The sequence below is a fragment of the Oncorhynchus mykiss genome, chromosome 3, assembly GCF_057628025.1.
Source record: "Oncorhynchus mykiss isolate SJ-2025 chromosome 3, ASM5762802v1, whole genome shotgun sequence".
NCBI classification, from domain to species: domain Eukaryota; kingdom Metazoa; phylum Chordata; class Actinopteri; order Salmoniformes; family Salmonidae; genus Oncorhynchus; species Oncorhynchus mykiss.
Window position 1 is genome coordinate 86,440,168 of NC_143024.1, and position 144,179 is coordinate 86,584,346.

Here is a 144,179-nt window from a genome sequence, read left to right on the forward strand (position 1 = left end):
CCACAGACCAGCATGTCAGGAGCCACACATACGCACACACACACACACACACACACTCACACTCACTCACTCACACTCACTCATGCATTTCATACCTGAATGTTTTCTTAGGGAATCAGTCCAGCATTTCCTACCTGAATTTCAGCAGGCCCTGGCAGGAGCACAGAGAGTCCTACTCAGAGACAAAACCATTGTAGGAAGGTACAGGCTACAGGGCTCAGGTACAGGGCTCAGGGGCAGGGGAGCCTTGTACTTTACTTGACTGAAGTCCTCTGAGAGAGGGGCAGAGAGAGAGATATAACAGAAAGAAATAGAGAGAGATCGATAGGTAGAATGATAGGGAGAGAGAGAGACAAAACATTTGAAGGAAGAGAGAGGAGAAAGTAGTAGAGATGGAGAGAGAAGGCAACAGTGGGTTAGGTGATCCATCCCTAACAGACCTGAGCCTCAGACAATAACCTACACAACATTTGACCCCCTGATGTCCCCATCAGGCCTCTCCATCATTGGGGGGGGGCCCCTGGGATAGTCTGTGACTAATAAAGGGACCCCCCCCCCCCCCCCCCCCATAGTCAGTTTAACCTTGCCAAGACACCTAGGAGGGGAAGCAGAATGGGGTGGAGTGACCAACACACACCCACAGACAAGAGTTAGATTACTGCAGACTGGTCAAACCCAACCTCTCCTAAACCCTCCCGTCTACAGAAATGTGAGCCCCATTTGGATGGTGCAATACGGCGGACATGTTACCGGAAAAAACAAGCGCATGAATCATGATGATAGCGGATTACTTTCAAAGCTTCTCGATCACAGTGGCGAATCATCAGGTGGAGGTGGGGTATCTACTGTCAGTCAGGGACAGGAGACTGACAGGCCTGGAGCTGCTGCTTTGGTGTTGGAAAATGTTGTAAATGACATCTGGAATTCCACAGCCTCCAGGACTCCAACTACGGGTAAGACTATGTTCACACAGTGGGCTTGAACTGCTGATATCACCATGAGAGTCAAAGCTTTGTTTACTATGATGTCAGTGCTGGAAACGCTGCACTATCACCCAAGGTTCCAGGCCTGGTTACTGTAACGCTAATCTATCACCCAAGGTTCCAGGCCTGGTTACTGTAACGCTAATCTATCACCCAAGGTTCCAGGCCTGGTTACTGTAAACGCTGCTGTATCACCCAAGGTTCCAGGCCTGGTTACTGTAAACGTCACTCTATCACCCAAGGTTCCAGGCCTGGTTACTGTAAACGCCGCTCTATCACCCAAGGTTCCAGACCTGGTTACTGTAAATGCTGCTCTATCACCCAAGGATCCAGGCCTGGTTACTGTAAACACCGCTCTATCACCCAAGGTTCCAGACCTGGTTACTGTAAACTCCGCTCTATCACCCAAGGTTCCAGGCCTGGTTACTGTAAACTCCGCTCTATCACCCAAGGTTCCAGGCCTGGTTACTGTAAACGCTGCTCTATCACCCAAGGTTCCAGGCCTGGTTACTGTAAACGTCACTCTATCACCCAAGGTTCCAGGCCTGGTTACTGTAAACATCGCTCTATCACCCAAGGTTCCAGACCTGGTTACTGTAACGCTAATCTATCACCCAAGGTTCCTGGCCTTATTACTGCAAACGCCGCTCTATCACCCAAGGTTCCAGACCTGGTTACTGTAAACACCGCTCTATCACCCAAGGTTCCAGGCCTGGTTACTGTAAACACCGCTCTATCACCCAAGGTTCCAGACCTGGTTACTGTAAACTCCGCTCTATCACCCAAGGTTCCAGGCCTGGTTACTGTAAACGCTGCTCTATCACCCAAGGTTCCAGGCCTGGTTACTGTAAACGTCACTCTATCACCCAAGGTTCCAGGCCTGGTTACTGTAAACGTTGCTCTATCACCCAAGGTTCCAGACCTGGTTACTGTAAACGCTGCTCTATCACCCAAGGTTCCAGGCTTGGTTACTGTAAAACATTTTGTGACATATGGTGTTGTTATATACAGTATATAAACACATTTTGATTTATTGACAGTGATTATTCTAAGAGTTGCATGGTTTTGATGCAATGGAGAGATTTCCATAAAAAATTATTATCACATTGATGGTAAAAATTATTATAATTATGTTATTCTAATCTCCAGCCGGTCCCAAATCGAACCTTCACTAAATATGAATGACAAAATCTAAATTCAGATGTGGAGAGCATCTTGGGGTCAATCTAAGATTATGGAAATACTTGACATTGAAAACAACAAACATGGGTGCACTTGAGTTTGCCAGAGCCATGCAGTGAAGTTTTTATTATACTTATGCTGACATCAAGTGGTGATACACCAGAACTGCAGACGATGGGCTGAGGTATGGGATAAAACAGATTAACAAAGTTGGCGTGTGTGTGTGTGTGTGTATTATGTGTGTGTGTGTGTGTGTGTATTGTGTGACTCGCCAACGCCGTATTTGGAGCAGTAGAATGCTTTGCTGAAGTTGTCACAGTCACAGATGACCACCCTGCACCCCCAAACATTGACCACACCTCCCAGTGTCCCCCTTCTTATAGAACTTCTCATGGACCTCACCCATCTGACAGAGGAGAGGAGAGGAGAGGAGAGGAGAGGAGAGAAAGCTAGCGAGAGAGCAGCGAGGGGGAGCTAGAGAAAGAGAGAGAGAAAGTGAAAGAGATACAGAGAGACAGAGGAATACAACAGTAAAATATGATGGATCAAACTGACCCTGTACACTCTAAAGAACAGTGTGTTTCTACAACCCTCCCTTACAGGTCACCAAATTATAGGCTTCTTTTCTATTTCACATTCAAAATGTTACTGTGTAAAATCTCCCTAGCAACACCTAACTTTGAGGGGGTCCAGGATGTAGCACCCTGCCTGGCCCATAGGACCAAACATGTTGAGCACCCTTCGGTCTGTGATCTCTCCGGGCTGACGCTTGGGAATGGGAGCATGCTGCAGGAGAGAACAGAGAAGAAAACCCACAGATGGAGAAGAGTCAGAATTAAAAACACACACACACACACATATACACACACACACACGTGCCAAGCTAAAAACCCCACACACAAACCACACCAGCTCCACACCACAAGTGGCTGGTTCTTGCCCCCTAGTCCTTGGGAATGGAAGCAACATAACAGGGAGAAAGAAGACAAACAAACCAAATCATTATAATTTGTCTTGAGGGACAGGCTTACTTTTCTATCTGGGGAAAATCCTTTTGTGCCACTGGCTAGGAGGTTCAGATGCAACCTTTCAGGATGACATTTAGAGAGAGGCAACCGAAACAAACAGCATGACAATCTCTGGAGAAAAAAATAAGGAAAACAACCAGCAGTGGCCATTTTGTATGTTGAGTTAGTGTCTGAACAGTGACAGCTAAATGTTGTTGTTTTTTTACCTTTATTTAACTAGGCAAGTCAGTTAATAACAAATTCTTATTGACAATGACAGCCTAGGAACAGTGAGTTAATTGCCAGGGGTAGAAAGACAGATTTTTACCTTGTCAGTTCAGGGAATTGATCTTGCAACCTTTCAGGTACTAATCCAACACTCTAAACACTAGGCTACCTGCCACCCCCATTACTGCACACCTGTCAGGTTGGATGAGAGCTATGTGAGGGAAGGGAGGGCGGTAAGGAGAGATTGAGGGAGGGAGAGAGAAAGAGAGAGAGAGTGATAGAGAGAGAGAGACCTGTCAGAGTGGATGAGAGACCGGTCAGGGAAGGAGTGAGGGAGAAGACATCCAAGCAAAGAGAAAGAGGCACTTTTCACTTTTACACTTCTGTCATGATATGACGAAATCAAATGAAAATGTTGTGCATTCTACCAGGAAATGGCTTGCTCTTACTCTTTTTTTACATGTGTATTGTATGATTTCACTAAGTGGATTCACTGGAGCATTGCCTATATTCACTGGAGATTAACAACGGGAGGAAAGCAGAGGAACTCATGGACCTGTTGGCACACCAATCCCCTTGCGAGAATGCAGATACAATCATTCAGATGTATTCCCATTGGTTCACTGCATATTGTAGCCTGTATTTAAACCCTTGCAGGAGCAGCATGGAGGCAAAATGTCTCAGGGCGCCGATGAGGAAGGATCACAAATGAACAGGAGAAACTGGAAAGGGGGTGGAGCTCTGGCGGCATCATTGATGGTAAACACGGACTGGGGAGTCCACAGTTTAAAAAAAAAAATTCCACTGGACAGGAATCACATTATTTTAAAGAACGGATTTTGGTTTTTAAGGAATAGACTGTGGTTTATTCTAAATATATACTCAAAGACAATTGTGTGGCATTGTGCTGCTCAACATTTCTTTGTTCCTCAGGTCTAACCCAGAGGAGGTGGAGAGGACAGAGCAGAAGGAAAACCATGATCGGACTTCCCCACCCCTTATACTGGACAAAGATCTTTTCTATTTTAGTGGAACGAAATTCCACTTTAGCCCTTTAGTAGGTGGCTTACATTTTTACCTATTTATTTGTGTGTAAAATAAATGTCCATACTTTTTGCTGAAATCACGCCTCCTTGTGTTTTATGATTAGTGTGGTTCCCAACTGCTCACGACAACCTTATACGTTTAAGAGTCCTGGTCTCCAAACCTCCATCGGGTGGTGTAGTGGCAGGATTGTGACTACTGTATTTGGAACCCAGGACCGTAACAATTAGTGAAATTGCAGAAGAAGCCCCATGGGTGTAAGGTACGGCTGCACCATTTTTATTGGAGCACCATGGGTGCCAAAATTCCAAGGCTCAGATGTGCGCTATGAAGACTGGAAAGATCAGATTCAAGCTATGTTGCGCGCAAATGTGGTCGGAAGCTCAGCAATGTGGTTTCATCATGAGTGCATTGGAAGGAGAGGCCCGTAGAGAAATCTTAATTCTTGAAGAGGACGAACGAGCTACCCCTAAACTAATTTTCCAATATTTAATATATCTACTGGTGCTTTACGTGCTCTGTTTTTTGATTGGAGAGAGAAGCCTGAGGAGTCTGCATGTTCATATGCCCTGCACCTACGTGAGCTGGCGCAGTGCTTTCAAAACTGAGACCCACAGGACCACTGCCAAGCAGACAGACACACATGACCAGTACATCCTCGGGCCTGCGAGAAAGGTCAGAAACTATGACCCCGACCATAACTTCCATCAGCTGCGCCAGGAGGCCCTGTGCCTTGAGGAAGATGGGCGTGGCCAATATGAAGATGAACCAACCTGCGCAGTGGTTTGGGATCTTCCAAATAACCCAAACATTATTCTTGGAAAGAAGAGCTAAAAAGAGAACCGCTGGCTGAGATGAAAGAGAAAATGGCAGAGCTCCGCTGAACCATCTGGGAAAAGCTTTGAGGAACCAGGGTGAGGTATGAGGACAATTCTTTGTAAACGGACACTGGGTCCCAAGTTACCCTTATGACAGAGGCTTGTTTTAACCAACTTATTCCAGAACAGGATGTTGGCTCCATGGAGGACCTTGGATGGCTGACACTGACTGCAGCAAATGGGTTACAAATCCCTCACGTTGGCTATGTACTAGCAGATGTAAAGGTGGGAGAGCTTGTGTTGAAGTACAAAGGGATTGTGATTTCAAGGAGTGAACTCAATAACCCTGACTCCCAACCCAATATAGGCAGTAACATCATGACGGGATACATCTCTCTCTGATTCACAGATTAAATATGAGTTCTTTCCAACACTTTTTAAAAAAATGTTACCTTTATTTACCTTGGCAAGTCAGTTAAGAACAAATTCTTATTTTCAATGACAGCCTAGGAATAGTGGGTTAACTGCCTGTTCAGGGGCAGAACGACAGATTTGTACCTTGTCAGCTCGGGGGTTTGAACTTGCAACTTTCCGGTTAGTAGTCTAACCACTAGGCTAGCCTACCATCCCACATCTGCTGACCCCTCAGCCACGGATCCAGGCCTCCACAACACCCACATAAAAGGTGTGGGTACCAGGCAAGGTGAAAAATCTAAACTCCTTTCCAGTCATATTGCCATGCTACCACAATAGATGGCCATACCTCCCACCATGTACCAAGAGGTTGATAGTCTCTTAGGGACCGTGCAGAAAACAGGACTAGTAAGGGAAGCACAAGCCCCAGGGACGCACCAACTGTCTTAGTCAGAAAGAAGAACGGAGACGGAGAACTTTGAATTTGTGTTGATTATCAGAAAATGAAAAATGTCAACTCATAAAAGATGCCCATCCGTTGCCCAGAATTGAGGAAGCACCGAACACACTCACAAAAGCCAGTTACTAATCCACCCTAGATTTGGCCAGGCGGAAGTGACAGACCAATACCGTGACAAAATGTCTTCATGAACCCCGCTTGGCCTTTAGGAGTTTGAACGCATGCCCTTTGGGTCGTGCAATGCCCCCGCAATCTTCCAAAGACTAATGCAAAGCTGTTTGGGTAACTCCGTAGCAGAGTCCCCTTTGGTCTACCATGACAGCTTCATTGTGTATTTAGCAGACTTTGAAACACTTGACCTGGATATAGTGTTTGAAAGGCTGAAGAAATTTTGCTTGAAACTGCACCCTGACAAATGCACTTTGTTTCACAAACAGGTCAAGATCCTGGGATACATTTTCAGTGGAGATTGGGTTGCCCCCGATCCAGAGAAGATTGCCACCGTCCAGAGCTGGCTGGGCCGTCTCTCAGACAGTAAAACAAGTGCAGTCTTTCCTCGGATTTGCTGGTTATTACAGTAGGCCCATACCTGGAATTCTGAATCTACCACCTGGATGGCATTGTCCTCCAGATAGAAACAGATCTTACACTCAGTCGGTAGAGCATGAGACTCTTAATCTCAGGGTCGTGGGTTCGCGCCCAATGCTCATTTTTTTTTTTGGGGGGGGGGGGGGGGGCGGCAGGTAACCTAGTGCTTAGAGCGTTGGGCCAGTAAGTGACAGACCAATCCCGAGCTGACAAAGTAAAAATATGTCTTTCTGCCCCATGAACAAGGCAGTTAACCCACTGTTCCCCTGAACAAGGCAGTTAACCCACTGTTCCCCTGAACAAGGCAGTTAACCCACTGTTCCCCGGTAGGCCGTCATTGTAAATAATAATTTGTTCTTAACTGACTTGCCTTGTTAAATAGGTTAAGTAAAACATTTTTTTTTACAATTACGTGATACTTCTCTCGCTTCTGAGGCACAGCCTCCCAAAATAATGTGTCGAAGCTCAGCACCTGAGGGGGAGAGATGGTGAAAATATAGCAGTCTGTCTGTAGTCATCCTTCTTGACAACAATTAACCACAATGTGTATGCACTTTCCAAGATTCTTTGGAAAGCCCATAACAGACCTGTCAAAAGCCACCCATGACAGAGTGTCACTGCCCTCTCCTTTGGGGAAGACAAGAGTAGTTTGGTTGTGCCTTCTGGCCCAGCAGCAACTCCCCTTCAATGCCTGGCTTCCCTGAACCCACCATCATAGGGACCCCCCTTGGAACAGTCAAAATACTAGGACTTGTGGAATTTGTCTTTCCCCAACTGTAGGATAAGGAAGTCACAAATGAGTCAAGAAAAGACAACAGAGCCAATTGCAGGGGAATATTATGGTTTGTGGTAAGAGGATAAAGTCAGACAAGCAGGAATTCATAACATGCAAATTGCTGCCCTAATTTCCTCGCAGCAAACAGGAATGCACTATATAAGGCAAAGCACTTGCACAATCTACGGACGCAGCTAGTTAGCGTGAGCTGTTTTTTTCAGTTCGCTTCAATTCGCCAAGCATAGAGTATATATATGGTCATTCAATAAACAAAATAAAGTAAAATATATCCACTAGAAAACCTTACGTTTTTGATAAGAGAATTGCCAGGCAGCGCAATAGAGGCAGTATTTGGAATAGAAATGTACTTTATACTTCGTCCACCTCGTGAGAACGTCTTCCCTTCTTCACCAGTTTTAGGTTGCCATGGAGCGTGCCGGTTATCGTCCGTTGCCCGGCAACGGTGCAGCGACAGAGTCTAGGGTTTCAGTTAGATTTTTTTGCAACATTCTTCTCTGAAAATGGTAACACCGCACAGGCACATTTTTGCAATATTGCAACAACATTTGGAAATAATATACAATTTCAATGACATAGTAACGATGACTTGAAAGATACATGCTTGCTCATTCGAGTAATTTAAGTCAAATTGGAGGGCAGGAAATGATCTGCGCCCTAAACTCAAAGTACTGAAGGAAGTTTAGTTTATTGGGATCCTTATTAGCTATTGCACTCTTCCTGTAGTCCACATAAAACATTAAAATACATGACAAAGTACAGAACAGTAATAGACAAGAACAATAAGATTTAAAATTAAATACATTACACTAAATAAAAAATAAGTTATATATAGGAGACACCAAGAGACAACAAAAATAGAATTTACACACTATACATACATATTCATATTATTATATACAGTACAGGTAAATGAGATCTTTAGAAATAGTAGAGGCACTGTGATACAATGTTTTTTTTAGCTGTTTTTTAAAGCTAAACTTGACACAGACATAGGCCTATTCTTTCATTTGAAATAAAGAAAGCCATGATTGTTGGTTGCATTTGGTCTTTTATATTAAGAATATATACACAAACTACAACAGCATTGTAATTCAATAACAAAGGTAAATTGCTTTCCTGTGAAGGAGAAAACACAAAAGAGGCTAAATTACCTCCAAGCAAATATTGCACCGCTCGTAAAGGCAAAAGAAAGATAGTCATGGTAATCCTAAATCAATAAATATAAAATGATTGAAGTATTAACTCATTTGAATGAATGAAAAGGGCATATATTGTGCAAACATGGTGCACTGCATGACTTGGGTATACTTGCGGAGTAGGACTATATTGACCAGAAAACACTCGAAAGAACTAGACCCAAATGTAATCAATAAGTTCCCGCATTGCAGCCCAATTAGGTACACTGTACATATACTGTACACATGCATGAAGTTCTGCTGAAGACCACACAGTCGATCTGAATAAATACAGCATCAATCGCAGTGTTTTGCATCTTCCTATTCTTTTTTTTTTTTTACATATGTACATACGTCCATCTCCAGCAGCAGCTCAAAGCCATTGGAAGTGAGTATGTTTCTATCGTTCATATGATGAATATATGAATCAGAGTGAGCCAGGAACACTGGATCCCATTTACAGGGTCGCAACACCTGTGTGCTCTTATCGCATTTTAATTAATAACTGTTTTGTAGACCAGCGTTTCCCACAGGACCCACTGGCTTTTGGGTTGTACCCAATTGCCTTGAGTTGGGGGCTAAAGCCTAGCTAGAAACACGGTTTTGTTTATATGGTGGAGCAGCAGGATTTCTTGATTCCAGTTTCTATCAGGTGGTGCTAAAACCATGCAATTACATGGTAGATAGACAGGTAGGTATTGTGAAACAGCATAGTAAGTACACATTACAGAGTATTTACAACTACATTACCGTTTTTGCGGGTTGTGTAATTGGCTCAATTTGATATATTGTGCTGTGCATCTGTTCTTGTTGTTCCCGCCACGTTTTTAAAAGGGCATTTCACTTCACAGCCAGACCTCTCAAGTGATTCTTATATAAAACTGCAGGCCCCTGTTGTGTTCTTAGGATGCCAGCCCAAGCAAGAAGCCTCCAAAGAATCCACTGGTGACGATAATGTTTGTCTTCACAAACTCTGTGGACTGGGAGGGATTGAGATAAATAACAGTATTAAAATGTAAGAAAAGTGCAATATCCTTTTAAGACAAATAACAAATCTGAATGCATATGGATAATTGATCCCTTGACTTAGCAGCCTAGTCTGTACAAGTAGGCAGCATTTGTATTATGTCAGTATGAATGTAGTTCAATTCACACTGCTTTTGTCATGCACAAATCAAATCAAATCAAATGCTATTGGTCACATGTGCCGAATACAACAGGTGTAGGGCTACCTGGTCGATAAAAGAGTTGAGCTCTGGTACAGCCCTGTCAGCATTCTTCTTCAGGTGCCTCTTGGCTTTGTTGACATCCTTCTCCACTCTCTTCCAGTCCACCTGCACATAGCCACTGTGGTTGGCTATCTGGAGAATAGAATAGACATTTTTTATTTTAGGGACTATTAAAAAAACTAAGCAAAAATGCTATGTAAAATAAGTATAGCTAAAGAGCAAGCTTCTCTTCGCAGTGGGTGACCAGCATGTGAAATAACTAATTTAGACTTTTATACTGTACATTAAAAACTTGTGTTGAGTTCCCACCTGTAACAACAGGAATCCTCCACCCACAGCGGTGGCTGCGATCTTCCCCACCTTCTGGAAAAGATATCCCGCACACCTGGCAGCGAGAGACAATGCAAAACTCAAATTAAACCCTATCCTGCATGTAGTACACTAAACAGGGCAATAGACTCCTCTACAGAGGAAGCCTGTATTTTGATCATACCATGCATTAAAGTACAGTAGCATTGAGCACCATGAGAGAGACACATCAAATGATAAAGAACAGTCCTGAGGATGCTCCGTTGTATAATCAACATAGGCTACCTTGGCCTGCAGAACTTACCAGCCACTCACACCACCCAGTGCTATTTGTGTGGCTACCGAATACTTCTCAGCCATAGGACCCGAATTGTTCCCACCAAATAGGCAGCCCCACCATTGTTGACGCCTAGCATATTGTGTCAGGTCGACCACCTCATATGTGTCCTCATTCTCTGGGTCTTGGGGCGGGAGACACAAAGTAGAGCACTTTATGTACAAGAGGCGAACAATTGGCAGTTTCACAAGTATTAATATCCCCGTCAGACGTGTTGGATGATTGTGCCATATTCCATTGGCAACAGTACAAATGAAGTAACGTCAAACCATGTTGGAAGGAGAGGATTATGAGTCTAATTTCTTACAGGCACATCTTGGCATAATAATCCATTCGCGTATGTGGGGAAATAGCAGTCTAAAACGTCAAATTGCATGGTGTTATAACGTGGTAACAATGTTGCAACTGTAGCCATTCCTATTTATCTTGATATAATCTATGACGTTGATACATTGAAACATACCGAGTGAGTGCGATCAGAGACCGAAAGAGTAGACCTAATCGTTTTTTTAGCGAGTAGGTTGCCACATATTTGACATATATGGATATGATTTAATGCTCTATAGCGTACATCTAAGATGGAAATATGGTACCAAATATGGAAACATAAAGGTCGTTTTTGGTTTGAGAGCGACACTTACCCTCCTCACGATCCGCCATTTTGGAGTGTCTTGATTTGAATGTTGTTGACAAATGCTGTCACAGGCGTGATGGGATACATGGTTTGCATAGTTTGTCAGACAGTCAAACAGAATTTCATGCATTTAAAAAAAAATATCACTCGAATTATTTATCTTATTAGAATGTCTCAATACAGTTTATAATTTAATGCAGCTTTCATAAATGTAGGTTGCCTCACAAATAAACAAAACTGACTAAATGTTTTACCCCCCCCAAAAAATGTATAGCTTGCAAAATATATAACTGTACACAGTAAATGTAACAGCACAGAATAGGCTACTTCAGTCTGTTATTTTGGAGCAGGATTATAGCTATAAGAGAGTCGAGTCTGTAGCCTTTGCAATAAATGACTGATTCATGTTTTTTGTGTATTTCATATTAACATTCATCAGAGTGATTTATGGATAATATACCCTGTGGTACTAGTGTATGGTATGTGATATGACAACTGTACAGTATGACAAGTGACCTGGTATTCTGGGGGATGTTTTAGGATTACACATAACCTAACTCAATGTCTCCAATATCTAAGCGCTCTTGAGCTTTATGTAACTAAGCCTATTCTATGACTTCATGGTCGGTTATTATTTCCTTTATATTGAAAAGACACAATCTGGAGTCTGTGTTTCATCTCTATGGCAGCCCACCCATTTCATGGACAGATTTTATTAGATAAACTCCAGGTGCAAAAGTTATGTGTTTCTACATGATGTAGAATGTTATGTGTTTCTACAATGATGTTCTGTTGAATCTTGGGTAAAATAATTAGCAGATTTGGTGGGCCTATGCATATTGGGCTTGCTGCCTATGTGTTTGATAACCATTATGCTTCATTGATTTAATTGAAACCAGGAGATTAATTTGATCCCTTTCTTTTCCCCTCAAACTACACTGCTTCCTGTTACAAGACGGCGACAGGTGGCCATCTATCTCTGTCACCATGACAGTGATGGCAGATTTACAGCCCAGCCTATATTTTGGCCGGGTGGGGGGGCATTCCAATCGAACTGGAAAGCGACCTCTGCTCTGAGTTATCAAGTCTGATGGACGAAGCCACACCGTCTGCAGGAGACGACAACAACAACAGCCAGCAGGATCAAGACTCCCCATATACTTCATCCAATATCCAAATCTTCACCTTGTGTCATTATGAGTTGAACATTGGTAACAACCCCAACTCCCCAAAGCCTGTTGTGTTGTGATGGACATGTTTAGTCAGCTCCAATATGAGTACTCCAGCATCAGACCATTTAGAGAAGCTTCAAGTTTCACTGTTACGTGCACAAGTACAGTGAAATGCCTTTCTGGCAAGATCTAGTTTGGCATATGTCTGAAGATACAGCATCTTGTCTACAATGTCATTGGCATCTTGCAAAAATAAACACATTTGTCTATGCTAACACTAGTAACACTTAGCACTTATATACAGTACAAGTCAAACGTTTTGACTCACCTACTCATTCAAGGGTTTTTCTTTATTTGTATTATTTTCTATATTATAGAATAATAGTGAAGACATCAAACTATGAAATAATACATATGGAATCATGTAGCAACCAAAAAAGTGTTAAACAAATCAAAATATATTTTAGATTCTTCAAAGTAGCCACCCTTTGCCTTGATGACAGCTTTGCAAACTCTTGGCATTCTCTGAAGTATTACAAACTATAATTTTGTAAATCACACACTACATTGTTATAGCAAACAGTGATAAAAAAGCAATCACATCAGATAAAATAGTAATAGCAACACTGCAGCATTCATGTATAATCCTTGGCAACCAACTGACCTGTACCCCCTCCCATCCGTGCTCTCCAGAATCCTTGGGACGTCCATACCCCCATGTAGTTTAGGTTTCAAATGGTCAAGGTAAGGGTTAACATTAGGGTTAGGTAACTATACTTTCCTAGTTAAAAAAAAATAAAAAATAAGGGTTATGTTAAAAGTTTATAGTAAAGGTTAGGATTAGGGTTTAGTGTATGGACGCCCCAAGGATCCCAAATTATCACTAACCATACTGGCAACCCTTGAAAAGGACAGTGACCTTAACCAATAAGATACCTCAAAGTAGACCGAGAAAAACGTAATTGCTTATCACAATACAACATGGGAAACCAATCGAAAGAAGCTGTGGAACTGCGTAAAGTTGAGGGATTGTTATTCGTGTGTGTGAGGAACGACACCCAAGAAAAATGAAGTCACATGATTACACACAGATAACATTCGTTGGTCACAGTGAGGAGAGGGCGTTCCTACTGTGGCGGCGTGCATTCGCCTATGTGACACAATTACAACAACTTTGAGCTGATGTGGGGGGAAGTTTACTATATTACCAAATAACGCCCTATCGTAAAAACCGGCATCAACTCTACTCCTTGCATTATTTGGCAAATACATACATGTAGTATTTTGAGTACAATCATGCGATAAGGCTGTTTTTGGACGGGTCTTGTTTTCCTTCAGGATTTGGCAATCATTCGGCTGAGCTAGCAACGTTTTCAGTCCTCCATACGGTGGTGTACTTTCGTTCTTATTATATTTTGGTGGAGTTTTGTCGCCCGCTCCCCTGTTCCTTTTCTATGAAATCGTGCGGAGTGTCGCTCGACGCGGCTGCTGCTCGAAGTCTCGGCGCTGCTGGTGATGAGGAAAAGAAAATGGCGGCGGGAAAAGCGAATGAAATCGAATTGGACTTTCTGAAGCTAACAGCGCAGGAGAGAGACCGCTTGGTCGAAATGAACAGGTTAGCGAATGAGCAATGCATTTGCTTTATTTGTCTACCTTTTTGTGTATTGAGTTTTCGTACATTAAATTATTTTAAAACGACCTATATGCCCCAAGTAATACGGAACCGCCTGTGTTGTCCTCTGCTTGCAGTTCACTATTTGGATTTCAGAGGCTTCATGAAGATGGCGCCAGAACGAAGGCCTTGCTGTTAAAGGTATGTCACAGATAGGACCAGAGTCGCCCCTCCGCTGTCACTCCTGATTCGTGCATATCTAGAATAAGTGTCAGGGACCTGCTGGACGTTTAACCACAAACCCCTTCCATTAGCTAGAAGCCAGGCGCACAAGTGGGTGGATATTACGTTAATGAATTCCCTTTCCAGTCAGTGTGAATTATAGTTGTATCTTGACAAAATGTGGAAAAGTGACACCGGCAGCATTTTAATTTAACTAATGTTACAGGACATTTGAGAAATGCATTGGGTGCGTAACCTGATTATGGCGTCCACCCACGGTGCTCATAATGACACAAGTCACATTTCGATGATCGTAATTAATTTTAACAGAACATGCAACTGTAGGATGCAACTGCGTGCGTTCATTACCAAATTTCCGATGCGCTGTTAGAGTAACTGACACATTTACTTCTCCTCAGCCAACAAGACCAGTAATGCACAGCAAAATCACTAGCCTATGTCAATCTACTATCCCCGTAAGTAGACAAGTTTACACTCTATTGGTCAGTTTTTCGTTATGTGCGAGAAAGAAATATGCTATTCCAAACCGACTCAGGGACAGTTGTGGGAAGATGGATCCTAAATTCATATGACCAGTAAGCCTAGGCTACATCTGGCAAAAATGTGACAGCAATGATGCTGATGCAACAGAACAGAACGTTTAGCTTAAAATGTTGATAAAACTATTATTTCATCTCATTTTAAGCGCAGCAATGTGTACAAGTCAGTAGGCTACATACTAATGTTCGTTCCTTAAAGTGGAACTGACAGCGTTTGAACTACTTTGCAGATATGAAACAGACAATCATATCAGTCAAAAATATACATTTCCCAGTTTATGCTACAAAACCAACTTTCTAAGAGGTTTTAATAATAGGTTCTGTTTTCCTCAACATTCCATGACATACACTAAGGTATTGTTGGCAAAATAGATGGATGTATTTCAATGTTTGATTAATATAATTCACCTATACATTTAATTCACCAACACTCTATCACTCCAGTGTTTAATTGCTAAATTGTAATTACTTCGCCACCATGGCGTATTTATTGCCTTACCTCCCTAATCTTACCTCATTTGCACACTCTGTATGTAGATTTTTTCTATTGTGTTATTGACTGTACGTTTGTTTATTCCATGTGTAACTGTGTTGTTGTTTGTGTCGCACTGCTTTGCTTTATCTTGGCCAGGTCGCAGTGGTAAATGAGAACTTGTTCTCAACTAGCCTACCTGGTTAAATAAAGGTGAATTAAAAAAATTAAATAACATTTCTTGGTGGTCCAAAATATTGCTATCAGGTTGTAAATCACAGATGGCCTGATACATTGTTTGCTCCCTCCATTGGGATGCACTGTTTGAGTTTTAATAATGGCTCAATAATAAAAAATAAAAAAGGAATAATGTACAGTGGGGCAAAAAAGTATTTAGTCAGCCACCAACTGTGCAAGTTCTCCCACTTAAAAAGATGAGGCCTGTAATTTTAATCATAGGTACTCTTCAACTATGACAGACAAAATGAGAAAAAAAAATCCAGAAAATCACATTGTAGGATTTTTTATTAATTTATTTGCAAATTATGGTGGAAAATAAGTATTTGGTCACCTACAAACGAGCAAGATTTCGGGCTCTCACAGACCTGTAACTTCTTTAAGATGCTCCTCTGTCCTCCACTCGTTACCTGTATTAACGGCACCTGTTTGAACTTGTTATCAGTATAAAAGACACCTGTCCACAACCTCAAACAGTCACACTCCAAACTCCACTATGGCCAAGACCAAAGAGCTGTCAAATAATGACCATCATTATGTTTGGAGGAAAAAGGGGGAGGCATGCAAGCTGAAGAACACCATCCCAACCGTGAAGCACGGGGGTTGCAGCATCAATTTGTAGGGGTGCTTTTCTGCAGGAGGGACTGGTGCACTTCACAAAATAGATGGCATCAAGAGGGAGGACAATTATATGGATATATTGAAGCAACATCTCAAGACCTCAGTCAGTATATACTGTTCTCTATACCATCTACTGCATCTTGCCATCTTGATGTAATGTATCACTAGCCACTTTAACAATGCCGCTTTATGTGTTTTCATACCCTACATTACTCATCTCATATGTATATACTGTACTCTATATACCATCTACTGCATCTTGCCTATGCCGTTCAGCCATTGCTCATATATTTGTATGTACATATTCGTATTCATTCCTTTACACTTGTGTGTGTATAAGGTAGTTGTTGTGAAATTGTTAGGTTATATTACTTGTTCGATATTACCGCATGGTCGAAACTAGAAGCACAAGCATTTCGCTACACTTGCATTAACACCTGCTAACCATGTGTATGTGACAAACACATTTGATTTGATTTAGGAAGTTAAGGCTTGGTTGCAAATCGGTCTTCCAAATGGACAATGACCCCAAGCATACTTCCAAAGTTGTGGCAAAATGGCTTAAGGACAACAAAGTCAAGGTATTGGAGTGACCATCACAAAGTCCTGACCTCAATCCCATAGAAAATTTGTAGGCAGAACTGAAAAGCGTGTGCGAGCAAGGAGGCCTACAAACCTGATTCGGTTACACCAGCTCTGTCAGGAGGAATGGGCCAAAATTCACCCAACTTATTGTGGGAAGCTTGTGGAAGGTTACCCAAAACGTTTGACCCAAGTTAAACAATTTTAAGGCAATGCTACCAAATACTAATTGAGTTTATGTAAACTTCTGACCCACTAGGAATGTGATAAAAGAAATAAAAGCTGAAATAAATCATTCTCTCTACTTATATTCTGAAATGTCACATTCTTAAAATATTGCCAAGAAACTGAAGATCTCGTACAACGCTGTGTACTACTCCCTTCACAGAACAGCGCAAACTATCTCTAACCAGAATAGAAATTGGAGTGGGATGTCCTGGAGCACAACTGAGCTTGAGGACATGTACATTAGTGTCTAGTTTGAGAAACAGATGTCTCACAAGTCCTCAACTGGCAGCTTCATTAAATAGTAGCAAAACACCAGCCTCAACGTCAACAGTGAAGAGGTGACTCCGCGATGCTGGCCTTCTAGGCAGAGTTCCTCTGTCCCGTGTCTGTGTTCTTTTGTCCCTCTTAATCTTTTATTTTTATTGACTGGTCTGAGAGATGGCTTTTTCTCTGCAACTCTGCCTAGAAGGCAGGCATCCTGGAGTCACCTCTTCACGGTTGACATTGAGACTGTGTTTTTGCGGGCAAGAATCAGAATGTCCACAAATGGGCTTAACTACAGACAGAACTACTTCTCCGCTCAGTGGCCTTCTATTGTGCCTCCCCCCCACTTTAGTGGCCTTCTATTGTGCCCCCCCCCCCATTTTAGTGGCCTTCTATTGCGCCTCCCCATTTTAGTGGCCTTTAAGAAGCTTTTTGTGCATATGAAACATTTCTGGGATCTTTTATTTCAGCCCATGAGACATGGGACCAACACTTTACATGTTATGTTTATATTTTTGTTACCTGAGTTTGTGCCTGTGAGATTGAGTCCGACTAGTGGAAGCGTCGTCTTCTCTTCCCTTGCAGTTGAAACTCAAACAGAAAATCTACGGAAGTTGTGATCAAAACATTGTAAATAGCCAAGAAACACAAGGACAAAGTTTCACTTCAGTAGACTTTCGTTTCAAGTCAATTAGACTAACTTTTATGCCTGTTCACAGGGCTTATATAAAGGAATCTTTCACTCAGCTCTTTACGTGTGCACAGATCCCCAGGCAGTTGCAGCGCCAGGGGGAATAGGCTATATAGGATTCGTAGTTTGACTTTCATTTACCAGCTATAAAATTAAACGGCTACTGCAGCATTTATTTGACTATAAATGTGATCATACTTGACTTTGTTTTTTATTCAAGAAATGATCCCACTGTGGAGCCCTGAACACCCTCCAACGTGGCTGGTGAATAGATATCTTACCATGCCAATGCCAAAACCAACCCGCATGCTGTTAATTTTATACCCTGCCAATGCACATCGACTACTGGTTCCCAAGTTATCTCACACTGTATTTTATGCGTTTTTATTATTACTGTACGTGTTTCACTGTTCTATTAAATAAATGTTTTTTTATATCATTTTCTCTTTTCTTTCTCTCTGCATTGTTGGGAAGGGCCTGTGAGTAAGCGTTTCGCTGTTAGTCCACACCTGTTTTATGAAGTATGTAAAATTGGTTTTGATATACCTTTGCCTGAAAGTATATATATATATATATATATATATATATATATATATATATATATATATATATATATATATATATATATATATATATATATATATATATATATATATATAATTTTTATTTTTTTGTATTTTTTTTACCCTGCAATAGAATTGAATCATGTCGAGGAAATTTGAAAATTTCTGTGGGACCGTACTTCATGCCGTCCTATTGTTTCCAAATCCCTGTTCTTCATTAGGCTGGCTTCTCATGCTATGGAGCCTAGGTGCAGTGCCTGATTGGACAGCTGGCTCTCTTCATCTGGCAACTTGGGACAGAGCACTGTACCCAGGGGTAGTTGGGAAATATAGCCCACATAGGGTGGTCAAATAGTGCTCTGGAGTGGTGTGTTATTTGGGGGGGGTGACCTGCAATGGCATGTTATTTGGGGGGGGAAGGGGTGACTACAATGGTATGTTGTTTGGGGGGAGGGGTGACCTGGAATGGTGTGTTATTTGGGGGCGTGACCTGAAATGGTTTGGGGGGGAAGGGGTGACCTGGTGTGGTGTTTGGATGGGGAATGGGGTGACTGGAATGGCGTGGTGTTTGGGGGGTGACATTTGTCTGGTTCATATCAGCCACTGTCTGCTCCAGTCAGGTCTTGAGTGATCCTGTAGCACAGTGTCTGGGATGTCTGTCTGGCTGGCTAGATCTGAATGGATGAGACAGGGCTGTGGTGTGACGATTGAGACTACGCTGTCTGTGTGTCTCTGTCTCCCCTCAGGACTGCACTGACCTCTCTCCTCTCTTTCTCCTTTATTTTTCTCACTCACTCACTCTGTCTGACACCTTTGGTTGCCGGACTGACTCTGAGATCCCCCTCCTAGTCAATACAGCTCTAAAGTGTCACCTGCTCTACATTGTGCGTCAAATGAGGAACACATGACTACCGCTTCACCCTGGTTCCTGGTATGCCATTGCTCCTGCACTGTAATAACATTCCTAACAAATGCAAATGTCGTTTTGATATCAAGTTGGCGGATTTGAAATGGCTCGACCGAACTGCTCCCTTTTCTCTCTCTGAGTGGCTAGGCTATATGCCGGCCACTGGTCCTAGTGATATACAGCTGGGGTGCACATACTTTTTATTCAGCCAGCCAGACTCTCCATCCTCCAGCTCACTGCCTGTTTCTAGGTGCTGCTCTCTCATTTGGCCCTCAGCCAAATGAGCCCACTGAAAGGTGGGAGGGGACACCTGTGTGTCTGGGGCGACCTGCCAGAAACCTGTATCTATTTTTATGAGAGGTACAGCAATTATGGTTCAGTGATGATCAAGTTATTTTAGGGACTTGTAGTTGCTGTTTTGTAACACGTTAGATGGCTGTTATTGTTTTCATATGTTGCTCATCAGGATTTTTTGCTATTAGACAGACCGTAACCAACGTGTTTAGTGTTTAGGAAACTTAGGCATATAAGCTCAAACTGATTTAGTGTGGACTTCTAAAAGTTGGGGCATTCTTTAGGCCACCATTTTTAATACAGGGTGTTGAAATGATTTCCCCCTCCCCCTCCCCTCCCTCTTCCCTCCTCCCTCTCCCCATAGGCTGTAAGCTGCTATGACTCTGCCATCCTGAAGTCAGAAGGGAAAGTAGAGCCAGAGATGTTCTGCCAGCTGGGCCACTTCAATCTTCTCCTGGAGGACTATCCAAAAGGTGATCAAACGTACACACACACACACACAGTCTACACCAGATCACATCCTTAATTTAGTAATAACAATGCTTTTGAAATTGTATGTTTGGCAGAATGTAGGATTTCGGTGTTGGAATTTGTCCTTTAAAAGTAGCAGCAGCTGCCAGACAGACTACACGCCCTCCCTCTTATTCTTCCCAAACCCTGTAAAAGGTGTCTGGAAATGACAAATAATAGTAGGCAGTTGTGTTGGTGTGTGGCATGCTCTGCTGTCCCACACAGAGTCCTTCACTTCTCTGCCGTTATGTAATTCCACTGCCATGTCTCTGGGCTTTATATGACTACAAGTCTGGGGCAGTTTCTTGAGGAAATGTAGGTCGTGTGCGTTTTCATGCTTGAGTGTTTTAAGTTTGAAGAGCTGTTTATTGTTAAGCTTTGGGTTTTATTTGGCCTGTATTGCTGATGAGGTAGTGGCACCACAAGATTGTGTGTTGAGTGGATGAAGATGATGTAATGTTGGCTAATTGTTACAGTATTGTTTTGATCTGTTCACTAACTGGTCTCTCCTCTCAGCATTATCTGCATATCAGAGGTACTACAGTTTACAGTCGGACTACTGGAAGGTGAGTGGCTACTTTGTATCCAAGTAGATCTAGCTGTAGACTGCTACTTTCTGAAACACCATGTATCCAAGTAGATATATCTGTAGACTGCTACTTTCTGAAACACCATGTACCCAAGTATATCTAGCTGTAGACTGCTACTTTCTGAAACACCATGTATCCAAGTATATCTAGCTGTAGACTGCTACTTTCTGAAACACCATGTATCCAAGTAGGTCTAAATGTTGACTGCTACTTTCTGAAACACCATGTATCCAAGTAGGTCTAAATGTTGACTGCTACTTTCTGAAACACCATGTATCCAAGTAGGTCTAAATGTTGACTGCTACTTTCTGAAACACCATGTATCCAAGTAGGTCTAAATGTTGACTGCTGACCCCTTGTTTTCTTGGCATTCAACTGCATACCTTGACGATGACAGTCTGTTCATAAAGGAATGGTGTTAGACTAGGTGTAACAGTATAATTTTAAACCGTCCCCTCGCCCATACCCGGGCGCGAACTAGGGACCTTCTGCACACATCAACAGTCACCCTCGAAGCATCGTTACCCATCGCGCCACAAAAGCCGCGGCCCTTGCAGAGCAAGGGGAACTACTACTTCAAGGTCTCAGAGCAAGTGACGTCACTGATTGAAACGCTATTTAGCGCCCACGCTAACTAAGCTAGCCGTTTCACATCTGTTACATAGGGAAGCTGTTCTCCAGTGTCTAGGTCATATTCAGTTGAGCGTTTGACCCGGCCAGGCCAGCCACCAGCTCTTATGTTGCGGTGTGTCCTCTCCCTGCCCAGTGTGGGTGGATAAGGGAGGATGGATGTTAGTTCCAGTCTGCCGTGGTGCCCATTGGCGTGTGAGTGGAGATGAGGTGTTTGGGACGTGACCGTGTTTGGGACGTGACCGTGATGGGGACAGACAGCGTTGTGTTTCTGACCCTGTTCACCTGGTTCTGGGACTGTGACTGGGCCTGCCTGGGAGACAGGGCTATGGCTTTAGACTGGAGTAAGGAAAGGCTACCTGGGACTGGGCAGAGGGCTGAAGCTGGGGTGTAGGGTTGGAGCTTGATCGAGGCTTTCTGGACTGAGCATCAGGTTGGGCTTTGGACTAGGGGCTGGGTGTAGGGTTGGAGCTTGATCGAGGCTTTCTGGACTGAGCATCAGGTTGGGTGTAGGGTTGGAGCTTGATCGAGGCTTTCTGGACTGAGCATCAGGTTGGGTGTAGGGTTGGAGCTTGATCGAGGCTTTCTGGACTGAGCATCAGGTTGGGTGTAGGGTTGGAGCTTGATCGAGGCTTTCTGGATTGAGCATCAGGTTGGGCTTTGGACTAGGGACTAGGGGCTGGGTGTAGGGTTGGAGCTTGAGTCTCACGACTGTTGGCTAGGAGCCAGGTCTCGGGTAGAGGACTTGACTGAGCTATGCTGAGACTGGGAGGAGCAGGGAGGTAGGCTATACTCCCTGAGTCTGTGGAAGAAATGGTCAAAACATTGACTGAACTTGACTGAGTCGGTCTGTCTCATGGGAGGTGAATGTGAAGGGTAGGCTGCCAGGCTGTCAGAAACATTCTTACTCAGACTCTCGCATCCTCTCTCACTTTCTCAACTCTCACATCGTCTTACTCTGGGGACCGATGCATATCGATTAATTATTACTGGTGTTGCATGGTATACTGAAACTTCTGTACTTTTTCCGATATTAGAACCTGAAAAACGGTTTGATACTAAAATGTTTGTTGCTTTCGGTACTTCTGTCAAATGTGTCTCACGTCGTCTACTGATTTGAGAGAGGATCAAGTCTGTCAGTGCATTCGATGTCCCCTTATCGTCTGCTCCACTTACTCATTGCTAGTTCTAGCAGCTAGAGTCTGTCTGTTCTGAGGAACCACGGCACTCACTGGGAGTCTGGGCTGCATCAGTTATGCTGCACACAAGTTCAACTCTAATAATGCATGTAGAAAATGTTGAAAATATTTAATTACTGTTCGCAAAACAATGTCCATTATATAACTTTATTCATTCACTTCATCTCCCCCGCCTCACCTCTTTCCCAGTCAAGATCATCTTAGTTTGAGCCTCACTGTCTGTCTGTCTGAGATGTCATGGGTCTTAAAGAGACAGTGCAGACTTTTATAAAATAACAGATTGCTTCTTCTATGCAGATGTTGTTGATCAATAAAATAAGTCCCAAATGGAAAGGAAACACTTTTTCAAATTGACTGTGTGATTTATATAATTGATTCATTAATGCATACATTCAAATCTAAAAAGTCAAATGTAATGATATTGACCTCGTGTGGAAACCCTCAGGTATGCTGTCTGTCTGATCCTCTCTCCTCCTAACTCCTCAGCCATGCTGTCTGTCTGATCCTCTCTCCTCCTAACTCCTCAGCCATGCTGTCTGTCTGATCCTCTCTCCTCCTAACTCCTCAGCCATGCTGTCTGTCTGATCCTCTCTCCTCCTAACTCCTCAGCCATGCTGTCTGTCTGATCCTCTCTCCTCCTAACTCCTCAGCCATACTGTCTGTCTGATCCTCTCTCCTCCTAACTCCTCAGCCATGCTGTCTGTCTGATCCTCTCCTCTCTCCTAAACTCCTCAGCCATACTGTCTGTCTGATCCTCTCTCCTCCTAACTCCTCAGCCATACTGTCTGTCTGATCCTCTCTCCTAACTCCTCAGTCATGCTGTCTGTCTGATCTTCTCTGTTTGTCTGATCCTCCTAACTCCTCAGCCATACTGTCTGTCTGATCCTCTCCTCTCTCCTAACTCCTCAGCCATGCTGTCTGTCTGATCCTCTCCTCTCTCCTAACTCCTCAGCCATACTGTCTGTCTGATCCTCTCTCCTCCTAACTCCTCAGCCATGCTGTCTGTCTGATCCTCTCCTCCTAACTCCTCAGCCATGCTGTCTGTCTGATCCTCTCTCCTCCTAACTCCTCAGCCATGCTGTCTGTCTGTTCCTCTCTGTCTGTCGGATCCTCTCTCCTTCTAACTCCTCAGCCATGCTGTTGGTCTGATCTGCTCTCTTGTTTTCTGGTTGATTGGTATGTCTGTATGAGTAGGAGGTTCTGTGCTTAGAGGCTTTCGGTTGTGACTGATACCGGTACTACAGTGTCATGTGAAACTATGGCACAATGGTAACCTCAAAGGTGAATTACTGAGACACAATGGTAACCTCTGAAAGGTGAATTACTGGGACACAATGGTAACCTCTGAATTTAGGCCTCTACTCTGCCATTGACCTTATGGGCATAGAATGCACTTTAATCCTGAGAGGGATGAGGACTAGGCCAACTGAACACTTTCCATTTAGATGAGTCAGTCAGGACTGTATGTTAGTGATATCAATCCCTCCAGGATTGCGTTATCATTTTTTGTGGGAAAAATCAACAATTCCCTTCATATTAGGCTATGCGAGGGCCTGCAAACTTGACTAGTCACGGCACTATTTCCTCATAAAACAGTAAAATCATAATTTTTATTGCAATGCAGAAAATGTCAATTTGCACTGCAAAATTAAGTGTCCCCTTCTCTGCAAAAATCACAACAAAATCCCAGCTAAATCCTATAGGGACTGTGAAGTGTCCTTTATTTTTTTGTTGAAACTTGACTGAGCAATCAGTGTTGTTCAGACAGTATCTTTAAAAAAAAAAAAAAAAAAAAAAAAAAAAAATTCCATTTCATTTTTTTACCAATGCCGTTTGAGAAATAGACTAAATGTTCCTGCCACTAATGGTTTTTTCTCCCTCTCCCAAGAATGCAGGCTTTTTATATGGCCTTGGTTTGGTCTACTTCCATTACAACACATTTCACTGGTAAGTACGCATCCACACTATTTTCCTTTGGACTGTAGTGTGTTTTTATTAGCTTGGCCTCGTGGATCTGTGTAGTGATACACAGGCTATATAGTACATTACATTTGTGTAGCCATTGTATGTTCCTTACTGTGTGTATGTTTTCATTGAACCCTGGTGGGATTGACTGTTGAACAGTCAATTATGCTTCTTTCATTCTATAAACTCATAGTTTAAAGTCCAATAACATTTTATTGGTCACATACACATGGTTAGCAGATGTTTAGCAAAATGCTTGTGCTTCTAGTTCTGACAGTGCAGTAATATCTAACAAGTAATATAACAATTCCCCAACAACTACCTAATACACACAAATCTAAATGGGTGAATGAGAATATGTACATGTAAGTATATGGATGAGCAATGGCTGAGCCGCATAGACAAGGTGCAGTAGATGGTATAAAATACAGTATATAGATGTGATATGAGTAATGTAAACATTATTACAGTGGTATTATTTAAATTGGCATTGTTTAAAGTGACTAGTGATCCATTTATTAAGTGTCCAGTGATTGGGTCTCAAAGTAGGCAACAGCCTCTCTGTGTTGGTGATGGCTGTTTAGCAGTCTGATGGCCTTAGCCTGTTTTTCATTCTCTCTGTAAATTCTGTTTATCAGTGCTGCCATTCCTTTGTACGACACTTGTTTTTCTAAGAATGTTGCTATTTACTGCCTCTGTCAATTGTAGGTCAGACATAGCCCAGAATACTACTTAGAGTAGATATAGAAGATTTGATATGCAGCGAGACTAGAGCCTGTTTGAGAGGGGGGGGGGGGGGGGGGGGATGAGGAAGTTAGGTAGCTGACAGTTCAGGGAAAGGAAATCCTTTTACGTTCATACACTCAAGAGCTTAAGTTACAATCATGAAAAGGTTAAAGCGTGGGGAGAGGGTGTAGTGTGAAATGGGGGTGCGACCAGTCTCAACGTCAACAGTGAAGAGGCGATTCCGGGATGCAGGCCTTCTAGGCAGAGTTCCTCTGTCTAGTGTCTTATTTTGGCCATCTTAATATTTTCTTTTTATTGGCCAGTCTGAGATATAGCTTTTCTTTGCAACTCTGCCTAAGAGGCCAGCATCCTGGAGTCGCCTCTTCACTGTTGACGTCGAGACTGGTGTTTTACGGGTACTATTTAATAAAGCCACCAGTTGAAGACTTGTGAGGCATCTGTTTCTCAAACTAGACACTCTAATGTACTTGTCCTCTTGCTCAGTTGTACACCGGGGCCTCTTCTCTTTCTATTCTGGTTAGAGCCAGTTTGTGCTATTGTGAAGTTAGTAGTACACAGCATTGTACAAGAGCTTCAGTTTCTTGGCAATTTCTCACATGAAATAGTCTTCATCTCCCAGAACAAGAATAGACTGACAGGTTTCAGAAGAAACTAGCTTTTCTTTCATGAACAAGGCTATTTCTAAGTGACCACAAACTTTTGAACAGTAGTGTATATAAGACTCATGAGAAGTGGGAGAAGAATAGAATATGACGTTCATCTAAACTGGGAGGGGGAAATTATTGTCTAAACACCCAGCAATGATGGTGAATATGCACAGTGCTCACTCACCGGGAATATGGTCGATGCTTTCCACTGGTGCCAATAAGATGGGCTATAGGCCTACTGTTGTTCGATCAATTAAGTTGATGTGTTTTTTTAAAATTGTGTTCTCTTTACAGCAAGAGCCATTTGCTTTCCAAACGTATGTTTTTTCACGATTACATTTTTTAAATATTGCAATATGCCTGGCTGGGCCTCTACTTTTCGCTGACAGTTGCAACTCAACAATCGTCTATTTGGTATAACTCACGCACGTTGCCCAAATTACATGCGCTGCCTGCCTTCCAACTGTAGGCAATGCGGTTTAAAACAAGCTAATGATCCTCTGTGTTCAAATCATGCTTTAGTAGTCTATGTTGAATGATTGTATTTATGTATAGACAGAAGTAGGCTATATAATTACTTGGGGAAAGCTTCCCCTAACTTTATGGACGCGGCGCCTATGATCCTATGTCAAGCTACTATTCCCCCATAGTAGAAAAGTTGACCTATTCAATTGGTCAACTTGTCGAGAAAGAAATAACCCAAACAGACTCTAAGACAGTTGTGGGACGATAGATCCCAAATTCATACAACCAGTAGGTCTAGACTACATTAAAAAAAAAAATACTTAAAAAGCAATGAATCTGATCAGAACATTTAGCTTAAAATGTTGATAAACTATCATTTATTAAAATGATTAGCGCACAAGGAAGTAGGCTACGCTCAAGTGTGCATTTGGCTACTGGACAATGAAAGCAAGTTGAAAACCAATAGAAACTGGCTACTGGACAATGAAAGCAAGTTGAAAACCAATAGAAACTGGCTACTGGACAATGAAAGCTAGTTGAAAACCAATAGAAATAGCCTACTGGTTTCAAAGGCTTTTGGAAGTCTTTATAAAACTATTGCCTCCCACGGATATGGTCGCGTTTTGCCTAGGCTACTTTGAAACGAGGTTAAACATGCCTCATATGTAGTGAATCGTTCAAGTAAAAAAATGAAGTAGCTATATGTTTTAAAAATGCCTGCAGCCTCCAGCTCGTTGTCTAAGCATTTGAATGGTGAATGAGAAGCACACTTTGTAATCATGGCCCCCAAAAACTTTTTTTAACACACGATTGCATCTAGAAATGTTGTGCTATGATTGGGCTTATAAAAGTGTTGTCTGATGGGCTTTTGCCTTCTGTCTGTCTGTATGCTGTGTGCATGTGATACATAACGAAGATGCATAATGAATACACACCAATTTGGTTCCTTTAAATTATGCAAATTAACTCGTAGACAGATTTACATCAACTGCTATTTCCATCGATGAATAGGCTAAAAAGCATTATTTTGCAATGGGATGTTATTTTTCTCCTGGGCAATTTTATTTGTCTGCTCACACTTTGCTTCTGCAGTGTGGTGCTCTGTGTGTGGAATCCAGTGTCCAGTCTTCGTTATCTGTCTCAGCCAGGTAACCAGTTACCAGACCCTGCTGTGTTGTTAACAGTACTGTGTCTCGCTCTCTTCACATGCTTACCTCACTGTTTTCTACCCCTTTCCAAGCCTGTAAAGTGTATGGGACGAGCGACTACCACAGATGCCACTATAACCGAAATAAGCCTAACTAAATCACAAAATAAAAAATACCCCGGAAGCTTTTTACCAAAATACTCTCCCTCCCCATATACCTATTATAGGGAATATATTACTATACTTTAGAGTTGAAGTTGGGATCTTGTTGAGTAAGTACTTTGCTGTGTAGTGGTGTTAGGCATCTGTGGCATTGCCTGATATTTATTGACTACTGTAGGTGCCCTTTCTCCCTGTCTAGGTCAGTGCAGCCCTCCTCCTCAGAGGCCCAGGCAGGACAGAGAAGGTAGGCCCGCTATGTTGGTTTCCATTTGGAGAAATTCTGCTAGAATGTGTCTTTGACGCAACTTGATGCCATCTTGAATCTACATGTTGTCTAGGTAGTCATTATGCATCTACATTTGAGTAATTCCATAGAGAATAATGCAGCTAGGAAGGTCATATTGCCCTGACTAGGAGCCGTCTTGAATCTACATGCTGTAAAGCCAAGTCGGACCATCACGGTAGAGAACTCCAGTGTCGCCCTCCCAGAGTGCAAAGAAACTTGCCGTGTCCCTGGAGAAACACCCTGTCGTTCTCTGCAAACATCGAAGCAGTGACCTGCTCCTGCAGTTTTATGCTCTACAACATCCGTAGAGTAAGACCCTACCTCACACAGGAAGTAGCACAGGTCCTAATCCAGTCTGGACTACTGCAACTCACTGTTGGCTGGGCCATCAAACCCATGCAAGTTCGCCTGGTCTTTAACCTTCCTAAGTTCTCTGTCACCCTGCTCCTCCGTACACTCTGGTGTACACTCTGGTTCTAGAGAGCTACAGGGCTGGACTAGTAGAGCAGTAGTCTGGATCTAGAGAGCTACAGGGCTGGACTAGTAGAGCAGCAGTCTGGTCCTAGAGAGCTACAGGGCTGGACTAGTAGAGCAGTAGTCTGGTTCTAGAGAGCTACAGGGCTGGACTAGTAGAGCAGTAGTCTGGTTCTAGAGAGCTACAGGGCTGGACTAGTAGAGCAGTAGTCTGGATCTAGAGAGCTACAGGGCTGGACTAGTAGAGCAGCAGTCTGGTCCTAGAGAGCTACAGGGCTGGACTAGTAGAGCAGTAGTCTGGTTCTAGAGAGCTACAGGGCTGGACTAGTAGAGCAGTAGTCTGGTCCTAGAGAGCTACAGGGCTAGACTAGTAGAGTGGTGGGACATATTCCCTACATTAGATAATACAACAGGATTTTGTCAGTAATAGCATAATTCTAGTATTATTGGGGTTCAGTCAGAGAACACTTTGCATTGTTTAATGTTCTCCCTCTGTCTCTACCAGTCTGTCTGGCCTGGGGACTGTTTAATGTTATGCCTCTGTCTCTACCAGTCTGTCTGGCCTGGGGACTGTTTAATGTTATGCCTCTGTCTCTACCAGTCTGTCTGGCCTGGGGACTGTTTAATGTTCTCCCTCTGTCTACCAGTCTGTCTGGCCTGGGGACTGTTTAATATTATGCCTCCTGTCTCTACCAGTCTGTCTGGCCTGGGGACTGTTTAATGTTATGCCCCTGTCTCTACCAGTCTGTCTGGCCTGGGGACTGCTTAATGTTCTCCCTCTATCTCTACCAGTCTGTCTGGCCTGGGGACTGTTTAATGTTATGCCTCTGTCTCTACCAGTCTGTCTGGCCTGGGGACTGTTTAATGTTATGCCTCTGTCTCTACCAGTCTGTCTGGCCTGGGGACTGTTTAATGTTCTCCCTCTGTCTCTACCAGTCTGTCTGGCCTGGGGACTGTTTAATGTTATGCCTCCTGTCTCTACCAGTCTGTCTGGCCTGGGGACTGTTTAATGTTATGCCCCTGTCTCTATCAGTCTGTCTGGCCTGGGGACTGTTTAATGTTATGCCTCCTGTCTCTACCAGTCTGTCTGGCCTGGGGACTGTTTAATGTTATGCCCCTGTCTCTATCAGTCTGTCTGGCCTGGGGACTGTTTAATGTTATGCCTCCTGTCTCTACCAGTCTGTCTGGCCTGGGGACTGTTTAATGTTATGCCTCTGTCTCTACCAGTCTGTCTGGCCTGGGGACTGTTTAATGTTATGCCCCTGTCTCTATCAGTCTGTCTGGCCTGGGGACTGTTTAATGTTATGCCTCCTGTCTCTACCAGTCTGTCTGGCCTGGGGACTGTTTAATGTTATGCCTCCTGTCTCTACCAGTCTGTCTGGCCTGGGGACTGTTTAATGTTATGCCCCTGTCTCTATCAGTCTGTCTGGCCTGGGGACTGTTTAATGTTATGCCTCCTGTCTCTACCAGTCTGTCTGGCCTGGGGACTGTTTAATGTTATGCCTCCTGTCTCTATCAGTCTGTCTGGCCTGGGGACTGTTTAATGTTATGCCCCTGTCTCTACCAGTCTGTCTGGCCTGGGGACTGTTTAATGTTATGCCTCTGTCTCTACCAGTCTGTCTGGCCTGGGGACTGTTTAATGTTATGCCTCTGTCTCTACCAGTCTGGTTTTCTGTTAGCTTGTCTGCTGTGCACTCATTTTCACTGCCAATCTGTTCCAGCCTAGAGAAGCTAATGTGCCTACCACTCTGGAAGGAAGGAAGGAATGAATAAGAGAGAGGGATGGAGGGATGAAGGATTGGAACAGGGAAAGGAGGGGGAGGGGGAGTGAGGCCAATGGGTTCAGAATGCTTATCCTGTGAGTTTGTGTGTAGTGAGATCAGTGTTTCTACTGTCGTCTCTCGTGCTGTGGCCCTGACATGCGATAGCCTTTGTTTTCACAACTGCACTGTGAGTGGATTTGTTTTGTTTGTGTAGGTTCCTGTAATTGTTTGTGTATGTGTTGAATATGGGTGTTTGTATATCAGAGGGGTGAAGCAGTAGAGTGGGTCAGGTTTATTTTGCAGCCTATATAGTTTGTTTATGTGGTTTACATCAGTGTTGTTATGGATGGGGGTTATGTTGCCAAGGTAACAGCTCTGCTTGCTCTCTTGCTTCTGTTCATTCTCTCTCATTCTCTGTGGCTCAATCCAGAGATGCTCTAGCAAGGCAAAGAGCTGCAGGACTCTTCTACGCCTCTGAATGTAAAATACAAATGTATTGTACAATAGTAGGAGCATGTCAAGGTTTTTGTTCCTCGATTTTTATCCCAGAAAAAAAGCAGCCTCATTTAACATATCGTTATTTCTACACATTTTTGCTTTTGTGAATTCGTTTTTTTTTTGTGTGTGTGTGTGTTTGTTCCATCCTATGTTTAATGCTCTCGTCCTGTTTCTCTCTGTATGCAGGGCGATAAAAGCATTTCAGGATGGGCTCTATATTGACCCCAGTTTCTCCCGAGCCACAGAGATCCACATGAGACTGGGCCTCATGTTTAAAGGCAACACCAATTACGAGTCCAGTCTGAAGGTATGTACTATTAAAGGGCTGATCCCAGTTAGTCGACTGCATTTGATTTTTAGTCTCTATCACTTCCCCATTACATGTAACCAGTAGTACGTTTACCGTAATTCCTATCATTTCTAATCTACGTTTGTTTAGATTATGGTAATTTATGTTAATGCATTCAATTTATTATTATTTTAATTATTCCAGTCTTACCGTTCACATTGTTGGAGTGGACACAGTGTTTTCAGAGTGCACAACCCATGCTACGCTTGCAAGAAACACGTTTTTGTTTATTTTCATTCCATTTACAAGTTTTGTCAATTCAATTTAGTCACTATGTTTAGTTTGGAGCGATTCTGTCAATGTTGAGTAAGGACGCGTACCTGATTATGCATAGAAGTATATAGGCTACCTGGGCTGCGAGCAAATGTATATGGGGATGTGATGGTGTTTCTGATTTGCTTCACCTACCACCACTAATGACCTGTGGAGCTTCTCAGAGTAATGTTTTCTTCACCTCAAACATCAAGCAAACAAAGTCTGTTTTTACATCCATTGAGAATGAAAACCAATTCCTCAATGTATTTGAAAAGTCTTTCCAGCGCTCTCCTTTTCAAAAACCTCTCAGCGTGAAAGAGAAAAATGTCATGTTCTGATCCAGTGGAAACATCATAGAACAGGCCTACCTGATTACTTCTTATCAGTGCTTGACTTGGACTGAAATAGGTTCCGGTAGTGATGCACCGATATGACATTTTTAGCCGATACCGATATCTGATATTTTCCTTGCCAACAAAAAGATACCGATAACTTATATTTAAAATTTTAGCTGCCTTTGAAGCATTCTAGTACAGTTAAATAGTTAACACACACACATGGACACAGCGGTCTAAGGCACTGCATCTCAGTGCTAGAGGCGTCACTACAGTCCCTGGTTTGAATCCAGGCTTTATCACATCCGGCTGTGATTGGGAGTCCCATAGGGTGCCGCACAATTGGCCCACCATCGTCCGGGTTTGGCTGGGGTAGGTTGTCATTGTAAACAAGAATTTATTCTTAATTGTCTTGCCTAGTTAAATAAAGGTTACACACACACACTGACCAAAAAGTTATTTTGTTGCCATTTACGTATGTCCCCATTACCAGTAATACATCATCAAAACCTATTTCTTTCACTTTACTTCCTGTGCTGTTTTGTTGTTCATTTGTTCAGTTGTTTCATTCTCAACCAGGATTTCTATGGGAACGCTGTTTGGGTCTTTGCGTGTCAAAAAATATACATGTTAAATAACACTATTTGACGTGTCAGATAAGCTTGTTGACCAATCAGGACCTGAATATGGCTGCACGTCACATAACAATTTAACGCATTCATACATTTCTTACGTAGTTATTACACATTGATTACACTATCACTCGTATTTCACGTCACAATGATTCATTGATACATATGCCTTGATGATGGTAAAGTTGTCTCGCGCACGTACAGTGCTGGTCATAAAAAAAAGAAGCTAGCTCATTGACGCAAACAATGTTCTTCCCCAGAAACAGCAAAACGGCAATCTAGGTGTCATCATCTAAAAAAAAAACGAATTTAGAAGACAGTTCTTATTTGATTAATGGTGGTTGGACCCATCTATGTGAAGCTAGACACAATACGGATTAGTCACAATAGTGGAGTTTGCAGTTAGCCATCAAAATAAAAGTATGACATAATTCTATCTTTTGTATTAATTTGTATCACTGTCTATGTCATACTTTTATTTTGAAGGCAAACCACAAATTCCTCTATTGTGCCTAATCCTTATTGTGAGCAAATCAAGTGCACTATAAATCTACCGCTGGCATAAAAGAAAGCCACAGCAAAGTTGATCACTTTCAACACTTAATATTTTTTTTTACAAGACATGAAATGTTCTTCCTATTTCCACTCAGTGCTACATCACTCACTGCAGCAGTAATGAATGATCGGAGAAGTGTATCATTAGGCATGTGTTATTATTATTATTGGCTTGGGTCTTTTTTTTTAGAATATCAACAATATCGCGAATGTCAACATATCTAGATCTCTGCCTCTCTCTTGAGTCATTTTGTCTTATTTCATCAAACCGTAAGCTTAAAGAATCAGACCAGCTTAATGCATATCGTTGATTCTATTAAAAACACATAGGGTGTGTCTATATATGTAAAAATACACTTTTAAAAATGTAAACCAATCGATTGGTTGAAAGAACAGACAACTTTTGGTCGACCAAGATTTTCTTTAGTCAGGGACAGCCTGCTGCTGTATAAGCCTAGGTATGTATCAGTGCTCTCCTTTATGACAGTCAATGTCTCCTATTTCACAGAACGATCTTCCCTACAGGAGTATGTGTAGAAAAGAATAGCCTGTTTGGTGGGTGTGTAGGCCTGTCTGGTGCCATTGACACTATAAGCTAGGGTGGATCTCTGTGTCTTTTCTCCTCTGTGACAGTGATACGTCTGAATGTATACTTTGTTCTGCTTTGTTTTGTCCAGACCAGACACACGCACCTGAGGGCTTCTGAACCAGACAGGGTTAGAGCTGCCATGCATTGGATAGGGCTAGGGGTTGAATGGTGCTATTATTACCAGCAGAGCTCAGAGAGGAGGAGCATGTAGTAGACTGTATGAGTCTAACATGGAATATGGAACGGTGGGTTTTCATGGAATGTGGAACAATGGGTTTACATGGAATGTGGGACGGTGGGTTTACATGGAATGTGGGACGGTGGGTTTACATGGAATGTGGGATGGTGGGTTTACATGGAGTGTGGAACAATGGGTTTACATGGAATGTGGAACAATGGGTTTACATGGAGTGTGGAACAATGGGTTTACATGGAATGTGGAACAATGGGTTTACATGGAGTGTGGAACAATGGGTTTACATGGAATGTGGAACAATGGGTTTACATGGAATGTGGAACAATGGGTTTACATGGAATGTGGAACAATGGGTTTACATGGAATGTGGAACAATGGGTTTACATGGAGTGTGGGACGGTGGGTTTACATGGAATGTGGAACAATGGGTTTACATGGAATGTGGAACAATGGGTTTACATGGAATGTGGAACGGTGGGTTTACATGGAGTGTGGGACGGTGGGTTTACATGGAATGTGGAACAATGGGTTTACATGGAATGTGGAACAATGGGTTTACATGGAATGTGGAACAATGGGTTTACATGGAATGTGGAACAATGGGTTTACATGGAACGTGGAACAATGGGTTTACATGGAATGTGGAACAATGGGTTTACATGGAATGTGGAACAATGGGTTTACATGGAATGTGGAACAATGGGTTTACATGGAGTGTGGAACAATGGGTTTACATGGAATGTGGAACAATGGGTTTACATGGAATGTGGAACAATGGGTTTACATGGAATGTGGAACAATGGGTTTACATGGAATGTGGAACAATGGGTTTACATGGAGTGTGGGACGGTGGGTTTACATGGAATGTGGAACAATGGGTTTACATGGAATGTGGAACAATGGGTTTACATGGAATGTGGAACGGTGGGTTTACATGGAGTGTGGGACGGTGGGTTTACATGGAATGTGGAACAATGGGTTTACATGGAATGTGGAACAATGGGTTTACATGGAATGTGGAACAATGGGTTTACATGGAATGTGGAACAATGGGTTTACATGGAATGTGGAACAATGGGTTTACATGGAATGTGGAACAATGGGTTTACATGGAATGTGGAACAATGGGTTTACATGGAATGTGGAACAATGGGTTTACATGGAATGTGGAACGGTGGGTTTACATGGAGTGTGGGACGGTGGGTTTACATGGAATGTGGAACGGTGGGTTTACGTGGAATGTGGAACGGTGGGTTTACATGGGACGGTGAGTTTACATGGAATGTGGAACGGTGGGTTTACATGGAATGTGGAACGGTGGGTTTACGTGGAGTGTGGAACGGTGGGTTTACATGGAGTGTGGGACAGTGGGTTTACATGGAATGTGCAGCGGTGGGTTTACATGGAATGTGGAACGGTGGGTTTACGTGGAACGGTGGGTTTACATGGAATGGGGGACGGTGGGTTTACATGGAATGTGGAACGGTGGGTTTACGTGGGACGGTTGGTTTACATGGAATGTGGGACGGTGGGTTTACATGGAATTTGGGACGGGGGGTTTACAAGGAATTTGGGACGGTGGGTTTACATGGAATGTGGAACGGTGGGTTTACATGGAATGTGGAACGGTGGGTTTACGTGGGACGGTGGGTTTACATGGAATGTGGGACGGTGGGTTTACATGGAATGTGGAACGGTGGGTTTACATGGAATGTGGAACGGTGGGTTTACATGGAATGTGGGACGGTGGGTTTACGTGGGACGGTTGGTATTACATGGAGTGTGGGACGGTGGGTTTACATGGAGTGTGGGACGGTGGGTTTACATGGAATGTGGGACGGTGGTTTTACATGGGACGGTGGGTGTACATGGAGTGTGGAACGGGGGGTTTTGCATGCTATGTGGAACTAAGTATAAACTCTGACAGTCTATTAGCTAGAAAGGTATCATGGCGGTGGAGAGAACATCTTGCTGTTGTAAAGCACATTTTCTGCAATTCTATAAATGTTCCCATTGAGCTAAGAGAAAATGAGGCGTTTTTAAGCACATTTTTGGAAATTCTACCCATTTTGGCATGGAGACAAGGGACCATTTTGCAGTTAAAGCTAATTTCCCCCAATTCAATGCATTTTGCCATGGCTAATGTTGTTCCTCTTCCTCTGAACTAAATCAATGTGCATGTTCCCTGAATGTTCTATTCTCCCTGACTGTCCAGATTGTATTTGATTGTTAGTTCTCAGAGATGGTATTATAAAAATATATATATGTAGTTCAGTGTACTTTTTATCTGGTTTTGGTTGTTTAAGTTGACAAACTGTTTGTACATTCTGAAAATTACCAGTAAGTCGGCCCACCTAAGAATTATCTATACAGAAAAAACCCTGTAATTAACTCCATATTAAAGGGATAGTTTGAGATTTTGTCAATGAATCCCTTTATCTGCTTCCCCAGAGTTGGATGAACAGGAATAGCTAGCATGATAACTTTCTTCATTCTGGACGCAGAGACATATAAGTGGTATCCACGATGGTATTCTGTTGCAGCTAGCGGTATTTATAAAATAATGTTTTTTACATGGACAAATCCCTACAAATATTTTTTCAATAGTGGACACAGTTTGAAAACCCCATGCGCTAGGCTACTTACCATGTAACTATGGATTTGCATGCTATATGGAACTATGAATTTGCATGCAGTATATTGGATTAGGGGAATAGTCCTCAGGGATCTGTCCAATAGAGGTAGACCGATTTTATGATTTTTCAGCGCCGATAACGATTATTGGAGGACCAAAAAAGCCGATACCGATTAATAGGATGATTTTTTTAAATGTTTTATTTATTTGTAATAATGACAATTACAACAATACTGAATGAACACTTATTTTAACTTAATATAATACATCAATAAAATCAATTTAGCCTCAAATAAACAATTAAACATGTTCAATTTGATTTAAACAATGCAAAAACAAAGTGTTAGAGAAGAAAGTGAAAGCGCAATATGTAAGAAAGCTGACGTTTCAGTTCCTTGTTCAGAATATGAGAACATATGAAAGCTGGTGGTTCCTTTTAACATGAGTCTTCAATATTCCCAGGCAAGAAGTTTTAGGTTGTAGTTATTATAGGAATTATAGGACTATTTCCCTCTATACCATTTGTATTTCATTAACCTTTGACTATTGGATGTTCTTATAGGCACTTTAGTATTACCAGTGTAACAGTATAGCATCCGTCCCTCTCCTCGCTCCTCCCTGGGCTCGAACCAGCAACACAACGGCAACAGCCACCATCGAAGCAGCGTTACCCATGCAGAGCAAGGGGAACAACTACTAGAAGGCTCAGAGCGAGTGTCGTTTGAAACGCTATTAGCACGCGCTAACTAGCTAGCCATTTCACTTCGGTTACACCAGCCTCATCTAGGGAGTTGATAGGCTTGAAGTCATAAACAGCGCAATGCTTGACGCACAATGAAGAGCTGCTGGCAAAACGCACGAAAGTGCTGTTCGAATGAATGTTTACACGCCTGCTTCTGCCTACCACCGCTCAGTCAGATACTTAGATACTTCTATGCTCAGTCTGATTATATGCAACGCAGGACACGCTAGATAATATCTAGTAATATCATCAACCATGTGTAGTTAACTAGTGATTATGATTGATTGATTGTTTTTATAAGATAAGTTTGATGTTAGCTAGCAACTTACCTTGGCTTACTGCATTCGCGTAACAGGCAGTCTCTTTGTGGAGGGCACAAGGACTAGTTAACTGTAAGGTTGCAAGATTATATCCCCCGAGCTGACAAGGTGAAAATCTGTCATTCTGCCCCTGAACGAGGCAGTTAACCCACCGTTCCTAGACCGTCATTGAAAATAACAATGTGTTCTTAACTGACTTGCCTAGTTGATTAAATAAAGGTGTCATTTTTTTAAACTTGAAATCGGCCTTAATTAATCGGCCATTCCGATTAATCGGTCGACCTCGACTGTCCAAATAAGGCTGCTTCAGCTACCACTCTCCCTCTCAGCATGTTGTATTCCATCACTCTAGGCCTAGACAGTGACCTAATCTAAATTACTGGCTGTGTTAGCTGTGGATGGATACACATGTTGTTATGGAGACTCTGGGTTTTCTCAGGACTGGGGAGATGGCCAGCGAGGGACATCCTACCCTGGGAGAGGAGAGGAACAGGCCAGTTGTCTGTCTCTGGTTCTGCACTGGCTTCCCGTTGATTGGCTGCTGATGGCCTATCAGCTCTGTGGAACACTTGTGTGTGTTTGTGCAGCACTGGATTCATGAGGCTACCGTGTGTGTGTGCAAACAGTATTATTGAGCTGCTACACACATGCTGCACGTCCTCTCTCTTCCTCAGTCACACACACACTGGCCCAGTTATCTACACAGAGAGAGCAGGAGGAGGTGTGAGCATATAGAAAATAGTAGGAGGGGAGGAGAGATGGAGAGGGTACGAGCAGACAATGGAAGGGAGGCTGAGTGGTGAGAGGGTACGAGCAGACAATGGAAGGGAGGCTGAGTGGTGAGAGGGTACGAGCAGACAATGGAAGGGAGGCTGAGTGGTGAGAGGGTACGAGCAGACAATGGAAGGGAGGCTGAGTGGTGAGAGGGTAAAGGAGGGGAGAGGGTAAAGGAGGGGTGGTGCATACGGCCTAGTGGAAGTGGTTTCCCTCCCTCCTGAAAGAGGGAGGGGGGAGAGGCAAGTTGGCTGGATAGAGAAAAGGCATAGAGACGGTTTGTATTTTCATGTAAATGAAATCAATGAGCCAACCTATGGAAATATCCAGTCATTTAGCATAAATGGATGTGCTTTTGACACCACATGCTACTGTATCTACAACAAACACACCCACTCAGTCACTCTCTCAGCAGGTGCTAATGTAGGCAGTGAGGGAGACCGAAGGAGAGGGTTAGGGATCACTAGAGGAATTGATTAGTACATATTAGTCAGCTGATGAGGATCCATCTTCCTGGGGAGTGAGGGAAAGGGAGATCCTCTACTGCAGCCATCTGCTGAATAGTAATCAGTGACACCGAGAGGGGGAGATCCTCTACTGCAGCAGTCTGGAGAGCTGTAGAGAGGGAGGGAGAGAAGGGGAAAGGAAGTGCTGTAGAGGGAGAGAAGGGGCAAGGATGAGCTCTAGTGAGCTGTAGAGGGAGAGAAGGGGCAAGGAGGAGCTGTAGAAGGAGAGAAGGGGCAAGGAGGAGCTGTAGAGAGCTGCTGGAAGATATTATGATGTTTCAGGGAGGTCCTGCATCGTACAGAAGGTTTGGCATGCATGGTAAGAGTATTGTTTGTGTTTTGGTCTAGTGATACATTTTCCATGTTGAGTGTGTGTGACTTTGAAGATGTGTTTGTTTGTTCCAGGTATATCTCCTCAGTGTGTGTGAGATTAGCTGAACTGTGACTTACACTCTGCCAGCTCTGACTGAGGTGTGGGGGAAGGAGGTTGGCTGAGGGAGCCTGATTTTTATCTGCCTAACATTGACAAGTGACTCTGTGTGAGACACCGTTAAGTATGTTTATTTTAGACAGGTGCCTCTGTTGTTATTTTTGATGAGGTGTTATGCCTTATCTCTTTGATTTGGGTGACAGTCCTTTGTTTCCAGTGTTGCATTACCAGTACAGTGTGTGCATATGTTACAGTATGTATTTTATTATAAACTGGGTGGTTTGAGCCCTGAATGCTGATTGGCTGACAGCCATGGTATATCAGACTGTATACCACGGGTATGACAAACATGCATTTTTACTGCTCTAATTATGTTGGTAGCCAGTTTATAACAGCAATAAGGCACCTCGGGAGTTTGTGTCGCGCCTAACAGCCCTTAGCCGTGATATATTGGCCATATACCACACCCCCTCGTGCCTTACTGCTTAATTATACAATGTTCTGTTGGTGTGTCACAGGCTGGTGATGGCAATAAGATGTTGTCTAAGACAGAGTAATAAGGCGTGCTGCAGAACCTGTGATATGTTTTTTTTTTCTTCTTGGAGCTTAAGCATTATTGTCATGGTGTATTTGTGTAGGGGTCAGAGTATCTGAGCTGAGCGGTCGGAAATCAAACTCCAAGCTCATGGAGTGGTGCTTGCGCACAACCTTTCCAACCGCTCTGCTAAAAACCGCTCCTCCGAAGGGGGAAAAAAAAAACTGACGCTCCGAATTTGCTCCATTCATTAAAATCACTCATTTCAAATAGAGACTACCCTCTCAGCGCTCGGAGAGCAGGCCAGCAGTAGAGACTACCCTCTCAGCGCTCGGAGAGCCACTGGGGATGCTAAACAACCTTCGGGCCACTCTTACCAAGCTGGGCAGGGATGTGTTTTCTTATTATTTTTCTCTCTTGGTAGACCTAAGGGTTATTTTACCTAATGTCCTTATCAAAACAGAAAATCTCCTTGAAAGAGATAATATGCCAGGCATATTTGGCTGAAATCAATGGTGGCCTATTGTATAGATAATAGAACAAATGAACAAAACTTTTAGGAGATCTGATTTTTAGTTCAGAAATTCTTTGCTACAATGACACACTAGCTACCCACCTGGTTACTTTATGATATAGCATGTGCACGTACTAAGTACACCATCATGCTTTTGGGATACTTGTCTTTTCAGATTTCACAATGATTATTTAGTTGTGGACACTACATTTCCTCCTCATCTTTGACTACTAACGCATGCTGGGCCATGCATGCCCTGAGCTCGTGAAGTGAAAGTTACTGGAGCGTAATTGGACCGGGCAAGAAGGCCAACACTCCAGCCTTTGGGGAAATTGGCGCCACGCTCCAGTCAAAATTGGGCACGCTCCATTGCTCGCTCCACTCCAGCTTCGCTCTGCTAGTAATACTCTGATAGGGGTGTAGCATGTGCAGGCTTTCGCTCCAGCCCAACACTAACACTTGGTGCCTAAATGTAGGTTGTGGTATCAGGTGTGGTATAGCTCGGCTGGAACAAAAGCTTGTAGCTCTCCAGGATTACTGGGTCATGACCAGAACATGACACTGAAACCAGTAGAGGCCTGAACTACATGTTGAGACTGGGGCCTGTCGCCTACCTCGGGTACACTCACTTCACGAGCTCAGGGCATACCCAGCCCAGCATGCATTTGTGGTCTACTTGTGTTCCGCTAAAGATTAGGAGGACCAAGAGCAAGAGAGGGAGTGTGGTGATGTAGTGTCCACAATTAAAGAATCATTGTGAAATCTGAAAAGACAAGTATCCCAAAAGCATGATGGTGTACTTAGTACGTGCACATGCTATAACATAAAGTAACGAGGTGGGTAGCTATCGAAGTGTGTCATTGTAGCAAAACCAAAAAATCAGATCTCTTAAAAGTTTCATTCATTTTCGTTATATTATCTATACAATAGGCCGCCATTGATTTTGGCCCAATAGGCCTGGCAAGTTACCTCTGAAGAAGCTTTCTGTTTTGATAGGGTTATTTTACCTATAATACTTAATGCCTACCTACAGGGAAAAAAAAACAACTATACATCCCTGCCCAGCCTGGAAAGAGTGGCCAGAATGGTGTTTAGCATTCCCAGTGGCTCTGCAAGCTCTGATATTCTCCCCTGTTGGTCTGTCGCATGAGCCTGAAGCCTCAGACTCTGGCCACACGTTTTTTTTTTTAAATTATTCAAAGGCACTGTAGATGGAGCCTAATAAGGCATTATTAATTTCATTCTAAGTCACAGTTTAGACTCTAATGATTTAATACAACAAAATGTTGAAATAGTGTAGCCTTGAGAATGTTGATCTTCCCATCTGGAAGGTTCTCCCATCTCCACAGAGCAACTCTGGAGGTCTGTCAGTGACCATCTTGGTCACCTCCCTGACCAAGGCCCTTCTCCCGTGATTGCTCAGTTTGGCCGGGCGACCAGCTCAAGGAAGAGTCTTGGTGGTTCAAAACTTCTTCCATTTAAGAATGATGGAGGCCACTGTGTTCTTGGGGACCTTCCTTCAATGCTGTCTGTTTCTCGACACAATCCTGTCTCTGAGCTCCATAGACAATTCCTTCGACCACATGGCTTGGTTTTTGCTCTGACATGCACTGTCAGCTGTGGGAACTTATATAGACAGGTGTGCCTTTCCAAATCATGTCCAATCAATTGCATATACCACAGGTGGACTCCAATCAAGTTGTAGGAACATCTCTCGAATGATCAATGGAAACAGGATGCACCTGAGCTCAAGTTCGAGTCTCATTGCAAAGGGTCTGAATACTTATGTAAATACGCTATTTGTTTCTGATTTTAAATACATTTACAAAAGTCTAAACCCTGTTTTTGCTTTGTCACGATGGTGTATTGTGTGTAAATTAATGAGGAAAACAGTTAATTTAATACATTTTAGAACAAGGCTGGAACTTAACAAAAGGGGGGAAAAAGTCAAGTGGTCTGAATACTTTCGAATACGTTCTATGTAGGGCAGACAATTGACTCATATTCCACATCAATCTGACCATGCAATATTGGGTTACATTACTTTATGTCAAAATATCTATAGATTTAACCGCTTTTGCAGTAAAATAGTTTAACACAAGCATCATTTTGATATATGGGAGACCTTGGTGGAGTTTTGTTATACCTCGGGTAGAGGTATCACATTTTTGTTGGGTGGGGGGGGGGGGGGACTTGCCACTTGCCTGTAGATCGAGCCATCTCCATATCTCCATATCAAATCATATTTTGCACATGTTATTGTGGTTGTAGGGAAAATGCTTGAGCTCCTAGCTCCAACAGTGCAGTAATATATATAACAATACACATCTAAAAGTGAAAGAATGGAACAAAGAAATATATAAATATTAGGACGGGCAATGTCGGAGTGCCATTGACTAAAATACAGTAGAATAGAATACAGTATATACACATGAGATGAGTAAAGCAGCATGTAAACATTATTAAAGTGACCAGTGTTCCATTATTAAAGTGACCAGTGATTCCATGTCTATGTAAATAGGGCAGCAGCCTCTAAGGTGCAGGGTTGAGTAACCGGGTGGATGCCGGCTAGTGATGGCTATTTAACAGTCTGCTGGCCTTGAGAAAGAAGCTGTTTTTCAGTCCCTCGGTCCCAGCTTTGATGCACCTGTGCTGACCTCATTTTCTGGATGATAGCGGGGTGAACAGGCTGTGGCTTGGGTGGTTGATGATCTTTTTAGCATTCCTGTGACATCGGGTGCTGTAGGTGTCCCGGAGGGCAGGCAGTGTGCCCCCAGTGATGCGTTGTGCAGACCGTACCAGCCTCTGGAGAGCCCTGTGGTTATGGGTGGTGCAGACCGTACCAACCTCTGGAGAGCCCTGTGGTTATGGGTGGTGCAGACCATACCAACCTCTGGAGAGCCCTGTGGTTATGGGTGGTGCAGAACGTACCAACCTCTGGAGAGCCCTGTGGTTATGGGTGGTGCACACCGTACCAACCTCTGGAGAGCCCTGCGGTTATGGGTGGTGCACACCGTACCAGCCTCTGGAGAGCCCTGTGGTTATGGGTGGTGCACACCGTACCAGCCTCTGGAGAGCCCTGTGGTTATGGGTGGTGCACACCGTACCAACCTCTGGAGAGCCCTGTGGTTATGGGTGGTGCAGAACGTACCAACCTCTGGAGAGCCCTGTGGTTATGGGTGGTGCACACCGTACCAACCTCTGGAGAGCCCTGCGGTTATGGGTGGTGCACACCGTACCAGCCTCTGGAGAGCCCTGTGGTTATGGGTGGTGCACACCGTACCAGCCTCTGGAGAGCCCTGTGGTTATGGGTGGTGCACACCGTACCAACCTCTGGAGAGCCCTGTGGTTATGGGTGGTGCAGAACGTACCAACTTCTGGAGAGCCCTGTGGTTATGGGTGGTGCAGAACGTACCAACCTCTGGAGAGCCCTGTGGTTATGGGTGGTGCAGAACGTACCAACCTCTGGAGAGCCCTGTGGTTATGGGTGGTGCAGAACGTACCAGCCTCTGGAGAGCCCTGTGGTTATGGGTGGTGCACACCGTACCAACCTCTGGAGAGCCCTGCGGTTATGGGTGGTGCAGAACGTACCAACCTCTGGAGAGCCCTGTGGTTATGGGTGGTGCACACCGTACCAACCTCTGGAGAGCCCTGCGGTTATGGGTGGTGCAGACCGTACCAACCTCTGGAGAGCCTTGCGGTTATGGGTGGTGCAGAACGTACCAACCTCTGGAGAGCCCTGTGGTTATGGGTGGTGCAGACTGTACCAACCTCTGGAGAGCCCTGCGGTTATGGGTGGTGCAGAACGTACCAACCTCTGGAGAGCCCTGTGGTTATGGGTGGTGCAGAACGTACCAACCTCTGGAGAGCCCTGTGGTTATGGGTGGTGCACACCGTACCAGCCTCTGGAGAGCCCTGTGGTTATGGGTGGTGCAGACCGTACCAACCTCTGGAGAGCCCTGTGGTTATGGGTGGTGCACACCGTACCAACCTCTGGAGAGCCCTGTGGTTATGGGTGGTGCAGACCGTACCAACCTCTGGAGAGCCCTGCGGTTATGGGTGGTGCAGAACGTACCAACCTCTGGAGAGCCCTGTGGTTATGGGTGGTGCAGACTGTACCAACCTCTGGAGAGCCCTGCGGTTATGGGTGGTGCACACCGTACCAACCTCTGGAGAGCCCTGCGGTTATGGGTGGTGCAGACTGTACCAACCTCTGGAGAGCCCTGTGGTTATGGGTGGTGCACACCGTACCAGCCTCTGGAAAGCCCTGTGGTTATGGGTGGTGCACACCGTACCAACCTCTGGAGAGCCCTGTGGTTATGGGTGGTGCAGAACGTACCAACCTCTGGAGAGCCCTGTGGTTATGGGTGGTGCAGAACGTACCAGCCTCTGGAGAGCCCTGTGGTTATGGGTGGTGCACACCGTACCAGCCTCTGGAGAGCCCTGTGGTTATAGGTGGTGCAGAACGTACCAACCTCTGGAGAGCCCTGTGGTTATGGGTGGTGCAGACCGTACCAACCTCTGGAGAGCCCTGTGGTTATGGGTGGTGCAGAACGTACCAACCTCTGGAGAGCCCTGCGGTTATGGGTGGTGCAGAACGTACCAACCTCTGGAGAGCCCTGCGGTTATGGGTGGTGCAGTTGCCGTACCAACCTCTGGAGAGCCCTGTGGTTATGGGTGGTGCAGAACGTACCAACCTCTGGAGAGCCCTGCGGTTATGGGTGGTGCACACCGTACCAACCTCTGGAGAGCCCTGTGGTTATGGGTGGTGCACACCGTACCAACCTCTGGAGAGCCCTGTGGTTATGGGTGGTGCAGACCGTACCAGCCTCTGGAGAGCCCTGTGGTTATGGGTGGTGCAGAACGTACCAGCCTCTGGAGAGCCCTGTGGTTATGGGTGGTGCAGTTGCCGTACCAGCCTCTGGAGAGCCCTGTGGTTATGGGTGGTGCAGTTGCCGTACCAGCCTCTGGAGAGCCCTGTGGTTATGGGTGGTGCAGACCGTACCAGCCTCTGGAGAGCCCTGTGGTTATGGGTGGTGCAGTTGCCGTACCAGGCGGTGATAGAATGCTCTCAATTGTGCATCTGTAAAGTTTCTGAGGGTCTTAGGGGCAAAGCAGAATTTCTTCGGTCCCCTGAAGTTGAAGAGGCGCTGTCACGCCTTCTTCACCACACTGTCTCTGTAGGTGGACCATTTCAGATCGTCAGTGATGTGTACGCCGAGGAACTTGAAGCTTTCCACCTTCTTCGCTGCTGTCCCGTCAATATGGATAGAGGCATGCTCCCTCTGTTGTTTCCTGAAGTCCACAATCAGCTCCTTTGTTTTGTTGACGTCTAGAGAGGTTCTTTTCCTGGCCCCACTCTGTCAAGGCCCTCACCACCTCCTTGTAGGCTGTCTTGTCATTGTTGGTAATCAGGCCTACTAATGTTGTCTCATTTGCAAATTTGATGGTTGAGTTGGAGCAGTGCGCGGCCACACAGTCATGGGTGAACAGGGAGTACAGGAGGGGGCTGAGCACGTAACATTGTGGGTCCCCAGTGTTGAGGATCAGCCAAGTGGAGGTGTTGTTTCCTACCTTCACCACCTGGGGGCGGCCCGTCAGGAAGTCCAGGACTCCGTTGCACATGGCGGAGTTCAGACCCATGGGCCTCGAGCTTAATGATGAGCTTGGATGGTACTATGGTGTTGAAGGCTGAGCTGTAGTCAATGAACAGCATTCTGACATAGGTATTCCTCTTGTCCATGCGGGATCGGACAGTCAGCAGTGCGATGGCATCGTCTGTAGATCTATTGGGACGTTAAGCAAGTTGAAGTGGGTCTATTGTGTCAGGTAAGGTAGACGTGATATGATCCTTAACCAGCCTCTCAAATCAAAACACTGCATGATGACAGAAGTGAGTGCTACAGGGTGATAGTTCAGTTACCTTTGATTTCTTGGGTAGGAACAATGGTGGACATCTTGAAGCAAGTGGGGGACAGCAGACTGGGACAGGGAGAGATTGAGTATGTCCGTAAACACTCCAGCCAGCTGGTCTGCGCATGCTCTGAGGACTCTAGGTTTTGTGTAGGTTTTAATGGTCACCATGGGAACAACATACCCTATACACATATCCAGTCCCAATCAGGTCTACACACACAGGACTAGGGGAGTTGGGAAAATGATATGTTCTAAGGCAGGGCTTTCCAACCCTTTCCCTGGAGAGCTACCCTCCTGTATATTTTCACTCTAACCCTGTCCCCTACCCTCCTGTATATTTTCACTCTAACCCTATCCCCTACCCTCCTGTATATTTTCACTTCAACCCTGTCCCCTACCCTCCTGTATATTTTCACTCTAACCCTGTCCCCTACCCTCCTGTATATTTTCACTACAACCCTGTCCCCTACCCTCCTGTATATTTTCACTCCAACCCTGTCCTCTACCCTGCTGTATATTTTCACTCCAACCCTGTCCCCTACCCTCCTGAATATTTTCACTACAACCCTCTTCTCTACCCTCCTGTATATTTTCACTCCAACCCTGTCCCCTACCCTCCTGTATATTTTCACTCTAACCCTGTCCTCTACCCTCCTGTATATTTTCACTACAACCCTGTCCTCTACCCTGCTGTATATTTTCACTCCAACCCTGTCCCCTACCCTCCTGAATATTTTCACTACAACCCTCTTCTCTACCCTCCTGTATATTTTCACTTCAACCATGTCCTCTACCCTCCTGTATATTTTCACTCCAACCCTGTCCTCTACCCTCCTGTATATTTTCACTCTAACCCTGTCCCCTACCCTCCTGTATATTTTCACTCTAACCCTGTCCCCTACCCTCCTGTATATTTTCACTCTAACCCTATCCCCTACCCTCCTGTATATTTTCACTCTAACCCTGTCCCCTACCCTCCTGTATATTTTCACTCCAACCCTCTTCTCTACCCTCCTGTATATTTTCACTACAACCCTCTTCTCTACCCTCCTGTATATTTTCACTCCAACCCTGTCCCCTACCCTCCTGTATATTTTCACTCTAACCCTGTCCTCTACCCTCCTGTATATTTTCACTTCAACCCTGTCCCCTACCCTCCTGTATATTTTCACTCTAACCCTGTCCTCTACCCTCCTGTATATTTTCACCCCAACCCTGTCCCCTACCCTCCTGTATATTTTCACTACAACCCTGTCCCCTACCCTCCTGTATATTTTCACTCCAACCCTGTCCTCTACCCTGCTGTATATTTTCACTCCAACCCTGTCCCCTACCCTCCTGAATATTTTCACTACAACCCTCTTCTCTACCCTCCTGTATATTTTCACTTCAACCATGTCCTCTACCCTCCTGTATATTTTCACTCCAACCCTGTCCTCTACCCTGCTGTATATTTTCACTCCAACCCTGTCCCCTACCCTCCTGAATATTTTCACTACAACCCTCTTCTCTACCCTCCTGTATATTTTCACTTCAACCATGTCCTCTACCCTCCTGTATATTTTCACTCCAACCCTGTCCTCTACCCTCCTGTATATTTTCACTCTAACCCTGTCCTCTACCCTCCTGTATATTTTCACTCCAACCCAGGTGTAACTAACCTGATTCAGCTTATCAACCAGCTAATTATTAGATTTTGATGTTGGAAAAACCCCCCACAGGACTGTAGCTCTCCAGGAACAGGTTTGGAGAGGCTGGTTGTCAGGCCGCGTGCGTCCGCGGAGAGTTGGGTCTGCTGTTGAGGAGACACTGCAGCAGGGTTGTGCAGGCTAGTCACATGGTCAACCCGGTCTTTGAACGTCCTCTCTGTCCGTTGTGCTGTCATACTTTAGCTGTTGGCATGTTTTGTCTACTTCATGTGAAATGCTAACCTTTTGTCATAATGGACCAACGCTGCATAGAATCCTTCCTTAATGACATGCATTCTCTCTCTGCAGCATTTTCAGCTGGCTTTGATTGACTCCAACCCCTGCACTTTGTCCAAAGCTGAAAGTAAGAACCATTACATCCCCATTTCTCTCTTCTACACTCACACTCAAGCACACCATTCCTCTCCTGTTTGGTACCGTCACTGAAACCCCAATGAATTCCCCTTCCTGTTTTTTTCCCCAGTATGTGGAGTTATGTGCTCACTGGTTATGTGAGATGATGCATTATCCATAATGACAGTGTCAGGTTGACTTGGTCATTTGTCAGTGTTAACCCACGTAAAGGAAAGGGCACAGAACGCTGTCTGGGTATTTTTATAATTTCATTATATACTCCCGGTTGCCGTGCCATTTCCCCATGGTCTGTATGCCTGACCCTGGGGTTTTCAAGGCGACACACACACACGCTCATTCCGACCACTTGCCTGAGATTGAGTTGCCTAGGAGAACACATTAGAAGGGATCGGCAGAGAGCTGCTCGCTAGAGCTCAGACTCTGCCACACGTACATGTGAGAAATTTTATATACACACACACATTGGGGACCTAACCTCTCTCCCATCTGTTGCCACACACCATGCAGACTCCTTCCGTCTGCACCCAGGGACTCAGAAGCAGTACCACAGGGAGAGTCAGAAGCAGTACCACAGGGGGGAGTCAGAAGCAGTACCACAGGGGGGAGTCAGAAGCAGTACCACAGGGGGGAGTCAGAAGCAGTACCACAGGGGGGAGTCAGAAGCAGTACCACAGGGGGGAGTCAGAAGCAGTACCACAGGGGGGAGTCAGAAGCAGTACCACAGGGGGGAGTCAGAAGCAGTACCACAGGGGGGAGTCAGAAGCAGTACCACAGGGGGGAGTCAGAAGCAGTACCACAGGGGGGACTCAGAAGCAGTACCACAGGGGGAGGCAGAGGCAGTGCTTGGATTTATTTGCCATAGCTCTCTCTGTAAAAAACAACAACATGTTTTTCTCCATTTCATGAATTTCTACCAGCTGGAGCTTCTGTTCGGTTTCATCACTAAGGGGAAATGTGAGAGAGCACACTATGTAAGTGATTTAATCTCCAGTCCTTTGTATCAGTTTAACTCTCTCTTTCTATTTACAGTTCAGTTCCACATCGCTCATTTATATGAGATTCAGGTAAGAAATCCTTCCTTATTTCCCCTTTTTCTCTGGTGCTGGTAGTGAAGGCTGCTGAGAAGTCTGCTGTACATTTTGGTGGTGGATAGGTTGAGTTGACCTCGTCCGCCTCGAATGGGCCTGTTACTGACAACTAGAAACATTAACAACATTTATTGTCAGCTGTATCTGTATGGAATTAAAGTACCAACACATAGTCTACACACACTTATAAAATGTTAACTTTTTGTGAATGCGCTTATCGAGTCAGTCAAAAGTTTGGACCTACTCAGTCAAGGGTTTTTCTTTATTTTTTATATTTTCTATAATGTGGAATAATAGTGAAGACATCTATGAAATAACACATATGGAGTCATGTACTAACAAAAAAAGTGTTAAACAAATCTAAGTAGATTTTTGATTCTTCAAAGTAGCCACCCTTTGCCGTGATGACAGCTTTGCACACTCCTGGCATTCTCTCAACCAGCTTCACGAGGAATGCTTTTCCAACAGTATTGAAGGAGTTCCTACATATGCTGGCTTGTTGGCTGCTTTTCCTTCACGGTCCAACTTATCCCAAACCATCTCAGTTGGGTTGAGGTCGGGTGATTGTGGAGGCCAGGTCATCTGATGCAGCACTCCATCACTCTCCTTCTTGGTCAAATAGCCCTTACACAGCCTGGAGGTGTGTTGGGTCATTGTCCTGTTGAAAAACAAATTATAGTCCCACTAAGCGCAAACCATATGGGATGGCGTATCGCTGCAGAATGCTGTGGTAGCCATGTTGGTTAAGGGTGCCTTGAATTCTAAATAAATCACAGACGGTGTCACCAGCGAAGAATCCCCACACCATCACACCTCCTCCTCCATGCTTCATGGTGGGAACCACACATGTGGATATCATCCGTTCACCTTCTCTGCGTTTCATAAAGGCACAGCGGTTGGAACCAAAAATCTCAAATTTGGCTCATCAGACCAAAGGACAGATCTCCACCGGTCTAATGTCCATTGCTCATGTTTCTTGGCCCAAGCAAGTCTCTTCTTATTGGTGTCCTTTAGAAGTGGTTTCTTTGCAGCAATTTGACCTATAAAAGGCCTGATTCACACAGTCTCCTCTGAATAGTTGTTGAGATGTCTGTTACTTGAACTCTGATTTCTGGATTGACTGACCTTCATGTCTTAAGGTAATGATGGACTGTCGTTTCTCTTTGCTTATTAGAGCTGTTCTTGCCATAATATAGATTTGGTATTTTACCAAATAGGGCTATCGTCTGTATACCACCCCTACCTTGTCACAGCACAACTGATTAGCTCATGCATTAAGAAGGAAAGATATTCCATAAATTAACTGAAATGCATTCCAGGTGACTACCTCATGAATCTGGTTGAGAGAATGTCGTCCCCCCCCCCCCCCCCCCCCCAAAGTAAGGTGCAAAAACCCGCAGACACTTGGCTCTCCAAGGAATGACTTTGACGTGTTCGATTTTGGTGAAAAACAAAACTGACCTTAGATCAGTGTCCAGTGACAACGTGAACCAGGAGAACTCTACAGCTCCAGTCGCAGTGCTCTTCTAACCTGCTATAGTCTGCCTCAACCCCCCCCCCCACTCACTCCTCATCCAATCAGCTCTTCTCTGCCATGCCTAGAGCTGTGGTGATGCCAGGGAAACAACAAATAGTTTCAAATGTCCATGGATAATGAGGTGTTTTAGGGGCGAACATGGTTATTTGCTGGATAGTAGACATGTTCAGTTGGTAAGACAGCTACTGCTTGGTAACACCTTGCTGTTGGTCCCTGAAACACACTGTGGCGACATCAAGCCAGAGGACGGCTACCTGCCCTGCTGCTTTTAGGCGTTCGCGGTGTGTCCAAAGCTTTAGAATGAGTTGAATTTCAGATGTACAGTCAGTAGGACTAGTTTTAATCAGCCTTGTGGCTGTTGTCCCTCTGCAGCAGACATGGTGAACAATATGTTTGGAATTTCGAATCGCAATACATATAAACTCAGCCAAAAAAAGAAAGTCCCTTTTTCAGGACCCTGTCTTTCAAATATAATTTGTAAAAATCCCAAAAACTTCACAGATTTTCATTGTAAAGGGTTTAAACACTTTCCCATGCTTGTTCAATAAAACCATAAACAATTAATGAACCCGTGGAACGGTCGTTAAGACAAGAACAGCTTATAGACGGTAGGCAATTAAGGTCACAGTTATGAAAACTTAGGACACTAAAGAGGCCTTTCTACTGACTCTGGAAAAACACCAAAAGAAAAATGCCCAGGGTCCCTGCTCGTCTGTGTGAACGTGCCTTAGGCATGCTGCAAGGAGGCATGAGTACTGCAGATGTGGCCAGGACAATAAATTGCCATGCCTGTTATGGCTGCGGTCCCTGTACAGGGACCAAAATCAGCGGAAATTTCAGTAGTTTCAGTAGTACTCGATAAAACTTCATTAAAACTTTCATTAAAACACACATGCAGGGTACTCAATTAAAGCTACACTCGTTGTGAATCTAGCCAACATGTCAGATTTGTAAAATGCTTTTCGGCGAAAGCATGAGAAGCTATTATCTGATAGCATGCACCCCCCCGAAATACCTGAACGAGACGCAAACAAAAGAATTAGGGTAGCCGGCGCTACACAAAACACAGAAATAAAATATAAAACATTCATTACCTTTGACGAGCTTCTTTGTTGGCACTCCTATATGTCCCATAAACATCACTATTGGGTCTTTTTCCCGATTTAAATCCGTCAAAGTTTATTCAAAATGTCCATTTATGAAGCCCGTCTGATCCAGGAAAAAGCACCTTTACAAAACGCAACGTCATTGTTTAAAATTACAAAAAGTTGCCTATAAACTTTTACAAAACACTTCAAACTACTTTTGTAAACCAACTTTAGGTATTAATAAACGTTAATAATCGATAAAATTGATCACGGGGCGATCTGTATTCGATAGCAGCAAGCCTTGAAATCATCGTCCATATTTTCCTTTCATGACTTCCTTCGGTGGACCCCAAGACAGGAAGTGCCTATTCGTCATCACACCAAGGATAAACTACCAATAAAATGCCAGTACTGGCGACATCGTTTGGAAGCTGTAGGCATTGTAAATGGGTCTCTATCTATTTTCCCTTGCCATAGACAATACATAGACTGGTAGATGGATATTTTTTGTTTTTTGTGAACAGTTTTCCTCTGGATTTTTACTCCTAAACACGTTCTGTTAGACATGATTTAACCAGTTTTAGAGACTTCAGAGTGTTTTCTATCCACACATACTAATCATATGCATATACTATATTCCTGCCATCAGTAGCAGGACGCTGAAATTTTGCGCGATTTTAAACAAAAAGCTGCGAAAATTCGCAGCATCCTAAACAGGTTTTTTAATGAACATGTACCCGTGGAACGGTCGTTAAGACAAGAACAGCTTATAGACGGTAGGCAATTAAGGTCACAGTTATGAAAACTTAGGACACTAAAGAGGCCTTTCTACTGACGCTGGGAAAACACCACAAGAAAAATGCCCAGGGTCCCTGCTCATCTGTGTGAACGTGCCTTAGGCATGCTGCAAGGAGGCATGAGGAATGCAGATGTGGCCAGGACAACAAATTGCAATGCTCGTACTGTGAGATGCCTAAGACAGCGCTACAGGGAGACAGGGCGGACAGCACTGAAGGTGGGATAATACACACACTTTTTCCCACAATCACATGGAGTAGCTAGCCAAATAGAAAAAGTAGCCAGCCAGGTCCCCCGACCAAGCTGTATTTTGGTGGCCTCTGGTGCATTCTAATGCTAGATTGTATTTTCAACCAGCAACTATCAGGAAATAACACTGCATTTTAAATAATGTCACACTTTTACAGTGTTAGTTTCATTAACTGTTGTACATTATGATATAAAACCCCAGACAAACATTATTTCTACTGCTGACTTCCACAGGCTTCACGCTTCCTTTTTAAGAGGCACTTTCTCAGCTTTCTGCAATACAGGTATGAAGCAGGTGTTCCCTTTAAAAACAATTCAATCTATATCAAATTTTCAAATCAAAATCCAATCACATTTTTTGTCACATGCTTTGTAAACAACGGTGAAATGCTTACGAGCACTTCCCAACAAAGAAACATACATTATAGAAACATTTGAACACAAGAAATAAATAGAAAAATTATAACAAGAATTAAATAAATAATGAGTAATGATAACTTGGCTATATACACGGGGTATCAAGTCGATGTGCAGGTGTACAAGGTAATTGAGGTACATAGACAGTGCCTTCAGAAAGTATTCTCTCCCCTTGACTCTGTCTGTTACAACAAAAGTGTCCTTGGGTTTTTGCTCCTCCCTTGTTCTTGATTGATGAAATGAGGTCACTAATTAGTAAGGTACTCCTCTCACCTAGTTGTCTGTCTTAATTGAAAGGAAAAAAACTAAAACCCGCAGACACTAGACCCTCCATGGAATGAGTTTGACATCTCTGTGTTTCACAGCCTGAATTTAAAATATATTCAATTGATGTTGCGGTAGAGGTTGTTGTCCTGACACCACACTGCCAGGTCTCTGACTTCCCTGTATGCTCCCTCATCGTCCTCAGACCTACTACCGTTGTGTCGTCTCCAAACTTAATGACGGTGTTGGAGTCGTGCGCGCCCATGCATTTGTGGGTGTACAGGAGGGGACTAAGCACGCACCCCTGAGGGGCCCCCTTGTTAAGAGTCAGCGTGGAGGATGTGTTGTTGCCTACCGTCACCAACCTGGGGGGAGGGGGCTTTAGGAAGTTCAGGATTCAGTTGCAGAGAGAGGTGTTCCCCCCCCCCCCCCCAGGGTCCTTAGCTTAGTAATGAGCTTGGAGGGCACAATGGAGTTGATCACTGAGCTGCAGCCAATGAACAGCATTCTCACATAGGTGTTCCTTTCGTCCAGTTGAGAAAGAGTATAGAAAGGGTATTGTTGGGGCAGTAAGCAAGTTGTTGTGTGTCTGGGATGATGGTGTAGTAGATGTGAGCCATTATCAGCCTTTCAAAGCATGTCATGGCTACAGATGTGAGCGCTACAGGGCGATAGTCATTTCGACAGGTTACCTTGGCATTCTTGAAGACAGGGACTATGGTGGTGTGCTTAAAATATGTAGATATATCAGACTGGGTCAGGGAGAGGTAGAAAATGTAATTGTAGATACTTGCCAGCTGGTCAGCGAATGCTCCGAGTACGAGTCCTGGTAACCCCTGCGGCCTTGTGAATGTTAAACTGTTTAAAGGTCTTCGGCTACAGAGCGTTTGATCACACAGTCATCCGGAACAGCTGGTGCATAGTTCAATGTTGCTTGCCTAGAAGCGCACATAGAAGGTATTTAGCTCGTCTTGTAGGCTCGCATCACCGGACAACTTGTGGCTGTGTTTCCCTTTGTAATCCATGATAGTTTGCAAGCCCTGCCACATCAGTGTCCCGCTTATTGAAAGCAGCAGCTCTAGCCTTTAGGACTTCCGAGTGCCACAGCGGTTTAAGGCACTGCATCTCAATGCAAGGTGTGTCACTACAGTCCCTGGTTTGAATCTAGGCTGTATCACATCCGGCCGTGATTGGGAGTCCCATAGGGCGGCACACAATTGGCCCAGCGTCGTCCGGGGTAGACCGTCACTGTAAATAAGAATTTGTTCTTAACTGACTTGCCTAGTTAAATAAAGGTTACTATATATATATATATCTATATCATATATATATATATATATATATATATATATCAAAAATCAAACATTATGTTTAGCTCAGTGTGGATGTTGCCTGTAATCACTGTGGGGACAACGTCATTAATGCACTTATTAACCTCTAGCGTCGAGCAATCCCGTATCCGGGTGCGTAATCATAGCCTCAAGCTCATTATCATAACGTTTCCTATTCATGAAAATCGCAAATGAAATGAAATAAATATATTGAAACACAAGCTTAGCCTTTTGTTAACAACACTGTCATCTCAGATGTTCAAAATATGCTTTAACCTGTTAGATCTCTAGGGGCGCTATTTCATTTTTGGATAAAAAACGTTCCCGTTTTAAGCGCGATATTTTGTCACAAAAAGATGCTCGACTATGCATATTCTTGACAGTTTTGGAAAGAAAACACTCTGAAGTTTCAGAATCTGCAAAGATTTTGTCTGTAAGTGCCCCAGAACTCATTCTACAGGCGAAACCAAGATGATGCATCAACCAGGAATTAGCAGAATTTCTGAAGCTCTGTTTTCCATTGTCTCCTTATATGGCTGTGATTGCGCAAGGAATGAGCCTACACTTTCTGTCGTTCGCCCAAGGTCTTAGCAGCATTGTGACGTATTTGTAGGCATATCATTGGAAGATTGACCATAAGAGACTACATTTTCCAAGTGTCCGCCTGGTGTCCTGCGTGGAATTCGGTGCGCAATTGCCAGCTGCTCGTACTTTTCCATTTGATATAGGGGAGAAACCATGTGTCCAAGAACGATGTATCAATGAAGAGATATGTGAAAAACACCTTGATGATTGATTCTAAACAACGTTTGCCATGTTTTCAGTCGATATTATGGAGTTAATTTGGAAAAAAGTTCGCGTTTTGAGGACTGAATTTTCAGATTTTTTTTGGTAGCCAAATGTGATGTATAAAACGGAGCTATTTCTAATACACAAAGAATCTTTTTGGAAAAACTGAGCATCTGCTATCTAACTGAGAGTATCCTCATTGAAAACATCAGAAGTTCTTCAAAGGTAAATGATTTTATTTGAAGGCTTTTATGTTTTTGTTGACATGTTGCGTGCTGGATGCTACGCTAATGCTAACGCTAAATGCTAACGCTAAATGCTAACGCTAGCTAGCTACTTTTACACAAATGATTGTTTTCCTATGGTTGAGAAGCATATTTTGAAAATCTGAGATGACAGTGTTGTTTACAAAAGGCTAAGCTTGAGAGATGGCATATTTATTTCATTTCATTTGCGATTTTCATGAATAGTTAACGTTGTGTTATGCTAATGAGCTTGCTGATAGATTTAGACAATCCTGGATACAGGGGTTTTTTCATAGCTAAACGTGACGCAGAAAACGGAGCGATTTGTCCTAAACAAATAATCTTGCAGGAAAAACTGAACATTTGCTATCTGAGAGTCTCCTCATTGAAAACATCTGAAGTTCTTCAAAGGTAAATGATTTTATTTGAATGCTTTTCTGTTTTTTTGTGTAAATGTTGCCAGCTGAATGCTAATGCTAAATGCTACGTTAGCCATCAATACTGTTACACAAATGCTTGTTTTGCAATGGTTGAGAAGCATATTTTGAAAATCTGAGATGACAGTGTTGTTAACAAAAGGCTAAGCTTGAGAGCCAGCATATTTATTTCATTTCATTTGCGATTTTCATGAATAGTTAACGTTGCGTTATGGTAATGAGCTTGAGTCTGTATTCACGATCCCGGATCCGGGATGAGGAGATCAGAAAGGTTAACCAAAGCTACACAAGCATTTGTGTAAGAGTATTGATAGCCTAGCATAGCATTAAGCCTAGCATTCAGCAGGCAACATTTTCACAAAAACAAGAAAAGCATTCAAATAAAATCATTTACCTTTGAAGAACTTCGGATGTTTTCAATGACGAGACTCTGTTAGATAGCAAATGTTAATTTGCTCATGTTCATTCCAAAAAGATTATTTGTGTAAGAGAAATAGCTCCGTTTTGTTCATCACGTTTGGCTAGGGAAAAAAAACGAAAATGCAGTCACTTACAACGCCAAACTTTTTTCCAAATTAGCTCCATAATATTGATAGAAACATGGCAAACGTGGTTTAGAATCAATCCTCAAGGTGTTTTTCACAATTCTATTCGATGAAAAATCATTCCTGGCAGTCGGTTTCTCATCAAAGTCAAACGGAAAAATACTGCAGCTGGAGATTACGCAATAAACGGAGGACACCAAGCGACCACCTGGTAAATGTAGTTAAATCTTCCAATGATATGCCTACAGACACCTTGGGGAAAACGTGGAAAAGGTAAGCTGACTCCTAGGTCCTCCACAGCCATATAAGGAGTCATTGCCATGAGGCGGTTTCAAAAAATGCGGCACTTCCTGATTGTATTTTTATCTGGGTTTTTTCTGTAACATCAGTTCTGTGGCACTCAATGGCAGACAATATCTTTGCAGTTTTGGAAACGTCAGAGTGTTTTCTTTCCAAAGCTGTCAATTATATGCATAGTCGAGCATCTTTTCGTGCCAAAATATCTTGTTTTTAAAACGGGAACGTTTTTCATCCAAAAATTAAAAGAGCGCCCCCTATATCGAAGAAGTTAATGAAGCCGGTGACTGATGTGATAAACTCCTCAATGCCATCGAATCAATCCCGGAACATATTTCAGTCTGCTTCTTCCTGTTTGAGTTTTTGCTTGTAAGCAGGAATCAGGAGGATAGAGTTATGGTCAGATTTGCCAAATGGAGGGTGAAGGAGAGCTTTCAATGCGTCTGATTGATTGTGCCAGTAAAGGTGATCTAGAGTTTTTTTCGCATCTAGTTGGACAGGTGACATGTTGGTAGAAATTGGGTAAAGCGGATTTCAGTTTTCCTGCATTAAAGTCACCGTCCACTAGGGGCGCCTCTGGGTGAGCATTTTCTTGTTTTCTTATGGCCCTATACATCTCATTGAGTGTCGCATTAGTGCCAGCATCAGTTTTTGGTGGTAAACCAGCTACAAACAATATAGATAAACTCTCTTTCTAGATAGTGAGGTCTACAGCTTATCATGAGGTATTCTACCTCAGGCGAGCAGAACCTCGATACTTCCTCAATATTATAGATGGTGCACCAGCTGTTGTTAACAAAGAGACACACTGACTCTGAGCTTCCCCGATTCAGCCGTTCTGTTCTGCTGATGTATAGAAAACCAGCTAGATTTTTATTTAACTTGTCCTTGTTCAGCCACGACCCAGCGAAACCTAGGATATTACAGCTCTTCAGATCACGTTGATAGGATGGATTCGAATGGAGCTGATCCAGTTTACTCTCCAGTGATTGCCTGTTTGCTAATAGAACTGTAGAGGCGTTTTATCCACGCTCCGACATTGTCTCGTTAGTTATCCCGCTCGGGGTCTCTGTAGCGACGTCTTCTCCTTTGAGTGTCAGTGTTTTGTGCCTGGTCTGCGATAATCAATGTCCTTCTCCTCCAACTCATTGAAGTAAAAGTTATTGTCCAAATGGAGGTTAGTGATAACTGTTCTGATGTCCAGAAGCTCTTTTCAGTCATAGGATGGCAGAAACATTATGTAAAAAAAATAGTTACTATCAGCGCCGAAAATACACAAAATGGTTCAATTGGTCAGGACAAAAGAAAAGATATTAAAACTCCAAAGATGGACAGTAGGCCAGGCTACAACCTTTGACAGAGCAGATTGGTGGACCCCACAAAAATGGCTTCTATTCCCTCCTGCGCCATTATCCCATATTGGACCACAGTGAGCCTCTCTCCACTAGCCTGCCTATTGTTCTAGCAGTGAGGAGAATCCACCATATTTATTGAATGTTTTCATAATTTATCTGCAGATAATTGCCAAAAAGCCTACCAGTATGCAAATTAGGGAGCCAAATGAACAGCTCTCTTACCGAGACAATACGGTAGGCTACTGACAAGTCACTCACTTCAATGTCACTTTCTGGCAAGTCCAGATGGACTTCATATCGAGAAATGCAAACAAGATCTTTAGAGTACTTGTCTGGATGCGATACCATGGACATATAACTAGGTTGTATGATTTATGGTATTCAGTCAGTCCGACAACTTTTAGAAACAAGTCAAGCTTGCTGTTTAAAAATCAGAGCACAGTAAATAGTATGGGTTTGCCCACATGGCCTTACTCTTATCCATAAATTGACAGTTGATAATGGGATGGAATAATACTTGTGAATGAAAACAACAAAAGTTTTTTAATATGCTTAAGTAGATGTTGGCAAAATAACTACGTGCCCATTTCAACAGCTGCAGATTTTAGGCAGGGTGCGGGTGCGTGTGTCCTCCAACTTGCAGTCCTTCTCTTTACAGACGGCCACATGACTGATTGACATGAGAAAGATGTGTGCTGGCACCCGAAGATGTATTAGTTTCAGATGATTCTTACAAAAAAAAAGAATAACATCATAGTCGTATACAGTAAATTGCCAGTTTTGTCCGACTATTTGGCATACCATTAGTAAATAACCTTTACACCACCGCGTGGCATTCGGAAAGTATTCAGATCCCTCAACTTTTTTGTTTACAGCCTTATTCTAAAATGGATGAAATAGTTTGATTTCCCTCCTCAATCTGCACAAAATAACTCATGGCAAATCAAAAACAGGTTTTTAGACATTCTTGATGTCTATTCTTTTTTTTATTTATTATTTTTTAAACTAAATCACATTTACATAAGTATTCAGACCCTTTACTCAGTACTTTGTTGAAGCACCTTTGGCATCGATTACAGCCTGGAGTTTTCTTGGGTATGACGCTACAAGCTTGGCACACCTGAATTTGAGGAGTTTCTCCCATTCCTCTCTGCAGATCCTGTCAAGCTGTCAGGTTGGATGGGTAGAATCGCTACACAGCTATTTTCAGGTCTCCAGAGATGTTAGATCGGGTTCAAGTCCGGCCTATGGCTATTGTGTACCCTACTCAGGGGGTGTGGTCAAGTTAAACCCTGCCTCACTGTGTATCAATGCTACAGTAGGTATCTTTCTAGCGTTCTTTTTACAGACTATCAACCATAGCTAGCATATCTTATGTTCACTATTAAAGGTTTACTTTTGTAAATTACTTTTTCTAAAATAAGCTCAGCAAGTAGATTGATGGGGACTTGATTTTGCTCTGAACAGCTGACGTGTGCTGTGTGAAGGGTTATAAACTCATGTACTGCTCCAGAAGTTGTGACTAGCGACAGCGTGGTGGCGCTTGGATGAACGGCCAGTCATATTGCTAAAATTCAAATGGCATGACATTTTACACGTGTAGTCTTCGATGTTTCTTCAATGTTTTTAATGATTAGACTGTGACAGAGCAGGTAAATGTTCAACTGGAATGCAAAAACACTTTTGCACTCGGCGGTCCCATTCTGTGGGCTTGTATGGTCTACCAGTTAGTGGCTGAGCCGTTGTTGCTCCTAGACGTTCCCACTTCACAATAACAGTACTTACAGTTGACCGGGGCAGCTCTAGCAGGGCAGAAATTTGACGAACTGACTTGTTGGAAAGGTGGTATCCTATGTTGCTCCATTGAAAGTCACTGAGCTCTTGGGTAAGGCTATTCTACTGCCACTGTTTGTCTATGGAGATGGCATGGCCGTGTGCTCGATTTCATAAACCTGTCAGCAACGGGTGTGGCTGAAATAGCCGAATCCACTCATTTGAAGGGGTGTCCACATACTTTTAGCCTGTAGTGTATCTGGGGGTGGTCTGAGGTGTCCAAACTTCTGTGTCTGACCAGTGAGACCATACAACACACTGACTCTTTGATCTGGCTTAAACATCCTTCCTCTCTCTCTTTTCCTCCCCCTCTCTCTCCCCCACTGTCATTCTGCAGAAGAAATTCAGAGCAGCAAAAGAAGCGTATGAGAATTTACTCCAGACAGAGAATCTTCCTGCGCAGGTGAAGGCTGCTACACTGCAGCAACTAGGTAAGTCCTCTTTCCTCTCTCCTATGTACTACGGCATCGAAGACGATGCATTTGGGCCCACTTGTTACAAGCAATATGTCACTTGTCCTTTTGATAACATGAACCTATATTTTTCTTTTGAGTCTTGTTGAATATGTATCCTAGTTTGTTCTTGAAGGTTCTATTTAAAAAGTGCAGTCTTTTACATGTTATGTACAAAGTGTTTAACTTTCTAGAGCAGTGTCTGTAGGACGAGTGTGTGGTGTTTTTAGTCGTCAAGTTACTTTACCACATTTATGCCTCTCTAGTACTTTGTATTTTATTTTTATAAACAATACAAAACATACAAACATTACTGCATCACACCTGCCCATCTCCACTAGCCCCATCTCCACTAGCCCCATCTCCACTAGCCCCATCTCCACTAGCCCCATCTCCACTAGCCCCATCTCCACTAGCCCCATCTCCACTAGCCCCATCTCCACTAGCCCCATCTCCACTAGCCCCATCTCCACTAGCCCCATCTCCACTAGCCCCATCTCCACTAGCCCCATCTCCACTAGCCCCATCTCCACTAGCCCCATCTCCACTAGCCCCATCTCCACTAGCCCCATCTCCACTAGCCCCATCTCCACTAGCCCCATCTCCACTAGCCCCATCTCCACTAGCCCCTTCTCCAGCACCCTAATACATTTCTTCCACATGTCCTCAAACCGCACCATTTGTTGCTGAAGGTACTACTATGTACCAGGTGTATAAGGCTGATGACACAGGATTGCATTGTGGGAGAAGTTGTGCTCCTTGTTGTTTACCATATTCCCAACTGGACAGTATTCCCAGATCCCCACCTCTTCCCTGCTCCCATCACACGTTTCCCAAGTCTCTCCCAAACCTCCAGTCTCTCTCTGCCCTGGCCGGACTCATGCAACTGCTCATTATGGAGGTGTTAGTGTCTGTACCCCAACCCCCACGCTATACACACATACCTTCCCCGACGTAGTCCTCTCTGAACACAGACAGCTCTTGTCTTGTTTCTTGCCGTCTTCCCCCAGTTTGGGATGTTCCCTCGGGTCTCTTTTTCTGCCCTGCCAGCCACCTTACTAGGGAACACAAGCGTTTCGCTACACCAGCAATAACATCTGATAAATATGTGTGTGACCGATAAAATGTTATTTGGTGGTGGCCTTCCAGCAAGGCTCGCCACAGCTGTTGTGTGGAGCGATGGGGAGATGTGTTTGTGTCTGTGTGTGTGCCCATCCTCCGGGAGGTGTGTGTAGAGAGAGAGAGCGAGAGAGGTGGGAGCGACCCCAGGGGTGAGTTGTTTAGACCTTTGAAGACACGGCTGATGTGTGTATGGACGACGAATCCCCCGCTCTCCTTCCCTCCCTCCCTCTTTCTCCTCCCTCTTCTTCAGAAAGCTCTAGATAGATGAGCCTTTTGGTCCTTTTTATGAGACTGGTGCTTTTACACACCAGGCAGACAGCAGTGTTCCCCTCTGTGACTGACAGTCTAGTGTAGTTTTAATATGTTGTGTATATTAGTGTAGTACTAGACCTGGTAATGGACTAGCAGAAGTACCTGCAGGATCAGTTGTGTTGACTTACTATTAGAGACAGTAAAGTGTAGTGGTTCTGTTGACCAGCTAGCAGAAGGCTAGCCCTGGACCCAGACTAGCAGTGGTTCTGTTGACCAGCTAGCAGAAGGCTAGCCCTGGACCCAGACTAGCAGTGGTTCTGTTGACCAGCTAGCAGAAGGCTAGCCCTGGACCCAGACTAGCAGTGGTTCTGTTGACCAGCTAGCAGAAGGCTAGCCCTGGACCCAGACTAGCAGTGGTTCTGTTGACCAGCTAGCAGAAGGCTAGCCCTGGACCCAGACTAGCAGTGGTTCTGTTGACCAGCTAGCAGAAGGCTAGCCCGGGACCCAGACGAGCAGTGGTTCTGTTGACCAGCTAGCAGAGGGCTAGCCCTGGACCCAGACGAGCAGTGGTGGTTGTTGGATCCTTCACCCTGCTAACTCCCCTGGTCTCCTCCAGGCTGGATGCATCACACAGTGGAGCTGTTAGGGGACCCAGGCTCCAAGGACAGCTATGCCATCCAGTGTCTGCAGAAGTCACTAGAAGCAGACCCCAACTCTGGACAGTCCTGGTACTTCCTCGGCAGGTAAAAGCATTTTATTTCATAGTGAATTCCTGCGGGCTCTTGTTTTCCTTTTAGCACGTGTGTAAAAAACGTTAAACCTCTGTGTGTTGAATAAGACTCTGCCCTGAAGGTCTTTTCTCTCTGCAGCTCCTGTCTCAGCTGTTTCTCTACATTCTATAGGCCTAGAAACTGGAGCTGTTTCAGAGCTGCTCCTCCGATCACGCTGATTATTATTGATCCAAGTCTGTACTCTCTGGGAAGACGGCGTGTTACACAGAGACCTATTGATTACTAGCTCTGTAAATCTGAGCTATTAATTAGATGGAATTGTTCCTTTCTGTTATTCCATACGCTTTTATATAGTGCTTACTTATTGAAACCACTTGTTTTAGTATAGATCATTAGACCACAGTTGACCTGGTTTGGGAGACAGTGTTGCAGTGGATAGATGGCCTCCTGTCTGTGAATCCTGTAGTACAACTAAGGGCTGCAGCAGTATGTCGTTGTGTTAACGGCTCTGAGAGAAGTTAATGGCTAGCAAGTATGGTTTGGTAGGTTACTTTATCAATGTAATAAGTTAGTTACTAGTTACCTGTCCAAAATTGTAATCGGTAACTAACCTTTTGGATTACCCAAACGCAGTCATGTAATCTGATTACATTCAGTTACTTTTAGATTAATTTCCCCTTAAGAGGCATTAGAAGAAGACAAAATGTATGTTTACCAATTGAATGACATCTATTGCAGGATAAATCAGGGTTAAAGTTCACATGGCTGGCCATATATGGATGTTATATTTTCATTCATGGGTTGGTTATGTAGGCCTCTTCTAACCCATCGCTGTCTACTACATATAACGATACGATTCAATTATATCTTTACATTAAAAACCAAAGTCTATCAGAATGCCAGTCATTCCAATAAATGTTATACCCCTAGATCTTCAAGAATAGGACTTGGAAATATGGAAGTATAGATTAGTTAGAAGTTTTACCTGAGAATGACCCCAAAACTAAGGATTTATTAGCCAGCCCTACTCTGTTGTTTATGATTTTGTTGTCATGGAGGACTGATTGGGCTCATTGGTTCGAGTTGATAAATAAATGCTGCGCTCATGGAATGGCATGCTTTGAGCACTACTGAAAAGTGCTATTTACATGTGAAAAAATGTATGCCATATGCTGCATTTGCTATAGGCCTGTTTACCTTTTCGTTGGGGACGCTGATATCTTGATAATATGCGGCTGTTTAAAGGGCAAGTCAACAAATCTGTTTTGGTAAAACGCTGAGGGATGGGCCTGGAGAAATGTGACCACTCGGATTAATAGACAGAGCTATTAATGCAAGGACTGACCATCCATGATATGAAGATTATTGTTTTAACCATGTTATGAGGCTATACGGCATTTATTTACACTACCGGTCCAAAGTTTTAGAACACCTACTCATTCAAGGGTTTTTCTTGATTTTATACTATTTTCTACATTGTAGAATAATAGTTAAGACATCAAAACTATGAAATAACTCATGGAATCGTGTGTTAAATAGGGGTAAGTGTTAAACAAATCAAAATATATTTTATATTTGAGATTCTTCAAATAGCCAAATTTGCCTTCACGACAGCTTTGCACACTCTTGGCATTCTCTCAACCAGCTTCTCCTGGAATGCTTTTCCAACAGTCTTGAAGGAGTTCCCACATATGCTGAGCACTTGTTGTCTGCTTTTCCTACACTCTGCGGTCCAACTCACCCCAAACCATGTTATATTTGTGGTTCTGATGGAGTTTGACAGTTGAAGCAAGCTTATGAAGCGCTTGTAGGTTATATTATTCAAGAATCAGTGGGTATATACCCAGTGCCTGCAGCAGGGTTGCACATTTTGGGGAGTATTTAGGGGTGGAAACTTTCCATGGGAATTAACGGGAATATATGGGAATTAACGGAAATAGATGCAAATTAATATTAATACCATTTAAATGTAGATGTTTTTTGCATTGGATATATTTACCATATCATATGGAGACAAAGACATAAACCTTTTACCTTATCATAAGTAGACATACTTGCAAATGATTCAATCCTTCCTGTAGCAATAAATAAAAAAACAGTTTAGTTACGATTTTAACTTTAATTAAATGAGTTGACTCTTCACATGGGATGATTTCACTGAACAACAAAAGAGAATATTGAATGATCCCCAATGATCCAGGAGTTTCAGGCTGCTTACCACTCTCTCCCAAAATACATAATCCAGGAGGATCCTCTCGATGGGGCTGTCCATATCGGCAGACTGTGATATGGCCATTTCTCGGAGAGACTCCTTCCCCTCCAGGAGACTGTCAAACATGATGACAACACCACCCCCAACGGGTGTTGCTGGGCAGCTTCAATGTGGTGCTCTTATTCTTCTCACTTTGCTTGGTGAGGTAGATTGCTGCTATAACTTGATTATCCTTCACATACCTAACCAACTCCTTGGCTGTTTTGTAGAGTGTATCCATTGTTTTCAGTGCCATGATGTCCTTGAGGAGCAGATTCAATGCATGAGCAGCACAGCCAATGGGTGTGATGTGAGGGTAGGACTCCTCCACTTTAGACCAAGCAGCCTTCATGTTCGCAGCATTGTCTGTCACCAGTGCAAATACCTTCTGCGGTCCAAGGTCATTGATGACTGCTTTCAGCTCATCTGCAATGTAGAGACGGGTGTGTCTGTCTCTTGTGTCTGTGCTCTTGTAGAATACTGGTTGAGGGGTGGATATGATGTAGTTCATTCTTCCTTGCCCACGAACATTCAACGACCCATCAGAGATGATTGCAATAGTCTGCTTTCTCTATGATTTGCTTGACCTTCACTTGAACTATGTTGAACTGCATCCAGCAAATAAGTAGATAAAGCATGTCTGGTTGGAGGGGTGTATGCTGGGCAAAGAACATTCAGAAATCTCTTCCAATACACATTGCCTGTGAGCATCAGAGGTGAACGAGTTGCATACACAGCTCGAGCAAGATATTCATCAGCATTTCTCTGTTTCTCCATTGTGTCAAAAACCTTCTGATTCCAGGAGGACCATGAGCTGTTGCTATCGATAAGGTGTCTGATTCATCATTTTCACCTCGAATAGAAGTAGAGGGACTTTTGTCACAGGTTGCTTGTTGTGAGCGCCGAGGGAACTTCATGCACTTGGCCAGATGATTCTGCATCTTTGTTGCATTCTTCACAAATGATTTGGAATAGTATTTGCAAATGTACACAGCTTTTCCTTCTATATTAGCTGCAGTGAAACGTCTCCACACATCAGATAGTGCCCGTGGCATTTTCCTGTAAAAATGAGAAAAACCCCAAATACAATTCCATGTACAGATAAATAGTTAAGCAGTTAGATTAAACAACTCCTTTGTAAGATCATGTTTTAAAATGAATCATGTTTTGAAACAGGCTCAAGCAATCTAAAACTAACTAGCAGAAATTGTTTTGATTTTTTAATTATTTAGAAATTATTTAAACACACTTTGCTGTATGCTACTATTTACTAATTAACAAAAAAAATCATGTATGTCATATAAAATATATATATATATATACAATTATCTGTAAGGTCCCTCAGTCGAGCAGTGAATTTCAAGCACAGATTAAACTACAAAGAACAGGGAGGTTTTCCAATGCCTCACAAAGATGGGCACCTATTGGTAGATTGGTAAAAATAAGAAAAGCAGACATTGAATATCCCTTTGAGCATAGTGAAGTTATTAATTACACTTTGGATGGTGTAATAATATACCCAGTCACTACAACGATAAAGGCGTCCTTCCTAACTCAGTTGCCGGAGAGGAAGAAAACCGCTCAGGGATTTACCATGAGGCCAATGGTGTCTTGAAAACAGTTACGCAGTTGAATGGCTGTGATAGGAGAAAACTGAAGAGGGATCAACAACATTGTAGTTACTACACAATACTAACCTAATAGACAGTGAAAGGAAGGCAGCCTGTACAGAATAAAAATATTCCAACACATGCATCCCTGTATCAACAAGGCACTAAAGTAATACTGCAAAAAATGTGACAAAGCAATTCACTTTTTGTCCTGACTGCAAAGTGTTATGTTTGGGGCAAATCCAATACAACACTGAGTACCACCCTCATCATGTCATGGGTATATTTGTAATTGTTAAGGACTAAGTTGTTTTTTCAGGATAAAAAGGAATAGAATGAAGCAAAGCACAGGCAAAATCTTAGAGGAAAACCTGGTCGTCTGCTTTCCACCAGACACTGGGAGATGAGTTCACACTTCAGCAGAACAATAACCTAAAGCACAGGCAAAATCTACACTGGAGTTCCTTACCAAGATTACTGTGAATGTTTCTGAGTGGCTGAGTTACAGTTTTGACTTAAATCAACTTGAAAATCTATTGCAAGACCTGAAAATGGTTGTCTAGCAACAATCAACAACCAATTTGACAGAGCTTGAAGAATGTTGAAAAGACCAATGGGCACATGTTGCACAATCCAGGTGTGGAAAGCTCTTAGAGACTTACCCAGAAACACTCACAGCTGTAATCGCTGCCAAAGTTGCTATTACAAAGTTTTGACTCGGGGGTGTGAATACAGATATTTCTGTATTTCATTTTCAATAAATCTGCAAAAATTTCTAAAATCATGGTTTCACTTTATCATTATGGGGTATTTCATATAGATGGGTTCAGGTTGTACCAACAAAATCCCCTTTTTCTTGTTTTTATTTTATTTAACATTTAACTAGGCAAGTCAGTTAAGAACAAATTCTTATTTACAATGACGGCCTACCCCGGACAAACCCTAACCCGGACTACGTCGGGCCAATTCTGCGCCGCCCTATGGGACTCCCAATCACTGCTGGATGTGATTTAGCCTGGATTCCAACCAGGGTCTGTATTGACTCCTCTTGCACAGAGATGCAGTTCCTTAGACCGCTGCGCCACTCGGGAGCCTGAGCTAGGTGAGATCGCGAGGTGAGACGACCACATCACAGTCGTAGCAAGTACATTTTCTCTCAATATAGTAGTTATCATCATCAAGTTGGTGCAAGTAGGAAAAGTCAAGTGCAGGCCATGGGATTTTTGCTATTGGTTTTTGTAGTGGTAGAGCCACTGAATGCAACGGCTAATGGTTCTGCATGAGCTGTAGTCACCCTTTTGAGCTTGTAGATGTGCAGTTGCACAACTGTGTGTAGTGTTAGCTTTAGGGCTGACCCCATTTAGTCAACCGGTCAATTGTTTTGTTGATAGGCTGTTGGTCGACCAAGATTTCTTTAATGGAGCGCTAGCAACAACAACAAAAATATGGTATACAAGACACCTGTCTGATTGGCTCCTGTTTGAGTGGACTGATCCATTGTAAATTAGCTTTTTTGACATGGAATATGTTCACATTGCTAAAGCAAGTGGAATAGATGATAAACAAAAGTGAAGAGAAACATTTAAAAGTTCCAAAGGAATAGACATTTAAAATGTCATATGTCAATACACAGTGTTGTAACAATGTGCAAATAGTTAAAGTTAAAAAGGGAACATAAGTAAATATGAATGTGGTTTGTATTTACAATGCTGTTTGTTCTTCACTGGTGGCCCTTGTTGCAACAGGTCACACATCTTGCTGCTGTATTTCACCCAGTGGCTATGGGAGTTTATCAAAATTGGATTTGTTTTGTAATTCTTTGAGGGTCTGTGAGGGAAGTATGTCTCTAAAATATGGTCATTTGGCAGGAGGTTAGGAAATGCAGTTCAGTTTCCACCTCATTTTGTGGGCAGTGTGCACATAGCCCGTCTTCTCTTGAGAGGCAGGTCTGCCTACCTATGCTCACTGAGTCTGTACATAGTCAAAGCTGTCTTTCATTTTGAGTCATTCACAGTGGTCAGGTATTCTGCCACTGTGTACTCTCTGTTTAGGGCCAAATACCTGTTCTGTTTTTTGTTAATTCTCACTCTCGCTCCCCCTCGGTCTCACTCTCGCTCCCTCTCGGTCACACTCTCGCTCCCTCTCGGTCACACTCTTGCTCGGTCTCACTCTCGCTCGGTCTTACTCTCGCTTATTCTCACTTTCGCTCCCTCTCTGCCTCACCCTCGCTCCCTCTCGGCCTCACCCTCGCTCCCTCTCGGCCTCACCCTCGTTCCCTCTCGGCCTCACCCTCGTTCCCTCTCGGCCTCACCCTCGTTCCCTCTCGGCCTCACCCTCGTTCTCTCTCGGCCTCACCCTCGCTCCCTCTCGGCCTCACCCTCGCTCCCTCTCGGCCTCACCCTCGCTCCCTCTCGGCCTCACCCTCGCTCCCTCTCGGCCTCTCACCTCTCGCTCCCTCTCGGCCTCTCACCTCTCGCTCCCTCTCGGCCTCTCACCTCTCGCTCCCTCTCGGTCTCACCTCTCGCTCCTTCTCGGTCTCACCTCTCGCTCCCTCTCGGTCTCACCTCTCGCTCCCTCTCGGTCTCACCTCTCGCTCCCTCTCGGTCTCACCTCTCGCTCCCTCTCGGTCTCACCTCTCGCTCCCTCTCGGTCTCTCACCTCTCGCTCCCTCTCGGTCTCGCACCTCTCGCTCCCTCTCGGTCTCTCACCTCTCGCTCCCTCTCGGTCTCTCACCTCTCGCTCCCTCTCGGTCTCTCACCTCTCGCTCCCTCTCGGTCTCTCACCTCTCGCTCCCTCTCGGTCTCTCACCTCTCGCTCCCTCTCGGTCTCTCATATTGATAGTACTAAGCATAATGTGTGTTCTCTCCAGGTGCTACTCCAGTATTGGGAAAGTCCAGGATGCCTTCATCTCCTACAGACAGTCCATTGACAAGTCTGAGGCCAGCGCTGACACCTGGTGCTCCATAGGGTAAGACCTGACACACTGCAGCCAGCGTGTAGTCACCTATCATCTGTCTGTAGGATCCTTGGAGAAGTCTTAAAGGATTACTCAATCTGAAGGCTTGTAGGTGTTGGCCATGGCAACAGGAGGGAGGTAGTGGTCCCTAGAGTTAATTATGGATAGACTTGGCGTGTGGCCACTCGAGGGAGAGAGGACACTAAAAACTCCATGCACTCCCCCCTCTCCCCATCACTTGCTCTTTCTCACGTTCTCTCTTCCTTCTTCCCTCCCTCCCCTCTCTCCTTTCCCTCCTCTCTCTCCCACCCCCTCTCTCTCCCACCCCCTCTCTCTCCCACCCCCTCTCTCCCACCCCCTCTCTCTCCCACCCCCTCCCTCTCCCACCCCCTCTCTCTCCCACCCCCTCTCTTTCCCACCCCCTCTTTCCCACCCTTCCTTCCTTCCCCTCTCTCTCCCCCCTCTCTCTCTTCCCTTCCTTCCCCTCTCCCTCCCTCCCCTCTCTCCCTCCCTCCCCCCTCTCCCTCCCTCCCCCCTCTCCCTCCCTCCCCTCTCTCCCACCCTCCCCTCTCTCCCACCCTCCCCTCTCTCCCACCCCCTCTCTTTCCCACCCTTCCTTCCCCTCTCCCCCCCACCTCTCCCCACCTCTCCCTCCCCTCTCTCCCGCCTCCCCCCCCCCCAGTGTTCTGTACCAGCAGCAGAACCAGCCTATGGATGCTCTGCAGGCGTACATCTGTGCAGTGCAGCTGGACCACAGTCATGCGGCTGCCTGGATGGACCTGGGCACGCTCTACGAGTCCTGCGGGCAGCCGCACGACGCAATCAAGTGTTACATCAACGCCACGCGCAGCAAGGCCTGCACCAACACCGCTGCCCTCACACACCGCATTAAGCTGCTCCAGGTAGGCAGAGAGGGAGGGATACATACACACACACATGCAGAGATATGTAAACACACACATACCAAGCAGAAACAAATGATTTGACTGGCTGTTTTCTGTATGTATGTGTTTTAAAGCCAATGACATGATTCACTCTCTGAAAGAGTATTTTATACATGTGTGTGTCCCTGTTTATTGTACAGGCTGTGATTTATTCTGTTTTTTTATTAGAATCATTGCGATATGATCACTGATTCATATTGATGCCATACTACACATTCTCACCAGTAATCGTAAGACATAATGTCATGGCATTGACCATTCTTTGAGTGATTATTTTTCATTTGACCTCATCTCATCTCTGGAGAGGCTGTTTTTAATGTGCAATTACCTAATAGTGTAACAAGGTGCTCGGTCAGCAGTGTCAGTGGGTTGTCCTACCATAACGTAGAGCAGTACTGAAATACTGAAATGTGTCTTTATGCCCCCCCCCCCCCCCCCGATCCTCCTATATGCTCACCCTCAGACAGGTAGTGTTGCGGGGGGGAAGGGTGGTAAAATGCTTCCTAGTATTGAGGAGGCGTGGAGCCTGCCCATCCCCGCTGAGCTCACCTCCAGACAGGGGGGCCTGAACACTGCAGCAGGCAGCCCAGGGCCACAGGCACAGCAGCAGGTGAGACCTCTAGAACCCCCCCCCCCCCAGATAACAAACCCCTGCTACTACTACGACCTAAACTAACCTGTCCTGGTGCATCTTAATAACCTTCATCTTTCCTCGTCTTCCTCCCCTCATTGGCACTGATCTGCAAATTCAGGACAGTTGAGTAGAGTGGATGCCCTGTAGCCTTATCTGCATTCACCTGACCATCTAGAAACGTTTTGTATCAGTGCAGACAAACCAAAGGAGTTGAGAGAATCCCCCTCACAAACACTAAGCTCACATACGGTACATTTACTAGGTGTAATTCTCTGTGTGGTTCATAATACAGTAGATTTACTAGGTGTAATTCTCTGTGTGGTTCATAATACAGTAGATTTACTAGGTGTAATTCTCTGTGTGGTTCATAATACAGTAGATTTACTAGGTGTAATTCTCTGTGTGGTTCATAATACAGTAGATTTACTAGGTGTAATTCTCTGTGTGGTTCATAATACAGTAGATTTACTAGGTGTAATTCTCTGTGTGGTTCATAATACAGTAGATTTACTAGGTGTAATTCTCTGTGTGGTTCATAATACAGTAGATTTACTAGGTGTAATTCTCTGTGTGGTTCATAATACAGTAGATTTACTAGGTGTAATTCTCTGTGTGGTTCATAATACAGTAGATTTACTAGGTGTAATTCTCTGTGTGGTTCATAATACAGTAGATTTACTAGGTGTAATTCTCTGTGTGGTTCATAATACAGTAGATTTACTAGGTGTAATTCTCTGTGTGGTTCATAATACAGTAGATTTACTAGGTGTAATTCTCTGTGTGGTTCATAATACAGTAGATTTACTAGGTGTAATTCATTATACAGCAGTACAGGTCATAAGTCAAGTCACTTTTCTCACCCCATCTCCTCACCCTGACGAGCTGTTGGACATGACATGTACAGAATGAATGTGAACTACTGATATGCTGTTTATCTGTTAGTGACTATGAATATTTAATTCATTGTCAACTTGAATGTCTTGTCTTTTTTTTCCTTGGATGACTGTTTGAAATTAGAACTACCTTGGCACCAACGGTTTGATGGTAAACGGTGGTAACCCAGATATTTTTGTTCCTTATGTTCCATCGCATTCCTCTTGTCAAGACAAAAAGACTTCACACAGTTTGTTGGCTCTGAGATTCCTGATTAGAAGTATCACTTAGGTTGTTGTCAGGATTGTGGCATCTGCTCTGACCCCCCTCCTCTCTTCCCACCCCCCATAACCATCCCACTCCTCTCCTGCCTCCCCCTATACCCTCCTCTCCTTCCTGCCACCCTATCCCCCCCATTCCTCGCCTGCCTCCCCCCTATACCCTCCTCTCCTTCCTGCCACCCTATCGCCCCCCACTCCTCGCCTGCCTCCCCCCTATAACCCACCCACTCCTCGCCGGTCTCTCCTGCCCCCATACCCCTCATCTCCTGCCCCCTCTATAACCCTCCACTCCTGCCTTCCCCCTCCTCTCCTGCCTCCCCCCTATAACCTGCCTCTCCTGCCTTCCCCCTCCTCTCCTGCCTCCCCCCTATAACCTGCCTCTCCTGCCTTCCCCCTCCTCTCCTGCCTCCCCCCTATAACCTTCCTCTCCTCTCCTGCTTTCCCCCTCCACTCCTGCCTCCCCACTCCTCTCCTGCCTCCCCACTCCTCTCCTGCCTCCCCCCTATAACCTGCCTCCCCCCTCTTCTCCTGACCCCTCCCCCCCTCCAGGCATGTAAGCCCCACCAGGGAGGTGAGGGAGGCCAGGTACAGACACAGGTCTCTCCCCATCCCAGCCACACTGACAGTCAGGCCAGCCCTGCCAAGAGGAAACGCACCACCAGCCCAGCTAAGGTAGGGCTCAGTCTTTTACCCACCCAACTGACCCTATTCATTAAGGCATTCATTCAAATGTGTTTCAACGGATAACTAAAGTGAGTGTTTCTTATTGGACATGTCCAGGTAGTCCTGCCCCTTTTTCAGTAAGTTTTCATCCATGTGGTGCCTTTACAATCCAACTCTGGTACTAAAGCCTGGGAACTGTCCACTCCGTCACACAACTGGTGAACGACGCTGAATGAAACATATACACGGTATATTGACGAGCATCTCTCTTTTCTCTGAGCACAGAGTGGTGTCGACTTGTGGACAAACGACCCGGTACAACAGCAGATCCCCAGCTGGTACCTAACGCCACAGAGACTACAGGTGGGTATTTGTTAACCCCTATAGGTCTACGCCCATAAATTGCAATATCTACTAAGTTAACATATGGAATTGTTTTAAGATGATGATGAAGCCATTTGATTGTGACCCTGTAGGTATATATATATAATTTTTAATTTTTAATTTGTAATAATGACAATTACAACAATACTGAATGAACACTTATTTTAACTTAATATAATACATCAATAAAATCAATTTAGCCTCAAGTAAATAATGAAACATGTTCAATTTGCTTTAAATAATGCAAAAACAAAGTGTTGGAGAAGAAAGTATTTAGTCAGCCACCAATTGTGCAAGTTCTCCCACTTAAAAAGATGAGAGGCCTATAATTTTCATCATAGGTACACTTCAACTATGACAGGCAAAATGAGAAGAAAAAATCCAGAAAATCACATTGTAGGATTTTTAATGAATTTATTTGCAAATGATGGTGGAAAATAAGTATTTGGTCAATAACAAAAGTTTATCTGTTATATACCCTTTGTTGGCAATGACAGAGGTCAAACGTTTTCTGTAAGTCTTCACAAGGTTTTCACACACTTGCTGGTATTTTGGCCCATTCCTCCATGTAGATCTCCTCTACACACACAGAGGGAGCTGCAGCTCAACGGCTTGTCTCTAGTATAAACACACAGGGGGAGCTGCAGCTCAACGGCATGTCTCTAGTATAAACACACAGGGGGAGCTGCAGCTCTACGGTAGGTCTCTAGTATAAACACACAGGGGGAGCTGCAGCTCTACGGTAGGTCTCTAGTATAAACACACAGGGGGAGCTGCAGCTCAACGGTAGGTCTCTAGTATAAACACACAGGGGGAGCTGCAGCTCAACGGTAGGTCTCTAATATAAACACACAGGGGGAGCTCCAGCTCTACGGTAGGTCTCTAGTATAAACACACAGGGGGAGCTGCAGCTCAACGGTAGGTCTCTAGTATAAACACACAGGGGGAGCTGCAGCTCAACGGTAGGTCTCTAGTATAAACACACAGGGGGAGCTGCAGCTCAACGGTAGGTCTCTAATATAAACACACAGGGGGAGCTGCAGCTCTACGGTATGTCTCTAGTATAAACACACAGGGGGAGCTGCAGCTCAACGGTAGGTCTCTCGTATAAACACACAGGGGGAGCTGCAGCTCAACGGCATGTCTCTAGTATAAACACACAGGGGGAGCTGCAGCTCTACGGTAGGTCTCTAGTATAAACACACAGGGGGAGCTGCAGCTCAACGGTAGGTCTCTAGTATAAACACACAGGGGGAGCTGCAGCTCAACGGTAGGTCTCTAATATAAACACACAGGGGGAGCTCCAGCTCTACGGTAGGTCTCTAGTATAAACACACAGGGGGAGCTGCAGCTCAACGGTAGGTCTCTAGTATAAACACACAGGGGGAGCTGCAGCTCAACAGTAGGTCTCTAGTATAAACACACAGGGGGAGCTGCAGCTCAACGGTAGGTCTCTAGTATAAACACACAGGGGGAGCTGCAGCTCAACGGTAGGTCTCTAATATAAACACACAGGGGGAGCTGCAGCTCTACGGTATGTCTCTAGTATAAACACACAGGGGGAGCTGCAGCTCAACGGTAGGTCTCTAGTATAAACACACAGGGGGAGCTGCAGCTCAACGGTAGGTCTCTAGTATAAACACACAGGGGGAGCTGCAGCTCAACAGTATGTCTCTAGTGTAAACACACAGGGGGAGCTGCAGCTCTACGGTAGGTCTCTAGTATAAACACACAGGGGGAGCTGCAGCTCAACGGTAGGTCTCTAATATAAACACACAGGGGGAGCTGCAGCTCTACGGTATGTCTCTAGTATAAACACACAGGGGGAGCTGCAGCTCAACGGTAGGTCTCTAGTATAAACACACAGGGGGAGCTGCAGCTCAACGGTAGGTCTCTAGTATAAACACACAGGGGGAGCTGCAGCTCAACAGTATGTCTCTAGTGTAAACACACAGGGGGAGCTGCGGCTCAACGGTAGGCCTCTAATATAAACACACAGGGGGAGCTGCAGCTCAACAGTATGTCTCTAGTGTATACACACGGGGAGATTCAGGATTCAAAATGACGTCAGTGTTTGACGCTGTGGAGCATCAATCAGCTTTGCTGGGTTTTAATGCGAGTAATTTCAGATTCTATGGCACTTTTCCAAAGCAACTTGAGGACTGAATAATAAGAATAAAAGTATTAAGCGAAACAGTTCAGAATGTAAATAGTTAAGGATGGTTCTAAATATCTTTCCCTCCACCTCTAGCTCCTGGATCAGCTCCGGACCAACCGGACCAGTCTCAAACCACCACAGGTACAGATGCTGGATCAGCTGGAAAACCAGTTCTCCCTCATGCAGCAGCATCAACAGCAGGTACATACACACACTCAAACAAACCTGTGGCTTTATGTATGAATAACTTAAGCCGTCGTTCCATTTCACTGTTTAAAGACATTTGGAGTGCTATATATAAGAAAAAGACGTGCTAGTATAGTTTAGTCTAGTACAGTTTAAAAAAAAATAATAATAATTAAACATTTATTTCCAGTAACTATGCTTTTCTGTCTCCCATCTCTCCATTTTTATTTTCTAGGTGAAACAGCAGGCAGCAGGCCAGTTGTGGCCCACACTACCCAACGGCCCCTCGCTATCCCCAAACTCCCTCCCCTCACCTCACCCCCTCTCTCGGACTTCACCTGTCAGTCACATCACAGCCCACCCTCCCTGCACTCCTCAGCCAATGGCCAACGGACATTTATCTTTAAGTCACCTGGGACAGCTAGGTAATCAGGAGGCGGGGACCATGGGCAATAATCACACTCCCGGTTTACCGGGTGCAGGGACTTTACCGGGGGGTCTAACGGGAAGTGGCAGGAGTAACAGAAACGTGCCTTACCTGCAGCAGAACTGTCTACCTCACAACTGCACAGCCGCTAGTGATACCAGTACCCCTACCAGCAACAACACTAGTAGTACCAATACCCCCACCAGCAACACCACCAGTCACCGCAGTAACAGTACCAGTAATGCAGAGGAGGCCTGGAAGAGCCAGCAACAGACCAACTCCCCTGAGGTACATATTGATGGTACTGTCTCAGTTGAGCTGCTCATATTGTCTGTCTAATCTCCTTCGTTCTAGCTCTCTTTTGCTCAGACTTGGTCTCACTCACTCTTTCTTGTTTTGTCTCACTCTCTAATGTTCGTTGCTGTTTTGTCTCACTCTCTAATGTTCGTTGCTGTTTTGTCTCACTCTCTAATGTTTGTTGCTGTTATGTCTCACTCTCTAATGTTTGTTGCTGTTTTGTCTCACTCTCTAATGTTCGTTGCTGTTTTGTCTCACTCTCTAATGTTCGTTGCTGTTTTGTCTCACTCTCTAATGTTTGTTGCTGTTTTGTCTCACTCTCTAATGTTTGTTGCTGTTTTGTCTCACTCTCTAATGTTTGTTGCTGTTATGTCTCACTCTCTAATGTTTGTTGCTGTTATGTCTCACTCTCTAATGTTTGTTGCTGTTATGTCTCACTCTCTAATGTTTGTTGCTGTTATGTCTCACTCTCTAATGTTTGTTGCTGTTATGTCTCACTCTCTAATGTTTGTTGCTGTTATGTCTCACTCTCTAATGTTTGTTGCTGTTTTGTCTCACTCTCTAATGTTTGTTGCTGTTATGTCTCACTCTGTTTGTTGCTGTTTTGTCTCACTCTCTAATGTTTGTTGCTGTTATGTCTCACTCTCTAATGTTTGTTGCTGTTTTGTCTCACTCTCTAATGTTTGTTGCTGTTATGTCTCACTCTCTAATGTTTGTTGCTGTTATGTCTCACTCTCTAATGTTTGTTGCTGTTATGTCTCACTCTCTAATGTTTGTTGCTGTTTTGTCTCACTCTCTAATGTTTGTTGCTGTTATGTCTCACTCTCTGTTTGTTGCTGTTATGTCTCACTCTCTAATGTTTGTTGCTGTTATGTCTCACTCTCTAATGTTTGTTGCTGTTATGTCTCACTCTCTAATGTTTGTTGCTGTTATGTCTCACTCTCTAATGTTTGTTGCTGTTTTGTCTCACTCTCTAATGTTTGTTGCTGTTATGTCTCACTCTCTGTTTGTTGCTGTTATGTCTCACTCTCTAATGTTTGTTGCTGTTTTGTCTCACCCTCTGTTCGTTGCTGTTTTGTTTCTCCGTCAGGGGCTTCACAAAGGTCCAGGTTCATATTCGGCAGGTCCCAATGGAGAACACCCTTCCTCCCCCTCCCATCCCACCCAGGCAGCTGGCCCTGGTGCTCAAAGTCTAAATCAGGTTGGACATTCCACCGGGCCCTGCCCTGCCTCCTCTTCCTCCTCCTGTTCCTCCCTCTCCTCCTTCTCCTCTTCGCCACAGAGGGGCGGTGCCCCCAACTATCTCCCCTCCTCTCCCCTCCCCTCCACCACCACTACCTCAGAGGCCCAAACCAAAGAGACCACGCCTTTAGGAATCAGCAGTGGATTGGCTACCCCTGCAGGGACACTGCTCAGTCCCAGTCCCAGTCTCACCGCCCTTACACATGGATTGGCTAATCACATCCAGCAGGGGGCGGTGACCACCACGTACAGCTCGGGGAGCCAATCCCAGCCCGGCTCTCCTCCTCCGGGCGCGTTCAGTTCAGACGACCCTCAGCTCTCAGCCTTGCTCAGAGGAAAGGACAATAATAAGGATGATGATAACCACGATAGTAATAATAATCATCATCGTGGTGTTAATCAAGGAGCCACCACGGACGATAACATCAAGGTCAACAACATCCACCCGGGTGTCCACCATGGAGGTCCCAAACCCCTGTCGGAACACTCTGTGGCTTCCTCGGCCCTCTCAGCCATGTCCGTCACCACCCCCTCCCCCCACCGCTCCACTAACCCCCCCACAGCCACCAACCTCGCCAGCCTTAACAGCAGCACGTCCCACAGCGGAACCACCGGTACCACCACTACCCCACAGGTCAATGGTAAGGGGCTAGAGGACTCTCGCAGCCCAGTCAAGGTGGATCCCACTGAGCTGTCTCACAGAAGGCCAGCCCTGGCCTCATGGTCCTCAGTATCCATCTACCCAAGTTCAAACCAGGTGCTCAAAGCATGCAGGTAGGACATCATATCCTTCTGTCACATCACACTTCAATTGTAGCCAATTTGCGTTTTGATCGGAGTGTATGTATGGATGTGGTAAAGTCTGTGTGTTATGCAGTGTTTCATTGTAAATGTCATACTAACTAGAGTTCACTGTCTGAGTCACATGGAGCTGACTGGTGTGGCTGGCTGACTGGTGTGGCTGGCTGACTGGTGTGGCTGGCTGACTGGTGTGGCTGGCTGACTGGTGTGGCTGACTGACTGGTGTGGCTGACTGACTGACTGACTGGTGTGGCTGGCTGACTGACTGACTGGTGTGGCTGGCTGACTGACTGACTGACTGGTGTGGCTGGCTAACTGACTGACTGACTGATGTGGCTGGCTGACTGACTGACTGATGTGGCTGGCTGACTGACTGACTGGTGTGGCTGGCTGACTGGTGTGGCTGGCTGACTGGTGTGGCTGGCTGACTGGTGTAACTGGCTGACTGGTGTAACTGGCTGACTGACTGGTGTGGCTGGCTGACTGACTGGTGTGGCTGGCTGACTGACTGGTGTGGCTGGCTGACTGACTGGTGTGGCTGGCTGACTGACTGGTGTGGCTGGCTGACTGACTGGTGTGGCTGGCTGACTGACTGGTGTGGCTGGCTGACTGACTGGTGTGGCTGGCTGACTGGTGTGGCTGGCTGACTGACTGACTGGTGTGGCTGGCTGACTGACTGACTGGTGTGGCTGGCTGACTGACTGACTGGTGTGGCTGGCTGACTGACTGACTGGTGTGGCTGACTGATTGACTGGTGTGGCTGGCTGACTGACTGACTGACTGACTGGTGTGGCTGGCTGACTGACTGGTGTGGCTGGCTGGCTGACTGACTGGTGTGGCTGACTGACTGACTGGTGTGGCAGGCTGGCTGGCTGGCTGACTGACTGGTGTGGCTGGCTGGCTGACTGACTGGTGTGGCTGGCTGACTGACTGGTGTGGCTGACTGACTGACTGGTGGTTGGCTGAGTTGCTGATGACTTATTTATTTTGGTGAGAAAGACGACTGTCGTTTGAGTTGCCTCTTGAAGGTCTTTGTGCTGTAGCCAGCCAGCCTGGCCTTAAGGGCCTGTGACCCTTAGTTAGCCTTTAGTTGGTGGCAGGTAGCCTAGTGGTTAGAGCGTTGGACTTGTAACCCGAAAGGTTGCTGGATTGAATCCCCGAGCTGACAAGGTAAAAATCTGTCCTTCTGCCCCTGAACAAAGATTCAGAGGGGTTGGGTTGAATGCATTCAGTTGTACAACTGACTAGGTATCCCCCTTTCATTAGTTAGCCTTCTAGTTAACCCTTAGTTAGCCTTCTAGTTAACCCTTAGTTAGCCTTCTAGTTAACCCTTAGGTAGCCTTTTAGTTAACCCTTAGTTAGCCTTTTAGTTAACCCTTAGTTAGCCTTTTAGTTAAGCCTTTTAGTTAACCCTTAGTTAGCCTTTTAGTTAACCCTTAGTTAGCCTTTTAGTTAACCCTTAGTTAGCCTTTTAGTTAGCCCTTAGTTAGCCTTTTCGTTAACCCTTAGTTAGCCTTTTAGTTAACCCTTAGTTAGCCTTTTAGTTAAGCCTTTTAGTTAACCCTTAGTTAGCCTTTTAGTTAACCCTTAGTTAGCCTTTTAGTTAACCCTTAGTTAGCCTTTTAGTTAGCCCTTAGTTAGCCTTTTAGTTAACCCTTAGTTAGCCTTTTAGTTAACCCTTAGTTAGCCTTTTAGTTAACCCTTAGTTAGCCTTTTAGTTAACCCTTAGTTAGCCTTTTAGTTAGCCTTTTAGTTAAGCCTTTTAGTTAACCCTTAGTTAGCCTTTTAGTTAAGCCTTAACCCTTTAGTTAGCCTTTTAGTTAGCCCTTAGTTCGCCTTTTAGTTAACCCTTAGTTAGCCTTTTAGTTAACCCTTAGTTAGCCTTTTAGTTAACCCTTTAGTTAACCCTTAGTTAGCCTTTTAGTTAACCCTTAGTTAGCCTTTTAGTTAGCCCTTAGTTTGCCTTTTAGTTAACCCTTTAGTTAGCCTTTTAGTTAACCCTTAGTTAGCCTTTTAGTTAACCCTTAGTTAGCCTTTTAGTTAGCATTTTAGTTAAGCCTTTTAGTTAACCCTTAGTTAGCCTTTTAGTTAACCCTTAGTTCGCCTTTTAGTTAACCCTTTAGTTAGCCTTCTAGTTAACCCTTAGTTAGCCTTTTAGTTAACCCTTAGTTAGCCTTTTAGTTAAGCCTTTTAGTTAACCCTTAGTTAGCCTTCTAGTTAACCCTTAGTTAGCCTTTTAGTTAACCCTTAGTTAGCCTTTTAGTTAAGCCTTAACCCTTTAGTTAGCCTTTTAGTTAGCCCTTAGTTCGCCTTTTAGTTAACCCTTTAGTTAACCCTTTAGTTAGCCTTTTAGTTTACCCTTTAGTTAGCCTTTTATTTAACCCTTAGTTAGCCTTTTAGATAGCCCTTAGTTAGCCCTTTAGTTAACCCTTTAGTTAGCCTTTTAGTTAACCCTTAGTTAGCCTTTTAGATAGCCCTTAGTTAGCCTTTTATTTAACCCTTAGTTAGCATTTTAGATAGCCCTTAGTTAGCCCTTTAGTTAACCCTTTAGTTAGCATTTTAGTTAACCCTTAGTTAGCCTTTTAGTTAGCCTTTTAGTTAAGCCTTTTAGTTAAGCCTTAGTTAGCTTTTTAGTTAACCCTTAGTTTGCCTTTTAGTTAACCCTTTAGTTAGCCTTCTAGTTAACCCTTAGTTAGCCTTTTAGTTAACCCTTAGTTCGCCTTTTAGTTAACCCTTAGTTAGCCTTTTAGTTAACCCTTTTAGTTAACCCTTAGTTAGCCTTTTAGTTAACCCTTAGTTAGCCTTCTAGTTAACCCTTAGTTAGCCTTTTAGTTAACCCTTAGTTAGCCTTTTAGTTAAGCCTTAACCCTTTAGTTAGCCTTTTAGTTAGCCCTTAGTTCGCCTTTTAGTTAACCCTTTAGTTAACCCTTTAGTTAGCCTTTTAGTTAACCCTTTAGTTAGCCTTTTAGTTAAGCCTTTTAGTTAACCCTTTAGTTAACCTTTTAGTTAAGCCTTAACCCTTTAGTTAGCCTTTTAGTTAAGCCTTAACCCTTTAGTTAGCATTTTAGTTAAGCCTTAACCCTTTAGTTAGCCCTTAGTTCGCCTTTTAGTTAACCCTTTAGTTAGCCTTTTAGTTTACCCTTTAGTTAGCCTTTTAGATAGCCCTTAGTTCGCCTTTTAGTTAACCCTTTAGTTAGCCTTTTAGTTAACCCTTAGTTAGCCTTTTAGTTAACCCTTAGTTAGCCTTTTAGTTAAGCCTTTTAGTTAACCCTTAGTTAGCATTTTAGTTAACCCTTAGTTCGCCTTTTAGTTAACCCTTTAGTTAGCCTTCTAGTTAACCCTTAGTTAGCCTTTTAGTTAACCCTTAGTTAGCCTTTTAGTTAACCCTTAGTTAGCCTTTTAGTTAACCCTTAGTTAGCCTTTCAGTTAAGCCTTTTAGTTAACCCTTAGTTAACCTTTTAGTTAACCCTTAGTTAACCTTTTAGTTAACCCTTAGTTAACCTTTTAGTTAACCCTTAGTTAACCTTTTAGTTAACCCTTAGTTAGCATTCTAGTTAACCCTTAGTTAGCCTTTTAGTTAGCCCTTAGTTCGCCTTTTAGTTAACCCTTTAGTTAACCCTTTAGTTAGCCTTTTAGTTAACCCTTTAGTTAGCCTTTTAGTTAAGCATTTTAGTTAACCCTTTAGTTAACCTTTCAGTTAAGCCTTTTAGTTAACCCTTTAGTTAACATTTTAGTTAAGCTTTAACCCTTTAGTTAGCCTTTTAGTTAAGCCTTAACCCTTTAGTTAGCATTTTAGTTAAGCCTTAACCCTTTAGTTAGCCTTATAGTTAGCCCTTAGTTCGCCTTTTAGTTAACCCTTTAGTTAGCCTTTTAGTTAACCCTTAGTTAGCCCTTTAGTTAACCCTTAGTTAGCCTTTTAGTTAACCCTTAGTTAGCCTTTTAGTTAACCCTTAGTTAGCCTTTTAGTTAACCCTTAGTTAGCCTTTTAGTTAACCCTTAGTTAGCCTTTTAGTTAAGCCTTAACCCTTTAGTTAGCCTTTTAGTTAGCCCTTAGTTAGCCTTTTAGTTAACCCTTAGTTAGCCTTTTAGTTAACCCTTAGTTAGCCTTTTAGTTAACCCTTAGTTAGCCTTTTAGTTAACCCTTAGTTAGCCTTTTAGTTAACCCGTTAGTTAGCCTTTTAGTTAAGCCTTAAGCCTTTAGTTAGCCTTTTAGTTAGCCTTTTAGTTAAGCCTTTTAGTTAACCCTTAGTTAGCCTTTTAGTTAACCCTTAGTTAGCCTTTTAGTTAAGCCTTTTAGTTAACCCTTAGTTAGCCTTTTAGTTAACCCTTAGTTAGCCTTCTAGTTAACCCTTAGTTAGCCTTTTAGTTAACCCTTAGTTAGCCGTTTAGTTAAGCCTTAACTGTTTAGTTAGCCTTTTAGTTAAGCCTTAACCGTTTAGTTAGCCTTTTAGTTAAGCCTTAACCCTTTAGTTAGCCTTTTAGTTAACCCTTTAGTTAGCCTTTTAGTTAACCCTTTAGTTAACCTTTTAGTTAAGCCTTAACCCTTTAGTTAGCCTTTTAGTTAGCCCTTAGTTCGCCTTTTAGTTAACCCTTTAGTTAGCCTTTTAGTTAACCCTTAGTTAGCCTTTTAGTTAACCCTTTAGTTAGCCTTTTAGTTAACCCTTAGTTAGCATTTTAGTTAACCCTTAGTTAGCCTTTTAGTTAAGCCTTAACCCTTTAGTTAGCCTTTTAGTTAGCCCTTAGTTAGCCTTTTAGTTAACCCTTAGTTAACCCTTTAGTTAACCCTTTAGTTAGCCTTTTAGTTAACCCTTAGTTAGCCTTTTAGTTAACCCTTTAGTTAGCCTTTTAGTTAACCCTTAACCCTTTAGTTAGCCTTTTAGTTAGCCTTTTAGTTAGCCTTTTAGTTAGCCTTTTAGTTAGCCTTTTAGTTAGCCTTTTAGTTAAGCCTTTTAGTTAACCCTTAGTTAGCCTTTTAGTTAACCCTTAGTTAGCCTTTTAGTTAAGCCTTAACCCTTTAGTTAGCCTTTTAGTGAGCCTTTTAGTTAGCCTTTTAGTTAACCCTTAGTTAGCCTTTTAGTTAACCTTTAGTTAGCCTTTTAGTTAACCCTTTTAGTTAGCCTTTTAATTAGCCCTTAGTTAACCCTTAGTTAACCTTTTAGTTAAGCCTTTTAGTTAACCCTTAGTTAGCCTTTTAGTTAGCCTTTTAGTTAGCCTTTTAGTTAGCCTTTTAGTTAAGCCTTTTAGTTAAGCCTTTTAGTTAAGCCATTTAGTTAACCTTACCTGTTGCGTTCCGCTCTGGGTTACCAAATAGTTGTATCAGTTTTGTGCTCATTAGGGGACGGCAGGTAGCCTAGTGGTTAGAGTGTTGGACTAGTAACTGAAAGGTTGCTAGATCGAATCCCTGAGCTGACAAGGCAGTTAACCCACTGTCATTGTAAATAAGAATTTGTTCTTAACTGACTTGCCTAGTTAAATACAATCAATAAAAAGTGTAGATCTGAAGGACCTGGACATGATGAACATGGCAGATCTCCACTAGCTTTCCTCTCTGATAGGCTAGGGGGATGTCCTCGGGTGGACACCAGTGACTAGGCTGGGCCCTAGGGGATGTTTCTGGATGTTTCTGGATGGATTTGTTTTTAGCACATCTGTTTAGTGTCTACAGGAAGTGGCCAGGAACTGACAGGGCTGTAGAGTTCCTGAGCAGTAAGCCCTGTGTGTACACAACCTAAGCCATAGCTGTTATTCTACTGTACATCTACAGCTCTGTATATGACTGGAGCTTTGGTTAACTGCTTCTCTAGGCTTCTTTCTCTTACTGAAGCACTTCAATAGGCTGTTTACACAAGATTATAATCTTTTTTTTCCCCCACTATTTGGTCTTTAGACCAAATTTTCACATCAGATTTATTTTTTCCCCAAAGCACAGGGGGAGCTTTTTCCCCAAAGCTGATCTGATTTGTCAAAAGTCAAATAAAAACTGTTTATCTGAATTGGACTGCCTGTGTAAACATAGCCATAGTGCCAGTTCATCTGGAATCTGTTTTACCGGTGATCTGTTTTAAGTGTTTTCCGCTCCACAATGCATGTCTAGACTCCAGATTCATCGTGTTGGTTTGTGCTGCTGCTCTTAGCTGAAAAGTGATCTGTGCTGTCTCACCTAGCCAATTAAAGAGGAGAGATACAACAAAAAGCATTGTTATTGGAACAGTTTAAAAATACTGTTTCTGAGACCTGGTGTTTTCTCTATATCACCCCCCCCCCCCCCGTGCCTTTAGGAACCTGGGGAAGAATGGCCTGTCCAGCAGCAGTATCCTCCTTGATCAGTGTCCTCCGCCCAGGCCCCCCCTGCCCCCCTCACCCTCGCTGCCGAAGGACAAACTCAACCCCTCCACACCCAGTATCTACGTGAGTATATAGCTGTGAGGGATTTTTACTCATGTCTGTATGTTGGGACTAGGGTTTCCGTTAGCCTGTAACAGTCGGCTTTTGGACTATTTTTATTTTTAGAAAAGCAGATGAATGAAATCGGCGCTGGCCAATTGTCCGGGAGAAGAAGAAAAGATCCCACTGTGAAATGAGGCTTTTTTTAGCCTCTTGAATTTGCATAATTTAGTGGAATTAAATTGGTGTGTGTGGGCTCCAGTATATTCATTATATATCTTATTTATCACACGCATACAACATACAGATACAGAGGAGCAGTAAATCTGTCAGACAGCGTGAGAGCTGCTGCTGCAGCATCTCAAACAACCATCAGAAGGCAGGTTTCATCAGCCTGAGAGCTGCTGCTGCAGCATCTCAAACAACCATCAGAAGGCAGGTTTCATCAGCCTGAGAGCTGCTGCTGCAGCATCTCAAACAACCATCAGAAGGCAGGTTTCATCAGCCTGAGAGCTGCTGCTGCAGCATCTCAAACAACCATCAGAAGGCAGGTTTCATCAGCCTGAGAGCTGCTGCTGCAGCATCTCAAACAACCATCAGAAGGCAGGTTTCATCAGCCTGAGAGCTGCTGCTGCAGCATCTCAAACAACCATCAGAAGGCAGGTTTCATCAGCCTGAGAGCTGCTGCTGCAGCATCTCAAACAACCATCAGAAGGCAGGGTTTCATCAGCGTGTCACACGCCACTTTGCAATGAGCTGACGGCAGCAGGCTGTGCCTGCTTAAGTGTTTGAAACCTGAACATTTTAAAAGATATGAGGCATGTCTTCAAAGTAGCCTATTAGATCTCCTCTCTTCCTACATTTTTAACCGTTTGTGTGACAGGCGCCCTTTTGACACTGTGGTTTCCTGCCATTTGCATTCTGGAACAAACATTCACCTGTAGCCTACTACTGTCTTGTGCGCATTGCTGCGCTTGTAATGTGAATAAATAATAGCTTATTAATATTTTAAGATAAACGTTCTGATCTGTTGCGTCAGACTCATTACTTTTTGAAGTTGCATCCTCGACCTGCATGTTCTGTTAATATGAATTACCATATTCTAAGTGTGATGTCACTCTGAGCGCTGTGGGTGGACGCCCTAATAATGGGGGGGGGGGGGGGGCTGGTGGTTAGAGGTAAGAGCGTTTGGCCAGTAACTGAAAGGTTGCTGGTTCGAATGCCCGGGCTGACAAGGCTCTGTCGATGTGCCCTTGAGCAATGCACTTAACCCTAATTGCTCCTGTATGTTGCTCTGGATAAGAGCATCTGCTAAATGACTTAAATGTAAATAATTTGGTAGTCAGTTGGTTACAGTTTGGTAGTGTGGTTTGGCTATACTCGACATTAGAGTGTGTGTGGTCTCTGATCTGTCTGTTTCTCCCATGGTGTGTAGCTGGAGAATAAGAGAGATGCCTTCTTCCCTCCGCTTCATCAGTTCTGCACCAACCCCTGCAACCCTGTCACTGTCATCAGAGGGCTGGCCGGGGCGCTCAAACTGGGTGAGTTACACACACGGCTGGCAGTCATATACCGCCATTACACACAGTACTGCTGCTGGTGGCATTCCAGTCCAGCAGAATAAATACAAGTCAACTGTCTAGTCCTTCTGTCTCATTTTTGTTTAACGTAGTGAAGCTGTGTGTGTGTGTGTGTGTGTGTGTGTGTGTGTGTGTGTGTGTGTGTGTGTGTGTGTGTGTGTGTGTGTGTGTGTGTGTGTGTGTGTGTGTGTGTGTGTGTGTGTGTGTGTTTGCATTCATTCACTGGCTTGGGGGGTGTGTGTATGTGTGTCTGTTGAACAACTTTACATGTTTGAGAACAGCACCACCTGCCGGCAGAGAGTGTCATTACATTCAATGTAGCATGTGGAGTAAAGTATTTGCTGCAGAGAAAATATATTGTCTCCCTCACTCCATCAGTTCTCTACTGTTGCATGCCACATCAACACACACTGGATAGGTGCAGTGTAATGTGTTGTTTTACAGGGTCAGCCGTAGTAGTGTGATAGGTGTTGTTTTACAGGGTCAGTCATAGTAGTATGATAGGTGTTGTTTTATAGGGTCAGACATAGTAGTATGATAGGTGTTGTTTTACAGGGTCAGACATAGTAGTATTGTAGATGTTGTTTTACAGGGTCAGTCATAGTAGTATGATAGGTGTTGTTTTACAGGGTCAGTCATAGTAGTATGATAGGTGTTGTTTTACAGGGTCAGCCGTAGTAGTGTGATAGGTGTTGTTTTACAGGGTCAGTCATAGTAGTATGATAGGTGTTGTTTTATAGGGTCAGACAGTAGTATGATAGGTGTTGTTTTACAGGGTCAGTCATAGTAGTATGATAGGTGTTGTTTTACAGGGTCAGTCATAGTAGTATGATAGATGTTGTTTTACAGGGTCAGTCATAGTAGTATGATAGATGTTGTTTTACAGGGTCAGTCATAGTAGTATGATAGGTGTTGTTTTACAGGGTCAGTCATAGTAGTATGATAGGTGTTGTTTTACAGGGTCGGACATAGTAGTATGATAGGTGTTGTTTTACAGGGTCTGACATAGTAGTATGATAGGTGTTGTTTTACAGGGTCAGTCATAGTAGTATGATAGGTGTTGTTTTACAGGGTCAGTCATAGTAGTATGATAGGTGTTGTTTTACAGGGTCAGTCATAGTAGTATGATAGGTGTTGTTTTACAGGGTCAGTCATAGTAGTATGATAGGTGTTGTTTTACAGGGTCATTCATAGTAGTATGATAGGTGTTGTTTTACAGGGTCAGCCATAGTAGTATGATAGGTGTTGTTTTACAGGGTCAGTCATAGTAGTATGATAGGTGTTGTTTTACAGGGTCAGTCATAGTAGTATGATAGGTGTTGTTTTACAGGGTCTGACATAGTAGTATGATAGGTGTTGTTTTACAGGGTCAGTCATAGTAGTATGATAGGTGTTGTTTTACAGGGTCTGACATAGTAGTATGATAGGTGTTGTTTTATAGGGTCAGTCATAGTAGTATGATAGGTGTTGTTTTACAGGGTCTGACATAGTAGTATGATAGGTGTTGTTTCATAGGGTCAGTCATAGTAGTATGATAGGTGTTGTTTTACAGGGTCAGTCAGTAGTATGATAGGTGTTGTTTTACAGGGTCAGTCATAGTAGTATGATAGGTGTTGTTTTACAGGGGCAGTCATAGTAGTACGGTGCCCCTGGTGCACCTGCTTGAAACTCACTCAAAATATCTGGATGGATAAATAGTTTGTATTTCATTAAGCTAGAGTGCTTCTGAACTCTTTGTTTTACTGCACTGGGAAATACTTTTCAGCCAGAGAAGGGTGGAGGGAGAGAGATGCAAGTTGTGAGTTTACTAAACATCACCTTTCTCTAATATCTCTCCACTTTTCCTCATTTCCCATCCCTTTCTCTGTCTCCCACTTCTTTCCTCTCCCTCGCTGTTTTCCATCCCTCCACCCTTCTCTCTCTGTCTCTCTCTCCCTCCACACGTCTCTCTCCCTCCACCCTTCTCTCGCTCTCTGTCTCTCTCTCCCTCCACCCTTCTCTCGCTCTCTGTCTCTCTCTCCCTCCACCCTTCTCTCGCTCTCTGTCTCTCTCCCTCCACCCTTCTCTCGCTCTCTGTCTCTCTCCCTCCACCCTTCTCTCGCTCTCTGTCTCTCTCTCCCTCCACCCTTCTCTCGCTCTGTCTCTCTCTCCCTCCACCCTTCTCTCGCTCTGTCTCTCTCTCCCTCCACCCTTCTCTCGCTCTCTGTCTCTCTCTCCCTCCACCCTTCTCTCTCGCTCTGTCTCTCTCTCCCTCCACCCGTCTCTCTCTGTCTCTCTCTCCCTCCACCCTTCTCCCCCACCCTGTCCACTCTGTCAGACCTGGGTCTGTTCTCTACTAAGACCCTGGTGGAGGCTAACCCAGACCACCTGGTGGAGGTGCGGACTCAGCTGTCTCAGCCCACCGATGAGAACTGGGACCTGAGCGGCACCAGGAAGATGTGGCGCTGCCAGAGCAGCCAGTCACACACCACCATCGCCAAGTACGCCCAATACCAGGCGTCGTCCTTCCAGGATTCACTACGGGTTAGTAGAGGGAGCGGCTGAAGGATCACTATTGTAAATGCTCTCAATACAAGGCCTTGTTGATTAGAGACTCAAGGAGTTTTGAGCTGGGTCCTGTTCTCTGAAAGGCCGTGTGCTCACTGTGCTGAGAACCAACCCCTGTCAGACACTGAATATTCACATGTTCTCTCCTCACTCTGTCACTTAAACTAGACAACGTAAATCTATATTGAATGTATTTCCCAGGAGGAGAAGAAGATGGAGCTGGAAGCAGAGGCAGCCAGCGCAGAGAGGTAAGATGCCCTCTGTCTGTCTCTGTCCCTCCCTCCCTCCCTGGCCGTCTGTCTCTCTCTCTCTCTTGGTCTGTGTGTCATATCGCTCTGCTCTGTCTAAACTACATCTCCCATGATCCTGCAGTGTGGCGTGCCGGAAGAAAGGGCCCTTCAAACACATCAAGTTTGGCACCAACATCGACCTGTCTGACGATAGGAAGTAAGTGTTCCACACAACTCTCACTGACAACATTATGTAGTTCTGTTAACGAGAGACTTTAGTTTGACCTTTTCATGTAAACCAGATTATATCATATGGTCCAAAAACAGACTGGTTAGGGTCTACAGGTGGAGCTGTCTCCAGACCGTTTGGTTGTAGAAAAAGACATGAGGTATGGCTTAAGGGAGAAGGGCTGATTTTGGATTAGGCATTGTTATCATGATGAGGATCTCTGAGGTTGGGTGCGGTGTGTGTCTGTGCAGTAGAGTTTAGTGCTGACCCTTGCCCTCTGACCTCATCCAAGGTGGAAACTGCATCTGCAGGAGCTCAGTAAGCTGCCAGCCTTTGCCAGGGTGGTGTCTGCTGGAAACCTGCTCAGCCACGTAGGACACACCATCCTGGGCATGAACACTGTCCAGCTTTACATGAAGGTCCCTGGGAGCAGGACGCCAGGTACACACAGACACAGATGCACTCATACACACTGTACACACACACACACACACCTAAATGCAATACAAACACCAGACCTGGGTTCAGATACTATTTCAAATATCTACGTTACTTTCACATTTCCAAGTAAATATTGAAATGTTTTTTTTTGTTTATTTTTTAAGACGAGGAGTTGAATATTGGAATGTATTTAGAAATACTCAAATCCACTGACTCAAATTAAGTCCCATGATACCCCAGGTATTTGAGCATTGGGCCAGTAACCGAAAGGTCGCTGGTTTGAATACCTGAGCCGACAAGGTGAAAAACCTGTCAACGTGCACTTGAGCAAGGCACTTAACCCTAATTTGCTCTAGGGACGCCATACTACTATGACTGACCCTGTAAAACAACACCTATCACACTACTATGACTGACCCTGTAAAACAACACCTATCATACTACTATGACTGACCCTGTAAAACAACACCTATCATACTACTATGACTGACCCTGTAAAACAACACCTATCATACTACTATGACTGACCCTGTAAAACAACACCTATCATACTACTATGACTGACCCTGTAAAACAACACATTACACTGTACCTATCATACTACTATGTCTGACCCTGTAAAACAACACCTATGATACTACTATGTCTGACCCTGTAAAACAACACCTATGATACTACTATGACTGACCCTGTAAAACAACACCTATCATACTACTATGACTGACCCTGTAAAACAACACCTATCATACTACTATGACTGACCCTGTAAAACAACACCTATCATACTACTATGTCTGACCCTGTAAAACAACACCTATGATACTACTATGACTGACCCTGTAAAACAACACCTATCATACTACTATGACTGACCCTGTAAAACAACACCTATCATACTACTATGACTGACCCTGTAAAACAACACCTATCATACTACTATGACTGACCCTATAAAACAACACCTATCATACTACTATGACTGACCCTGTAAAACAACACATTACACTGTACCTATCATACTACTATGACTGACCCTGTAAAACAACACCTATCATACTACTATGACTGACCCTGTAAAACAACACCTATCATACTACTATGACTGACCCTGTAAAACAACACCTATCATACTACTATGACTGACCCTGTAAAACAACACCTATCATACTACTATGACTGACCCTGTAAAACAACACCTATCATACTACTATGACTGACCCTGTAAAACAACACCTATCATACTACTATGACTGACCCTGTAAAACAACACCTATCATACTACTATGACTGACCCTGTAAAACAACACCTATCATACTACTATGTCTGACCCTGTAAAACAACACCTATGATACTACTATGACTGACCCTGTAAAACAACACCTATCATACTACTATGACTGACCCTGTAAAACAACACCTATCATACTACTATGACTGACCCTGTAAAACAACACCTATCATACTACTATGACTGACCCTGTAAAACAACACCTATCATACTACTATGACTGACCCTATAAAACAACACCTATCATACTACTATGACTGACCCTGTAAAACAACACATTACACTGTACCTATCATACTACTATGACTGACCCTGTAAAACAACACCTATCATACTACTATGACTGACCCTGTAAAACAACACCTATCATACTACTATGACTGACCCTGTAAAACAACACCTATCATACTACTATGACTGACCCTGTAAAACAACACCTATCATACTACTATGACTGACCCTGTAAAACAACACCTATCATACTACTATGACTGACCCTGTAAAACAACACCTATCATACTACTATGACTGACCCTGTAAAACAACACCTATCATACTACTATGACTGACCCTGTAAAACAACACCTATCATACTACTATGACTGACCCTGTAAAACAACACCTATCATACTACTATGACTGACCCTGTAAAACAACACCTATGAAACTACTATGACTGACCCTGTAAAACAACACCTATCATACTACTATGAATGACCCTGTAAAACAACACCTATCATACTACTATGAATGACCCTGTAAAACAACACATTACACTGTACCTATCTGTTGTATGTGACAATAAAACATAATAAAATACTTAGTGGTTGATTCACATTATTTGAAAGTCCTCAAATACACAGAAAATATGCATTTAAATAACAAATAATCATATATTTGATTCCAGGTCTGACACACAATTTGTTTTTTGTAGTCATTTTGTTTTATGAGGTATTTGTCTTGTCTTTTAGGTCACCAAGAGAACAACAACTTCTGTTCAGTGAACATCAACATCGGCCCGGGGGACTGTGAGTGGTTCTCTGTTCCCCAGCCTTACTGGGGAATCATTAACGACTTCTGTGAAAAGTACGTCAACAAAAATCTCCTGCTTCTAACTCAACACAAAGTGCATCTCCTACCTCTGTCTGTTTACAGCCAATACAATCTGAAGTCACAGACACGTCTAACTCTGCTTTGACTGTAGTGGACCTAATGCTAATAAAAGTATAATCATTTTTTCATATTTTCATTCATTGATGATGTAACAAGCATTCATTGATGTAACAAGCATTCATTGATGATGTAACAAGCATTCACTGATGATGTAACAATCATTCATTGATGATGTAACAATCATTCATTGATGATGTAACAATCATTCATTGATGTAACAATCATTCATTATTGATGTAACAATCGTTCATTGATGACGTAACAAGCATTCATTGATGATGTAACAATCGTTCATTGATGATGTAACAATCGTTCATTGATGACGTAACAATCGTTCATTGATGACGTAACAAGCATTCATTGATGTAACAATCGTTCATTGATGATGTAACAAGCATTCATTGATGATGTAACAAGCATTCATTGATGATGTAACAATCATTCATTGATGATGTAACAAGCATTCATTGATGATGTAACAATCATTCATTGATGATGTAACAATCGTTCATTATTGATGTAACAATCGTTCATTGATGATGTAACAATCGTTCATTGATGATGTAACAATCGTTCATTGATGATGTAACAATCGTTCATTGATGACGTAACAATCGTTCATTGATGACGTAACAATCATTCATTGATGACGTAACAATCTATTTGATTTGATGAACTGCAAGGAATCGGCAGTAATTGTATTTCTAACATCCTGTGTGTCTCTCTCCTCCAGGAACAACATCAACTTCCTGATGGGTTCATGGTGGCCCAACCTGGAGGACCTGTACGAGGCAGATGTCCCCGTCTACCGCTTCATCCAGCGCCCCGGAGACCTGGTGTGGCTCAACACGGGCACCGTCCACTGGGTCCAGGCCATCGGCTGGTGCAACAACATCGCCTGGAACGTAGGACCCCTCACTGGTAAGACGGGGAGAACAAGGGGGTATACTTAATATGAACATGCACTGCTGTTTTATGGGTTTTAATGCTGAATTAGTTGGAGCATCATTTAAATATGATAGATGGATTCTGACAAGTCTTGACATTGTGAAATTGAAATGATATTGTCATTAATACCCCCCTTCTACCTTCTTCCTCTCCCCCTCTGTCTCCCTCACTTTCACTTTATCTTCCTCCCCCTCTCTCTTGCGCTCTCTTTCTGTCTCCCCCGCTCTCTCTTTCTCTCTTCCTCCCCCTCTCTCCCCCGCTCTCTCTCTCTCTCTCTCTCCCTCCCTCCTCAGCGTACCAGTATAAGCTGGCAGCAGAGCGATATGAATGGAATAAGCTGCAGAGCGTCAAGTCCATTGTCCCCATGATACACCTCTCCTGGAACATGGCCAGGAATATCAAAGTCTCCGACAGCAAGCTCTTCCAGATGATCAAGTGAGTCTCACACACACACACACACACACACACAATTCCCTTTCGCTCGACCTCTCACACACACACAATTTTCTTTCGCTCGGCCTCTCACTCATACACACCTGCGCTCGTGCATGCACACACACACCTAACCCCTGTGTGTCTCGGTCTCTGCTAGGTACTGTCTGCTGCGGACATTGAAGCAGTGTCAGATGCTGCGGGAGCTACTGCAGGCGTCAGGCAAGGAGCTGGTGTGGCACGGCAGGACCAGGGACGAACCCGCACATTACTGCAGCATCTGTGAGGTACACACACACACTGTCCTTGTGGGGCCCAAACAATTGATTCCAATTCAAAAATCCTATTTTCCCTAAGTGGGATTTCCGTTAGCCGGTGATGATTTAAAAAAAGGAGGTATAGCCGATTATGTAAAACTGTTGCCGACCAAAACGACCGGGAGAAACAATTATCCCATTGCAAAATAATGCTTTTTATGAATTGATGGTAATACCAATTCATAGAAATACAGTTGACCGTCATGCTTATCAGTCTATTGGTTCATTTGCCTAATTTACTAGAAATAAATTGGCCAGTTTTTTTTTTTTCTTCGTTAGTCACCATCTTATTTGTCCAACACAACTATCACATGCACACCGCATACAGAGTCTATTCTGAGTGGGATTTCTCCTGCTGCTCCTCAGCTGGTTGCTGCTGGAGTAAAACATGGTTCTCCTGCTGCTCCTCAGCTGGTTGTTGCTGGAGTAAAACATGTGGTTCTCCTGCTGCTCCTCAGCTGGTTGCTGCTGGAGTAAAACATGTGGTTCTCCTGCTGCTCCTCAGCTGGTTGTTGCTGGAGTAAAACATGTGGTTCTCCTGCTGCTCCTTGCTGCTGGAGTAAAACATGTGGTTCTCCTGCTGCTCCTTGCTGCTGGAGTAAAACATGTGGTTCTCCTGCTGCTCCTCAGCTGGTTGCTGCTGGAGTAAAACATGTGGTTCTCCTGCTGCTCCTTGCTGCTGGAGTAAAACATGTGGTTCTCCTGCTGCTCCTTGTTGCTGGAGTAAAATGTGCTTCTCCTGCTGCTCCTCAGCTGGTTGTTGCTGGAGTAAAACGTGGTTCTCCTGCTGCTCCTCAGCTGGTTGTTGCTGGAGTAAAACATGTGGTTCTCCTGCTGCTCCTTGTTGCTGGAGTAAAACATGTGGTTCTCCTGCTGCTCCTTGTTGCTGGAATAAAACATGTGGTTCTCCTGCTGCTCCTTGTTGCTGGAGTAAAACATGTGGTTCTCCTGCTGCTCCTTGTTGCTGGAGTAAAACATGTGGTTCTCCTGCTGCTCCTCAGCTGGTTGCTGCTGGAGTAAAACATGTGGTTCTCCTGCTGCTCCTTGTTGCTGGAGTAAAACATGTGGTTCTCCTGCTGCTCCTTGTTGCTGGAATAAAACATGTGGTTCTCCTGCTGCTCCTCAGCTCGTTGTTGCTGGAGTAAAACATGTGGTTCTCCTGCTGCTCCTCAGCTGGTTGCTGCTGGAGTAAAACATGTGGTTCTCCTGCTGCTCCTCAGCTGGTTGTTGCTGGAGTAAAACATGTGGTTCTCCTGCTGCTCCTCAGCTGGTTGCTGCTGGAGTAAAACATGTGGTTCTCCTGCTGCTCCTCAGCTGGTTGCTGCTGGAGTAAAACATGTGGTTCTCCTGCTGCTCCTCAGCTGGTTGCTGCTGGAGTAAAACATGTGGTTCTCCTGCTGCTCCTCAGCTGGTTGTTGCTGGAGTAAAACATGTGGTTCTCCTGCTGCTCCTCAGCTGGTTGCTGCTGGAGTAAAACATGTGGTTCTCCTGCTGCTCCTCAGCTGGTTGTTGCTGGAGTAAAACATGTGGTTCTCCTGCTGCTCCTTGCTGCTGGAGTAAAACATGTGGTTCTCCTGCTGCTCCTTGCTGCTGGAGTAAAACATGTGGTTCTCCTGCTGCTCCTCAGCTGGTTGCTGCTGGAGTAAAACATGTGGTTCTCCTGCTGCTCCTTGCTGCTGGAGTAAAACATGTGGTTCTCCTGCTGCTCCTTGTTGCTGGAGTAAAATGTGCTTCTCCTGCTGCTCCTCAGCTGGTTGTTGCTGGAGTAAAACGTGGTTCTCCTGCTGCTCCTCAGCTGGTTGTTGCTGGAGTAAAACATGTGGTTCTCCTGCTGCTCCTTGTTGCTGGAGTAAAACATGTGGTTCTCCTGCTGCTCCTTGTTGCTGGAATAAAACATGTGGTTCTCCTGCTGCTCCTTGTTGCTGGAGTAAAACATGTGGTTCTCCTGCTGCTCCTTGTTGCTGGAGTAAAACATGTGGTTCTCCTGCTGCTCCTCAGCTGGTTGCTGCTGGAGTAAAACATGTGGTTCTCCTGCTGCTCCTTGTTGCTGGAGTAAAACATGTGGTTCTCCTGCTGCTCCTTGTTGCTGGAATAAAACATGTGGTTCTCCTGCTGCTCCTTGTTGCTGGAATAAAACATGTGGTTCTCCTGCTGCTCGTTGTTGCTGGAGTAAAACATGTGGTTCTCCTGCTGCTCCTCAGCTGGTTGCTGCTGGAGTAAAACATGTGGTTCTCCTGCTGCTCCTCAGCTGGTTGCTGCTGGAGTAAAACATGTGGTTCTCCTGCTGCTCCTTGTTGCTGGAGTAAAACATGTGGTTCTCCTGCTGCTCCTCAGCTGGTTGCTGCTGGAGTAAAACATGTGGTTCTCCTGCTGCTCCTCAGCTGGTTGCTGCTGGAGTAAAACATGTGGTTCTCCTGCTGCTCCTCAGCTGGTTGCTGCTGGAGTAAAACATGTGGTTCTCCTGCTGCTCCTCAGCTGGTTGCTGCTGGAGTAAAACATGTGGTTCTCCTGCTGCTCCTCAGCTGGTTGCTGCTGGAGTAAAACATGTGGTTCTCCTGCTGCTCCTCAGCTGGTTGCTGCTGGAGTAAAACATGTGGTTCTCCTGCTGCTCCTCAGCTGGTTGCTGCTGGAGTAAAACATGGTTCTCCTGCTGCTCCTCAGCTGGTTGTTGCTGGAGTAAAACATGGTTCTCCTGCTGCTCCTCAGCTGGTTGCTGCTGGAGTAAAACATGTGGTTCTCCTGCTGCTCCTCAGCTGGTTGCTGCTGGAGTAAAACATGTAGTGCACAATTTAACCAGATCTGTTTTTATTTCTCAACTGGTAGTTGAAGCACGCCTCCCATTCACCATTCAGGTGCAGGCAACAGGATATCAGCGTTTCACCCACCATTTAACAATGTGAGCTGGAGGCAGTATGCATTTTAAAACATACTTTGTTGTTGGTATCCTGACCGTTTTACTTAATGTTATGAGGCATGTCTTACCTTGCTTCAAATCCGACCATGGAAACGAGGCATTTCTTTTATAAAGAGTTATAGGAGGTGCGTGACTTTCAAGTTTGGGGACGCTTACCATTGGTTTTCATGTAAACTTTATTTCGTTGTCCAGAAGCCAAAGGCACAATCCTGTTCGTATCAGCAACCCATCCTAGTTGTTACATCATCAGATTACCACTCTTTCTAAGTTTCTATCTGTTCAGATATGGAACCACTATCAGCTGTTCAGAAGAGTGGTTTTTTTTCTTCTTTTTTTCCGCAAATTACATTTTGGCAAATGTTTTAACGTTTTCTTGGCTGCTTCATTACACATGGTGCATGTTCTGTTAAGATGCATTATCATATTGTAAATGTGATTTCTGTCATTCTGAGCACTATGGGTGGACACCGTAATGGGCTTATGCACCCAATGCATATGGTTCAGTAGAATTTCTCAAATGGACAGTAAAATTAAAATCTTCCCGGTCGCATTGTCTGGCGTCACCTTTCCCAAATGGGAACTCTGTCCCTAATTAGCGTTAGCGTAATGAATGGAAGCCTGTGGGTATCTGCTAGAATGCTTGTCAATGCTAGCAGATACCATAGACTTTCAGTCATTCCGCTAACACTAGACAGAGAGGCATGCAAATTGTGGGGATGACTCTGGGGAAGTAACTAAAGGGCCTCGTTGCCACAATCCCGAAGTATCCATTTAACCCCTAAACCTAAAATAGCCTTTTTCCTTGTGGGGGCTGGCGAAATGTCCCCTCTTGTCTGAATTCCTTCCTTGTTTTACTCTCCTTGTGAAGATTTCTGGTCCCCACAAGGATAGTAAAAGCAAAACATACACATGTACCTCTCCTCACACACTCACTCTCGCCCTATTTCCAGGTGGAGGTGTTTGCCCTACTGTTTGTAACCAGTGAGAGTAACAGCAGGAAGACATACGTGGTGCACTGTCAGGACTGTGCCCGTAGGGGGAGCTCTAACCTGGACAACTTTGTGGTGCTGGAGCAGTACAAGATGGACGACCTCACACAGGTCTACGACCAGTTCACACTCGTAAGTCAACAAGGACACGAGTGACTATATGATGACCAGTAGGTTAACACTAGACCAGCTAAAGCAGCCATTTTGACTGCTCGTGAATTTAAAACCATTTATTACTCTGCCATGACCCCCCCCCCCCCCCCGTCTTTGACTTTTCCTATAATCCACACTGTCATTGTTAGAATCTTAATGTCACAAACAGAACTGGAGTTCTAACCAGCATGCCATTTTATGAATGGTTTTCCTCCTCCTTCCTGACAGTAGGGCATGCTCTGCTCCTTCTCACAACAGTGGAAGGTACGGTGCCCAGTTGATACCCTGGGCTCCTGAGTGGCGCAGTGGTCTAAGGCACTGCATCTCCGTGCTACAGCCGTCACTACAGACCCTGATTCGATTCCAGGCTCTATCACAACCTGCCGTGATTGGGAGTCCCAAAGGGCGAACCTAAATTGTACCGAAACTAATTTCACACATATAACAGATTAAATAAATGAAGAAACAAGTATGATGGATGAGAACGGGGGAGAATGGATGAGCGAGGAGACACAAACAATGCATTATTGTGTAATCACCAATTGTGACCAACCGTCTCGATTCGTTCGGTCTTATGTAGCAAAATTTTAAATTGTGTTTTTTACAATCGATAAAAGTAGAGACTCGGAGCTCTAAAATTGTATTTCATACACTACAGTTGAGGAACGATGGGAAAGTAATTCTGCTTTGAAAGTTGATACATTTGTAAAATCACTTTTGAGAAAATGGCCTTTGAATGTTTTGGTACTACTACTGGAGAGCTCTTCTTTGTCTACAACCATTCAGTACCGTTCACACCATCTTAAGCTTTAACCCCACCCATCTCTTTAAGAATTCACATGTGAGGCTGTGTACTAAACAACCAAAGATTAAACGACTAAAGGTTGATTTATACTACGGGTGTGTTCGTAAATTTCATCTGGAGTGCCAGAGTGTTTTCTGGGAGTTTGTAAAACTGAGTGTTCTAACAGAGCTGGGTAGGCTGTTCTTATGTTATCCAGAGCTTTGGTGACTGCAACTGTGCTGTTGGCAACAATTTAATTATGCTTTTTTGCCAACGTTCACTGACACAGGCCATATTCAACGGATGTTGAGCGTTCGTAAATGTGTCAGTTATTCTGTGCTCTAGCTAGCTAGCTAGGTAAACAATGAACCATAATCCCAACTCAAAACATTACTAACCTGAATGAATCTGCAGGTAGCTAACCAACCAGGTTCAATGTTAGCTAGCTAACATTAGGCTATAATTAGCAATGCAAATGGCTTTGAATATGTAATCCGGAGACGGGTGATTTCTACAACAGCCTGCTGTGTGTTCACTTTTCGTCTGCATATTTACAATCAAACAGGCAGATTTTTTTGCATTTCCTTAGCTGTCATACTTTAATTCCACTGATTTCAAAACTTGATTCACCAGACAGTGGAGAGCAACACTTATGTAGTTCTACTTTGTGATATCTTTTTTTTTAAAGCCCCATTAGAAAGGATAACCTACACATACTGACCAGCTAATATTATAGACAGAAGCGTGCTACATGGCAGACCAATCCGAACTCATCTCTCGGCATGTCCAGCCCACTCATTATCTCAGCCAATCATGGCTAGCGGGAAGGTTGCCGACTTTTTACATTGCTAAACCAACAATTTTATTTGTATTTACAGATGGTATACACGTTTGTTGTATGCCATCTAGCGCTCGGAACCCCTCGACAACATTCCGCTGAAAAGGCAGTGCGCGAAATTCAAAAATATTTTTTTGAAATATGTAACTTTCACACATTAACAAGTCCAATACAGCAAATGAAAGATAAACATCTTGTTAATCTACCCATCGTGTCCGATTTCAAAAATGCTTTACAGCTCAAGCACAACATATGATTTATGTTAGATCACCGCCAAGTCAAAAAAACACACAGCCATTTTTCCAGCCAAAGATAGGAGTCACAAAAAGCAGAAATATAGATAAAATGAATCACAAACCTTTGATGATCTTCATCAGATGACACTCATAGGACATCATGTTACACAATACATGTATGTTTTGTTCGATAATGTGCATATTTATATCCAAAAATCTCAGTTTACATTGGCGCCTTACATGCAGTAATGTTTTGATTCCAAAACATCCGTTGCTTTTGCAGAAATTCTCATAATAAACATTGATAAAAGATACTAGTGTTATTCTCAGAATTAAAGATAGACTTCTCCTTAATTCAACCGCTGTGTAAGATTTCAAAAAAACTTGACGGAAAAAGCATAATCTGAGAACGGTGCTCAGAACCCAAAACAGCCAGAGGAATATCCGCCATTTTGGAATCAACAAAGTTAGAAACAACACCATAAATATTAACTTACCTTTGATGATCTTCATCAGAAGGCACTCCCAGGAATCCCAGTTCGACAATAAATGACTGATTTGTTCCATAAAGTTCCATCATTTATGTCCAAATAGCCACTTGTTAGCGTGTTCAGCCCAGTAATCCATCTTCATGAGGCGCAGGCACTTCATCCAGACAAAAACAGTCCTTCAGAAACATGTCAAATGATGTATGGAATCAATCGTTAGGATGTTTTTAACATAAAACATCAATAATGTTCCAACCGGAGAATTCCTTTGTCTTCAGAGAAGCACTGGAACGAGAGGTAACTCTGTCAGGAGCGCGCGTCATGAGACCAAGGCTCTCTGCTCAGAGGTCTCATGAGCCCCTCCTTTATAGTAGAATCCTCATTCAAGTTTCAAAAGACGGTTGACATCTAGTGGAAGCCCTAGGAAGTGCAACCTCATCCGTATCTCAATGTGTATTCGGTAGGCAAAGCTTTGAAAAACTACTAACCTCCGATGTCCCACTTCCTGGTTGGATTTTTTTCAGGTTTTCGCCTGCCATATGAGTTTTGTTATACTCACAGACATCATTCAAACAGTTTTAGAAACTTTAGACACTTTTTAGAAACTGTTTCCTATCCAATACTAATAATAATATGCATATATTAGATTCTGGGACAGAGTAGGAGGCAGTTCACTCTGGGCACGCTATTCATCCAAAAGTGAAAATGCTGCCCCCTATCCCCAAAAGGTTATTAAGGCACATCAAAGTTCACATATTCCAGAAGGTATTTCTGCAACAAAAAAAAAACGGATTTAAAAAAAATCTAATTAAAGTTTAAGTTCAAATGGCTCTGTGACGCGCGACATACACCTAGTTTCCTGAAATGAGTCATATTTGTGATTGAAAAACAGGAAGGGCCATTCTTTTGTGTTGGTATATTCTAATTATAATCTCAATGTTATCTACACAGTATCAGTAGTTTTCGGTCTACTGACTTGCTTAGAGTATATAGTGAGAGTGTGCGTAATTTGCAATGGCAAGAAGACCAAGATGCTGCTACAAGATATTAATAAAAATGCCAAGAGTATACAAAGCTGTCTTCAAGGCAAAGGGTGGCTACTTTGAAGAATCTAAAATCAAAAATATATATAAATAATTTTTGATTTCACGTGTTATTTCATAGTTTTGATGTCTTCACTATTATTCTACATTGTAGAAAATAATTGTAAAAATCAAGAAAAACTCTTGAATGAGTAGGTGTCCACATTTTTTGACTGGTTCATAGTTAATTCGGATAGTTTTCAGACCCTTTCCCTTTTTTCACATTTTCTTACGTTACAACCTTATTCTAAAATTAATTTAATGTTTTCCCTCTTCAACGTACACAATACCCCATAATCACGAAGCGAAAACTGTTTTTTAGATTTTTTTGCAAATACATTATAAATAAAAAAACAGACCTTATTTACTGAAGTACTCAACCCTTTGCTATGAGACTCAAATTTGAGCTTAGGTGCATCCTGTTTCCATTGATCATACTTAATGTTTCTACAACTTGATTGGAGTCCACCTGTGCTACATTTCTTTTGATTGGACATGATTTGGAAAGGCACACACCTGTCTATATAAATCAAATCAAATGTTATTTATTTGTCACATACACATGGTTAGCAGATGTTAATGCGAGTGTAGGTCCCACAGTTGACAGTGCATGTCAGCAAAAATGAGGTCGAAGGAATTGTCTGTAGAGATCCGGGACAGGGTACCAAAACATTTCTGCAGCATTGAAGGTCCCCAAGAACAGTGGCCTCATTCACTTTCACTAAGCAATCATTCTTCCTTGCATAATTACTGCAGTCACTTCCACCCCTTAAAAAGCATTACCCTACACATGGTGTCAATACTTGGGCACCCCATAAAAAGCATTACCCTACAGATGTCAGTACGTGGACACCCCTTAAAAAGCATTACCCTACACATGGTGGCATTCACAGTAGTAAGTCTACACACTAGTGAGTCAAAATTCATATGAGTTATTTTTTTGAAAAAAGGTACTAGCTTGTTCATTAGTAAGTCTTCAACCAGTTTACATGAATCTCATCTCTCTCTCTCATCCCTCTATCTCATCCCCCCTCCACAGGCTCCTTCTTTGCCATCATCCTCTTGACGGTAACATTCTGTTGTTCTGAGGACAATAAGAATCCATGCTGTACTCCCAGAACCCACCGGAAGCCCCTTTTCTGATATTCAGGAAGTGAGCCAGCAGTCCTCTTCTGCTTTCTGTAGATATTCCACAGGGCAGCTGGGTGAAAAGCTGTGTGTCTATGCAACCTGCCCAGAGTGGAGGTGAGGTGTCTCCTCCTAGAGGACTGGAGGGGGAGGGCATTACTCCTGCCTTCTCCACCAGCCGTGGTGGAAAAAGTACCCCATTGTCATACTTGAGTAGAGGTAAAGATACCTTGATAGAAAATGACTCAAGTAAAAGTGAAAGTCAGCAGTAAAATACTACTTGAGTAAAAGTCTACTATATGGTTTTAAACTATATGGTTTTAAATATACTTCAGTATCAAAAGTAAATGTAATTGCTAAAATATACTTAATCAAAAGTAAAAGTATAAATAATTACACATTTCTTATATTAGGCAAAGCAGATGGACATATTATTATTATTTTTTTAATTTACAGATAGCAAGGGGCACACTCCAACACTCAGATATCATTAACAAATGAGTCTAGTGATTAGTGAGTCTGCCAGATCAGAGGCAGTAGGGATGTTCTCTTGATAAGTGTGTGAATTAGACCATTTTCCTGTCCTGCTAAGCATTTCAAGTGTAACGAGTACTTTTGGGTGTCAGGGAAAATGTATGGAGTAAAAATTTCTTTTTTTTTTAGAAATGTAGCGAAATAAAAGTTGTTAAAAATATAAATAGTAAAGTACAGATACCCTCCAAAAAACTACTTAATTGCTGTTTGGCACAATAGCTGACAAAAATGATGACTGCATTTCTTTTGTATATATTTTGTTAAAACTGGCAACAACATCACACAAAGACTACTGACTTGATACACATTTCCCTTTTTTAATTATGTTTGTGGGCTGATACGAACGTGCTCTGAGTTGGTGTCCCCCGCTTGAGTCTACGTCCTAGAATCGCTGGTCTTTTGTATGTTAGTAAATAGAAGTCGTCTTTGGGCAAGAAAATAAATTTTAAAACAATTTGTAAAGTAATATATATATTTTTTACTGTTTTAGTTATTTTGGAACCATATGGTTTGGTTCTGTAGGTAAAATACTATTCCAATGAGAGAGAAATTAACAGCCAAGTCACCAAGAGACTTTTATGGAATAAACTTTTTTTTCCTAACCTTTGTTGTAAATTTACACTATTTATAAAATGTATATTTATTGCTTGAAAATATTTGCTGATCGAATGCTGTAATTCCCACAGATGACCTGCCATTTAAAGGAGTTTTATACACAACCCTTCCTACGTTTTCTATACGAATAAAACTGCTTTAGCAAAGCATTTTTCCAGAGACTCCTTGAAATGGTTTTATTGTTTGAAGGATGTTTGAGTCATTAAACAGAAGTTGTATTCATTTACATCTGGAACTTCGCTCGTGTTTCTTCTCTAGTTTCATCTCTCCTCTGATGCACAGATGCTGACCGCTTCACTATACTAGCTAGCCAAGGTCAGCTGCTGACCGCTTCACTACCTGATACTGACTAGCCAAGGTCAGCTGCTGACCGCTTCACTATACTAGCTAGCCAAGGTTAGCTGCTGACCGCTTCACTATACTGGCTAGCCAAGGTCAGCTGCTGACCGCTTCACTACCTGATACTGGCTAGCCAAGGTCAGCTGCTGACCGCTTCACTACCTGATACTGGCTAGCCAAGGTCAGCTGCTGACCGCTTCACTACCTGATACTGGCTAGCCAAGGTCAGCTGCTGACCGCTTCACTACCTGATACTGGCTAGCCAAGGTCAGCTGCTGACCGCTTCACTACCTGATACTGGCTAGCCAAGGTCAGCTGCTGACCGCTTCACTATACTAGCTAGCCAAGGTCAGCTGCTGACCGCTTCACTACCTGATACTGACTAGCCAAGGTCAGCTGCTGACCGCTTCACTACCTGATACTGGCTAGCCAAGGTCAGCTGCTGACCGCTTCACTACCTGATACTGACTAGCCAAGGTCAGCTGCTGACCGCTTCACTACCTGATACTGGCTAGCCACGGTCAGCTGCTGACTGCTTCACTACCTGATACTGGCTAGCCAAAGTCAGCTGCTGGCCGCTTTACTACCTGATACTGGCTAGCCAAGGTCAGCTGCTGACCGCTTCACTGCCTGATACTGGCTAGCCAAGGTCAGCTGCTGACTGCTTCACTACCTGATACTGGCTAGCCAAAGTCAGCTGCTGACCGCTTCACTACCTGATACTGGCTAGCCAAGGTCAGCTGCTGACCGCTTCACTACCTGATACTGGCTAGCCAAGGTCAGCTGCTGACCGCTTCACTACCTGATACTGGCTAGCCAAGGTCAGCTGCTGACTGCTTCACTACCGGATAGTAGCTAGCCAAGGTCAGCTGCTGACTGCTTCACTACCTGATAGTAGCTAGCCAATGTCCAGTTGTGTACTCCTTAATCCCCACGATGTCGAAGTAGTGTAGTGGAGGTATATGCCATGTAAATGAAGGCTGATGGAACAGATCAGAACGTTTAGCTTATAGTGTTGATAAACTACTTCACATTTTAAGCACAGCAATGTGCACACGGTGGTAGGCCTACTCACAAATGTTTCAAAATGCAATTTGCGGGAAGACACTTCTAAAATGCACACCACACATGTGAGCAGTTTCATGGACAGAGATGGAAATATCCCATTAGAAATTTAGAAAGAGGGGAGATCCAAAGATGCAAAAACTACATTTGGGTTGCTAATATAACTAGGATAATGCATTTGGCTATGAAAGAAAGTTGATTATGAAAACCGAAAGAACAGGAGAGCGCATATGAGGAAGTATTTTATTAAATAATTGCCTCTATGTTTCTATGGTGGGATTTTGGCTATAGGCTGCTTTGAAACAAGGTAAGACATAGCGATGCTAATGAATATAGCGATGCTAATGAATATAGCGATGCTAATGATAGGCCTTAACACTCTTCTGGTAGATGGAATGGCTTTCCCGAAATCCTCCATTCAACATTAACTTCTGTATCTCCCAAAGTAGCATATACTTACCTGGCACACTGATATGGTGATTGTTTGCGTCAGTAATCCATCTCGTGTGCACTACAGAAACCAAACAACAGTGCCAGGTGCCTGCACAGTTGAAATAAAGGGTAACTACACTCAAATCTACATTTCTAACATTTTCCCGATGTGGTTTAAGGATTGTTGTGGATTTAAAACATCCTATGTTGTTTTTCTAGAAAAAGAAGTGGAACTTTGAGAGAGAGAGAACCTGAAGAAAATGAAACCTCTGAAGCCTGTGAATTTCTGACTCAGTTAACAGCCTCATGTTTCAATAGTAGGTCTACTATTAGCCTACTTGTACAGTTTAGGATGGCCTGACTGTGAAAAACCAATTATGGGATTGATAATTTTAGGTCATTCAGCGTGTATGTCACGTTTTGTGAGATTTTGGGGGAAATGAAAAGTATACCCACTTCTCCGATACACCACTGCTGAGGTCTGAAGAAGGCAAGCATTACTACTAGGGCTATCAAATGGTTAAAAAAATGTCATCGAGTTAATCGCTGGATTCACATACTGACACCACACCATACTTTCCCACTCATAAACGCTGCTGCTACTGTTCCTTTTGTTACTCATAGCCATACTCTGCCTACAGTGCCATTTTAGAAAGTATTTACACCCCTCGACATTTGTTGGTGGTTTTCCAATGCCTCGCAAAGAAGGGCGTCTATTGGTAGACGGGTATAGAAAAAAAGCAGACGTTGAATATACATTTGAGCATGGTGAAGTTATTATTTACACTTTGGATGGTGTATCAATATACCCAGTCAATACAAAGATACAGGAGTCCTTCCTAATTGTTTCTGTAGAGGAAGGAAAACCTCTCAGGGATTTCATTTTAGTATTGCGGAGTAACTACCATGTTGTTGATCCATCCTCTGTTGACTCCTATCACAGCCATTAAACTCTGTAACGGTTTTTAAGTTACCATTGGCCTCGTAAACGACATAGTGAACAGATGGTAGCCTTTCGATTCCAAAACAACAAGGCACTAAAGTAAAACTGGAAAAAAATGTGGCAAAGAAATAAACTTTGTCCTGAATACAAAGCATTTTGTTGGGAGCAAATCCAACACATCACCACACTTCATACACTGAACAAAAATATAAACGCAACATGTAAAGTGTTGGTCCCATGTTTCATGAGCTGAAATAAAAGATCCCAGACATGTTCCATATGTACAAAAAGCGTATTTCTCTCAAAAGAAACGTACATCCCTGTTAGTGAGCATTTCTCCTTTGCCAAGATAATCCATCCACCTGACAGGTGTGGCATATCAAGAAGTTGATTAAACAGCATGATCAGTACACAGGTGCACCTTGTGCTGGGAACAATAAAAGGCTACTCTAAAATGTCACATATCTCAAGTTTTGAGAAAGTGTGCCAATGATATGCTGACTGCAGGAATGTCCGCCAGAGCTTTTGCCAGATAATTTATTGTTCATTTCTCTACCATAAGCTGCCTCCAAATGTCGTTTTAGAGAATTTGGCAATACGTTCAACCAGCCTCACAACCGCAGACCACGTGTTACCACACCAGCCCAGAACTCCACGTTTCTTCACCTGTGGGATCGTCTGAAACCAGGCCCCCCGGACAGCTGATGAAACTGTGGGTTTACACAACCAAATAATTTTTGCACAAACTGTCTGAAACAGTCTCGGGGAAGCTCGTCGTCCTCACCAGGGTCTTGACCTGACTGCAGTTTGGCGTCGTAACCAACTTCAGAGACGTGTGCTCTTCATGGGCAGATGGCAAACAGTGTGTATGGCGTTGCGTGGGAGAGCGGTTTGCTGTTGTCAATGTTTTGAACATAGTGCCCCATGGTGGAATAATGGTATGGGCAGGCATAAGCTACGGACAACAAACACATACTTTTTTTGATGGCAATTTCAATGCACAGAGATACAGTGACGAGATCTTGAGGCCCATTGTCGTGCCATTCATCTGCCGCCATCACCTCATGTTTCAGCATGATAATGCACGGCCCCATGTCAAAAGGTCTGTACACAATTCTTCAAAGCTGAACATTTCCCAGTTTTTCCATTGCTTGCATACTCATCAGACATGTCACCCATTGAGCCTGTTTGGGATGCTCTGGATCGACGTGTATGACAGCGTGTTCCAGTTCCCGCCAATATCCAGCATCTTCACACAGCCATTAAAGAGGAGTTGGACAACATTCCACAGGCCACAGTCAACAAATTGAAAATCTCTGGCAAGACTTAAAAATGACTTTCTACCAATGATCAACAACCAACTTGACAGAGCTTGAAGAATTTTAAAAGAATAATGTGCAAATATTGTACAATACAGGTGTGCAACGCTATTAGAGACTAACCCAGAAAGGTAATTCTAACATGTATTGACTCAGGGGTGTGGATACTTATGTAAATGAGATATTTCTGTATCTCATTTTCAATAAATTTGCAAACATTTATTAACATGTTTTCACTTTGTCATTGTGGAGGGCAGCCTGCCTGCAGAGGGCTCTAAATTACCACAATATTACATCTTAATCCTATAAGGTGCCACGTTACAGCTGCTTCTTTTTAGACATATAGCCAGTAGTAGGGTGGATTGGCCATCTGGCAATATGCATCCAACACATTTGTAGAGTCACCAAGCTTGATGTAGTCATTGCGTGCTATGAATATATGAGACCAAATACTTTAATGCATATATGTGAATTTGTATACTTTTTGTCCCCTAAAAATGAGTTGGGCTATGTATAAGAAGTGTGTTCATTTCTAAACAGTTCACCTGATATGAATGAAAATAACCTCAAATTAAAGCTGCCAGTCTGCACTTTAACCTTAAAGTCATTGTATCATTTCAAATCCAAAGTGCTGGAGCACAGAGCCAAAACAAACAAAATATATCACTGTTCCAATACTCCTGGACCTCACTGTAGTTAATGTGTTGAGTTTCCACTTCCTTAAGTGTTAAACCCAAAATTCCTGTGATATTACTTAGTGCACATAAATATGTATGTAATTAATCTCTATTGAACAAAAATAAATCTGGAAAGGAGTTCTATTTTGACAGTAAAATAAGAGTAACTATAGTCTAATTGTCAACCCCAAATTCTTGACAATCACTGGATTAGGTTGCAGAAAATATCTTGAGTCATGCGTTCCTGCTTGGACGCGTTAGACACTATTTCTTGAATAGCTCAGTATATTTATAAAGTTCTTAATGAAGCACTATGAACTACTTTGTAAGATGACGACTCATGATTTGGTCAGGGGCCAGGGGAAAATGTTAGTTTGGAGCCCTGTAATAATAATAATTAACACATAGGGTAGGTGTTGATTCACGGGAACACATATGACAGGCACTCATTTGCAACATAACGTATAAGGCTTAAGCAGGCAGACAGACGGAGAACAAGAAGAAGTACAGATTGACAGCAGAGAAGATGCTGAGACAGCACAACAGGGAGGCAAACCAAATGGCTAAAGGACAGGAACAGTTCTAGTGGTGAGTTGTATCTCCAGACAGAGGAACAGTTATAGTGGTGAGTTGTATCTGCTGTGTCTCCAGGGCGCTGGGAGGTATGCACCAGATCTCCAGTGCTCACCCACAGCCCGTTTCAACCTGTGCCTGCACTCTGGAGGGTCTGGGCTAAGGTGGTCACCCAGCTTGGAGGAGTGGTGCCAAGGCTGCGCTCCAGTGCTCCCCCACAGCCCGGTCCACCCGGTGCCTCCTCCACACACCCCAGGCCTCCTGTAGGTCTCCCCAGCCTGGTGGGTCCTGTGGCTGCTCCACGCACCAGGCTGTCTCTCCGTCTCCTCCCTCCAGGTTCTCCCGTCTGTCAGGAGCTGCCAGAGCCGCCCGTCTGTCAGGAGCTGCCAGAGCCGCACGTCTGTCAGGAGCTTCCCGCGCCCGGCATATTTCTGTTTGGACCCCAGGAAGAGTAGCCGATGCCTTGGCAGCATCTAATTGGGGATCCTAATAAAATACTAAATTCAAAAATACTGTCAGAAATCAGCTTCTCTCCCCTAGTCTGTGTGTGGGTTTATTTCCCCCGCAATTCCAACCCAATCTTCCATATGATGCCACTATACACAAAGACAGCAGACATCATTACATATCCCCACTGAGCTTCTGTAGATCTGATAGAACAGTGGAACATATAGTTTTTTTGTTTCATAAGGAAAATTAACTTTGCAGTTACTTCAGACAACTACTGTTTGACCTTAGGACTCTTATTAGAACTATTTATCTGATTGTTTTTAGATGTTCTGTTTGTACACTCACAGCTCGCAGGGTAGCATTTTCATCTCTTTGTAGACAATTACATCATCTCAGTAAATTGTCCCTCTAATACGGAGTTACAGTCACGCTTAAAGGAACACAATAGCCTCTGAATTACGAGCAAAAGAAACCTGGGTTGTGTTCAATAGGGAAATAAGCACTGAACAAAAATATAAACGCAACATGTAAAGTGTTAGTCCCATGTTTAATGAGCTAAAATAAATATTCCCAGAAATTATTATTTATATTTTTGTTCAGTGTAATTTCAGGTTGCACCTCCCTGTTTCAAAATGCTATTTCCCTTTCGTACCCAACCCAGGTCTATTTTGTGTGCTCGTAGTTCAGAGGCTATTGTGTTCCTTTAATGCACATTAAAAATGTTGTGCACAAATTTGTTTACAACCCTGTTAGTGAGCCTCCTTTGCCAAGATAATCCATCCACCTGACAGGTGTGTCATATCAAGAAGCTGATTAAACAGCAGTGCTGTGGACAATAAAAGGCCACTTTAATGAAGGATACAGGACACGCACACTTAGTTTGCTTACACACACTCACACCTTACCATCTACATGCTTTTATTTTGGTTTCTATGCAAAGTATATTATTTAATGGTTCTTTAAGCCTGCTACTAATTACTTGAAATGAGACATACACTCCCTGGCCAGTTTATTAGGTACACCACCTAATAAAGCGTGTAACCTAAGCGACTTTGAGCATGGTATGATCGTCGGTGCCAGGCGCGCCGATTCCAGTATCTCAGAAACGGCTGGCATCCTGGGCTTCTCACGCATGACGGTGTCTAGGTTTTATAGAGAATGGTGCGACAAACAAAAAACATTGAGTCAGTGGCAGTCCTGTGGGTGAAAACAGCTTGTTGGTGAGAGAATGGGAAGAATCTTGCAAGCGAACAGGCAGGCCTCAAGCGGACCAATAACGGCGCAGCACAACAGTGTTGTGCATTCCGAGACGCTATTCTGCACAACTCATCGGTCTGTGTCACGGATGGGCTACTGCAGCACACGACCACAGCGGGTTCCACTCCTATCAGCCAAGAACAAGAAGAAGCGACTCCAGCGGAAGCGACTCCAACGATCACCAACACTGGACAATTGAGGAGTGGAAAAACATTGCCTGGTCAGGATTTGGCGATAGCAGCATGAGTCCATGGCCCCATCCTGCCTGGTGTCAACGGTACAGGCTGGTGGCGGTGGTGTAATGATGTTTTTCCAGGCACACGTTAGGTCCCTTGATACCAATTGAGCAATGTTTCCATACCCCAAAGAAGTCTGGCTGTTCTGGAGGGAAAGGGGGGGACTGGCTCTACTAGATGGGTGTGCCTAATAAACTGGCCACTGAGTGTATAATCATGCCAAAACATGATTCAAAAATTGAATTCACTGACAGAGAGGTAATGAAACACAAATAGACATTTACAGTAGCTGGCTAGGCTAGTCAAATTATCAGTAGCTTTCAATGAACTGGTTAAACTGGTTAAATTAACAGTAGCTTTCAGACTAGCTTTCAATAAATTGGTTAAATGGTCAATGAAAACAGATATTTAAATCCACTCAAACAGATATTTATCTTATTTCAGTCTTTGGGAGCTAGCTACACCACATGACCAAAAGTATGTGAACACCTGTTCGTCGAACATCTCATTCCAAAATCATGGGCATTAAAATGGAGTTGGTCCCCTCTTTTCTGCCTCAACTCTTCTGGGAATGCTTTCCACTAATGGCAGTTAGTGCAGTTAACCCACTGTTCCTAGGCCGTCATTGAAAATAAGAATTTGTTCTTAACTGACTTGCCTAGTTAAATAAAGGTAAAAAAAATGAATAGAAATTGTTGGAACATTGCTGCGAGAAATTGCTTCCATTCAGCCATAAGAACATCAGTGAGGTCGGGCACTGCCTTTGGGCGATTAGGTCTGGCTTGCAGTTGGCGTTTGAAACCATCCCAAAGGTTTTCGATGGAATTGAGGTCAGGGCTCTGTGCAGGCCAGTCAAGTTCTTCCACACCGATCCCGACAAAACATTTCTGTATGGACCTCGCTTTGTGCACAGGGGAATTGTCATGCTCAAACAGGAAAGGGCCTTCCCCAGACTGTTGCCACAAAGGTGGAAGCACAGAATCGTCTAGAATGTCATTGTATGCTGTAGCGTTAAGATTTCCCTTCACTGGAACTAAGGGGCCTGGCACGGATAATGTAAAACACCCCCAGACTATTATTCCTCCTACACCAAACTTTACAGTTGGCACTATGTATTGGGGCAGGTAGCGTTCTCCTGGAATCTGCCAAACCCAGATTTGTCTGTTGGACTGCCAGATGATGTAGTGTGATTCATCACTCCAGAGAATGCGTTTCCACTGCATAAGAGTCCAATGGCAGCGAGCTTTACACCACTCCAGCTGACGCTTGGCATTGTGCTCGGCCATGAAAACCTATTTTATGAAGCTCCCGACTAACAATTCTTGTGCTTACTTGCTTCCAGAGGCAGTTTGGAACTCGGTAGTAAGTGTTGCATCTGAGTACAGATGATTTTTACTTACTACGCTCTTCAGCACTCAGCGGTCCTGTTCTGTGAGCTTGTGTGGCCTACCTAGATGTTTCCACGTCACAATAACAGCACTTACAGTTGACCAGGGCAGCTGTAGCAGGGCAGAAAATGTATGTAGTGAATTGTTGGAAAGGTGGCATCTTATGGCAGTGCCATGTTGAAAGTCACTGAGCTCTCCAGTAATGCCATTTTACTGCCAATGTTCGTCTATGGAGATTTCATGGCTGTGTGCTCGATTTTATACATACTTTTGTATATATAGTGAATGAGCCATATGTGTTTGCCTGTTTATGAGCATGTTGGAGAAAGTGTGTGTGTGTGTGTGTGTGTATGTGTGTGTGTGTGTGTGTGTTCCTCTTCATTAGACAGCAGCTCACGTTTCCACGAGGCTTTGCTTACATCATAGATAGAAGCAGGCCATAGGCTGCCTTCATTACGAAGGGAATGTACAGGAGTTCTGATTGGTTCTACATTTAGCAGTTCAGCAAATTTGCCCGAGCAGACATTGTTGAAATATTCTTTATGAGAAAATGGCCAAGAATTGAAGGTGTCAACTAATTTTATAGTCATCATAAGAATGTTTTAATGATTTAAAACAACAATTCTGCTCCTTCCTCGAAGGGGATGGATCAACTTCACATTTTTTGGCTTCGGCCCACCACATGTAATATAGCTTTGAGTACTTTGGGAAAGTGCAACCCCTTATCATCATCATCATCATCGGTCTCCCCATACTCCGGTAACATCAGCGCTGGTAGCCATTCATTCCACTCACCCTGCTCCAGGTCGATGACTCCTATGCTGCTGGCATCTGTGATGAACATTCTGGTTATCTAGCAAGCTGAACATGTCCTCCCCTATCCGGGTATAGTAGAGCAGGAAGCCCAGGCTGTTGTGGCGCAGGTCCTGGGTGATCTGGAGCAGCTGGTAGGCCTAATCATTCCTCTAGAGGAACTCCCTGGAGGAACTAGAAAAGGCCCCACAGAGGTCTGGAGCTCGCCCACACCATCAGCCTGCCACACGAGCCCTGGTGGCGGTGGAACGGCCAGCCCTCTGTGCCCGGGAACATCTGGGAATGGGGAGTGGAGGAGGTGAGAGAAGACAAGAGGAGAAGAACATTTTTAAAAAGAGAGAAGGAAACAGGATACAGAGAAGAGCAGCGGAGGAGAGGAGGAGGGTAAGATGGTGAACAAACATCAGAGGGCTTGCCACTGGGTTGTTCCAGGACTCTGTCTCCACAGTAGGAACCCCTTTAAACTACGTACAGGGGGGATGAAGGCAGCAGCTGCATCAAAGGGGTTCCTTCTGTTCTGGACAGAAAGTCACCTGATTTCTCTGCTGCTTTTATTGTGATCTCCATGGTCAGTGTATTTATTTCCTAAAATATTGAATTTGGCCTTTAATACTATAGCCCATAGAAACTAAATGAATAACACATTCATGAAAGGACGAAAAGACAGTCAAAAAATAAATCACAAGGATTAAAGTTTTGAAGTGTCTGTCCTCTATCTAGGAGATTTAATATACATTTGAAGTCGAAAGTTTACTTACACCTAAGCCAAATACATTTAAACTCAGTTTTTCACAATTCCTGACATTTAATCCTAGTAAAAATTCCCTGTCTTGCCTAGTTAAATATAAAATATCTCTATATGTAGCCATAGCAGATAATGTTAACATTTTTGGTGACTTTAATATTCACATGGAAAAGTCCACAAACCCACTCCAAAAGTGGACTCAGTGGGTTTTGTCCAACATGTCTCTGGACCTACTCACTGCCACAGTCATACTCTGGACCTAGTTTTGTCCCATGGAATAAATGTTGTAGATTGTAATGTTTTTCCTCATAATCCTGGACTATCGGACCACCATTTTATTATGGTTGCAATCACAACAAATAATCTGCTCAGACCCCAACCAAGGAGCATCAAAAGTTGTGCTATGACAACCCAAAGATACCTTGATGCCCTTCCAGACTGCCTCTGCCTACCCAAGGACGTCAGAGGACAAAAATCAGTTAACCACCTAACTGAGGAACTCAATTTAACCTTGCGCAATACCCTAGATGCAGTAGCACCCCTAAAAAATAAAAACATTTGTCCTAAGAAACTAGCTCCCTGGTATACAGAAAATACCCGAGCTCTGAGACAAGCTTCCTGAAAATTGGAACGGAAATGGTGCCACACCAAACTGGAAGTCTTCCGACTAGCTTGGAAAGACAGTACCGTGCAGTATCGAAGAGCCCTCACTGCTGCTCGATCCTCCTATTTTTCCAACTTAATTAAGGAAAATAAGAACAATCTGAAATTTATTTTTGATACTGTCGCAAAGCTAACTAAAAAGCAGCCTTCCCCAAGTGAGGATGGCTTTCACTTCAGCAGTAATAAATTCATGAACTTCTTTGAGGAAAAGATCATGATCATTAGAAAGCAAATTACGGACTCCTTCTTTAAATCTGTGTATTCCTCCAAAGCTCAGTTGTCCTGAGTCTGCACAACTCTGTTACGACTTCTAGGAGTAGTGGGTGCGGAGTCACCGTATTTATTCAAACCCAAACAAGAAACAGGTGTAACCAATAAGACAAAACCAACAGAAAAGGAATAGGGGATCGGTGGCAGCTAGACCGGTGATGACGACCGCCGAGCGCCGCCCGAACAGGAAGAGGAGCAATCTTCGGTGGAAGTCGTGACAAAGTGTTTTAGTACTAAATCTCTTAACACAATGATGAAAAAATCATGGCCTCTAAACCTTCAAGCTGCATACTGAACCCTATTCCAACTAAACTACTGAAAGAGCTGCTTCCTGTGCTTGCCCCTCCTATGTTGAACATAATAAACGGCTCTCTCTCCACCGGATGTGAACCAAACTCACTAAATGTGGCAGTAATAAAGCCTCTCTTGAAAAAGCCATACCTTGACCCTGAAAATACAGTATAAAAAACTATCGGCCTATATCGAATCTTCCATTCCTCTCAAAACTTTTAGAAAAAGCTGTTGCGCAGCAACTCACTGCCTTCCTGAAGACAAACAATGTATACGAAATGCTGCAGTCTGGTTTTAGACCCCATCATAGCAATGAGACTGCACTTGTGAAGGTGGTACATTACCTTTTAATGGCGTCAGACCAAGGCTCTGCATCTGTCCTCGTGTTCCTAGACCTTAGTGCTGCCTTTGATACCATCGATCACCACATTCTTTTGGAGAGATTAGAAACCCAAATTGGTCTACACGGACAAGTTCTGGCCTGGTTTAGATATTATCTGCTGGAAAGATATCAGTTTGTCTCTGTGAATGGTTTGTCCTCTGACAAATTAACTGTACATTTCGGTGTTCCTCAAGGTTCCGTTTTAGGACCACTATTGTTTTCGCTATATATTTTAACTCTTGGGGATGTCATTCAAAAACATAATGTTAACTTTCACAGCTATGCGGATGACACACAGCTGTACATTTCAATGAAACATGTTGAAGCCCCATTGCTCTCACTAGAAGCCTGTGTTTCAGACATAACGAAGTGGATGGCTGCAAACTTTCTACTTTTAAACTCGAACAAAACAGAGATGCTTGTTCTCGGTCCCAAGAAAGAAAGAGATCTTCTGTTGAATCTGACAATTAATCTTGATGGTTGTACAGTAATCTCAAATAAAACTGTGAAGGACCTCGGCATTACTCTGGATCCAGATCTCTCTTTTGACGAACATATCAAGACTGTTTCAAGGACAGCTTTTTTCCATCTATGTAACATTGCAAAAATCAGAAACTTTCTGTCCAAAACTGATGCAGAAAAATGAATCCATGCTTTTGTTACTTCTAGGTTAGACTACTGCAATGCTCTACTTTCCGGCTACCCGGATAAAGCACTAAATAAACTGTAGTTGGTGCTAAACACAGCTGATATTATCGCATTTTTTGGTTCTAGTCAGGATTCTATTACTTCCTGTCAAGGCAGGGGCTGATTTCAAGGTTTTACTGCTAACCTACAAAGCATTACATTGGCTTGCTCCTACCTTTCTTTCCGATTTGGTCCTGCCGTACATACCTACACGTACGCTACGGTCACAAGACACATGCCTCCTAGAATTTCTAAGCAAACAGCTGGAGGCAGGGCCTTCTACTATTGAGCTCCATTTTCATGGAATGGTCTGCCTACCCATGTGAGAGACGCAGACTCGGTCTCAACCTTTAAGTCTTTACTGAAGACTCATCTCTTCACTAGGTCATATGATTGAGTGTAGTCTGGCCCAGGAGTGTGAAGGTGAATGGAAAGGCTCTGGAGCAACGGACTGCCCTTGCTGTTCCCCTCTTTCCACTGGGATTCTCTGACTCTAACCCTATTACAGGGGCTGAGTTACTGGCTTACTGGTGCTCTTCCTTGCCATCCCTAGAAGGGGTGGGTTGAGTCACTGACGTGGCCTTCCTGTCTGGGTTGGCGCCCCCCTTGGGTTCGTGCCGTGGCTGAGATCTTGTGGGCTGTACTCGGCCTCGTCTCAGGATGGTAAGTTGGTGGTTGAAGATATCCCTCTAGTGGTGTCGGGGTTGTGCTTTGGCAAAGTGGGTGGGATTATATCCTGCCTGTTTGGCCCTGTCCAGGGGTATCATCAGATGGGGACACAGTCTCATGACCCTTCCTGTCTCAGCCTCCAGTATTTATGCTGCAGTAGTTTGTGTCGGGTGGCTAGGGTCAGTCTGTTATATCTGGAGTATTTCTCCTGTCTTATCCGGTTTCCTGTGTGAATTTAAGTGTGCTTTCTCTAATTATCTCTTTCTTTCTCTCTTTCGGAGGACTTGAGCCCTAAGACCATGCCTCGGGACTACCTGGCATGATGACTCCTTGCTGTCCCCAGTCCACCTGGCCGTGCTGCTGCGCCAGTTTCAACTGTTTAGCCTGCGGCTATGGAACCCTGACCTATTCACCGGACGTGCTACCTGTCCCAGACCTGCTGTTTTCAACTCTCTAGAGACAGCAGGAGGGGTAGAGATACTTTTTAATGATCGGCTATGTAAAGCCAACTGACATTTACTCCTGAGGTGCTGACCTGTTGCACTCTTGACAACTACTGTGATTATTATTATTTGACTTTGCTGGTCATTTATGAACATTTGATCTTGGCCATGTTCTATTATAATCTCCACCCGGCACAGCCAGAAGAGGACTGGCCACCCCACATAGCCTGGTTCCTCTCTAGGTTTCTTCCTAGGTTTTGGCCTTTCTAGGGAGTTTTTCCTAGCCACCGTGCTTCCACACCTGCATTGCTTGCTGTTTGGGGTTTTAGACTTGGTTTCTGTACAGCACTTTGTGACGTCTGCTGATGTAAAAAATGTTTTATAAATACATTTGATTGATTGATTGATTAATTGAACTAAGTGAATAAACAATCTTGTGTTGCCTTACTTAGCTAAAGGCCCAGTGCAGTCAAAAATGTGATTTCTCTGTGTTTTATATATATTTCCACACTATGAGGTTGGAATAATAATGTGAAATTGTGAAAATTATAATAATGCCCTTTTAGTGTAAAAACTGTTTGAAATCACAGCAGAAAATGTCAGCCTGTTTTGGTTGGATGGAGATTTGTCGGGGGTTTAATTAGTTAATAGACCAAAAAGAAAGAGTTCCAAACCTCTCTGCCAATAACAGCTAGTTTTCAGTTTTCCCTCCACACTCAGACCACTCCCAGCCAGTCCTAGCTAAATTCTTGTTTGAGAAATGTGTATTTTTTTACATTTATTTTGTACAATTTTAATTGAAAACAGTCACAGTAAGGTACTTCATAATTTGATATTGAGATAAAAATGGCTGCGTTGGGCATTTTATGTATGAACATTCTGGTCTTATAATCGTAGTGTGCAGAACTAATGCATAACCAGTAGGTGTCCCTCTAGCTAAACTTGAGAGAGGTCGTCCAGTGGCAAGTCTGACGTAGTGACACCAGTAATAATACAGTACCTTCAGAAAGTACTCACAACCCCTCAACCTTTTCCACATGTTGTTGTGTTCGAGCCAGAACTTAACATTCATTACATAGAGATCTCATGTGACTGGCTTACACACAATATCCCATAATATTCAAAGTGGAATTATGTTTTTAGAAATGTTCGCAAATTAATTACAATTGAAAAGCTGAAGTGTCTTAAGTCAATAAGTATTCAACCACTTTTGCTGTGGCAAGCCTAAATACATTCAGGGATAATAATGTGCCCATAGACACCTGTACCCATACACACCTGTACCCGTCACACAAGTGTGCATAAAATTGTGCTTCACAAATCATATAATATTTTGCATGTGTTTAACATGATTTTTTAATGACTACTTAATCTCTATACCCCACACATACAATTATCTGTAAGGTCCCTCAGTCAGGCAGTGAATTTCAAACACTGATTTTACCATAAAGACCAGGGAGGTTTTCAAATGCCTTGCAAAGAAGGGCACCTAAAAAACAGACATTGAATATCCATTTGAGCATGTTTATTAATTATTTATTAATTACACTTTGGATGGTGTATCAATACACCCAGTCACTACAAAGATACGGGCGTCCTTCCTAACTCAGTTGCCGTAGAGGAAGGAAACCCCTCGGGGATTTCACCATGAGGCCAATGGTGACTTTAAAACAGCTACAGATTTGAATGGCTGTGGTAGGAGAAAACTGAGGACGGATCAACAACATTGTAATTACTCCACACATCAGACATATTCAAATGGAACGGAGTCAAACATGTGTTTGATACTGTTCCATTCATTCCATTCCAGCCAATACAATGAGCCTGTCCTCCTATAGTGCCTCCCACCAGCCTCCTCTGACACCCACCCATACAAGAAAGAACAGATTCTTAGTTCAAAGCAGTTGTTAAATGATGAAGGTGTATTTTAAGTGGGTGACTCACAGAGTGACTCAGCTGGTGTGCGTTCCATTCCAGTTTGTTTTTACTCTTATTGTCATGTACTGTCATGTTGTCTTGTCTCTGTCCTTTCCCTTCACCCTGTCTCCCTCTGCTGGTCGTGTTAGGTTACCTTTTCTCCCCCGCTTTCCCCCAGCTGTCCCTTGTCTCCTCTAACTACCCATTCACCCCGTTCCCCACCTGTTCCCTTTTTCCCTCTGATTAGGTCCCTATATCTCTCTCTGTTTCTGCTCCTGTCCTTGTCGGATTCTTGTTTGTTTGTGTTATTCATGCCTGAACCAGACTATCGTCATGTTTGCTGCAACCTTGTCCTGTCCTGTCGGAATCTGCCGGTCCATCTGAGCCTACGTATGTTTTGTTATTAAAGAAGCCCTGTTTACGTTAGTTCGCTTTTGGGTCCTCATTCACGCACCATAACAGAAGAATCCGACCAAGAATGGACCCAGCGACTTCGGATCCTCTCCACTCAGCCGTCGAGATCCAGGGAGCGATGCTAGGCAGACACAAGCAGGAATTGTCTGCTGCTCGACATGCCGTTGAGACCCTGGCCACCCAAGTCTCCAACCTCACAGAACAGGTTCACCATCTCCGCCTCGATCCACCGGCCACTTCCAGGGCTTTCGAATCTCCGGAGCCCAGAATCAATAACCCGCCGTGTTACTCTGGGGAGCCCACTGAATGCCGCTCGTTCCTCACCCAGTGTGATATTGTGTTTTCTCTCCAGCCCAACACTTACTCCAGGAGCACCGCTCGTGTCGCCTACGTCATATCTCTCCTTATTGGACGGGCTCGTGAGTGGGGCACGGCAATCTGGGAGGCAAGGGCTGAGTGTATTAACCAGTATCAAGACTTTAAGGAGGAGATGATACGGGTTTTTGATCGATCTGTTTTTGGGGAGGAGGCTTCCAGGGCCCTGTCTTCCCTATGTCAAGGCAATCGATCCATAACAGACTACTCTATTGAGTTTCGCACTCTTGCTGTCTCCAGTGGCTGGAACGAGCCGGCCTTGCTCGCTCGTCTTCTGGAGGGTTTCCGCGCAGAGGTAAAGGATGAGATTCTCTCCCGGGAGGTTCCTTCCAGCGTGGATTCCTTGATTGAACTCGCTATTCGCATTGAGCGACGGGTTGATCTTCGTCACCGAGCTCGTGGAAAGGAGCTCGCGCTCTCCGTCGCCTCCCTCTCCGCATCACTACCATCTTCCTCTGCCGGCTCGGGTGCTGAGCCCATGCAGCTGGGAGGTATCCGCATCTCGACTAAGGAGAGGGAACGGAGAATCACCAACCGCCTCTGTCTCTATTGCGGTTCCGCTGGTCATTTTGTCACTTCATGTCCAGTAAAAGGCCAGAGCTCGTCAGTAAGCGGAGGGCTACTGGTGAGCGCTACTACTCCTGTCTCTCCTTCAAGATCCTGCACTACCTTGTCGGTCCATCTACGCTGGACCGGTTCGTCAGCTTCCTGCTGTGCCTTAATAGACTCTGGGGCGGAGGGCTGTTTTATGGACGAGACCTGGGCTCGGGAACATGACATTCCTCTCAGACAGTTAAAGGAGCCCACGGCCTTGTTCGCCCTGGATGGTAGTCCTCTCCCCAGGATTCAGCGTGAGACGCTACCTTTAACCCTCACTGTTTCTGGTAATCATAGTGAAACCATTTCTTTTTTAATTTTTCGTTCACCTTTTACACCTGTTGTTTTGGGCCATCCCTGGCTAGTTTGTCATAATCCTTCCATTAATTGGTCTAGTAATTCTATCCTCTCCTGGAACGTCTCTTGTCATGTGAAATGTTTAATGTCTGCTATCCCTCCTGTTTCCTCTGTCTCTTCTTCACAGGAGGAGCCTGGTGATTTGACAGGGGTGCCGGAGGAATATCACGATCTGCGCACGGTGTTCAGTCGGTCCAGGGCCACCTCTCTTCCTCCACACCGGTCGTATGATTGTAGTATTGATCTCCTTCCGGGAACCACCCCCCCCCGGGGTAGACTATACTCTCTGTCGGCTCCCGAACGTAAGGCTCTCGAAGATTATTTGTCTGTAGCTCTTGACGCCGGTACCATAGTCCCCTCCTCCTCTCCCGCCGGAGCGGGGGTTTTTTTTGTCAAGAAGAAGGACGGGTCTCTGCGCCCCTGCATAGATTATCGAGGGCTGAATGACATAACAGTGAAGAATCGTTATCCGCTTCCTCTTATGTCTTCAGCCTTCGAGATCCTGCAGGGAGCCAGGTTTTTCACTAAGTTGGACCTTCGTAACGCTTACCATCTCGTGCGCATCAGGGAGGGGGACGAGTGGAAGACGGCGTTTAACACTCCGTTAGGGCACTTTGAATACCGGGTTCTTCCTTTCGGCCTCGCTAACGCTCCAGCTGTCTTTCAGGCATTAGTCAATGATGTCCTGAGAGACATGCTGAACATCTTTGTTTTCGTTTACCTTGACGATATCCTGATTTTTTCACCGTCACTCCAGATTCATGTTCAGCACGTTCGACGTGTCCTCCAGCGCCTTTTAGAGAATTGTCTTTTTGTGAAGGCTGAGAAGTGCACTTTTCATGCCTCCTCCGTCACATTTCTCGGTTCTGTTATTTCCGCTGAAGGCATTAAGATGGATCCCGCTAAGGTCCAAGCTGTCATTGATTGGCCCGTCCCTAAGTCACGCGTCGAGCTGCAGCGCTTTCTCGGCTTCGCAAACTTCTATCGTCGTTTCATCCGTAATTTCGGTCAGGTGGCAGCTCCTCTCACAGCCCTTACTTCTGTCAAGACGTGCTTTAAGTGGTCCGTTTCCGCCCAGGGAGCTTTTGATCTCCTCAAGAATCGTTTTACATCCGCTCCTATCCTTGTTACACCTGACGTCTCTAGACAGTTCGTTGTCGAGGTTGACGCGTCAGAGGTGGGAGTGGGAGCCATCCTTTCTCAGCGCTCCCTCTCTGACGACAAGGTCCACCCATGCGCGTATTTTTCTCATCGCCTGTCGCCGTCGGAACGTAACTATGATGTGGGTAACCGCGAACTGCTCGCCATCCGGTTAGCCCTAGGCGAATGGCGACAGTGGTTGGAGGGGGCGACCGTTCCTTTTGTCGTTTGGACTGACCATAGGAACCTTGAGTACATCCGTTCTGCCAAACGACTTAATGCGCGTCAGGCGCGTTGGGCGCTGTTTTTCGCTCGTTTCGAGTTCGTGATTTCTTATCGTCCGGGCTCTAAGAACACCAAGCCTGATGCTTTGTCTCGTCTCTTCAGTTCTTCAGTAGCCTCCACTGACCCCGAGGGGATTCTCCCTGAGGGGCGTGTTGTCGGATTGACTGTCTGGGGAATTGAGAGGCAGGTAAAGCAAGCACTCACTCAAACTCCGTCGCCGCGCGCTTGTCCTAGGAACCTTCTTTTCGTTCCCGTTCCTACTCGTCTGGCCGTTCTTCAGTGGGCTCACTCTGCCAAGTTAGCCGGCCACCCTGGCGTTCGGGGTACGCTTGCTTCCATTCGCCAGCGTTTCTGGTGGCCCACCCGGGAGCATGACACGCGTCGTTTCGTGGCTGCTTGTTCGGTCTGCGCGCAGACTAAGTCCGGTAACTCTCCTCCTGCCGGCCGTCTCAGGCCGCTTCCTATTCCCTCTCGACCGTGGTCTCACATCGCCTTAGATTTTGTCACCGGACTGCCTTCGTCAGCGGGGAAGACTGTTATTCTTACGGTTGTCGATAGGTTCTCTAAGGCGGCTCATTTCATTCCCCTTGCTAAGCTTCCTTCTGCTAAAGAGACGGCACAAATCATCATCGAGAATGTTTTCAGAATTCATGGCCTTCCGTCAGACGTCGTTTCGGACAGAGGTCCGCAATTCACGTCTCAATTTTGGAGGGAGTTTTGCCGTTTGATTGGGGCTTCCGTCAGTCTCTCTTCCGGCTTTCACCCCCAGTCTAACGGTCAAGCAGAACGGGCCAATCAGACTATTGGTCGCATCTTACGCAGTCTTTCTTTTCGCAACCCTGCGTCTTGGTCAGAACAGCTCCCCTGGGCAGAATACGCCCACAACTCGCTTCCTTCGTCTGCGACCGGGCTATCTCCTTTTCAGAGTAGCCTCGGGTACCAGCCTCCGTTGTTCTCATCTCAGTTCGCCGAGTCCAGCGTCCCCTCCGCTCAGGCTTTTGTCCAACGTTGCGAGCGCACCTGGAAGAGGGTCAGGTCTGCACTTTGCCGTTATAGGGCGCAGACTGTGAGAGCTGCTAATAAGCGTAGAACGAAGAGCCCTAGATATTGTCGCGGTCAGAGAGTTTGGCTCTCCACTCAGAACCTTCCCCTTAAGACGGCTTCTCGCAAGTTGACCCCGCGGTTCATTGGTCCATTCCGTATCTCTCAGGTCATTAATCCTGTCGCAGTGCGACTTCTTCTTCCGAGATATCTTCGTCGCGTCCACCCGGTCTTCCATGTCTCCTGTGTTAAGCCCGTTCTTCGCGCCCCCGCTCGTCTTCCCCCCCCCCCCCCCATCCTTGTCGAGGGCGCACCTATCTACAGGGTCCGTAAAATCTTGGACATGCGTCCTCGGGGCCGTGGTCATCAGTACCTAGTTGACTGGGAGGGGTACGGTCCTGAGGAGAGGAGTTGGGTTCCCTCTCGGGACGTGCTGGACCGTGCGCTGATTGATGATTTCCTCCGTTGCCGCCAGGTTTCCTCCTCGAGTGCGCCAGGAGGCGCTCGGTGAGTGGGGGGGTACTGTCATGTACTGTCATGTTGTCTTGTCTCTGTCCTTTCCCTTCACCCTGTCTCCCTCTGCTGGTCGTGTTAGGTTACCTTTTCTCCCCCGCTTTCCCCCAGCTGTCCCTTGTCTCCTCTAACTACCCATTCACCCCGTTCCCCACCTGTTCCCTTTTTCCCTCTGATTAGGTCCCTATATCTCTCTCTGTTTCTGCTCCTGTCCTTGTCGGATTCTTGTTTGTTTGTGTTATTCATGCCTGAACCAGACTATCGTCATGTTTGCTGCAACCTTGTCCTGTCCTGTCGGAATCTGCCGGTCCATCTGAGCCTACGTATGTTTTGTTATTAAAGAAGCCCTGTTTACGTTAGTTCGCTTTTGGGTCCTCATTCACGCACCATAACACTTATATCCCGTGAGTCACACACACTTCAGCACATAACACACATGTCAATGTTTTGGGGGAGGAAACTGGATGAACAGTAGGGTAGAATAATATTTCACCTGCCCAGAGGGAAGCACAGTCAGTTGTGGAAGTGGTGGGCTGTTGAAAAAATGTGACGGACAAGGTTCACTGGGTTAGAAGCATGTTCATGGGATAGGGAGAGGGAGATAAAGGATTGGAAATATTCTGTTTCTCAACCAGAATATGCTAATACATGGAATTTATATTTTATGATTTTAAATACAGTTTATGCAGTTACATTTGAAGGTGCCTTTTACGAAGCATCACTTCTGAAACATCAGGACCATCACAGTGCAATCTGATCATGATGTAGTTTATTCCCTTTCTGGTCCTGCTTAGAAAACATGTCTATAACTTGTTTATTCATGTTTCCCACATTTGAAGGACTCCCTATTAGTTTAATGAAATATTTAGCTATGCTTTTTTCCCCATTTTAATTCCTGGCAGCTTTCTTAATTGCGTTATCCAACTTTCACTAGGACTACAGGGCAAACATATTGTATCTTAGTCCCATAGTAAAGGTATTACAATGACACGATCTCATATTGCCATTCAGTTGTTCAACAGTCAACAGGAATAAACAAGGACAGTGCAATGAAGAGCACGCACATGAAAACAACCCTGTGTTCCAGAATCTGAGCACACTGCTCTGTCTGTCCTTCAGATTCAGTCTCTTGTCTCCTGTCTGTCCTTCAGATTCAGTCTCTTGTCTCCTGTCTGTCCTTCAGATTCAGTCTCTTGTCTCCTGTCTGTCCTTCAGATTCAGTCTCTTGTCTCCTGTCTGTCATTCAGATTCAGTCTCTTGTCTCCTGTCTGTCCTTCAGATTCAGTCTCTTGTATCCTGTCTGTCCTTCAGATTCAGTCTCTTGTCTCCTGTCTGTCCTTCAGATTCAGTCTCTTGTCTCCTGTCTGTCCTTCAGATTCAGTCTCTTGTCTCCTGTCTGTCCTTCAGATTCAGTCTCTTGTCTCCTGTCTGTCCTTCAGATTCAGTCTCTTGTCTCCTGTCTGTCCTTCAGATTCAGTCTCTTGTCTCCTGTCTGTCCTTCAGATTCAGTCTCTTGTCTCCTGTCTGTCCTTCAGATTGAGTCTCTTGTCTCCTGTCTGTCCTTCAGATTGAGTCTCTTGTCTTCTATCTGACCTTCAGATTCAGTCTCTTGTCTCCTGTCTGTCAACTACTGTAGTAGAACTTTGTCTCCACATGTGCGCATGGCTCTATAAATACGTCCCAGAAATAGGTTCCTCGCTCGCCCTGTGAGTCACCAAGCGCACATGCCCTTTGCGGTTGCGGTCCTGTGTCCCTCCGGATGTGAAGAGAACTGGGTAGCTGCAGCTGAGGGGGTGTCCAAATGAAAGTAGTAGGCGTGTGGACAGGAATGGGTGTGTCTAAATGAAAGTAGGAGGCGTGTGGACAGGAGTGGGTGTGTCCAAATGAAAGTAGTAGAGGTGTGGGCAGCAGTGGGTGTGTCTAAAGGAAAGTAGTAGAGGTGTAGACAGGAGTGGGTGTGTCCAAAGGAAAGTAGTAGAGGTGTGGACAGGAGTGGGTGTGTCCAAAGGAAAGTAGTAGAGGGGGGGACAGGAGTGGGTGTGTCTAAAGGAAAGTAGTAGGCGTGTGGACAGGAGTGGGTGTGTCCAAAGGAAAGTAGTAGGCGTGTGGACAGGAGTAGGTGTGTCTAAAGGAAAGTAGGAGGCATGTGGACAGGAGTGGGTGTGTCCAAATGAAAGTAGGAGACGTGTGGACAGGAGTGGGCGTGTCTAAAGGAAAGTAGTAGAGGTGTGGACAGGAGTGGGTGTGTCCAAAGGAAAGTAGTAGAGGTGTGGACAGGAGTGGGTGTGTCCAAAGGAAAGTAGGAGACGTGTGGTCAGGGCATTCATACTTCTTGCACTTCCCGAGCAGTGGTAGAGCTGTTGTGAAGGAAGTTGTCAAGGAAGTGAGTTTGTGTTTATACAGTACCTCTTGCCCTCACCTACCCTCAACCAATCATGTCAATGCAGAGCTATACGAAGCCCTCCCAAATTGTTTAACAATTTGAGAGGTGCACAGGACGCGGTACGGAGCTCAATTTGGCCTCTGTGTGCCTCCAGAGGCGCCGCAATTGCGTCACACCCTCCATACGGCGCCTCCAACCCCTAAACCTGTCCGCCCTACAGATATAACCACCGGGACTGCGGGTTATGAGTCAACCAGCGCATCGCTAATGCATGTAAAGCCACATTCTGGTAGAATTCCCCTGGATTCCTGTCAGGTTACAGGCTGCTCTCTGCCATGACTCATCGGATGTGCCGAGTGTTGTTTCTAGAGGTTTGCATCGTAACGTACCGAGTCACAGGATTTAAATAATAATGCCAGGTGTAAAATAATAAACTACTTCACTTTGCTTTCATCCACTGAGCCGTACCCCATGTTTTGCGGACTGGAGGAGGACTCAGTGGGAAGCTCTGTCTACTCGCGCTATATTTGTCAACAACACCACTCCTGTGCATTCCTATATGACCTATGACTAATTCAGGAGTGAAAGCAGATCTGGGGATTAGGACCTTGAGGTCGCTCTGCAGTGAGACATTGATGTTAAATTGGTTTGGGCACAATGGTCTAGTTATAGCGTGTTTCAATATTTTATTTTTTTATTAATGGGGGGTTGGTTTATTTCCCATTGTGAGTAACACACGTTGGGTACTTTTAAGTTTGCGTTACAGGACATTCTTGTCAGAGACTTGTGCTCTCCAAAGGAATATGATAGGACATTCCACATGCCTTAGTTATACCAAACATGATACATCTTATTGGTAGAAGGATTGCATTGGGTAAAGATTTAGTTTATCTTGGTTTCCATAGTTTTTCCATTAAAAAGACATTCATCAATGTAGTCTCTCCTACTTGATGCATGTGGTCAATATTGACAAAGAAAAAAGCCATGTGGTGGCACTGTTCACAACAAATCTGTATTATCAGCCTTTGGAAAAAATATTTCAGTCAAAGTGCAGTATACTGCGATACTCTGTCCAAAAATAAATAAAAAATATTTTTATTGCAGTAATTTTGTGGTTAGATTGCAGTATGCAATCTTTTTCTGTAAGGGCAAAACATGAGATGGGACTTTTTGTTGTTGTCAGAGATTGATATCACTGGAGGAGATCTTTACTCTACAGGTGAGTTTTTTTTTACAAACCCGCCTTTATTTTTGTCAGTTGAATGTTGTAACAATTTTTTAAATAAGACAATTTTTTAAAACCTTTATTTAACTAGGCAAGTCAGTTAAGAACAAATTCTTATATTCAATGACGGCCTAGGAACAGTGGGTTAACTGCCTGTTCAGGGGCAGAACGACAGAGTTGTTTGTACCTTGTCAGCTCGGGGATATGAACTTGCAACCTTCCGGTTACTAGTCCAACGCTCTAACCACTAGACTACCCTGCCGCAACGTGCCTGTAGCACATTGCTCATTTGAAACAGTGGGCACATGTTAATCCATTGTGGCTAAGGTTAGGTTTAGTCATATTCAGACACATTACAATCATACAGAGTAAAGTAGGTGAAGGGTCAACGCTCCCTCAATATTTCTAATAACTTCATTACTAATGTAGCAGTTAAGAAGGAACAGCTAGATGGAAGCTTGAACCAGTGACTCTGTGGTTATCATGTGCTATAATAGTCCAGACCTCTTGGCAGATCCAGCGGTATTTGCCTACATACAGGATTCTATTTTTCTACCATGGAATTAATGCATTTAGGACATTTCTTTAGCATTTTAATAAGAAAATGGTTTTAGTTCCCTGAGTAATGGTCTTCTGAGCAGGTGATACAGTAGGGCAGACTGGTTGATTGTTACAAGCAGAAGAGAGTTTGTTTTTTAAATTTGAACACCTGCCCCTGAAAGGTCTGTGCACAGCCCTGTGTGTGTGTGTGTGTGTGTGTGTGTGTGTGTGTGTGTGTGTGTGTGTGTGTGTGTGTGTGTGTGTGTGTGTGTGTGTGTGTGTGTGTGTGTGTGTGTGTGTGTGTGTGTGTGTGTGTGTGTGTGTGTGTGTGTGTGTGTGTGTGTGTGTGTAGGAGAGGGAAGTAAGGGGGTTTTGGACTGAGTGAGTCCCTTGGCTCCAGCCCAACAGTCTTGGAGCAGGACTTCAGTGAGTGAATCATACAATGAGATCCAAAAGTATTGGGACAGTGATACATGTTGTTGTTGTTCTGTCTCTGTACTCCATCACTTTGGATTTTAAATGATACAATGACCATGAGGTTAAAGAGCAGACTGTCAGCTTTAATTTGAGGGCATTTTCAACTGTTAAGAAATTACAGTCCTGAGTGAATTATGGATCGTTCTGACTGAGAAAGATGCAGACGCACAAATATCATACCCCCATTATTTTTTTAATTTTTGTGGCAGGTATGATATTTGTTTGTCTGTAAACTTTCTCACTCATCATAATTGACGATTAATTCAGGATTATCCGTAACCATGGTATCATCCACATGAATGTAGAAGTGTTTACAAACATTCTATTTTTACTTATAGTAAAAGTGACTCCAAAACGACAATACATTATTTGTCGTTCATTACTATTGGTCACAGAAAGTACAAGCAAATCAAAAAAGCAAATGCATCCAACAATTTGGTCTCAAGACTGATTTAATCACTGCATCCTAGTTATATGGGACAAAATGCTAAACTTTTTATTACTTTAATACACATATAAGTGCATTTTTCCCAATACCTTTGTGGGCCTAAAATGGGAGGACTATGTGCAAAAAGTGCAGTAATTTCGGTTGACCCGATATGGATGAAAATGCCCTCAAATTAAAGCTGACAGTCTGCACCTTAACCTCATAGTCATTGTATCCTTTCAAATCCAAAGTACAGAGTACAGAGCCAAAACAACAACAACATTGTCACTGTCCCAATACTTTTGGAGCTCACTTCAGTTCTCATTGTAATTATCACAGTGATAAAGTGGATCAGATTGTTCAAACACCACACAAATAACCATTGTTTAATAATAAAAGTGTATCCCACAGTCTTTTCTATATCTGACCAGGCTAAGAATGGGACCCTAACCTTAAACCTAACCTGACCTTTAACCCTAGATAGATAACATAATGGGAGCTTAGTTTAAAAACGAAGGATAGGGATGACTTAGTAAGGTTGCGCTTCATTCCATTTCAACTCACTCAATTGATGCATCAATCGATGAATTTAAACTTTCCCATACAGGATAGAAAGAAAATGTCAATTCAACGAATGACTGAATGACAGCTGTTTGTAGTCGTGTGCTAAGCTAGAGAGGCGTACTGTACAGGTGCCTCAGAAATCCATTGATTGTGGCTGTTGCTAATGTCCCCTTAAAACCTTTAACTTTAAGAGGAAGCAGATTGGGCGGGGGTGAGGGGAAGAGAGGGTTAAGGGAGGAGGAGTGAGGGAAGCAGGGAGAGGGTGGGGTTACATCAGTAGCGTGGAAGACAGGAAGTGCTGTCATATTCAGGAGGAAGTGATGTCATATCCAGGAGGAAGTGTGACTCAGCTCTAGCACATTCCTTGAGGCTGAATTAGCCCAGATCAGTAAGTGAGGGAACAATTTAACAGTTCAGCAAGTACCGTCTGTGTGCGACACTGAATGTGGTCCCCCTTTGTGGTTTCCGGTCCAGTCCTGCCTTCCTCAGACCAAAGACGGCACTAACGGAGGAGGAAGGGATGGAAAGAGACAGAGAGAGAGAGCGGGGGAGAGAGAGAGTGGGTTGTGTCAGTCAGAATAGCAGAAGGACAGCCCTCAAAGCAAGGGAGGGATTCTTCCTCTTCTCTTCAATACCCAGAAGTCACCAGTCCCCATTTCCTCTCTCTCTTTCTGTTTCCTCTGTCAGTTCTCAGATTTCAGTCTCTGCTTTGTGAGGTTAACCCTTAAGTTTACAGAGGAGTCAGCCGTTTTGGTTCCTTTTACAACAACTGACAATCAAGACTCGAATTGAATTGAATATACTGAACAAAAATATGAAATCAACATGCAACAATTTCAAAGATGTTGCTGAGTTACAGTTCATATAAGGAAATCAGTTAATAAAAAAAAATAATTAGGCCCTAATCGATTGATTTCACAAGACTGGGCAGGGGCGCAGCCATTGGGTGGGCAGGGGCGCAGCCATTGGGTGGGCAGGGGCGCAGCCATTGGGTGGGCAGGGGCGCAGCCATTGGGTGGGCAGGGGCGCAGCCATTGGATGGGCAGGGGCGCAGCCATTGGGTGGGCAGGGGCGCAGCCATTGGGTGGGCAGGGGCGCAGCCATTGGGCGGGCAGGGGCGCAGCCATTGGGCGGGCAGGGTGGGCATACAGTGCCTTCGGAAAGTATTCAGACCCCTTGACTTTTCCACATTTTGTTACGTTACAACCACGAGGTGCTTTGGGGCGGCAGATAGCCTAGTTAGAGGTTAGAGCATTGGGCCAGTAACCAAAAGGTTGCTGGATCGAATCCCAGACCTGACAAGGTAAAAATCTGTCACTCTGCCCCTGAACAAGGCAGTTCCCCAGTAGACTGTCATTGTAAATAAGAATTTGTTATTAACGGACTTGACTGGTTAAATAAAGGTACAAATGTATTCTAAAGTTGATTTTTTTCCCTCCTCAATATACACACAATACCCCAAAATGAGAAAGCAAAAACAGGTTTTTAGACATTTTTGCAAATGTATTAAAAACACAAAATATGACATTTACATAAGCATTCAGATCCTTTACTCAGTACTTTGTTGAAGCACCTTTGGCAGCGATTACAGCCTTAAGTTTGTCTTGGGTATGACCCTATAAGCTTGGCACACCTGTATGTTGGGAGTTTCTCTCATTCTTTTCAGTCTCTCCAGAAATGTTTGATTGGGTTCATGTCCGGGCTCTGGCTGGGCCACTCAAGGACATTCAGAGACTTGTCCCAAGCCACTCCTGCGTTGTCTTACCCCCGTTGTCTTACCCCTCAGCCTTTCACCATCTTACCCTTCTCAGCCTTTCACCATCTTACGCTTCTCAGCCTTTCACCATCTTACCCCTCTCAGCCTTTCACCCACTGACTGAATGTTTCTCCCAGGGCTGTGTGTCAGTCTCAGGGTCTTTGACTGTGTCCCCTATGATAAAACACACAGCAGATCATCACAATTTTCCACTCACTCTCAGGTCAACTCTACTCTCGAAGGAAGTACTGTCTGCTGTGAATGGGGGAAAGTGTGTGTATAGAGTGTATATGTGACAGAGAGAATCACGTGGTGTGGAACAGGTTTGTCTTCCCCAGTGGAAAAAGGGTACTCAGCTGATTAATACACACAGACACACATGCGGACGTGCACGCAATCGCAGCTCCACACACACACACACACACACACACACACACACACACACACACACACACACACACACACACACACACACACACACACACACACACACACACACACAAAATCTACACTGCTTCTACTCTGTTTATCACATATCATTATGCCTAGTCACCTTTCTCCTATATATATATATCTACCTTTCTCATTCCAGTATCCCTGCACATTGTAAATATGGTATTGGAACTTACCTTGTATATACAGAGCCTTCAGAAAGTATTCTTACCCCTCAACTTATTTCACATTTTGTGTTACAGCCTGACTAAAACATGGATTAAATAGATGTTTCTCTCTCACCCATCTACACACAATAATACCACACAATGACAAAGTGAAAACATGTTTTAGAAATGTTAGCAAATTTATTGAAAATGAATTACAGAAATATCTAATTTACATAAGTATTCACACTCCTGAGTCAATAAATGGTAGAAAACCCCTTTGGCAGTGATTAAAGCTGTGAGTCTTTATGGATAAGTATCTAAAAGCTTTGGATAGCTGGATTGTACAGAATTCTTCAAGCTCTGTCAAATTGGTTGTTGATTGTTGCTAGACAACCATTTACAGGTCTTGCCATAGATTTTCATGTAGATTTAGGTCAAAACGGTAACTCGGCCAGTCAGAAATTATTCACAGTCTTCTTGGTAAGCAACTCCAGTGTAGATTTGGCCTTGTGTTTCAGGTTATTGTCCTGCTGAAAGGTGAACTCATCTCCCAGTGTCTGGTGGAAAGAAGACTGAACCAGGTTTTCCTCTAGGATTTTGCCTGTGCTTTAGGTTATTGTCCTGCTGAAAGGTGAATTCATCTCCCAGTGTCTGGTGGAAAGCAGACTGAACCAGGTTTTCCTCTAGGATTTTGCCTGCGCTTAGATCCGTTTCTTTTTTATCCTGAAAAACTTCCCTGTCCTCAACGATTATAAACATACCCATAACATGATGCAGCCACCACCATGCTTGAAAATATGGATTGTGATATTCAATAATGTGTTATGTTTGGGGCAAATCCAATACAACACTTTGCAGTCAGGACAAAAAGTGAATCGCCTTACCACATTTTTTTGCAGTATTACTTTAGTGCCTTGTTGATACAGGGATGCATGTTTTGGAATATTTTTTATTCTGTACAGGCTGCCTTCCTTTCACTGTCTATTAGGTTAGTATTGTGGAGTAACTACAATGTTGTTGATCCATCCTCAGTTTTCTCCTATCAAATACAGTTGAAGTTGGAAGTTTACACACACCTTAGCCAAATACCTTTAAACTCAGTCTTTCACAATTCCTGACATTTAATCCTAGTTTAAAATGCCCTGTCTTAGGTCAGTTAGGATCACCACTTTATTTTAAGAATGTGAAATGTCAGAATAATAGTAGAGAATGATTTATTTCAGCTATCATTTCTTCCATTACTAAATAGGTCAGAATTTTACATACACTCAAAAATATTTTGTAGCATTGCCTTTAAATTGTTTAACTTGTGTCAAACGTTTTGGGTAGCCTTCCACAAGCTTCCCACAATACGTTGGATGAATTTTTGCCCATTCCTCCTGACAGAGCTATTGTAACTGCGTCAGGTTTGTAGGCCTCCTTGCTCGCACATGCTTTTTCAGTTGTACCCACACATTTTCTACATGATTTGAGGTCAGGGCTTTGTGATGGCCACTCCAATATCTTGACTTTTTTGTCCTTAGGCCATTTTGCCACACATTTAGAAGTATGCTTTGGGTCATTGTCCATTTGGAAGACCCATTTGCGACCAAGCTTTAACTTCCTGACTGATGTCTTGAGATGTTGCTTTAATTTATCCACATAATTGTCCCGCCTCATGATGCCATCTATTTTGTGAAGTGCACCAGTCCCTCCTACAGCAAAGCACCCCACAACATGATGCTGCCACCTCCGTGCTTCACAGTTGGGATGGTGTTCTTTGGCTTGCAAGCGTCTCCATTTTTCCTCCAAACATAACGATGGTCATTATGGTCAAACAGTTCTATTTTTGTTTCATCAGACCAGAGGACATTTCTCCAGAAAGTACGATCTTTGTCCCCATGTGCAGATGCAAACCGTAGTCTGGCTTTTTTATGGCGGTTTTGCAGCAGTGGCTTCTTCCTTGCTGAGCAGCCTTTCAGGTTATGTTGATATAGGACTCGTTTTACTGTGGATATAGATCCTTTTGTACCTGTTTCCTCCAGCATCTTCACAAGGTCTTTTGCTGTTGTTCTGGTATTGATTTGCACTTTTCGCACCAAAGTACATTCATTTCTAGGAGACAAAACACATCTTCTTCCTGAGTGGTAAGACGGCTGTGTGGTCCCATGGTGTTTATACTTGCGTAGTTTTGTTTGTACAGATGAACGTGGTACCTTCAGGCGTTTGGAAATTGCTCCCAATGATGAACCAGACTTGTGGAGGTCTTGGCTTATTTCTTTTGATTTTCCCATGATGTCAAGCAAAGAGGCACTGAGTTTGAAGGTAGGCCTTGAAATACATCCACAGGTACACCTCCATTTGACTCAAATGATGTCAATTAGCAGAAGAATTATCAGAAGCCTCTAAAGCCATGACATACTTTTCTGGATTTTTCCAAGCTGTTTAAAGGCACAGTCTACTTAATGTATCTTCTGACCCACTGGAATTGTGATACACTGAATTATAAGTGAAATAATATGTCTGTAAACTATTGTTTGAAAAATAACTTGTGTCATGCACAAAGTAGATGTCTTAACCGACTTGCAAAACTATAGTTTGTTAACAAGAAATGTGTGGAGTGGTTGAAAAACAAGTTTTAATGACTCCAACATAAGTGTATGTAAACTTCCCACTTCAAATCAAATGTATTTATATAGCCCTTCGTACATCAGCTGATATCTCAAAGTGCTGTACAGAAACCCATCCTAAAATCCCAAACAGCAAGCAATGCAGGTGTAGAAGCACGGTGGCTAGGAAAAACTCCCTAGAAAGGCCAAAACCTAGGAAGAAACCTAGAGAGGAACCAGGCTATGTGGGGTGGCCAGTCCTCTTCTGGCTGTGCCGGGTGGAGATTATAACAGAACATGGCCAAGATGTTCAAATGTTCATAAATGACCAGCATGGTCGAATAATAATAATCACAGGCAGAACATCAAGGAGTCATCATGTCAAGTAGTCCTGAGGCATGGTCCTAGGGCTCAGGTCCTCCGAGAGAGAGAAAGAGAGAATTAGAGAGGGCATACTTAAATTCACACAGGACAACGGATAGGACAGGAGAAGTACTCCAGATATAACAAACTGACCCTAGCCCCCCGACACATAAACTACTGCAGCATAAATACTGGAGGCTGAGACAGGAGGGGTCAGGAGACACTGTGGTCCCATCCGAGGACACCCCCGGACAGGGCCAAACAGGAAGGATATAACCCCACCCACTTTGCCAAAGCACAGCCCCCACACCACTAGAGGGATATCTTCAACCACCAACTTACCATCCTGAGACAAGGCCGAGTATAGCCCACAAAGATCTCCGCCACGGCATAACCCAAGGGGGGGGCGCCAACCCAAACAGGAAGATCACATCAGTGACTCAACCCACTCAAGTGACGCACCCCTCCTAGGGACACTTCAATTGTAAATGTTTTAAAGTCACCATTGGCCTCATGGTGAAATCCCTGAGCGTTTCCTTCCTCTTCGGCAACTGAGTTAGACCGGAAGCCTGTATCTTTGTAGCGGCTGGGTGTATTGAAACAAAGTGTAATTAATAACTTGCTGCAAGGGATATTCAATGACCACTTTAAAAATGTTTTACCCGTCTTCTTTGCGAGACACTGGAAAACGTCCCTGGTCTTTGTGGTTGAATCCATGTCTGCTGTACTTGTGCACGTGAAATTCAAACTTGAAACTTGAAAAGGGCTACCCGGACTACCTGCATTGACTCTCTTGCACTGACTTAATGCACACACACTGTTCTCTATCCACAAACTTAAACTGACGCCCCCCCCACACACACACTACATACGCTGCTACTACATTCTATTATCTATCTATTGCCTAGTCACTTTAGCCCTATCTAAATGTACATTGTTACCTCAATTACCTCGTACCTCTGCGCATCGACTCGGTACTGGTACTCCCTATATATCACCATGTTATTACCTCGTTCCCTTGCACATTGACTTGGTAACGGTGCTCCCTATATAAAACCATGTTATTACCTCGTTCCCCTGCACATCGACTTGGTAACGGTACTCCCTATATAAAACCATGTTATTACCTCGTTCCCCTGCACATTGACTTGGTAACGGTACTCCCTATATATCACCATGTTATTACCTCGTTCCCCTACATATCGACTTGGTAACGGTACTCCCTATATATCACCATGTTATTACCTCGTTCCCCTGCACATCGACTTGGTAACGGTACTCCCTATATATCACCATGTTATTACCTCGTTCCCCTGCACATCGACTTGGTAACGGTACTCCCTATATAAAACCATGTTATTACCTCGTTCCCCTACATATCGACTTGGTAACGGTACTCCCTATATATCACCATGTTATTACCTCGTTCCCCTGCACATCGACTTGGTAACGGTACTCCCTATATAAAACCATGTTATTACCTCGTTCCCCTGCACATCGACTTGGTAACGGTACTCCCTATATAAAACCATGTTATTACCTCGTTCCCCTGCACATCGACTTGGTAACGGTACTCCCTATATATCACCATGTTATTACCTCGTTCCCCTGCACATCGACTTGGTAACGGTACTCCCTATATAAAACCATGTTATTACCTCGTTCCCCTGCACATCGACTTGGTAACGGTACTCCCTATATATCACCATGTTATTACCTCGTTCCCCTACATATCGACTTGGTAACGGTACTCCCTATATATCACCATGTTATTACCTCGTTCCCCTACATATCGACTTGGTAACGGTACTCCCTATATAAAACCATGTTATTACCTCGTTCCCCTGCACATCGACTTGGTAACGGTACTCCCTATATATCACCATGTTATTACCTCGTTCCCCTGCACATCGACTTGGTAACGGTACTCCCTATATAAAACCATGTTATTACCTCGTTCCCCTGCACATCGACTTGGTAACGGTGCTCCCTATAGTAAACCATGTTATTACCTCGTTCCCCTGCACATCGACTTGGTAACGGTACTCCCTATATATCACCATGTTATTACCTCGTTCCCCTGCACATCGACTTGGTAACGGTACTCCCTATATAAAACCATGTTATTACCTCGTTCCCCTGCACATCGACTTGGTAACGGTACTCCCTATATAAAACCATGTTATTACCTTGTTCCCCTGCACATCGACTTGGTAACGGTACTCCCTATATATCACCATGTTATTACCTCGTTCCCCTGCACATCGACTTGGTAACGGTACTCCCTATATAAAACCATGTTATTACCTCGTTCCCCTGCACATCGACTTGGTAACGGTACTCCCTATATATCACCATGTTATTACCTCGTTCCCCTACATATCGACTTGGTAACGGTACTCCCTATATAAAACCATGTTATTACCTCGTTCCCCTGCACATCGACTTGGTAACGGTACTCCCTATATATCACCATGTTATTACCTCGTTCCCCTGCACATCGACTTGGTAACGGTACTCCCTATATAAAACCATGTTATTACCTCGTTCCCCTGCACATCGACTTGGTAACGGTACTCCCTATATAAAACCATGTTATTACCTCGTTCCCCTGCACATCGACTTGGTAACGGTACTCCCTATATATCACCATGTTATTACCTCGTTCCCCTACACATCGACTTGGTAATGGTACTCCCTATATAAAACCATGTTATTACCTCGTTCCCCTGCACATCGACTTGGTAACGGTACTCCCTATATAAAACCATGTTATTACCTCGTTCCCCTGCACATCGACTCGGTAACGGTACTCCCTATATAAAACCATGTTATTACCTCGTTCCCCTGCACATCGACTCGGTAACGGTACTCTCTATATAAAACCATGTTATTACCTTGTTCCCCTGCACATCGACTTGGTAACGGTACTCCCTATATATCACCATGTTATTACCTCGTTCCCCTGCACATCGACTTGGTAACGGTACTCCCTATATATCACCATGTTATTACCTCGTTCCCCTGCACATCGACTTGGTAACGGTACTCCCTATATAAAACCATGTTATTACCTCGTTCCCCTGCACATCGACTTGGTAACGGTACTCCCTATATATCACCATGTTATTACCTTGTTCCCCTGCACATCGACTTGGTAACGGTACTCCCTATATATCACCATGTTATTACCTCGTTCCCCTGCACATCGACTTGGTAACGGTACTCCCTATATATCACCATGTTATTACCTCGTTCCCCTGCACATCGACTTGGTAACGGTACTCCCTATATAAAACCATGTTATTACCTCGTTCCCCTGCACATCGACTTGGTAACGGTACTCCCTATATATCACCATGTTATTACCTCGTTCCCCTGCACATCGACTTGGTAACGGTACTCCCTACATAAAACCATGTTATTACCTCGTTCCCCTGCACATCGACTTGGTAACGGTACTCCCTATATAAAACCATGTTATTACCTCGTTCCCCTACATATCGACTTGGTAACGGTACTCCCTATATATCTCCATGTTATTACCTCGTTCCCCTGCACATCGACTTGGTAACGGTACTCCCTATATAAAACCATGTTATTACCTCGTTCCCCTGCACATCGACTTGGTAACGGTACTCTCTATATATCACCATGTTATTACCTCGTTCCCCTACATATCGACTTGGTAACGGTACTCCCTATATAAAACCATGTTATTACCTCGTTCCCCTGCACATCGACTTGGTAACGGTGCTCCCTATATATCACCATGTTATTACCTCGTTCCCCTGCACATCGACTTGGTAACGGTACTCCCTATATAAAACCATGTTATTACCTCGTTCCCCTGCACATCGACTTGGTAACGGTACTCCCTATAGTAAACCATGTTATTACCTCGTTCCCCTGCACATCGACTTGGTAACGGTACTCCCTATATATCACCATGTTATTACCTCGTTCCCCTGCACATCGACTTGGTAACGGTACTCCCTATATAAAATCATGTTATTACCTCGTTCCCCTGCACATCGACTTGGTAACGGTACTCCCTATATATTACCATGTTATTACCTCGTTCCCCTGCACATCGACTTGGTAACGGTACTCCCTATATAAAACCATGTTATTACCTCGTTCCCCTGCACATCGACTTGGTAACGGTACTCCCTATATATTACCATGTTATTACCTCGTTCCCCTGCACATCGACTTGGTAACGGTACTCCCTATATAAAACCATGTTATTACCTTGTTCCCCTGCACATCGACTTGGTAACGGTACTCCCTATATTTCACCATGTTATTACCTCGTTCCCCTGCACATCGACTTGGTAACGGTACTCCCTATATAAAACCATGTTATTACCTTGTTCCCCTGCACATCGACTTGGTAACGGTACTCCCTATATATCACCATGTTATTACCTCGTTCCCCTGCACATCGACTTGGTAACGGTACTCCATATATAAAACCATGTTATTACCTTGTTCCCCTGCACATCGACTTGGTAACGGTACTCCCTATATATCACCATGTTATTACCTCGTTCCCCTGCACATCGACTTGGTAACGGTGCTCCCTATAGTAAACCATGTTATTACCTCGTTCCCCTGCACATCGACTTGGTAACGGTACTCCCTATATAAAACCATGTTATTACCTCGTTCCCCTGCACATCAACTTGGTAACGGTACTCCCTATATAAAACCATGTTATTACCTCGTTCCCCTGCACATCGACTTGGTAACGGTACTCCCTATATAAAACCATGTTATTACCTCGTTCCCCTGCACATCGACTTGGTAACGGTACTCCCTATATATCACCATGTTATTACCTCGTTCCCCTGCACATCGACTTGGTAACGGTACTCCCTATATAAAACCATGTTATTACCTCGTTCCCCTGCACATCGACTTGGTAACGGTACTCCCTATATAAAACCATGTTATTACCTCGTTCCCCTGCATATCGACTTGGTAACGGTACTCCCTATATAAAACCATGTTATTACCTCGTTCCCCTGCACATCGACTTGGTAACGGTACTCCCTATATAAAACCATGTTATTACCTCGTTCCCCTGCACATCGACTTGGTAACGGTACTCCCTATATAAAACCATGTTATTACCTCGTTCCCCTGCACATCGACTTGGTAACGGTACTCCCTATATAAAACCATGTTATTACCTCGTTCCCCTGCATATCGACTTGGTAACGGTACTCCCTATATAAAACCATGTTATTACCTCGTTCCCCTGCACATCGACTTGGTAACGGTACTCCCTATATATCACCATGTTATTACCTCGTTCCCCTGCACATCGACTTGGTAACGGTACTCCCTATATAAAACCATGTTATTACCTCGTTCCCCTGCACATTGACTTGGTAACGGTACTCCCTATATATCACCATGTTATTACCTCGTTCCCCTGCACATCGACTTGGTAACGGTGCTCCCTATAGTAAACCATGTTATTACCTCGTTCCCCTGCACATCGACTTGGTAACGGTACTCCCTATATATCACCATGTTATTACCTCGTTCCCCTGCACATCGACTTGGTAACGGTACTCCCTATATAAAACCATGTTATTACCTCGTTCCCCTGCACATCGACTTGGTAACGGTACTCCCTATAGTAAACCATGTTATTACCTCGTTCCCCTGCACATCGACTTGGTAACGGTACTCCCTATATAAAACCATGTTATTACCTCGTTCCCCTGCACATCGACTTGGTAACGGTACTCCCTATATATCACCATGTTATTACCTCGTTCCCCTACATATCGACTTGGTAACGGTAATCCCTATATAAAACCATGTTATTACCTCGTTCCCCTGCACATCGACTTGGTAACGGTACTCCCTATATAAAACCATGTTATTACCTCGTTCCCCTACATATCGACTTGGTAACGGTACTCCCTATATATCTCCATGTTATTACCTCGTTCCCCTGCACATCGACTTGGTAACGGTACTCCCTATATAAAACCATGTTATTACCTCGTTCCCCTGCACATCGACTTGGTAACGGTACTCCCTATATATCACCATGTTATTACCTCGTTCCCCTGCACATCGACTTGGTAACGGTGCTCCCTATATATCACCATGTTATTACCTCGTTCCCCTGCACATCGACTTGGTAACGGTACTCCCTATATAAAACCATGTTATTACCTCGTTCCCCTGCACATCGACTTGGTAACGGTACTCCCTATAGTAAACCATGTTATTACCTCGTTCCCCTGCACATCGACTTGGTAACGGTACTCCTTATATATCACCATGTTATTACCTCGTTCCCCTGCACATCGACTTGGTAACGGTACTCCCTATATAAAACCATGTTATTACCTCGTTCCCCTGCACATCGACTTGGTAACGGTACTCCCTATATATCACCATGTTATTACCTCGTTCCCCTGCACATCGACTTGGTAACGGTACTCCCTATATATCACCATGTTATTACCTCGTTCCCCTGCACATCGACTTGGTAACGGTACTCCCTATATATCACCATGTTATTACCTCGTTCCCCTGCACATCGACTTGGTAACGGTACTCCCTATATATCACCATGTTATTACCTCGTTCCCCTGCACATCGACTTGGTAACGGTACTCCCTATATAAAACCATGTTATTACCTCGTTCCCCTGCACATCGACTTGGTAACGGTACTCCCTATATATCACCATGTTATTACCTCGTTCCCCTACACATCGACTTGGTAACGGTACTCCCTATATAAAACCATGTTATTACCTCGTTCCCCTGCACATCGACTTGGTAACGGTACTCCCTATATATCACCATGTTATTACCTCGTTCCCCTGCACATCGACTTGGTAACGGTACTCCCTATATATCACCATGTTATTACCTCGTTCCCCTGCACATCGACTTGGTAACGGTACTCCCTATATATCACCATGTTATTACCTCGTTCCCCTGCACATCGACTTGGTAACGGTATTCCCTATATAAAACCATGTTATTACCTCGTTCCCCTGCACATCGACTTGGTAACGGTACTCCCTATATAAAACCATGTTATTACCTCGTTCCCCTGCACATCGACTTGGTAACGGTACTCCCTATATAAAACCATGTTATTACCTCGTTCCCCTGCACATCGACTTGGTAACGGTACTCCCTATATATCACCATGTTATTACCTCGTTCCCCTGCACATCGACTTGGTAACGGTATTCCCTATATAAAACCATGTTATTACCTCGTTCCCCTGCACATCGACTTGGTAACGGTACTCCCTATATATCACCATGTTATTACCTCGTTCCCCTGCACATCGACTTGGTAACGGTACTCCCTATATATCACCATGTTATTACCTCGTTCCCCTGCACATCGACTTGGTAACGGTACTCCCTATATATCACCATGTTATTACCTCGTTCCCCTGCACATCGACTTGGTAACGGTACTCCCTATATATCACCATGTTATTACCTCGTTCCCCTGCACATCGACTTGGTAACGGTACTCCCAATATAAAACCATGTTATTACCTAGTTCCCCTACATATCGACTTGGTAACGGTACTCCCTATATATCACCATGTTATTACCTCGTTCCCCTGCACATCGACTTGGTAACGGTACTCCCTATATATCACCATGTTATTACCTCGTTCCCCTGCTCTTCGACTTGGTAACGGTACTCCCTATATATCACCATGTTATTACCTCGTTCCCCTACATATCAACTTGGTAATGGTACTCCCTATATATCACCATGTTATTACCTCGTTCCCCTGCATATCGACTTGGTAACGGTACTCCCTATATAAAACCATGTTATTACCTCGTTCCCCTGCACATCGACTTGGTAACGGTACTCCCTATATATCACCATGTTATTACCTCGTTCCCCTGCACATCGACTTGGTAACGGTACTCCCTATATAAAACCATGTTATTACCTCGTTCCCCTGCACATCGACTTGGTAATGGTACTCCCTATATATCACCATGTTATTACCTCGTTCCCCTGCACATCGACTTGGTAACGGTACTCCCTATATAAAACCATGTTATTACCTCGTTCCCCTGCACATCGACTTGGTAACGGTACTCCCTATATATCACCATGTTATTACCTCGTTCCCCTGCACATCGACTTGGTAACGGTACTCCCTATATAAAACCATGTTATTACCTCGTTCCCCTGCACATCGACTTGGTAATGGTACTCCCTATATATCACCATGTTATTACCTCGTTCCCCTGCACATCGACTTGGTAACGGTACTCCCTATATAAAACCATGTTATTACCTCGTTCCCCTGCACATCGACTTGGTAACGGTACTCCCTATATAAAACCATGTTATTACCTCGTTCCCCTGCACATCGACTTGGTAACGGTACTCCCTATATATCACCATGTTATTACCTCGTTCCCCTGCACATCGACTTGGTAACGGTACTCCCTATATATCACCATGTTATTACCTCGTTCCCCTGAACATCGACTTGGTAACGGTACTCCCTATATATCACCATGTTATTACCTCGTTCCCCTGCACATCGACTTGGTAACGGTACTCCCTATATAAAACCATGTTATTACCTAGTTCCCCTACATATCGACTTGGTAACGGTACTCCCTATATAAAACCATGTTATTACCTAGTTCCCCTGCACATCGACTTGGTAACGGTACTCCCTATATATCACCATGTTATTACCTCGTTCCCCTGCACATCGACTTGGTAACGGTACTCCCTATATAAAACCATGTTATTACCTAGTTCCCCTACATATCGACTTGGTAACGGTACTCCCTATATATCACCATGTTATTACCTCGTTCCCCTGCACATCGACTTGGTAACGGTACTCCCTATATATCACCATGTTATTACCTCGTTCCCCTGCACATCGACTTGGTAACGGTACTCCCTATATATCACCATGTTATTACCTCGTTCCCCTGCACATCGACTTGGTAACGGTACTCCCTATATATCACCATGTTATTACCTCGTTCCCCTGCA

At 44.0% G+C, this 144,179-nt stretch overlaps 2 protein-coding genes across 10 annotated transcripts; one reads left to right on the plus strand and one right to left on the minus strand.

Moving 5' to 3' along the window:
* Positions 1-8,548: 8,548 nt before the first annotated feature.
* On the minus strand, positions 8,549-13,420 carry LOC110520587 (FUN14 domain-containing protein 1). Its single transcript, XM_021597979.3, has 5 exons — positions 11,212-13,420; positions 10,538-10,694; positions 10,234-10,309; positions 9,928-10,056; positions 8,549-9,675 (listed from the first exon to the last, which is right to left on the minus strand). Exons 1-5 carry the CDS (start codon positions 11,228-11,230, stop codon positions 9,598-9,600), a joined length of 459 nt encoding a protein of 152 aa, XP_021453654.2. The 5' UTR covers positions 11,231-13,420; the 3' UTR covers positions 8,549-9,597.
* LOC110504760 (lysine-specific demethylase 6A) lies at positions 13,419-104,152 on the plus strand. Of its 9 annotated transcripts, none has more exons than XM_036975180.2 (31): positions 13,419-13,991; positions 14,126-14,189; positions 19,994-20,102; positions 20,656-20,705; positions 24,447-24,505; positions 27,891-27,935; positions 30,899-31,019; positions 47,993-48,047; positions 49,088-49,122; positions 60,669-60,762; positions 62,774-62,900; positions 69,619-69,717; positions 70,388-70,607; positions 71,113-71,259; positions 72,987-73,109; positions 73,386-73,463; positions 75,736-75,843; positions 76,064-76,543; positions 77,643-78,568; positions 84,874-85,003; positions 86,415-86,520; positions 88,877-89,082; positions 89,308-89,354; positions 89,479-89,553; positions 89,858-90,006; positions 92,267-92,381; positions 93,202-93,389; positions 93,710-93,851; positions 94,009-94,135; positions 98,030-98,200; positions 102,689-104,152. In XM_036975180.2, the coding sequence occupies exons 1-31, from the start codon at positions 13,831-13,833 to the stop codon at positions 102,713-102,715; spliced, it is 4,584 nt and encodes a 1,527-aa protein (XP_036831075.2). In that variant the 5' UTR covers positions 13,419-13,830; the 3' UTR covers positions 102,716-104,152. The 9 variants fall into 9 exon arrangements, 8 of the variants coding, with proteins under 8 accessions (XP_036831075.2, XP_036831077.2, XP_036831076.2 ...); XM_090230387.1 differs by having other exon boundaries at positions 13,536-13,991; positions 76,064-76,556; XM_036975182.2 differs by lacking the exon at positions 71,113-71,259.
* Positions 104,153-144,179: the final 40,027 nt, after the last annotated feature.

Bases quoted from the DNA above. Each gene is read 5' to 3' on its own strand.
- LOC110504760 (XM_036975180.2), top strand. From the start codon at position 13,831: ATGAAATCGTGCGGAGTGTCGCTCGACGCGGCTGCTGCTCGAAGTCTC. The intron at 71,260-72,986 runs GTGAGACCTCTA...CCCCCCCTCCAG, and splicing joins GGCCACAGGCACAGCAGCAG to GCATGTAAGCCCCACCAGGG. The intron at 75,844-76,063 runs GTACATACACAC...TTTATTTTCTAG, and splicing joins TGCAGCAGCATCAACAGCAG to GTGAAACAGCAGGCAGCAGG.
- LOC110520587 (XM_021597979.3), bottom strand. The intron at 10,310-10,537 runs GTAAGTTCTGCA...TCTCGCTGCCAG, and splicing joins CTGGGTGGTGTGAGTGGCTG to GTGTGCGGGATATCTTTTCC. The intron at 10,057-10,233 runs GTGGGAACTCAA...TCTATTCTCCAG, and splicing joins GAGGATTCCTGTTGTTACAG to ATAGCCAACCACAGTGGCTA.